Genomic DNA, 144,179 nt, shown 5'->3' on the forward strand with positions numbered 1-144,179 from the left:
CCCCCCCACCCTTCCCCACTTCACTATAAGATGAAAAAGATGTGACACAAAGAGGTTACATGATTTGCCCAAGGTCACCGCCCTACTAACTGAAGGAGCCAGGCCTCAAACTCAGAATACAAACCTAAATCCACCCCAGGATTTCTTTAGCGCCCATCTGGCACCTTTTTCTTAACCTGATGGTTCCCCTTGGCCAGCCTTGATGACCAGGGGAAATTGCTTCTTTGATCATTAATTATTGTTAAATGCCAGGTATTTATATATAGGAGAAGCAGTGTTGTATAGAATTCATGGTTTGAGTCCATGCTCTTCTCTCATCTTAAAGACTCAACAATACTAGTAACCAGATGAACAATCTAACCTGCAAAGCATTGTACGTGGAATGGCTTTAACCCAAATCAGGTCTTGCTGTCACTTACCTGCTACACGATTTTGTGCAAGTCAGTTCCTCTCCAGTGCTCTTTCAACTATTATCAGGTATTTCACTTGAAAACAAAGCACTTCTCTAGTTACTGTTCTAAGCATGTTACTAATATCAATCTTCATCATAATCCTATAAAGTCAGAACGATTGTGTCTCCATTCTGTAGATGGGAAAACTGAGTCACAGAGAGGTAGGTAACTTGTCTAAGGTCAGACAGCAGGTAAATGACAGCCAGGATTCAAATCAGGCAATCTAGGCTCTATGGGTGATCCTTTTCAGTACGACACTCTCCTGCTTTATGTGCCTTATCACATTGCATCCTCCGAACAGTCCAGAAGGAATAAATACTATCAACCCTGTTTTACAGATGAGGACACTGATGCTCAGAGAGGTAAAACCTCTTACCCAAGTCCTCCGGCTTGTAAGTGGCAGAGCCTCAAGACAGAGGCCAGATCTGCCACAGGGTGAGGTGTTCTCCACACAGCAGCACCAGGATCTTTCTGGGGTACAAATCTGGTCAGGCCACTTTCCTGATCAGATACACTCATGGGCTCTCATTGCCCTCAGGATTAAATCCAAGTGCTTTAACCTGACTTACCTGATGATCTGACCAGCACCTCTCGGCCGTCATTCATCAGTTCCATTCCCACCACTGAGACAAATGGATTACATGCAACTCCTAAAGTGCCAAGCCCTCTATCCCAGCTAAACCAGCATCCCACCCTGATGTCCCCCAAGAGCTTGGAACCTCTCACTCCTCAGCCTGTGGGAAATAGGCCCCCACCACCCAAGTTACTGGGACTTTTCTGGGGCTTTGCCTGGTCCTCTCTTCCGACTGGATCAGGGAACTCTGTCTCTGTATCTTCCCCAAATCCACATGAGGTTCCTTCCACAGGTACCCCAGACAGTCCAATCACAGAAAGTTTTAAACAAATCTAAGGGTGAGTTCCTGGAGAGGTGTTCTGAAGGGCTGGGTGGTGGCTTGGAGAAGCCTGATCCTGGTGGGTACTCCATGAGGAGGGGAGCCAAGAGGGAGGGTTCACAAACACACTGGTGGCAGTCCACACCATCACCATTCCTAATTCAGTTCAGAACCAGAATATCCTCCTCTCCTTGTCTTAGTTTCCACCTTAGAGCAATCATCTCTGGGTCTCGTATTCCATGTACCCCAAGGAACTTATCGACTTATTTATTTTAAATAATGATGGACACTCCTAAGACAAATCATGCCTGGGTCCCACCTCAGTCCAACGGAAACCTAACCCATGGGTGTAGGCATGCCTGGGTCCCACCTCAGTCCAACAGAAACCTAACCCATGGGTGTAGGACCCAGGTATTGGTATTTTTTTTTAATATCCTCCTCCCCTCATCCCTACTACTCATAAATATTTCCACTCATCTTGTGTGGTTAACTCACTGGCCTTTTCTGTCACTTCCTCCAGGAAGCCTTCCTGCTATCATTCTCCAATTCAAGTTGGGTGCACCTCCTCTAAGCTCCCACAATGCACTGTACTCTCTACCGTGTTCACACTTATTACCTTGGGGAAACTGCTCGTTTATTTTTTTCTCTTCTCCTCTGAACCTTGAGTGCTATATCTAGATTGTGCCTAATTATTATACATCTGAGTCTAGTACAAGCGCCTATCCCATTGTACAAGAACTTAACAACCGGAATAAATAGGCACATTGAACACTGAGGATGCTTCTGGCTTTTTACTCTTATAAATAACAGTGAACACCTCCATAATTATGCCTTTCTTTTGCTTTAGAATATTTCTCGTGTGTTAGAATATTTCCTCAGAAATAAGGCTACCGGGAAAAGGACATAAACATTCATGTGTCTCTGGCTACAGGTATATGTGTCTCACTCTACACTTTTCGGTCCTCCTTCCTAACAAAACCTGGAATATGTCACTCATAGAGTTTGGATAGGATGGGCCAACCTGCAGTCCTCTGAGTAAACCTCCTGTTTCATGCAATCAGGATAGCCTATCACTCCCCAGACCAACCCATAGCCCTGCACAGTGATGGACTTAGAGATGATCCCATGATCAAAGCTTGGCTCCTCAGGGCCAACCAGGCTCACATTCAATACTTCTTTTATTTTTCCCCCACTATCAGGAAAATGTACTCTTCTGACTGGAGCCAGAAACTAGACAAACATCATGGCCCTTTATGACGTGGCATTGGAAGTTTCATAGCATCACTTCCACCACTCTCCAGTGGGTACTCACTTACTAAAGCCACTCCAGGTGCAATGGGAGAGGATGTAGACCCGATCTTTTGCTGGCAGAGGCATCAAAGAATCTATGGACATGCTTTAAAACTACCACAATAGTCTAACAAAAATAAGACAATAAGCAAGAACACAGTCTGCTCACCAAGAGAAAATAGCAATCAATATCTTAGTGTCTACACTTGTAGATACTTTTTGTTATCGATTTTTATAAAACTGGGTTAGTTTGAGTCAAGACTTTAATATATGCAATCAAAAAAATGTATTGGTGCCCATTGTTAAAAATCCCAGCCAGCGGCTTGATGGGGTCACCGGTGTTTGCCTTACTACACCTGTCGGCTCTACTTTCCCTTGTTTGGTTTCATCTCAGGCAGGCTCTCCCACCTGGTGGCAAAAAGGGACACTTCAGCTCTTGGCATGCATGGTCCTCCATCCTTACGCTCATAGAAAGAGAGTTGTGTCTCTCCCTAGAGGTTTATCGTTATCCTGTGGATGGCCTTCATTGGCCCAGCTTGAGTCATGAGCCCAGGGGGTCCTCTCATGACAGGACTTGCCCAAGAATATCCTGGGGGGATGAAAAGCTCACATCCACTACAGGGATCATACCACACATACAGGTTTGTTCTCTGCTTTTTTCTCATTAACTTTATATCCATGTCAATGAATACGCTTCCAACATCATTTAGAATGATTGCATTATAGCCCGATGAGTGGATGTACCATTATTTATTTAAGTCCTGGTTGTTGAATATTTAGCTATTTCCAATTTGTCACTGCAATAATCAGCACAGTATGCCTTATAACGAAACCTTCGCAGGCATCCGTCATGTACTATTAATATTTCTAGAGGTGAGAATGCCAAGCAAAGGATATGCATGCTTTTAATGCTCTTGATGCTTTCTTGTCAAATTGTCTTCAGAAAATGTAACAACTTATACTCCTACCTACATGACTGAAGACTGCTGATTCCCTGCCCCCCTACCCATACTAGGTCCTAACACTTTTAAAACAAAATCTTTTTCATATAGACAAAATGCTATTTTGTCGTTTTAATTTGCATATTTTTTATTGCTAGTGAAGCTCAATGAATTTCAATTCTTCCTGCACAAACTGCATTTCCTGGTTGAGAAGCAAAACGTCTGTAAGACTGGACTGACTCAGGCCCACAGGGCCCCACCCCCAATCCCTGAGAGGCAGGGGAGTAATTAGAGCCCTAACTGTAATGATAATTTAAATAATAGTAGTGACCTTTAGAGAGCATTTACCATGATCAAGCGTTGTGCCCAAGACTCTTTATTCACTATCATGTTTAACCTCCTCTGAGGTCACATGTAATGGTTTTTCCATTAGGCCCCCTTTTGGAGACCTCAAGTTTTGCTCAGACACCACTTTTGCAGCTATAAAGTCCGCCCTCTGCGCCCTCTGCAGGAATGTCTCAATTTCATCCTCTACCTATTCAGCCTCTTCGTCTATTTCCAAAAACTACTCACACAAAGCACTTTGTAAATGTTGTCAACTTGACTAAAGACTTGGGAGCCACAGGAAGTAGGCAAAAGGCTTACTGCACACTTCATTATTTCTTGTTTTCTCTCTCCCTCTCAGGACCAAAATACATTCCTCTCCCTGTCTGTACAGTAGCACAGGAATCGCCTTTGGTGGTTTAAACATGCCCTTACAATGGTCTCTCATCCTCCACACGCTTATCAAAGTATTTGTTTCCATAATGAATAACAGGGGGAAAATGGAAAATAAAATGTTCTCTCAGGCTTTTAACATCTACAAGATAGGGAAGCTTCTGGGCTGCCCCATTTTATATGGAAGCTGAAAAAGAGAAAATAATTTGTCTGAGGTCCTACATTTATACAGCCTAAGGAACACTCAGGAATACCACCCTGGCAACAAGAACTACCTACTTGGCCCTGAACTTGCATACGTCTTCTTGCCCCCATGCCTTTCCTCCTGCTGTTTCCTGTGCTTCCCGCTGACTGTACCACACCCTCCCATCATCCCAGTATCTGCTGGGCAAATAAGATCTCCATCCTTCAACCTGCAAAACAGAGCTCAGCCCGTAAAAGCTGGAGAGATGGTCACAGACACAAGCCCATGTCAGCATGAAAGATAAGACAGTTGTGACCTTGATACCTCTTCCTCCAGCACCCCCAGCGCTCAGCCTTGAGAACAAAGAGACCTGGAGCAACTCTTGAGTGAGGCACAGCTCCCCGGACATGAGTAGAGCTCAGCCTGTACCAAGGCTGACGACTGACTCATTCACCCAGGTACCTTCCCGTGTTCTCAGCTCAGGCAGTTCCTCGTGCAAAGCTGAAAATTCTCCTCTGCCTCATTGTATGCCTGCTCTTGGGGGCGGGGATTTTAGGTAGGTTTCTGAAAAGCAATTATGCTTATTACTGGTTAGGATTTCAGAAACCTTCTCTGTTTGCCGAGTGCATTAATTTTCAGCCCTCTCCATCACTCATCCTTCCTGACAGCCCCATTTTGCAGGTGGATAACTGTGCAGATGGAGAGCAATGGAGAAAGGACATAACAAAAAAGCCAAAGATGGAAAAAGTGAGATTCAAAGATGGAAAGAGAGATTCCTGATGACATTTTTGGTGTCCATGGAGTTCCCAAGCCTTCACCCTGGATGTCTCAGTTATGTGAGCCAATAAATTCCCTCCTTAACTTTAAACAATATGAGGTGATTTTCTTTCACTTGCAATCAGAAGGCTTCTGACTATCATGCCTCTTGTGTGTGGTGTCTTTTTAAAAAAATACATTTTAGTATATATGTACATATATACTAAATGTTAATATGTGTTAAACATATTAATATATGTTTTATAAAATAAGGGCTCATTTAAAAAACTGAAACCATTTAAAACTATATAAAGTATGAATTTCAGGTTAAGCATAACCAATGAAGCACATGGGCTCACCTCTGCTCCCTTCCAAATTCCCACTACAATTAAGTAAAGAGACAAAAGAGGTGGCTCACAGTGTGGAAGAATGAGAGAGAAGACAACAGCCCTAAAACATTGAAACTATACAACAAATGGACAAATGGTGATTGACTTAGCAAACTGAAGAAAGCTAAAACCTACGTGAGGCAGTGGAAAAGCAGAAAAACCATCTACTTTATGCTATGGGTTCCCCCAAAGGTTCAGGAACTGGAGGTGTCATGTGCCTCTTAAAATAGGGTACACATAGGGCAGGAAATGGCAGGTTTGTTAAAAATCTATAAAAGAAACTGTTACAGTAGCCTCTGGGAGAGAGCCCCTCACCCAGGCTTAAGGTTAGAGGGTGTCTTTCTGGATTGAAGCAAGAGACTCTGGCCTTGGGAGGGAGGGGGTCCATCTGGAAATCAGGAAGGGGCTGAATTAAGATGAGAGTTATCATCTGAAGGCTCCGTTCTCTTTACTCTGAGTCAGGTTTTTACACCACCAGGCGGGCAACTGGAAGATTCCACTGTGGAAAAATAAGCAGCCCAAGGAAAAAAAGCCCATGGGTACTGACAGCTGCGGCTTCTCTCAAACAAACAGCCCAGCCAGTCCGTTCTTTCCCAACCAACATCTTTCTCCGTTACATTTATTTACATGTATAATTGCTTATAAAGGAGAAAAGGTTGTAATTACCCGCACTGCTCTGCCATTTGCTTTTTAAATCGAATAATGTGCTGTTGACACATCTCGTGTCTGCACATATAAGTCTGTGTACAGCAGCCTTAGATGTGTGAAGAACAGGATATTCATGCGGTCTCCAAGTATCACTTCATGGGTTACTTATTTACAGAGGGAGGAGGCTCACTTTCCAATGAGAAATCGTCATAAAGAGTTTTAACCAAAGGATCAAATTTGGCATCCCCAATACGGGACACACTGACATCACATGCCTTCTTATGTGATGCACTAACAAGGACAGGACTTCCAAGGTATTCCTACCAAAAATGCACATCCTGACTCTAACCGGGAGAAAACAGTCAAATTCAGAATGTGGCTCTTCAAAAATGTCAATGTGACGGAGGAAAACAAAAGCTGGGAACTGTTCTAGATTGATGACAACAAAAGAGATATGATGACTAAATGTAGTAGCACCCTAGACTGGAAGGAAACTAGCTAAAAAGGACATTTTGGGACAATTGAACAAATTTGAATAGGGAATATAGATTTGAATATGAAAGGTGTAATGTATTAATGTTGAATTTCCTGAGTACAGTGCAAATACAATTGGTGAAATTGCATAAAGGCTATATAGGTGTTCATGATACTATTCTTGCAGGGCTTCTGTAGGCTTGAAATTTTTCAAAATGAAAAGCTGGGGGATGAGGGAGTTGGCCTCTCGAGTCTGATCTACGCAATCCATTTGGGAAGGTGACTCAACTTCTCCAAGTGCCTTCTCTGTCAAAGAAGGATAATAATGGAACCTACCTCATGAACCCGTTGAATTAAATGAGATAGTGCCTGCAAGGTGCAGATCCGAGTTCCTGACACAGTGAATGTTAACTGTCATTATCATCTGCCTCACTCTCGTTAGTGGATGCATAATTCCATTGTCTTGAGTCTCTCCTGATTTGGCAGGAAAGTCATCACGCAGATAATCAGCTCTGCTATTTTCTTGTCAGTGCACGAGAAGGTGGTCACAGTTTGGATGTGCAGAAAGAGGTCTTACTCTGACTGTTGTTGAATTTGGGTGCCTGACTGATGGACATCTGTGGTTTACAGTCCCTTTCCCTACCTCCTTCAAGCAATAGAACCCCCTTTTCTGAGGGGAAGCCACTCAGTGTAGTTCGAGTTGGGTTAACCCTGCTTCCTCTACTGCCACCGAGGTAGCCAACGCCCCAGGCCAGGATATAAAGCTCTTTCCTCCAGGCCAGAAGGGTTGCTTGAAGGGTCAGCATCACCTCAGATAGGTTCCTCCCTAGGAGATCTTTGCCGGCATGATCTGGAATACCTACGATGAATCAGAAATACAGAAGCGGATCCAGCCCAGCCCTGACCCCAGGTGATCCTTGAGTCTAGAAGGGGAGACAGACAATATGCAGATCCAGACCCTTAGCATCCCAAATCTCAAACAGATTGCTACTTATCACTTTTCTGTCATCTCTTCAAATGAGGCACCAAAATTGAACTTCTCAGAAACCTGCTTTATTTTCAAGACAGAGATTTAAGGTTGCCTCTAAAAGACCCGCAAGGAGAGATTTTCTCCCAATTACCACTAGTTTCTCATCAACACCATTCCCTTGGGATGCATTAATAGAGCGGAAATGGTACTAGATGATAATGTCAGGGAACCTGCACTATTAAATAACTTCTGGAAATCCCCAAGGCTTAATCACAATGCTTTTCCTTTGAACTCCTAACTTTCTTTTTAAAGCACTCTTCAGCTTTTTCATTGTATTGTGTTCAGACCACCCTTTGACGCAAGTCAGACAAATATAGTCATACCTGTCCCTCCAATAGCCGAGAGGGTAGAGAAATGTCACGGAGAAGAGCATGAGCTCTGGCGTCAGACTGCCTGCATTTACTCTTGCTTCTGCCAATTAGCAGCTTTGTAATCTGGAGCCAGTGACTCTGCTTCTTTGGGCCTCAGTTTCCTCACCTATAAAATGGGAGTTTTTAAAGTACGTACTTCATGCCACTGTGGTAAAACTCAAATAAAATAATGAATGAGATGGCAAAATCTGGCACATAGTAAGCGCTCAACAAATATTAGCTATTATTATTATTGTTATTGCATACAATCCGGGGTTGATAAGATACACAAAACAATCATAGAGAGTTGCCAGGCAAAAGCATGACGTTAGAAATGGAGGCAGATACAAAGGGCCAAGAAAATTGTCCTTGCTTTCAAGGATCTCACAACCAGGTTGAGAAGAGGGGACCAAATACAGGGTGAAGTGAAATAACAATGTAAACGATTCAAAGGTGTCTCTTCTATGAGAGGATTCAAGGTAGCACCATAGCTCAGATGTGCAGTATGCGGACATTTGTTACAGAGAGTTATTGTTTGAGAAGTGCCCTGCCAAATTCTCACAACGAAGTAATGTTAGGGGTCACGACATGGGCCTGGTCTAGAATTCAGGTCTACCCCATGCCAAAGCTGATCTTCCTACGCCACCCCACTGCTCTCATTAATTTCTCTCCACAAGTCCTGAAGCATAGTAGGTGTTCATTTCATAGTGGTGGAGAGAATGGGAGTGTGGGTAGATGATGCGCAGTGGGTGGATTGTGGAGAGATGGATGGATGGTGCATGAATGAAAAGTGAGGAATAGATGGATGGTAGATAGACAAATGGGTGGATAGTGGCTAGATATATGCATAGAGGATGAATGAGTGGATGGTGGCTAGAAGAATGGTAAGTGGTTGAATAGTTGGATGGTTGAAAGATGACCAGATGATGGAGGGATGGAGGGATGGCAGATAGACGGACAGAGGCACAGAATTGTTTTATACTGAAAAGCTCATTAGATACAACCTTTAGATTAGGCCCTAGCTCAGGGTGAAGTGGGGATGAAGAGGCAACCGAGTATAGTCAGGTACTTAAGTGCCCAGTTACTCCTTATTAAATTAGCAGCTACTTAATGGTAGTTTGTAATAAGTACTATAATTCAGTACTTACTATGTGTCAGAGCCTGTGCTAAACCCTTTACAGAGATAATCCCACAAAAATCCTGAGGTCATTATTATTACACCATAAAAAAACTGGAACATAGAGAGGCACGTCTCCAAGTTGCACAGCAAGTAGTTGGCAGAAATAGGACTCAGACTCAGGCTGCTGAAAACTCTGAGCTTCTGTTCTTAGCCCCTGTGGTCAAGCTCTGTGATTGACCTTTATCTTCAAAGAAGAAACTCGTAACACCAACTAGGAATCAGGAAATGTTTCCCAAGAAAGGAAATACCTGAACTCAGTCTTAAAGGCCAAGAGAAGAAAGGGCTATCAAGACAGAAAGAGCAGACAGCCTAGCACCAAAGAGATGTAACAAGTCCTTGCTACGTGTGAGAGTGAAGCAGGAAAAAAGACCAAAGTGGAGAGGTAGGCTGGGACCAAATCATTGGGTGTGTTGAACGCTATATATAGAATAATTAATAGCAATATTAATAGCAATGAATACTATGAGTCAAACACACTGTTAAGTACTTTTGTATTCTTGCATCTAATCTCCTTAAATATGAGATTCGTTGCTATTTGTTAGCCCAGTTTTCAGTTGAGCATGTGAAAGATTCGGCAACTTACTGAACGTCACATAGCTAGTAAGTGGCAAAGCCAAGACTTGGACCTATGTCTGTCTGACTCCAACAGTCCCTGCTCTTAACCACTATGCTGTACTGCCCTGTGTGAGCTTGAACTTTATCCATTCCACAAGGGTTTGGATTTCATCCTGTCCAATGGGAAGCCTTTGGAAGCTTTAAAACAGGGCAATAACGTGATAAAATGTGTGTATTCGAAATATCCCCTCTGATAATATGCAAGTTGGACTTAGGAAGACAAACCGGTCTCTACTGTAAGCTCACCTTTGATTGGCCTGTTCCACATGGCCTGTCCAGGTTGCCTAGACAACCTGCATCTCATCTCCCAGGGCCCTGAGCCCGTTCACTGGATGGGAGGCCAAGAAAACTGATTTGCTGTGGGAATTTAAGCAAGGCCTGACCCTCACAGGGCCTCAGATTCTTTATAGGACTCAAAGGGGCTGGCTCATAGATCCTTAAAAGTCTCTCCAGCTCCGACGTTATACTTCCCCTGATGTTTTTCTGGAACTGTGTGGCTATATGTGCCACTTTTAGCCACTTATAACAGCCGTGGGCAAGTCGAAGTCTGCATTTTTCCCCCCACTATCATGAAGTTCCAATGGCTCTTCCTCCACATATAAAAGAGTTATTTTTGCCCACTGTTCAATATAAAGCTTTGTTCGGCTGGCCCTCGGGTGTCATTGCCAGCTTGTCTCAACAGAATCCTCTTCAGGACACCTTTGCCTTCCAAAGTCACTAACTCCAAGGAGGGAGCTATTTATAAGCCTCTGACAGTGTGTAATTACTGATTGCATCTAGTTGAGGAGTTGTCACAAGTAGCTTTATGCTGGAGATTGGCTCCCGAAATGCCAGCAAAGGTGTCAACTGTCACTTACTTGAGAATTGAGCAAGGTTTGTATTCCATTTAAATGTAGCCCAGAATCTTTGGACACTTGTCTTATTAGGGAGACCACTTCATGGATGGTGTAGAGGCCTGACCACTGCACTGTACACCTGAGGCTGAAGCTGGATAATACTGAATGTCAACTATAATTTAATATATACATAGTCATAGGATGTGGAGTACAGCATAGGGAATAGAGTCAGTAGAACTGTAACAGCGATATACGATGTCAGAGGGGCAGTAGATTGGGGGAGGGAGGTTATCACTTTGTGAGTTATAAATTTGTGAGTTATAAATTTGTTTTTGTACACCTGAAACTAATAATAATAATAATAAAAAGAATAAATGTAGCCCAGGATCTAAATTGTGGGTTAGGGGTTGAGGGGGAATAGTTGTAAACCAGATGGTGAGCATGACCTCTGGCCCCTGCCCTGAAGAGTATACAGGGTGAACCGGGCCACTCAGTCTTGGTGGAAGGGCAGGTACTGATGAGCAGTGGGAACAAATGACAGTGCAGTGCTTAAGGGTGTGGGCTTTGGAGCCAGACTGCCTGGGTTCAAAGCCCAGCTCCAGTCCTTATGGGTGATATACCCTTGAGCAAGTTACCTAACATCTCTGTTCCTCAGTTTCCCCATATGGAAAATGGGAATATTGTGGATTCAAGTGAGAGTCATTATGTGTGAAGTCATAAGAACAATATCAAGCACATAGTAACTGCTCAACAAAGTGTTGAATGTTATTATTATTAGGATTCCAGGGGCAGTGAGAAGCCCGACTGGCCTGAAGAAATAAATATACCATAAGGCTGTGGTCTTCAAAGTGTGGTCTACAACTTTACCAGGGAAGTTGTTAGAAATGTAAATTCTCAAACCCCACCCAGATCCACTGAATCAGGTTCTCTGGGGTGGGGCCATAAATCTGGGTTTTAATAAGCCTTCTGGGTGATGACATCTGAGAACCACTGCCCCAGGCATCCCCTGCTCCTCCTAAAACACTCCCAATTGGTCCCTCCTCTAAGATGGATAAAAATGGCAGCAATAGCTGTGTGATTAGGACAGACCTTTTCCTTTACCCACTGTGAAATGAGTGAAATGGGGAAATATAGGACAGGTGTGAGCAGCCAAAGAAATGAGGGATATGACAAGCTGGAATGATCCATCTTACCTCTTTTTTGTCTCCCTAGAAAACATTAGGAAGATATCCTGAGACAAAAGGCAGGGCCCAGCTGAATATAACCCTTTGGTTCTCTGGCTTTGGAAACACAGAGAACTTTACAGTGAAGAGAAAACCTAGAGAAGCGAGCCACTGGATGAGTCAGCAGGTGTTCCCTCCTCTCTGGCCTCCAGCTCCTCCCAGACATTTATAATCATGGGAGCTGAGGGCCTTCAGACCAGGTACCTGGGGGAACAGGAACAGCTTCAGAATGACCAGGACTCAAATCTAGGCTCCAACTGAGTGACATGGCAATTTACTGTACCTCTCTGAGCCTCCCTGTTAAGTGAAAATAATCATCCTTCCATTCAGGTTTGCTGAAACACGTAAATGAGATCTCTCGCCAAGAAGAGATCATTATTAAGCACCTACTACGTGCAGACTCTGTTCTGGCCCCACAGTGAACAAGACAAATGTGCTCCTGCCTTCATGGAGCTGCTGTTCTAACGAGGGAGACAAATATTCAGCATCTGATTACAAAGCTAATTATCTTATTACAATTGTGATAGATACACAGTGACATAAGAGCGACCCACCCTGATGTGTGGGGTTAAGAACAGGTGAAGAAGTGATGTCTGGTCTGAGAGGAGGAACTCAGTGAGCAAAACTACAGAACCTTAAAGGCCAGCTTGAAATATTTGAACAATAAAAAGCAATAGAGGATTTTCAGCTGGAAAGGGAAGTGATCAAATTTGAATTTTTAGAAGCAATAGAGGATTTTTTAGAAGCAATCTATTTCTTTTTTTTTTTACTAGAAAAAAAAAAGAAATAGATCATACCAAGTGCTGGTGAGGATTTGGAGCAACTGGAACTCTCATACATTGCTAGTGGAAATAAAAATACAACTACTTTGAAAAATAGTTGGGCAGCTTCATATGAATTTAAAAATATTCTTACTATCCAGCTCAACAATCCCACCTCTAGGTATTTACCCAGGTGAAATAAATGTGTGTTCATACACACACACACACACACACACACACACACGGGAGGTGAATGTGTGTTCCAGCTTTATACGTAATCACCAAACCTGGAAGCAACCCAGACGCCCACTGACTGGTCAGGGATAAACAAATTGTGTACCTTCCTTAGATGGAGCCCTGCTCAGCAGCAAAAAGAAGCAAATTACTGATTCATACAACAATAGGATGAGTCTCATAAGAATTTTGCTTGTGAAAGAAGACAGGCTCAAGAGCATATCTACTACATTATTCTGTTTCTATGATATTTTAAGAAAACTACCTGGAAAAACCAACAACAACAAATCAGTGGTTGCCAGGGGCAGGAGAGAAAAGGGGTTGACTGTAAAGGATACAGGGAAACTTCTGGGGATGACTGACCTGTTCTATATCTTGATTACGGTAGTGGTTGCCTGACTATGTTTGTTTGTCAAAATTCGCAGAGCTGTGCACTAAACAGAGTCAATTTTACTGCATGCAAATTATGCCTTTAAAAAAATATGTTTGCTACAGAAAGGAGAATAGCTAGGGTTGGAGAACAATTACAAGGTCTTTACATGTAAGAAGAGATGACCGTGTCTGTGCTAGGGATGTGGCGGTGGGAATAGAGAAGTGGGCAGATTCAAGAGCTTGTTAGGAGATGAGTACATGCACAAAATGCCACGCAACAGAAGGCTGACACCTTGCAGGATTACTCACAGTTGCACTGTGTCTATCCTTTCTATGAGCCGTATGTATACACAGACGACCTTCAAATATCTACCTGCAATTCCTGCCATTTAGAGCATGCTATGGCCTCACGGTTTCACAACGGGAAGGAGATAGAGACAGTTGTCAGCTGTGTGGGCAGCGGTACCATTGGGGACCCATTGGAACAGACATTCACAGGAGGACAGCAGGGCAGGCTGGAGTCAAGACACACCTAAGGTGTGAACAGGGTCCTGAGTGATAGTTGCAGAGGGACCACCAGCCCCCAGCCAGGAATAAGGAGAACAATGTAAGGGTGACAAGTGATCCTGACAGGTGTGTCGTGGGCTGCCATGACCCCTCCCTGTAACTGCCTTCTCCTCTGAGCCTCAGAAGAGAGCTATGAATCACAGGTTAAATCTCGGGTCTAATTATTTCTTTGGGTGACATTACCCTGCCTCTCAACTCATGGACACAAAATGAATCCTATGCAGTGGGACCTGGAATGGGAGTCACAAATCTGAATCATCATCCCACTTCTGACTCTGTGACTTTGGGTGACTTACTTTCACTCTCTGGGCTTTGATTTCTATATTTGGAAAATGAGCTAGTTGATCTCTAAGGACTCATACAGCTTTAAAAAAAAATAAGTGAATTCTAATGAAAACATATTTTACCTACCCTAATTCAAAAATGTATGTTTAAAAAGTTTACCAAGAAGAATAAAGTAGGATAAAATAAATTGATTAGGAAATTGGTATCAAGGAGGCCAGGGGTAAGAATATAGGCCTGTGCTTCGCTAGAGATTGACCTTATCCTTGACCTTGAAGATTGAATTTATCTTCAAGATTTCCAGAAACCAAAGCAGAGAGGCAATCAAGATTCATTAGAGGAGAACTACTCGGTAGAAATTTCTGTGGTGATAGAAATGTTCTATATCTGCCCGTTCTAATACAGTAGCCACTAACCAACCACATGTGGCTATTGAGCACTTAAAGTATGGCTTGTGTGACTGAAGACTGGAATTGTAAATTTTTACTTAATTTCAATTATTATAAATTGGAATCGCGACATATGACAAGTGGCTATCGTATTAGACAGTATGGCATTCGATAACTCACAACGGTTATTTTCCCGGTGCACCAATCACAAATTTAGGATCTCTCATGTCCAAATTCATCCCTCATTGCCTGGTCTACAATAACAAAGTTGGGCCTTGTTTCTCCGTTGCCAGCTCGCACACTGCTAAGTCTTGTCAGTATAGGCAAAGGAGGGACACTGAAGGAGGAAGGGGCTTCTCGTCCTGTTTCCAGTCCACTCTCTGTGTAGGCTTCTACAGCTCTGCGTGGTGTATCATCCCCGGACTCTGGCAGTGCACACGGCGTCTGCAGGTCCAGGTGCAGCAGCACACAGGGCTTCTCCAGCACCCGGCTCCAGTAACGTGAGCAGCTTCTCAAACACAGCTCTGGAAGAGTCGGCACCAGTCTGCAGTGTGCGGCAGCCAGCAGTGATCAGAGGCAAGCAGCTTTCCCCAGAACTTCTTCAGGTGACTTCAGAGTGAAATACTACAGAGGAAGCGCCTTCCTGTGAACAGCCTCCCCAGCAGCCCCTAAGGCGGTTTCACAGCAAGTTCTAAGGCGTGGCATCTCCAGGTGGATGGCTCCTCCCTTGGAACTCTAGAGGGCAAATTTCCAGCAAATCCTGCTGTTGCAGTACCTCAGAGACTCTTCCACTATCAATGAGCCACATGCTCTCTCCAGCAAGGCCTGGATCTCACACTGGCACTGGGGTCCTTCCTTGGGCAGGCACTGTATCTCAGTCCTGAGGGTAGGGCTACTCTTAGAGCCTTATATCCACTATTCCTGTACTCTTTACAATTCTTTACTCTTTTTACTAGCCAATCCCTTCTTACTCCAGTCCTCTCTTAATGATTTTTATGCTAAACTTTCTATGTCCAAATTACTATGTGTGTTTTTTATCTTCTGACTAGACTCTGGCTGAGATAGGAGTAGCCTCGGGAGACAGACCTGTACAAATGGGATTTGGGCATTAGTTTGGCCATGCTCTTGAACTTGAGTGCAGTACTGAGCTCCTTACCAATGGGGAATGGGATGCTAGTAATCCATTGTGTGCAGTGCCCATTAAATAAGCTCTGGTTCATTGCAATGAAGAGCCAACTGAAACAAGTGTCTAGGGAGCCCAATTAGATGTTTCACTTGAGTGTGATGGCAGTAATAATGACTATAATGATTGTAGTGTGGGATATATTCCTCTGAGTGGACTTGAATGCTTAAAGAGAGAAAACGCCAAGCTCAGTTCAAATCATGGTCTGAGAAGTTAAAAGAATATTTATTTCTTAAAGACACAAGGTTTATATTGCTGAGAATATAGCATAAAACGCAGTTGTGTGAGTTGCTGAATTACAATATCAATTGGATTCACAGCCTTATCAAGTCATTCACGTGAAACTTGATTGGGAAAGAATGGGATCATAAAACTTGATTCGGAAGTTACAGGATCATAAAATTTGAAATGAGGACATCTGATTGGACCCAGACAAAACTGACAATCTTGAACCCCCAAGTTATTCTGAACTTCCCTCATCAGTGACAAGTTCATGGGTCTATGAACAAAGTTGCCATGGTGACAGAAATAGAGACTATGCATGGGATCAGCAACATGGTCAACAACCTTAAGGTCTGCCCAGCTAAAGCTACTGTTGAGTGAATTACCAGTCAAGAGAAGAGGCCGACACTGAGTTCCCAATAGACACCATTCCTCAGGGCGCTAACTAGCCACCTGGAAGCAGGTTGACGACACTGGATCTCTCCCACCATGGAGGGGGGCAGAGATCTATCCTCACTGGAAATGACACATATTCTGGATGTGGATCTGTCTTCTCTGCCCATAATGCATCTGTGAGAACCATCATCTGTGGACTTACAGAATGCGTTAGCTACCATCATGGTATTCCCTGTAGTATTAATTCTGACCAGGGAACTCATTTCACAGAAAAGAAAAGGCAGAAATAGAATCATGCCCATGGAATTAATTGTTCTTGCCACACACGCTGTCCTCTGGAAGTGGCTGGACTAGTTGGAAGGTGGAATAACTTGCTGAAGGCTCGGTTACTGCACCAGTTAGGAGACAACATCCTGAAAGGACCCTGGTTCTGTCTTACAGGATACAGGATGTACTTAAAGTCAGAGACCACTGTTTCTGCTTATGACAAACCATAGCCAGGCTAAATTCATGGGTCTGGGCATGGAGGGGTAGAAGGGTAAATGTCTCCTTTCACTATTATGCCCAATAACCTACTCACAGAATTTTTGCTTCCCGTCTCAGGGACGTTGAACTCTGCTGGTTCGGAGGTCTTAGTCTTCAAGGTGGGAACACTTCAACCAGAGGACACAAGAATGATTCCATTGAATTGGAAGATGAGACTATCACCTGGTCATTTGGGGCTCCTTATGCCACTGAACCAGTAAGCAGAAAAGAGGATTATTCACAGGATGGAATGATTGATTGATCCTGATTACCAAGAGGAAATTAGATTGCTGCTAGAAAATGGGGACAAGAAGAACTATGTCTGGAACACAGTGGATTTTCTGGGTCACCTTTTATCGTGTCCATGCCCAATAGTAAATGTTAAGGTAAAACTATAACAAATGAACAAACAAAAAAGTAGAATAATTGATGACTCAGACCCTTCAAGAAGGATGGTTCAGGTCACTCCATCAAATAAAGAATCCTAAGTAGCTGAAGTTCTGTCTGAAAGCAAGGGAAATGCAGAATGGGTAATGGGAGAAGGAAGCCATGGATATCAACTCTGACTCATGACCTTTTGAATCAAGGACTACAGATATGCTCTGCATATGTTCTCTTTGTTTGTTTTATGTACATGCTTATTTTATATGGTATTTTATTCTTCTCATTTTTATTTTATATAAAATTTCTGAAGCTTAATTTTACAATATAGTTTTGAAATAAAAGAATACTCAGTGGGACTGTGACAGACTTGAGGAATAATTAACATAGCTAGCAATGGATTTGATGATTGTTGGGATGGTGATTCTCCTCATTTTGAGGAGTGAGAATTTCTTCATTTGTCATGAGGATAGTTTTATCTTATTAGATGGAAAGCTTAATCTCATTAGGGGTTTCTGGGAGACATTGTAGAAGCCATGCCTCAGGGTTATTCCCCCAGGGTCAAGACAGATAGAGTATTTCTGGACGAACTCCCATCAGTCTGTGGTTGAAAGCTGCTGGGGAGGCGGTGGTCAATGCTCCAGCACTTTCAGCCTGCCAGGGCAACAGCAACAGGAAATCCTTGGGCAAAGAAATGCAGGTGCCAGCTGTTGGAAATCACTGAGGTAGTAAGGGCAGGAGGATATAGGGGAGGCTCCCAAAGTGTCCCCTCCACCGCAGTTTCCTTCTCTCTAAAATGAAGAGGAGAAATCCTGCCTCACAGGACTGCTACTGTGCTGCTGAGTTTCAGACTCTAGGGGTTATTATTCATAATGTGGAGGCCCTGAATTGCTGGGAAAATTAGAGGAGATGGTATAGACAGAGCACCTGACACAGAGTAGATCCTCAATGAGTCCATTCCCTTTGCCTTTTTATTCTAATAATTGCTTTACCATATCAAAGACTTACTCTGTGCCAGGTATTGTACTGGGTATTACCCACATTTGCGATACAGATATTAGCCATCTTGTACAGAAAAGGAAACAGACACTCGAGGGTGTAAGTCACTTCCTCCAGGACACCGAGTACATAAGAACCATAACTGACTCCGGAGCTCTTGCTCTTAACCTCTACATTGCACTGAGCTGCCAGGGGCTGATTTCTGACATGCTACCCAATTGTGCTTATTTCAGACCTCAGGTTCCAGATGCCTCAATCAGCATCTTTCTTGTCAGACGTGACCCAGATTAGTTTTGGGAGAAGCTACTGCCAGGAACTGAAACGGCTTCTACTGTTTCTCTTCCTTCTTAATCAGTGTCCCACCAAGACAGCTCCGGTGGGTGGGAGAAAGTTTTCTTTACAGGCATTGGCCTCTTCTGCCCACACATGCCCCAGAGGCATCGCATAGTGTCACCTTTTAAGGGCCTCCTGGGGGGAATTAATTTTGGGTCCAGGCCTCTAGGTTTGCAGAGACAAGTGACATGGAAAGTTTCTTTGTCCTGTCAAACTGGCTTATCTGAGCACAGAAGAAACGAGTATTCTGCCCAGTTTTTATCTTTCTGCTTTGGAAGGCCCAAGCTGTGGCTGCTAACCTTTTCCTCGTTGGGTTCTTAGTCTAATAGGAACCAACTGAGCATGTGCTTAGAGTAACAGCAAAGCAAGGCACTAAAAAGTGACAGTGATAAGTGCAAAACAATGTAGTAAACAGAAAAAGTGGTTCCTATATTTGAGGTGTGTTTCTGACATCATGGATTGATTTTCTCAACTTCACTCCACACCTTTGCGCATGTTTTACTGCATGCCAGAAGCTGGAAAACCGAAATCTACAGATGGGGTCCTTGAGTCACCTCCTATTTTCCAAAAGTGGAAGTAGTGTTTGGAAGCTAGAAGTGAGGTAGAGAACGTATTTCCACTCTGGACTGACAAGAATGATCTGGGAGCATTGGTTTTTTTCTTGTAGCAGTGATAGAAGAGGTCAAATGATGGGTACCTAGGATTGTTTTGCTGACAGGAAGGTCATGGGACATCTGTTTTGTTTCTATCAACCAAGGCAGAGGCAATGCTAGCACAGTTTCCTGACTGGTGCATCTCAGTTGAGGCAACATGGTGCTGGAGCCAGCAATTGAGATAGGGACTTCCTAAATCTTCATCTTCCTGATCATAGAGGATTTAGAAGCTATCTTGGTAGGCCAATCTTGTGGGTACATTCTGGGAAACATTCCTGGAAATTCTACCTAGAACCTGCTCCAACAATCCAGCAAGCACTTAATGCCCCCTATTAAATCTTTTGGCTTTACCTGGTCTTAATGGTTTCTGTTATCTTCAGTGGAACTTGACTAATACAGAGTGCTTGCAATGACTAGGACCGATGCTAAGTTCTTTACCTTTAATCTTCACAGTGGCTCTCTGAGTTCAGTATTGTCAGGAACTTGGTGGCAAGCAACAGAATTGATCTTGACTAATTTAAGCAGAAAATGGACTTACTGAAAAGATGTTTGTTAGCCCAGTGAGTCTGCAACAAAACCATAGCCTAAACTGTGCCACAGAACTGGTCTAATGAAAACACTGCTTCTGTGGCATTCTGGACCCTGTGGCTTACACCATGGCCCAACAGACCTGATCATAGCACCCCATTGCAGGCTTGGCAAGCACTACTGCTCCCCCAAAGTAGAGTACTGCTGTAGTCCTTGCTGCCTTGCCACCACAGTAAATTCTCCACCACTCCATCATCCTGTGTACTAGCCCCTGATTTGAAGTGTAGGATACACATTATTGGCTGAGACAGGTCACATGTCCTAACCTAGCTAGTTGCCAAAATGCCTGAGACCCAGACATAGCCTTTTTGGCTTTCATCAAGAGAGGCAGACTCTGCATCCACTAGGTAAGCCCTGTTCCCCTCCACTTTCTTCCACTCAACTATACCTCCTCCACTTCATCCAATAAAGCCTGTTGGTCCCCATCTGGGATAAACATTGCCCTTGCCCATTGGTTCTTTAGAAATGAAAGTATGTTCTGTTTCCTGTTGGCAACTCAGCACCATTCTCATGCTTCTATGCTCTCCCCCATAGCAGGGACAAGAAACCGGGAAGATACACTCCCTGGAAACTCTTGTCAACAGGTTTCTAGGTTGGATCTGCCAATGAAAGGCACTCACATAAGATCTGGGAGACAGAAGAGAGAGAGAAAGCATATTTTGCTCCCCTGCACTAGTGGGCAGACACATGGGTTTCAGCAGATGGCCACAAAGCGTTCTGCAGTAGCCTCTCGACGTTTTCCCACAAATCACTTACCTTGGAGCTACAGGCAAACAGGTCCTACACCAAAAGGGGATCTGGAAAACACATTGCCTCATTTAATGTGATGAGGAAGAAGCTATTCAAAATCCCTTTTTACAGATAAGTACGTAGGAGTTCAGAGAGATTAAATAATTGCCCTAAGGTCACAAAAGTCTGTAATTTAAGAGCTCACGCTCACTTTCTCTTACCCCTGATATCCTGCCCTGCTCACCTGTATCCTTCGTTTGCAAAGGAGACAGGGGAGAAGGTGCAGGAGATAGGAGAGATGGCAGGAAAGAGAAAGTCAGAGAAGTTGCCTAGAGCCAGGTGGTGCTCAAAGCACAAACTATCCTTGGAATGTTGGAAAGTTCTTTTGGAAAGTCCTTCTGAGCCTGAGGTACATTCTTCTAAAGAACTTTCTTGATTGGAAAAATTCTGTGCTTTGGGGATGGAACTGAATGTGTGGAAACAGCCAAAGGTCACTGCGTGCCACAGCTGCAGAGTAGAGAAGCGGATCAAGCTAAGGGACGATCAGAAACTGAGAGCCGCTGGCTCTCACAAAGACAGGCAGCCAACACTGTCAGAGTCATGGCAGCTTTAATGGAGGAACCCAGAGGATAAGTGGTCCAAAATCACTCATTAGCTGTGCAACCTTGGCAAGTCACTTTGCTTCTCTGATATTCAGTCTTCTCGTCAACCCATTCCCTGAGAAGCAGAAAATTATAGCGGTTACGATTGCTGACTTTCAAATCAGGCAACTGAGTCGTTGGCCCTGCCATTTCCTGCATGGTTTGGGGCAAGTTCTCCAATTTCTGTGTGTCTGTTTCCACATTTGTAAAATGAGGATAAGAGTCCCTATGAAACAGGGTTATTGGGACAATTAAATGAATTAGCATAAGAAAAGGATTTTGAACAGCACTAAGCCAGACAGCAAGCACTCAAAAAATGTTAGTATTGGTTTTTCTTATCTTAGAGGGAAGTATGAGAATGAAAGGAGACCAGCATATATGAAAGGTGTCACACATAATTTGGCTTGGAGGATCAGCTCAGAAAGAAAGTGGTGGTATTCTGGTTACACAACACAGCATAACAAACCATTCTAAAATGCATTGGCTTAAAATAATAACAATCAATACTTTGTTCACAAATCTACAATTTGGGAAGGACTTAGCAGGGTTGGCTCATCTCTGCTCCAATCAGCATCAGCTCGGGAGGTTATAGAAGGGCTAGAGGATTGACTTCCAAGATGGCTCACTCGCATGGGTAGCAAGTTGGTGCTAGCTGATGTCTAGCCGTTCACCTGGGGCTCTAGACCAGTGGCTTCCGTTATCGCTACATGGAACTTTCCACAGGGTTGCCTGGGCTTCCTCATAACATGGCAGCTGGGTACTAAGAGCAAGTGTTCCAAAAGACAGAATGTGGAGCTTCAAGTCTCTTAAGGTCTTGGTCTGAAAATGGGCACAACTTCACTTCTGCTGTGTTTTATTAGTCAAGCAGTCATTGAGCCTGCCCAGGCTCAACTGGAGGAACATAGATCCCTCCTCTTGAACGGAAAGGATGTCAAAGAATTTGCCGCCATCTTTAATCTACTACAGGTAGTTTGTGTTTGCATTTTAGGTACTGGCCCGGGTACAAATACCCAGGCATAGATGGGTAATCTCTTCCTCACCAAACCACATGCCAACGAAGAAGTAGATCATCAAAGGGGGAAAGAGGTATCTCCTTCACACTGGATACATCCTACTTGTTTAAGATTCAGTACAAGAGAGTCTGTGAGTCTCCCATCTCCGGAGATCCCTGGGTAAAGTGTCTACTCTGTGTCCCCAGTATCCCTGCTTCCTGCCACCATTACCTCCCACCCCAGAGCTGGGCGGGGAGCCAAGAGTTGTATTCAGAGGCTATAAGTCAGAATGGTGAAGCACACAGGCTGTGGAAGCTTGGGAGAGCTTCCTAAACTCCCTCAGCCTTAGGCATCTCATCTGGAAAATGGGCATGATAAGCCCTACATCATAAAATCATTCTGATGATTAATTGAGGTCATGAGTAAGTAGGGTGGAAACAAATTAACAAGTAATCAATCAGGTTCTCCCCCCACCCTCTTTTTTTAATGTGGCATATATTTCATTTCAGAAACGAATCTCCTCTTGTTCCCTAGCTCCTCACCCTTCTGGGTTGTGTGTGTGAGCAGGGGTCAGGAGACTTTAAGTAACCAATTAAAAATATGCCTTTCTAAGATGGATATATATATATATATTATATATATATATATATTCATATATATAATCATATATATTCATATATATAATCATATATATATGGGAGGAAATATGCCAAAATGTTAATAGTGGTTGATGCTGGAGGATGCAATTATAGGTGATTTGTTTCACCTACTTCTTTTTTATAGTTTTTTTTAATGTCCCCATATCTTATTGGTTTGTGTGTGACTTTTATAATGAAGACATATATATGAAATGAATAAATCTATGATAGCACCCTTCCCACCCATCCTCCACACATAATTCCCACACATTTGTCTTTCTGCAGACCAGGCTTTCTACAAGATGATGCTATTGGAGCTTTAGACCAGACAATTCTTCCTTGAGCTGAAGTAAATCACGCATTACAGAACATTTAGCATCCCTGCCCCTCACCCACGTAAGTGCCAGTAGCATTCCTCAGTGTCAACCAAGAACGCCCCCACATTATGCAGAAAAAATGTTCTTGTTTTTCAGAGATGCGTTTAGGGTGAAATGTCAGGATATTTGTAATTTACTTTAAACCACTTCAGAAAAAAATAGATAAAGCAATTATGGCCAAAGGGGGAAAAAAAACATAACAACTGAGAGATCTAGATGATGGATATATGTGTTCAATTATACTTTTTACTTTATTTGAAAGTTTTCATAACAAAAAAAGTGAAAGAAAACGCCCCACTATTTCCAAATGCCCCCTATTGGTGTGGTACTACCCCTGGCTGAAAATATATCTTCGTTTTGTATCAGCTTCATGTTCTTAAATGCTGTGTGTAATTATCAATTAAAAACCCTACAGGGACTGCCTTTTTTTTCTTCAAATGTTTCCTCCTCAGCTTCCTTCTGAAGATGACATCTGGATGGAGAGGAAATGTCATGGCAACGGGAAGAGGTGGCCTTCCTCCTGTTCTTTGGGTCCTTGCTGGTTTCACAAGGTGTCCCTTGGCCTGCCTGACCAGTGGGGTCCTGATGGCACGAGTTGCTAAAGTTCACAGCCACGGACTTGGGATCTGTTCTCACTGGCACCAACTCAATGCCACCACCTCCCTCCTGGGCGCCAGAGCACCCGAGCCTCAGCTGCACCCTCCATCCAGCCCTGCCTAGCTGGCCACCCAGCTGCTCCTCAGGCTCTCAGCAGCCTCCTCCATTCCTCACCGGATGCATGGAGGGACTACACATCTCTCCCACCCAGAGATGCTGCCGAATACGGATGACAAAACTGGGATGGCATAAGATGCAGTATCAGGGGGACCCAACCATCCACTCAGACCTTAACGTGGACGTGGCATTTCACAGATTTCCGGTACACTCTCATTTCTTTTTTAGATTAACTTTGTTATTATTATTAGTTTCAGGTGTACAAAACAATATGATTAGACATTTACACCCCTCACAAAGTGATACCACCCATCTGACACCATAGATAGCTACTGCAATACCATTGATTATATTCTCTATGCTGTACTTTACATCCTGTGACAATACATATACATATATATATATATACACACACATATATATATTGGGGGGAAAAATGCATACAAGTGGACACTTTGGTCAATGTTGTTCAAGCAGTAGTTCACCGTAATCAGAAGTGTCTGGACGCTGATGGGAACCACTTTGAGCACCTCTTGTAATTGCAGAAGTCAGACGTGACTTGTATTCATCTTTCATTATCGGTATATATTGAGTCTTACAATTTTAATACAGTTTGTTTCCTTTCTTAAAATATGTATACATTTTTTGGCACCTTGGTGCCAAATATATTAATTATAGTTGACACTCAATACTATTTTATATTAGTTTCAGGTATTGATTAATGTGGGGACAGAGCCCCAGAGAGCAGCTTCCAGGCCCTCGGCCTCACGTGGAAAGGTGCTGGCTCAGGTAGTAAATGGCCATCAACTGTAATTGGATGGCCATCAACTGTGGCTAGTTGGCCGTCAACTGTAACCAGTGAGCCATTGGCCACTAATATAACTGCTGTGGCTACGCTAGCAGCAAATGGGGGCTAGCAAGAAGATGGTGGCTGACAAGCACGGATTGCAGTTAGGACGGTGGGTTGCAGACAGTGTGGCTTCTGCTTCCTGTTTCTCCAACCCAGCCGCCAGCAAGAATATAGTAGTATGACTCCCCTACCTATGGCTCCGTGGGTGTTCCTTTTTGGCCTCACCATGTCCTGCGTTCTTATGTGGGGAGCGGGAGCAGAGACCCCCGCCTGTCACCCCGCACGACAATTAATTATTTAATAAATGTAAAAAGTGAAACAAATATAAGTAAACACTTTTAATAATAATAGAGTGAAACAAGTCTTTCTTAACTTGACACCAAAGTCAGAAACCATAGGAGAAAATGAATTTTCATAGAAATTAAATATTTCCTGGCAACAAAAAACAAAAATAATATACCACAATTCTTGAAAGACTTAGGAAAAATGATTTAAGGTATACTCTCTTTTCAATATCAAGCCCTTTCTGAGCGCCTACTCTGGGCCAGGCACTGTGCTCAAGGTCTGGGCCCCCCTCCCTGCTACATACACACCAGGAATCTGCTGATATGTGAAAGGGCAAACAAATCATGATAAAACTGAATATCAAGCAGCTGTTAAAAAGAATAAAATGAATTCACATGTGCTGATAAGGAAAGATACCCAAGATATGTCATTAAATGAAAAGGCAAGTTTCAATATAATAGGTAGGGTAGGGTATGATTCCTTTTTCATGAAAAAGAAGTACAATAATGAAAGTTGAAAGCAACACACTCTTCTGTCCTTGCATTAAATAATACTGGGCCCAGGTAATAATTTAGTTGCTTGCTCTAAGAAGTACCTGCTCTTAAGATAAGATGGAACCAATCAAACACCTTACTTACCAAACAAATAATTTGGTTATCTAGACTCACTTCAAGGCTGTTGCCCCTCTAGGCCCACCAATCCAAACCTCTTAGGACATAAATTCTGCCCAATCCCAACCACTTACCTGCCTTATCTGACCCACCTTAAAACCACCCAGTGCAGCCTTGAAAATCCTGCATCCTATTTTAATGTCTTCACTCGGAGATACTAGTCAGACTTTTGCAATGTGCTATTTTCTCCCTTTCTGCAGCAAGTTGAATACACTTAGCTTTGTTTGATCAAGTTTTCCTGGTGGCCTTTTAGGGAATTCATGATCAATAATGATAATAATTTAATATGTGCTGGGAACCGAGCTGATTTATACCCTAATCTTATTCTGTGAGATTTTTATTATCACTATTCCCATTTTACAGATGAAGAAACTGACAGTTAGAATTTGAACAACTGGCCAAATATTACATAGGGAATGAGAGGCAGAGACCACATTCAAACCCAAGAAGTCTGACTCCAGAGCCTGAGAGTTTAACCCCCAATACTGCCTCTCTTTTAGTTATTATGACTGTATAACAAGTTACTCAAAATCCCAGTGGCTTAAAAAAAAAAAAGCATTTATTTCATGCATCAATCTTTGATTTGGGCAGGGCTTGGTGGCGATAAGTGCCTTTGCTCCATGCAGCATCAGCTGAGGTCACTCAAATGCTGGAAGCTAGAATCATCTAGAAGCTCATTCTTTCACTTATCTGGCAGTTAATGATGACTGTCAGCTGGGACCTCAGCTGGACAATCAGCCAGGATGCTTCCATGTGGCCTCTTCATGTGACCTGGGTTTTCTTATAACTTGGTGACTGGGTTCCCAGGGTGACCATCCTCACAAAAAGATTTCCAGAAGATGTCATATTGCGTTTTATGACCCAGCTCTTGAAGTCATGTAGCATCACTTCTGCCACATTCTGTCAAGGCAATCACAAAGCTCTCCCCAGGTTCAAGGGGAGTGGAAGTAGAATCACCTTGTGATGGGAGGGGCAAAGTCAGGAAGACCATGGAAGACCAGAAATATTGCTGTGGTCATTCTTTGGAAATATAATCTTCCATAAACCCACATATTCAGTGTGCCTGTATATAAAATATGAAATATGATGGAACAAATAGTTAGCTATGGTTATTTCCGGGGCTAATAGGGGTTCTTTTATGTTCTATGATGTTTGGATTTTTGTAACAAGTGTGTAAAACACTATGGCAACATTATTTTTAAAGACTTAGTGTCCATTCTGAAGAAGCTTATCTTGAAGGTGAGTATGCTATTATCTATTTCTTTTCTTATATCCATTTTCTTCCTCTTGCTGCTCTACTTTACCCCCTCCCCCCGCCAGGAGGCTGACCTCTACAGACCATATCATCTGGAATCCTTTGCCCTCTGACTTCTGGTTAGGTTGGTCCAATGGGAGCTGAAGGAAATCAAAGTGAGAGAAGAGAGATGGTGGGGTATTCTCCCCTCCCCATCTGCCCATGGTTCTCATGATGGTTATGTTCCCCAATAGCTCATAGCATCTGGTGGGCAACCCCTCTACAGTTAAGATATGCAAGCAGCCTAAGTGTCCATTAATAGATGAATAGACAAAGAAGAAGTGGCATATATGTACAATGGAATATTACTCGGCCATAAGAAAAGATGAAATACTGCCATTTGTGACAACATAGATGGATCTTGAGATTACCATGCTAAGCAAAATAAGTCAGACAGAACAAGTCGAGAACCATATGACGTCACTAATATGTGGGATATAAAACTGAAAGCAATAAACAAACAAACAAAAAATCATAGACACAGACAACAGTTAGTGGTTACCATAGGGCAAAGGGGAAGGGAGTGGTAGAAGAGGGAAGCAGAACAGACTCTGGGTGGTGAACACGTAATGCAATATATAGATGACGTATTATAGAATTGTACACTTGAAATCTATATAATTTTACTAATCAATGTCACCCCAATAACTTTAATTTAAAAAAATGTTTAAGGGAAAAAGACTTGAACAGGCACCTCTTAGGAAAGGAAATGACCAAAAAGCACTTGAAAAGGTCATCAGAGAAATGCAAACTGAAAGAACAATAAAATACCACAATTCACTCACCAGAATAGACAAAATTTAAAAGACTACAATATCAACTGTTAGCAAGAATGTAAAACAGTTGAAAATCTCACATACTTTTGGTGGAAGTATAAACTGCTTCAAACACTGAAAAACTCTTGGGCAGTATCTATGAAAGCTAAAATAGTTATTTATCCTATACCCAGCAATTTCATACATATATACATATATGTATGTATATATATACACACATGTATATGTACATACACATGTATATACATACACATGTATACATACATACACATACATATATGTATATACATGTACATATATATGATAAATGAGGACATATACTCACCCATATATAGGTATGTAGAATGTTCATAGTAACTGTGTTATCATAATAGCCCAAAACTGAAAATAATTAAATGTCCATCAACAGGAAATGGATAAATAAATCGTGGTACCAATGCTATACTACACAGTAATTTTTTTAAAAGATAAACTACTGATATAAATAAAAAACATGAAGGAATCTCAAAGAAAACTTGTTGAGCAAAAGAAGCCAAATGCAAAAGAGTGTGTTCTGTATGAGTCCATTATATGAAATTCAAGAGCAGGTACAACAATTATAGAGATAGGAAATAGAACAGTACGTATTGGGTATTGACCGGAAAGGGGCAGGAGAAAGCCGTCTGCAGTGCTAAAAATGTTCTTCTACATGTTAATCAGTTAGTGGTTACATGAGTACGTACATACATAAAAATTCGCCAAGCTGTACACTTACGATTTGTGTACTTTACTGTATGGAAATTATACTTCAGGTTTAAAAATGTGCTACCAAGCATTTTCACTCTGCTATCCCCTGTGTATGGACTTGTCTCCATATAATCATAAGATGGCAGCTGCAGTATCCAGGCATCACACACAGTCAACAATATGTCTGGGAGAAGAGGAGACACTCTTTTCCTGTGTCTCTTTGAAAAGTAAGGAAACATTTGCCAGAAGCACACGCCACACCCCCAGCAGATGGCTCCTCACATCTTTTTGGCCACAATTGCATCACAATCATTGGCAAGGGAAATGGGACTGTCCACATCAGAGTTTACCTTTCTCCTGGTCAAATGGAAAAGAGAGGAACACTGCTGGGTCAGTAAAAAATGTTAAGCTCATAGCAACAAGTTCCTTAACAGGGAACTGGGCTCACCCCACAGAGGTTACCTCACAGGGATAAAGCAGTATTTTATCTTTAAAAAAAAAAAATTTTTTTTTCCAGAACGCATGTATCTTCATTGTTTTTATGATATGATTGATGTTCATTGTAAAAGTTCAACTAGTAAGTGAAAATCAGCTATTATTAATCCCACTCCACCCCACACCATGAAAATCACTATTAAAAATTTGATCTATAGTCTTCTAAAATTTTTTCTTGGCATATATGCCATTCTATATATTCATATAAGAAATAGGAGCACACCATACAGGTCAAACATTATCATTTGCCTGCAAACAAACATTCCATCATTTTCTCTGCATCCTATCTAAGGCCGATCCCTATTACCTTCTGCTGCCTAGTGGCCAAATGTTTGGGGGAAGGTAGCCCTTTCCCTAGCCTCAGAAGAGGAGCTCTGGTTAGTGTAAAAGCGTGTTTCTGACCCCTTCTGCCTATCAAAAGTACCTAGGAAATTAAAAATATATACAAAATCGCAGGTCCCACCCCTAGAAATAACAGGCTGTTGGTCTGTTATGGTTCAGGCATCAAGACTTTTCAGGTATTGCTAAAATGCAAGTGCAGGTCAGATCGCCTAGTCTCCACTTTTGGCAATGCTCCCATCCCCCTTGCCACTGATTGGTTAAGAATAGGTCACATGACCAAGTTCTGGCCATTAGGAAGGAGGGAAAATCCGATGGAGGTTCGGGGACAATTTCCCTCAAGTCTTTTCTGCTTCTAGACATGACAGCAGAATCCGTGTTTATAACCTGCTTTTTCACTTAGTTGTTTTTTTGGGTTTTGGGGTTTTTTTACTTCTATTATAGTTGTGCATTTAATGTTCGTTTGCTCCCAGCCCTCCATATGGTTGCTGAGAGACATCATCTGTCAGTGGGAGGACTTGAAACTGGTGAGGCAGTTGAGGGGCCCCAGTTGGAAACCTAAAAAGTAGCTACACTCCCCAGATTGAGGGTGCTGGGGGGGGGCAAAAGGGGGAGATACTAGAGCGGGGAAGGCCCGGCTCAGCTGTGGGAATGAGAGGTCCAGGGACTGTGCCAGATATGGTCAGGGAGGGGGGGCCTTGCAAGAGTCAACGGGTGGGCAGATCCTGGGCCCTGGAGGAGGGAAAGGGTAAAATTAGAACTAGGGAACAGTGGAGATAGGGATCCACCTTAGAGCAGAAGGGTTCCCTCCAATTCCTGGCACATTCCACTTAATATCACTAACTGGGTTCTAAAAAACAGATGTTCTTAATGAAAATGCCAAAGGAAACCTATTCCCATTATATTAAATAGGAAAAAATATATACTCGTACACATTAGCTCAAAACCTGCAACCGATTTCCTGAAATTTTACTAAAACTCGGTAAACAACAATATATATGTAATATACGTAAACATAAATTTGTATATATAAACACAAATATATACATATGTTTTTTAAAACTATCATATTAGGAGGTGAGAGGCTCGGCATTACTTTCAAATAACCAACAATTCAATTGGTGGTTAAATAGTTGCTTAGTGTACAACAACATGGCCTCTCTTACTGCTCGCAACAGCCACAGTGACGACCCCTTTGTGATTACTCAGTTGATTTTTTATTGTATCTTTTTACTTGATTAATCCAGTTATATTTATTAGTACACGACCTATTTTTATCATTTGCTTTTAGAAAGAGAAATAAGGGAAAATGAAAACAACTGTATCAGGATTGTGTTTGGAAGCATATGGCAGAGAAAAGAGACATAAACAACAAAAGGCTTGTAAGTCTCATGTAACAAGAAGTCCTGGGCATACCTGCCCCTTCCTCCTTTCCTCTCTGCCAGAGTGCAAAGACCTACATCTTTGGGTTTTGTAGCCTCATTGTTTCATGATGTTTGCTGTACGTCTAGGCAACACATCAATGGTCCAGGCAGGAAGGGGCCAAAAGGCCAAATGAGGCAAGAAAATGGGGTCTGTTCCTTCTGTAAAAGCTTTACTGGAAGTGTCAGCCAGTAACTTCTACTACATTAATCAGCCAGCTAGATTGGCACAGGAGGGTTAGGGTCACTCAGCTGATTGTTCCACATTTCTACATGTAACTGTGATCCACCAATTTTATTTGGGATATAATGTGAAACATTTTTTCTCCCATATAATTTTGTTCAAAATGTTCTATTGAGTTTTAGGGGTGTAAATATAATGTTTTATATAAACATTTGCCCTCAAAAAGTATTATTATTGAGAAACATATATACACTATCAAGTTTCGGTATTACAAACTAAGAGTCATGCTACTGGGAAAATGTTAACCATGAAAACGTTCTGCAGGATATGCCTAAGAAAGTGTGGAAGTTTTTCCTTACATACAGCTCTACCTCATCTTGGGGGACAGTTGCATAGTAAACACGCCATTTTGTGTGCCATAATTGATGTAAACTGTCCTCTATTGTTGGACATTTAGAGCATTTCCAGTTTTTCACAATTATAAACAAAGCTGCATTGAACATCTCTGTACAAACATCCTTTCCCATTTGTCCAATTACTTCTTTGAGATAAACTAAATCCTTGAAATGAAATTGCTGGGCTGACAGTTCTGCAAATTTAAAATTTTGATACCTATCGCCAAATTGCCCTTCAGAAAGGTTGTACCAACTCCAGTACTTCTCCATTGCTGGAGCAATGAACATGCATCACAGTGGCATGCTGGCCCACCTAGATGGAGGGGAGGATGGATGGCTCTGTTAACGCAGCCTTTGGAAGCAGAGAGCTTTGTAATTCAGGTGCCAATTACATTTGGAAATGAGATTAGCACGTGGAATCTTCTCATTCATCTCTCTGAGAGTTCCAAGGTTCCTGGGCAGATGAAACAATAAAACAAAACCGGTGAAATGAAGTCAATGTGGACTCAGAACATTTACTCTAATAAATGTTTCCATTTAGAACACAGTTTCTGGGCAGCTGCTCAGCTCTGACTTCAATGAGCATCAACACAACACTCAGCCACCAGTTTTTCCCCATTAGTGACCTTTCCTCCCTAAAACATACATGTTGATCCCACCAACCCCTTTCTTAAAAGGATGTCACGGTACCCCACCCCAAACATGTTCTTGCAAGTGATGCCCAATGCCCTAATAGAACAATTGCCTTTGTTCACTACATCATAATAATGACAGCATCAACAATAATATAAATGTTAGCGCTTACATAATGGGGAGTTACTCTTTAAAAGATACAGAGTTTCAATTTGGGATGATGAGAAAGTTCTGAAGATTGACAGTCCCACCACAATGTGAATGCACTTAATGCTTATGAATTGGACACTTAAAGATGGTTAAAATTATAGATTTTATCTTATGCATATTTTACTACAATGGAAAAATTTTTTTAAAAAATCACCGACTCTGGTTTCCAGTTCCAGTTCTGGTTTCCAGTTCAGTAAGGAACTTGGAAGTTGTCAGTCTGTCCTAACAAGTAAGCAGCTGAATAAACTGAAAACTCAACCACTCTTCTTAGACCCGTAAGAGTGAGGTCAAAGGGGAAACTGCTGTCCCCCAAATTAGAGACTGACAGGGGGATGCAGAGAATCACAACTTATTGGAACAGAAAATTCCATGGGAGCTAGTGCCAGGGTAGGAAGTCTGCATTGTAATTGATGAATTCCTGGAGGCTTAGTATAAGACTGAGAGATAAAAGCTATAGGGAAACCTGGTCATGGGGAATCCCCACACTTTTGAGAGTTTTACCTCCAGGAGCTTGACCAGATTCTCACAGTGAATACTGGAATCTCAGTGAATATGGGAGAAAAATCTTTTCGTGCTTCTGGCAGAGGAATAGAAAATATACCACATATTGAAATATACCACAGCTCTCATTTCTTAAAAAGGCCTGCCCTCAGGAGAAACTATTTTACCTATTGGGGTTTTATTAGAGCCAAACTGACCAGGAAGAATGGAAGTTCCCAATTCCAGCCTTCTCTAGCCATCCTGTCCCATTTAAGGGAGGGAAAAACTGAGAAGCACTTGTGGAAAACACGTGGAAATCATGCTCATAGTCCAGAGACACAGGCTCACAAAAAGGCTGAGACCTAATCATAGGAATAGAGCATGTTTTCCCTTCCGCTATACCACATCACTAAAGGCCTATTTACCAAGTGTCCTTTATCCAGTCCAGCTTTCAAAAAAAAAAAAAAAAATTACAAGGCATACTAAAACGTAAAAACACAGTGTGAAGAGACAGAGAAAACATCAGAACCAGACTCAGGATATAGCAGGGATATTGGAATTTAGAATAACTATGATTAATATACTAAGCGCTCTAATGGGAAAAGTAGACAACATGCAAGAACAGATAAGCAATGTAAGCAGAGAGATAGAAATTCTGTTGGAAGAAAAAAAAAGTTAGAGCTTATAACCCATTAACAGAAATGACATGATCTCCACCTCCCATGAAGACTCATAAAATGAGGAATTCTCCAAATATAACAAAGGAGTTCAAATGTAGGGTGGACCCCAAATAATAATGTCTATTCCACAGAGCATGTGGGTTAAGGCTGGATTGACTTAGATACTTCACACCCTTCTTCTGACAGATGCTAGCATCTGGTGCAAAATCAGAAAGTCAGGATGTAGCCTTGACCTTGAATTCCTTTGACCAAGTTCAACTTCAAGTTCACAGTATTCAGAAGGGCCTCAGTAAGCCCAGCCCTACTAGGTAACCTAAAAACAGAGGCAAAAAGAGTTTTAATAATTGCCCTGTCTTCCCCTTTTTCTTTCTCCAGTCAGCTCACTCTGCCTTCTGTTGAGCTTTGAAATGTAATTCAAAGGCCTGAGCTGATTTATTCCCAACTACCTACCAGTCCAGCTCTCAGCCCCATTAATAAGCATGTAATCCTGAGACTGGGCAAGTAGGTGCTGCCACGATATTGTCACTTGGCTCTCTAGCCAGGCTGTTGGGAGAAGGGGGTTTTGATATTCAGAGGCAGCAGACTCATCCCTCTAAAGGAGATGGAGAAGGTGTACAGAAGTCTTGGGAAAGCACTGAGAGGTCACCCAACCTCGATGGAGGTCAAGGGTCAGGGTTTTCCAGGAAAACCAGATATTTCAGATGAGTCTGGAAGGAAGAGTAGAAATTTACCAAGAAGGAAGAGGTGCTCCAGTCAAAGTACTATGTGTGCAGAGTCCCAGAGATGTGCAAAGGCAAAATATACTCAGGGAACAAACCCAGGGAGAGAGCTTAGAAATCTAGTCAAAAAATGGCTCATGACTTCTTAGTGCATCTCAGACTCCCCTGGAGAATCTGATGGGTTCAGATTTGAACTCATTTGCATACCTACACAGAAACTGGCACCCACTGTCAAGGCATCCCAGGTGAAGAATCCTTTACATAGTTAGCTGTTCACTTGCAGATGCCCACACAGGCCAGGAGAAAGCCAAAGTGGCAGTCATGGCAAAGTGTCACCTCTGCAACATTATTTTCTTTGGTCTCTTATTCAGATTGGAAGCTTACCTCGAGTGACTAATGATCTTTATTTCAAAGTGAGGCAAGTAAACATTGTCTGAAAGCTTTGCAAGCATGGAAAGGAGTTGACAACTGATGTGTTTCACTGTAAGGCAACGGACTTCACGAGAAGCCCCCAATGTCATGATTGCAGGTCTTTTCTCTGGGGCAGTTGGCTTTCTTCATAAAAGGGAGTTCCCATCCACTGCTGCTTCCTGAGCTTAGATGTAATGAGCCTAGATGTAAATATTCTGGAGCTCAGCTGGGAATGGGCTGGGGTATCATCATTTGGGATGCAGTTTTTTAGGCAACCCCTGTGTCTAGTTCAGACCCCCAGCTGACCCCCTACTTTTTCTTTCTGCTGGGACTATGATCACTAAATTTGGAACCTCTCGGGTTCAAATTCTCCAGAGATTAAACCGCGGGAATCCTCTGAGGGGAGAAGCGCCTGACTGCATGGGGTCAAAATGTCCCATAACAAAGACTTTCAGTCAATCCTCCTGTTTTTGCACCCTGCTTTTGCCCCACCTCCTGAAATACCTGGTTGGGGGGGTTCCTGAGCCTTCTGGCATTCCGGGGTGAATTAGCTCTTCCTCAATGTATGTCTCCTCCTTAGGCAGAATAGTCGGTCTTCCACTCTGCCAAGTCGTTTGTCATTTCTCAACACAGTCCCTGTCGTCATTTTTTAATTTCAGGGTTAGAGACGTCTCCTAATTTCACCAAAGATGGAGAGAAGTTTTGCATGTTCCCCTTATTGTCTGGAGTGGATTTAATAAGAAGAGAAGAGGATAAAAGCAAAACTCATCCATCCTTGAATGTACTTGCCACTGCTGAACTGTACACTTAAAAGTGATTAAAATTGTCAATTTAATGTTGTGATTTTTTACTATAATTAAAAATAAAGAAAAACTCTGCCATCTTAAAGCCAGAATTCTCCTCAATGAATATTCTTCGAATTTTGAAAAACAAACACAACAAGCCATTTCCCTTAAAAATCTACTATGTGTAGAACATGAATACTTTGATGCCTTCTATGCAATGTATTAAGATAATTATTGGAACTATCTACAGTGTTGTCAAAGTGTGGGCTCCAGACCAATAGCATCAGCATCATTTGGAAACTTGTTAAAAACACAAATTCTTGGGTCCTACCCCAGACCTATTAAACCAGAAGTTCTGCAGTCTGTGTTCTAAGAAGGCTTTCATGATTAAGTACTGAGTATCAGCTTTGAGATGGTTGATATATAGTTAAAGTTTGAAAACCACTCATCTAGAGCAATATGGGGAAAAAGAATGAAATCAAGTACAGGTTGAACATCAAAGGAAGGGTCTAACTCCATAACATGGAGATAAGTTCAAGGAAATCGTGAAAGGGGGAGAGAAGTTAAATCAGTGAGTACCTACCACGTGTCAGGTACGATGCTTGCCAGTTCACATACTTATTTAATCCTCACAGTTTCCTTGAGAGAAAAAAATGAATTATTTTTCCCCATTTAACAGATAAGAAAACTGAGGCTTAGGGAAGGGAAATATCTTAGCTAGTTAAAAAGGATTTCAACCAAGGTCTTCCTGACTCCATAAGTCCTTCTCTTTATTTTCCACACTTCCCTCTTTTTAAAATTAATCTCATCACTGAGAATATCACCGGCTGTGGAAGATTGAGAAAAGAAAGCAAGATTTTTCCTCTGATTGGTAAGATCCTATTCATCCACCAATGCAAAACTCAAATGTCACCTTCTCTGAAAAGTCTGCCAGAACTGCCTTGCTCAGAGGTAACCTTCCCATAGCACTTCGCATATGTCTATCTTAGAGTACCTCCCACTGCTCATTGCAGACGTTCTCAAATCTTTGCTTTCAGGATCCCTTAGAAATTATTGCCATTCATAGGCAAATGAATGACGTACACAGGCAAATAAACAACCTAAACTTCACAAATTATACAAAACTTAACTCAAAATGGATTAAGAATTAGACGTAAAATGTAACACTATAAAACTTCTAGGAAAAAAACTATAGGAGAAAATCTTTAGATCCTCGAGCTGGATGAAGCATACGTAGAGTTGAAACCAAAAGCATAATCCATAAAAGAAAAAACATGGTAAGTTGAATCATTCCAAATGAAAACCTTTTGCTCTGAAAAAGATCCTGCAAAGAGAACAAAAACACTGGGAGGAAATATTTGCAAACCACATAACTGACAAAGGACTGGTATCTAGAATACGTTACAGAATTCTCAAATCTCAAGAGTGAAAACAAATCATCCAATTAGAAAATAGGCAAAAGACATGAACAGACATTACACTGAAAAGGATAGACAGTTGGCAAATAAGCATATGAAAATATTTTCAACATCATTAGCTGTCAGGAAATACAAATTAAAATCACAACAAGATATCAATATACAACTAGTAGAATGTCTGAAAATAAAAAATAGTGATAAGGCCAGATGCCGGTGAGGATACAGAGAAACTAGATCACTCATAAAGTGCCGGTAAGAATGTCACATGGTATAGCCACTCAGGAAGAAGGTATGGGGACTTCTTACACAATTAAACATGTGCTGACCACACCACCCAGCAAATGTACTTTAGGGCATTTGACCCAGAGAAGTGAAAACGTACAGAAAGCTGTACATAAATGTTCTTAACAGGTGTATTCATAATAGCTAGAAATCAGAAACAATTCGAACATCCCTGCACAGGAGAATGATGAAGCGAAATGTGGTGAATCCACACAATGGAACGCTATTCAGACATTGCAAGGAATGCACGGGTACACACACGGACTTGGATGGATCTCAAGGGAATTGTGCTGAGTGAGAAAGCCAATCTCAAAGGGTTACCTACTGTATTATTCCTCTTATATGACATTCTTAAAATAAAATTATAGAGAGGGAGAACAAGGATTAGGGAGGGGAGAGGGGAGCAGGTGGCTGTGGGTTGCATGAGGGATCCTTGTGATGGAATTGTTCTGTTTCACGATCTTGGTTGTAGTCATACAAATCTACACAAGTGATAAAATTACACAAACACACATGAGCGCATGTAAAACTGGTGAAATCTGGCTAAGATGGGTGGAGTGTATCACTGCCAATTTCCTGGTTGTGATATTGTACTAAAATTTTGCAAGATGTCGCCACTGGGGAAAACTGGGTGAAGGGTATGTATACAGGACCCCTCTGTATTACTTCTTGCAACTGAATGTGAGCCTACAAAGATCTCAAAATGAAAATCTTTTTTAAAGTATTAAGGGCTACACAGAGATTTTGTTTATGTTTGTAATATCAATCCACATTTACTATATTAGAAATTAAAACGGACACATTTTTAAAGTATTTATTAACTTACCTTTAAAACAATAATGAACCCATTATGTGTTAACATAAACAAAACACTTTACGAAAAGTAAGTACACTTTCAAAAAATAGTGAGAAGGATGACGATGTTTTGCAAATTTACAAATCTCTTTAATGTTTGGCTTCATAGACAACTGGATTCTCACATCTGCTTCTGCATTGTAATGTGTTGTGATATCAAACATCATAGAGCAGCCTTTGGAAAATTCCACCGTACACACATGAAAATTGAGAGTGACAGAGGCAAATAACATCTTAAAATTGTTATGAAGGTAATACAGATCTCCTCAGAGGGTCTCAGAGACACCCCCCCCACCACCACCAGGCATCCTGAGACCACCCTTTGGTAACTCCTGCATTATTGTGACATCTGCCCACACCCCTCGTCCTGCACTTAGTGAATGAGGATGGGGAGAGAGTCCTCTTCACCTTTGTATTCCAAGGGGCTTGTGCAGTGCCTGGCATAAGGCTGATACCCATTAAATATTTGATGAACGAATGGAACATTAATGGCTTGTTAGCCCAGGAGCAGATAGAGAGAGAGGGAGAGAGAGAGAGATCACCAATCTGGTTGACAGTGTATTGCTTTAGACTTCTAGTTCTGAGTCAGAATAAAGGTCAGTGTTCTGGTATAGCTTGGCCCCATGGAACAAACATTATTCTGGGAAACCAGGAGACTCCTGGGGCATGAAAAACGAATTTTCAGTGACTGAGTGGCCTTTTGAGAAAGGTCTCGTTGTGTCACCATTTCTCACAAGTCTTGACCTTGAGGCCTCTCCACACCATGCAGACCAAGCATGGGGAGGAAGAGGTTTAGTAGGTTGTGCAGTGACGTAATAAATTCTTCTCTCCTGATTTATTATCCTCATACTCTTAACTCCCTACGTCATCCCCAAAACACCCATTAGTGGCCAGTCTCAGCCCACTTGGTCCACAGCAGCTCTGGGAAGAGAAAAAGTTTCTAGCCACCATTCTAGACAAGAAATTGGTTCTCAGTTCTCATCCAAGATATTCATCAATTACCAGAGGCTCCCTTAAAATTGCCACTGGAAAACGTTTGCTAGTATCGACTCTGGGTCAGACACTGAGCTAGACCTGTGGAACATTCTGGATGACAAAGCTTGATCCCTGCCTCAAGGAGCTCCCATGCTCGTGGGGAAATGACTTCACGCTGGCTGGCAAAAGAGACTCTGAAGTGAAATGAGCACCTGGTGAGGAGAAGTCACCTCTCCTCAGATCAGCAGAAGGAAGTGCATTTGATTTTGTCCTTGAAAGGAAGAAGGTCTTTGCCAGGTAGATGGAGAAACAGCACGCCAAATGTATTGAATTAGGGGAGACAGAGAGTCAATCGTGTTCACAAGACCTCAAGAAACAGTGGCTAAATAAAATGGAAGTTTATTTCTTTCTGTTATCACAGTCTAGACTCCTATGGTGACCCCACAATGTCAAGGACCCAGAACCCTTCCCTCCTGATGTTCCCACCACACCTGAGGCTCTGCCCTTGTTGGTTTGTGTGGTCCAAAACCACCATGTCTACATTCTGGCCAGTGGAAGTGGGCAAGCAGAAAAGTAGGCATGCTACTTCCTTCTGAGGACCCATCTCAGAAGTTGCATGCTTCACTTCTGCTCACATCCCATTGGCCAGAGCATAGTTGCAAAGCAGGCTGAGAAATACAATTTAAATATGTGAGCTTCTATTGCTCTATAAGAAATTGGAGGACAACTCTAGGTTCTGCTCCAAGTACAGAGGTGAGAGAGTAGAGGGAGGTTTGAGAAGAAGCCAGTAACTAGGTATATTTAGAAGTTGTGAAAGGGGGAAAGAAATAGAGTAGGAAAGGAGGGCTGTGACCACATGGTGAAAAGGGGTTACTTCATTCTGTAAATCAGCAGTTCTCAGATTCGAGGGCCTGTCAGCATCACCCGAGGGCTTGCTGAGCCCCACCTCCAGAGTCTGACTCGGTAGGTCTGCAGAGGGGCTCAATGCACTGGTTGTGCATTTCCAACCAGTTTCCGGGTGCTGCTGGTGCAGCTGGTCCAGGGTCTTTGAGAAATATGGAGCCCCCGAAAGTTTTACAGACAAGAGCAAGATGAAGTCTGTCCTTCAGAAAGCTGATTCTGTTACAGTGAAAAGTAACAAGCTGTCCTGACGCTTCCCAGAACACTGGAGCTTATCACCTTCTTGATCCTTAATGTTCCTGAGAAAGTTCGTAAAGAAAAACAGATGATAAAAAGCCTTCAAGGAGGAGTTCACACGACTCCAGCGCCAAAAGGTCAACGCCCCATTGCCTGGCAGGGCTGAGGGCGTCAGTCTCAACATGGACACGCCAGTTTTTGCTTTGTGTGCAGAAGCCTGGATAGGGGTGGCTGTGGGCAAGTCCCCTCCTCCCTGCACCTAAAGTTCTTCACCAATAATAATAAGGGGAACCATTTATCTATCTGGGTGCCAAGGACTTGCAGACACAACAGATCAAAAAAGTTGGACAATGTCTCGAGGCTGTGGGCACTCATGCACTCACCTACACCATGAGTTGGAGAGAAAATTGGAACAACCTCTGAAAGGCAATTTGACAATCAAACCAGAATTGAAAATGCCCATACCCTTTGATCCAATAGATCCATTTCCAGGAATTGAGCCTACAGATACATTTATATTTATGTGCAAAAGACAGGTTATTCAATGCCCATTGTTCCTACTGGCAAGAGATAGGAAATAACGTAAATATCACCTGCAGAGCACTGGTTGGTTGCATGTCAGAAATGGAATAGTGGACAGTCCTTAAGAATAACAAGTTAGATCTCTATAAGTCAGTTTAAAATAAAAGATGGATAGATGATAGATGATAGATAGATAGATAGATAGATAGATAGATAGATAGATAGATAGATAGACGGACAGATAGATAGATAGATGAGAAAGAAAGAGAGAGAGATGGTAGATGCATGTCTCTCATATATATGGCAAGGGATGGAACAACACTGTAATATGCTGCCATTAAAAAAATACACATGTCTACATGTATATATGCTTATATGTGCAGAGCACTTTTCTGAAAGGATTCAGAGGAACAGGCTGACTTTTGGAATAGGAAGGAATAGAGGTCCAGGCGGAGAAGAAAACTTGCTTTTCACTGTAATAGTTTTTATTTGTTTGATTTTTCCAACCTTGTGTGTGCACTACTTATTTAAATAAGTAAACATGGAAGCAGAGCCATGTGCTTTATAAGCTTTATCTCAATAAATCTTCAGAATAATCTAGAAGGGGAGTACTCTTACTATTTACAAGGCACAGGGAGGTTAAATTATTTGGGGGCAGGGCAGAGGGGAATGGAAGGAGCATTCATTTGCAGGGTTTGCCGATTTCCAATCCTCCCACCAGGGTTGGTTTCAGGCTGCTGAGGGTAATGTCGCTGAGCAGAGCTGGGAAGAGATGCACCCAATCCCAGAGGAAGCAGGGCCAGCACCCCCCTCCCTGTAAGGGGCCTTGCATTTCCAAGGAAGGCACCTGACTCTTTCCACTTCATATCTGAAAGGGTTGTTTTTCAAGAACAAGACAAACGTCAACAGATATACCACTTGAGGACCAAAGATCAGCTTCTGGGGATCTTCACAGATAGATACCCAGGCATTTATTTATGGTAGAAACAACCTGCCTATTTTGCAATGGATTTTAAACAAAAAAACCCCAAATTAAAATTAAGCATCTGGGTTTTATATGTGCAAATTGCTTGCTGTTCTGTTTATGAAATATTGCATACTGCTATACAAGCATAAGGCAATGAAAGAATAATAAATTAGTGTTAGGGTTCTGTCAACACAGCCCTGCATTCTTACCAGGGCCAGCAATCTAAATTAGGAAGATGGTTTAGAAACTCCCCAGTGCTTTAAGGGGAGAGGTGGAGGGAGAGGGTCAGACAGACCTGGATTCCACATCTGCCCCTCGCAAGACACGTTGGGCAAGTCACCTCCCCTTCTGAGTCTCAGCTTACTCATGTGTTAAGTGAGGACAGTGCCCACTTCACAGATTTGTACAGACAGGTTTTCCACACTTCATAGGTGAGGTTAACTCTGAAGAGAAAGCAAGTGTTGTCCCCAAGAAACTGTCCCTCACAAGAAAGGGAGAGTTGCCTTATATTTAAGTTCTTATGAAAGCTCACAGAATCTTTCGTATTCCCTAGTTTCTCTAGATTACTTTATTTTAAACAAGAAAGCATTGTTTATAGAACGCACATTTATAGAAGTCACCTGAAGGAAGTGTTTTTTTAAAAAAGGCAAACAATTTTTGACACAGAGGTAGTCACTACTGGGGGTTGACCTCACGCCCCTTATAAAGATGCGAGCCTCAGAGGAGGACTTTTACTTATTTATTCAATTTTGTATTGTGTTTTATTGATTTATTTTTTAACATTCCATATTAATTTCAGGTGTATAGCACACTGGTTAGACATTTATATAATTTAAGAAGTGATCCCTTGACTAGTCTAGTACCCACCTGGCACTATACATCGTTCTTACCATATTAATGGCTATATTTCCTATGCTCTACTTTACATCCCCATGATTATTCTGTAACTACCAATTTGTACTTCTTAATTCCTTCACCTTTTTCACCCTGCCCCCACCTCTCCCATCTATCACCCCAATAAATCTAGTACCCATCTGACACCATACATAGCTATTACAATATTATTGACTATATTCCTTATGCTATACCTTACATCCCCGTAACCACTTTGTAACAACCAATTTGTACTTCTTAATCCTTTCACCTTTTTCACCCACCCTCCAACCCCCCTCCTATCTAGCAGCCGTCAAAATGTTCTCTGCATCAATGACTATTTTTCTGTTTTGTTTATTTGTTTGTTTTGCTCTTTAGATTCCACATGTAAGCAAAATCACATTGCTTCTGTCTTTCTCTGTCTGATATACTCCACTCAGCACAATACCCTACAGGTCCACCCATGCCCCACAGATGGCAAGAGTCCATTTCCTTCCATGGCTAAACAATATTCCATTGTATGTATGTACCACTTCCTCTTTATCCATTCTTCCATCGACAGACACCCAGGCTGCCCCACATCTTGGCCATTGTAAACAATGCTGTGATGTTACTTCAAGGGGATACACACATGTCCTCAAAGTAGTGTTTGGGATTTTTTTTTTTTTTTGATAAATACCCAGAAGTGGGATTACTGGGTCCTTCTTTGTCTCTTGTTTTAAATTCTATCTTGTCTAGTAAAATTATTGCTACCAAGCTTTTTGTTTGTTTGTTTTCATTTTCATGAAATATTTTTTTCCATCCCTTTACTTTCAATCTGTGTGTCTATCGATCTGAAGTGAATCTCTTCTAGGCACCATATGTAAGGGCCTTGTTTTCTTGTCCATTCAGCTGCCCTATCTTTTGACTGGAGAATTTAATCCATTTACATTGAAAGTAATTATTGATAGATATATAGTTATAGCCATTTTATTATTCACAGCTTTTTTTATTTTTTTTTCCAGCTTAAAGAAGTTTCTCTAAGATTCCTTGTAATTCTTCTTTGGTGTTGATGAACTCCTTTAGCATTCTCTTGTCTGGGGAGCTCTTTATCTGTCCTTTGATTCTAAATGATAGCTTTGCTGGGTAGAGAAATCTTGGTTGTAGGTCCTTGCTTTTCATCACTCTGAATATTTTGTGCCAATCCCTTCTGGCCTGCAAAGTTTCTGTTGAGAAATCAATTGACAGTCTTATTAGAGCTCCCTTGCAGGTAAGTAACTGCTTTTCTCTTGCTGCTTTTAAAATTGTTTCACTGTCTTTTTCCTCTGTTATTTTAATTATGATGTGTCTTGGTGTTGGCCTCCTTGGGTTCATCTTGTTTGGGACTCTCTGAGCTTCCTGGGGTCGTATGTCTATTTCCTTCACCAAGTTAGGGAAGTTTTCCATCATTATTTCTTCAAATAGTGTTTCAATTCCTTGCTTTCTCTCTTCTTATCTGCAACCTTATCTTCTAAATCTCTGATTGGATCCTCTGCTTCATTTAATCTACTATAGATTCCCTCTAATGTATTCTCTGTTTCAGTTATTGTATTCTTTATTTCTGACTGGTCCTTTTTTATGTTTTCTAGCTCCATTTTTACATTTCTTATCTCTTTGTTGAAATTCTCTCTGAGATCATTCAGCATCCTTATAACCAGTGTTTTGAGCTCTGCACCTGGCAGATTGCTTGTCTCCGTTTTGTTTAGTTCTTTGTCTGGAGCTTTGTTCTATTCTTTTATTTGGGAAATATTTCTTTGTCTCCCCATATTGGCTGCCTGCCTGTGTTTGTTTCTGTGTATTAAGTAGGGCTGCTATGTTTCCCAGTCCTAGTAGAGTGGCCTTACGTAGCAGGTATGCTGTGGGACTCAGTGGTGCAGTCTCTCTGGTCACCGAGGTGCTCCAGGTGTGTCCCTTTTGTGGGTTGTGTGTGCCCTCAAATTGCAATTGAGCCTCATTGCTGTTTGCATGTCAGTCGCAGGGATTGCCCCTTGGGCTGATTGGTCTTGAGGACTGGCCTTGACTACAGTGGAGGAGCTGTTGTGCAAGGGCTGACCCTATGGAGCAGGATTCACTTTAGCAGTGCTCTGGTGCCTGCCCATTCACCCTTTGGGTGTGTCATCCTTGGAGGCAGCCAGGTGATGCTCCAACTCAGTCCAAAGCTGGCCACCAGGTGTGCTGGCCCTGGTGCCTCCCGGAAGGGGCCGCACTGCAGGACAAGTTCAGCTGCATACTGTGCCTTGCCCAGGGCCACCTGGCATGAGCCACAAAGCAATCCTCAAATGACTGCCACCCATGGTGGTCTTGGAAATGCCGCAAGAGACCAAGCTGCAAACCGAGACCAGCTATCACTAGTACTGGGCTTAGGGCTGCTCAGCCAGAGGTACAGGATACGCGAAAGCCAGATGCTGCTTGTTTAGGTTTTGAGAACCTGTGGCACACTTTAGGAAAGTCTACAGCACAAGCCAAGACAAGATGTTTGTATGGAAAATGCACTGGAAGTAGCTTGGGGGGTCCACAAGTTGGGTGGGGCAGGGTCTCAGGGAATCACCAGGACAGGGCAAATGGTGTCAACCAGGTTGATGGAGACTCAGATATGGCAGCCACCTGTGTCCGCACGCTGGGAGGAGGGAGGGCTCAACAAAGAAACAATGGCTTCCGCCAGCTACTCCATCAGGGACAAAGCTGCCCCTACATCCCTTGCCCTGAAGCCAGACAATCCTGTTCCTCCCCTTATGTCCCAGGTGCCTTTTGATCTGCTGCCAGCGTTGGAGCTCAGAGTGAGTGAATCCATCAGTGAGTAAGTCTGTGTGCAGGCACTTTAAGAAGAATGCGTGAAACTGCAGCCTCTCTTGTCTCATTTAGCCACAACGTCCACTTGTTCTCACAGCCAGAAGTTAAGGAGACATCTCTACCTGACACTGGAACCCTGGGCTGGGGATCCTGGGGAGCCTGGTGTGGGGCTGTGACCCCTTGCTCCTGGAGGGGAGGGGCGTGCTGCACAGCTGAGATATCTTTCCCAATTTTTAATGGTCACACATGAGTGTGGAACCAGCCGGTTCCATGTCTCTGCCCCTCCTACCAGTTTCGAGGTGGCTGCTTCTGTATGTCCTCAGTTGTAGGGCTTTGGTTCTTCTAGACTTCAGGTGATTCTCAATGATGGTTGTGTAGTTTAGTTGTAGTTTTGATGTGGTCATGAGAGGAGACAAACACAGTGTTTAACTACTCCACCATCTTGGCTGGAAATCAAAGGAGGACTTTTGAAAGCAATACATTAAAATGTTAGGATGTTGTGATCACAAATATAAATCAATAGGACAAGTGGAAAAACAATACTGCCCTATGATTGAGTGAACTGGGACTTTGAAGATAAAATATTTCAGTGGCAGCAGCTCAAAAAATGATGGATCACAAACAAGTTAGATAGCAAAAAAATTTATGTGATCTAGAAAGTGAGTGGGTGATTCAGAAACCATCCCCAGTGATAATAAAAATACCGAGGTCAAAGGTGCACAGGAAGAGATGAAATAAAATTGTTTTGTAAAATATGAGCATGAGAAAGAAACCCCAATATTTATAAAGTAATATATTATTTATTAATATATATTTAAAATATGTATTATTTTAATAATGTATTACTAATCCCGAAAGTATGTGCATACGTAAAATAATAAATTAAATATTCTACATAGACATTTATTTCATCTATAGTCTTAAGAATTTAAATATTTGGCCCCTCCAAATATTTTCTTTTTTGCAATCTTCTCATTGTAAAAAAGGGAAGGTCACTTTATATTTGGGAACACCTAATATTGAGACAAGTCTGTGCAGCCAGCACTGAAAATTCACAAAGCTTTGTGTGATTTGCAACAGGCACTGTTACAGTTGTTAATACTATTTTTATCATGATTATTTTACCACAAGCTAGGCTCTTTGATTGTGCTCTTCTAAGCACTGAATTTGGGTTGGAATTCCCCAATGTTCCACTTTCCAGCTGTGTGATCTTGGACAAGTTGCCTAACCTCTCTGCGCCTGTTTCCTCATCTGTAAAATAGAGATAATAATAGTATATCACAAGATAAGAATTCAATGTATTAGTATATGTGAGATGTGTATGAACCAGTGCCTGGTAAGCACTTCTTAAATGGTATTATCATTATTTTCATCAATAGGGAACTACAACTACTTATAAACATGGCAATTTTCCTCACAATACCAGATTTTGCCAGTAGGGAACTTGTCTTCTTTATTCCAGGACCCCCAACTCACCCACAGGGCCTAGTGCCCAGTAAATAAATTTTTGGTTGGTTGAACCAATAATAAGTTTTATAGACAAAGAAAGGCAGTGGATAATGTTCAGGGCACAGCACAGCACCCGGTTTCAATGAATTGAAAGAGGCAACACCTCGAGTGTGGATATCTATGGCGCAGACACAGGTCTCACGGGCCAACCAAGATCTAAAGTAAAATCACAGTGCAATAGAGCCGGAAAGACAGTGGATTGGATATTTCTTTCTTTGTGTCCTCAATAGACCCTGAGTTCCCCCATGACAGGAACTCCATCCCCAAGTCATCTCCATCCCCAAGCTGGCAAACAGTAGGAGCTTAATCAATACTTATGGAGCAAATGAGCGATGGGATGTAATCTACATTATTGCACGTTTTCTTAAATGAATTTTATTGCTTTTTCATATCTACCAAAAATGTACTTAAAATAAAGACCAAAAATACATAAAAAGTTCAAAGTTCAAATCATACAAAAATGTTGAAAATGAAAGCATCACCTAGAGAGAATTCTTCTTGACATCTTGCGTGGCATTTATCCAAATGTTCCCTTTATGTGTGCGTAAACAAACACGGAAGTACAGAGGCTGTATCATGTGAGGGTTTAAGACCATGAGCTTTGGAGTCAGAGATGCCTGGACTGGAAACCAAGCTCCACTTTCTATAGAAAATGGAGATAATAGTAAAATCTACCCTATAGGCTTATTTGGATCATAAATTAGTCCATATAGAGGACTTAGGACAGTTCTGAATACAAAGACAGAACTCAATGAAGGTTAACAATTAGGTATATATATTTAAACAAAATATGAGGTCAAACTATCGATCCTAGTTTACATTTGCATTTTTTATGTAAGAATACATAGTGAATATATGTTCTGTGGTAGTGAATACAGAGCTAATTCCTTCTTTTTGATAGTGGCATTATATTCAAATGTGTGGTGGGATGTAACTAATCCTCTGGCAAGGCCCTTGAGTATTTCTAAAATTTCACTATTACAAATGACCACCAAAATTCTTGTTGCACACATATTGTTCCACTCTTGGGTAAGTATTTCTATAGGGTAAATCCTGGAAATAGAATTGCTGGATCAAAGTGTATTAATTTTAAAACATGAATAAACAATGAATGATCAAATTGCCTTCCTAAAAGTATGTTACTGCTTTACACTCTGATCAAGTGTATTTTGTTGCCTTATGGTTGTGTACATTTCAACCAGATTCCCCATTTATTTTGAGTGTTCCAGTAGTTACAGAATTGAAGACTTTGCCCTGCTAGTTCTGTATTGTATTCCTTTATCTTTCTAAAAATCATAAGCAACTGCTAAGAACTTAGCAACCAATTTTCTGCGGCAAATATAGCCTGATAAAGAATTTTTATGCAATTCCCAGATGAGAGAGGAAGAAATGTTGGAATTTCTGAGCCTTTTCAGTGGCTGATAGGAAGAACCTCTTGAAATCTGAAACGGGGTGGTAGCATTTGCTTCCATCTTTGTTTAATAGACAAGAGGCCCTCTCTGTTGAGTCTTACTGAGTGCAATGTCTCTAGTGCAGTGTCCCTAGGGTGTGATTTAGGTACTTATTACTTGTAACCCTTCAGATGCTTTTAGGTAATGTAAGGACAACAGGTGAACATCATGGCCAGAAGCTGAGCAGCGCCACCAAGCTGACAGGCTGCTTCAGTGGTGGCTAAAGCCACGCCCACCTGTATTTCTAATTTTAATTTTAATCCAAGTCATAAATATACATAATGCTTAAGACTTAGTTACCACTTCAAGTTAGATACTACTACAAGGTTTAGAACAAAAATCCCCCGTCCCACTCTCAATTCCTATCCCATGAAGCAATAAATAATTCTGTGGTTACCTCTTCAATCCTGATCATGGTGTCACCTCAAGATAATCTAATTTTAGACCTTTGCTATTAATTTACAGCTATGGAAGAGAATAATTTAGTTTTCCTCTCTTTCTTCTGTACACACACACACTCACACACACACACCCTTTCCAATTTTCCCTAAACAATTATATCACAGTTTTTGGTTGTTTTTCCATTATAATGACAATGTAATGTTATTTCCAGCTGAGCGTTGAGTTTATGATGATTACAGTATTTTTCTTATAAATTGTTTTTGTTTTCTCGCCTTTAATAATTATCTCGTGTCTTATTTGCTTAGTTTTCTATGTAGTGGCTCCAATTCATTCCCAAATTCTTTGCCAAAACTCCAGTCCTCTACAATGACCTCAGCTTTGTGCCCAGTCTAGAGGCAATGTCATGTTCTCCAAGTGTGGTCCTCATGCCAACAACATCAACAGCAGCACCGCCTGGGACCTTGTTAGAAACGCAAATTATCAAGCCCTACCCAAGACGTACTAATTCTCCACTCTGGGAGTGGGGTCCAGCAACCTGGGCTTTAACTAGCCCTGCAGGTGACGCTGATCGGCACTCCAGCTTGAGAACATCAGTATAACGGTTAAGATCTTGGATACCAAAACCTAAGGCTGCCAGGGTTCAAATCCCAATATGCCACTTGCCTGTGATGTAACAGTTCCCAAGGCTCAATCGTTCCATTCATGAAATGGGAACAAACCATCTCTCCCACATAGGTGTTTGCGAGTTGGATGGTGTTAGCATGACAAGCTCCAGTCTGTCTTGGAGACGGTCCTTGAAGTTCTCAACTCCAGCTTCTGTCCTTCAGCACCCTCATGGCCTTCGGAAGTCCCCCTCCTATACCCCGGGGTCAGCTTCTCTTCCCTTAACCCTCTCCCACCCTCACCTCCCCCTGCTACAACTGTCGTTTCCCATGATTTTTTTCCATAGCTCCCTACGACCTCCAGCCCCCACTGACCTTTCACTCAGCCCATAGAGCTGTCTCAGCCCCCTCTCCCAGCTCCCACCTTTCCAAAGTCCTCCACTGCACCCAACCTTTCTCTTCCAGGCCAGAGCCCCCTGCTGTCCCATGAAAGCACTTCTAAGGCTGGTTCTCACCCGCTGGAGTACGAGGGATGGGAAGGGAGCCTCACCCTTCAATCGGCTCAGTCTGTGACAGATCTTAGGATAACATCCTACCTGAGCGTCAGCTCTCTCCAGCTACATGGCATTTGAAATATTGCAAGAGCTTAATAAATCCAGGGTCCTCACCATGGCCCACAAGTCCCTGCCGCATGACAGCCTGTCCCCACCCACCCCCCACCCCACCCCCACAAACACACACACATCTCTCTCTTCATTTCCTACAGCTCTTCCCCATTTCCTTCCCTCCAGCCACACTGGCCCCCTTGCACGCTGCCATCTCAGGACCTTTGTGCTTGCTCTTCCCTCCGACGCGGAAGGCTCTTGCAGTAAATCTGCATTTGGCTGATTCTTTTACTTCAGTCAGGTCTCTGCTCAAAGCTCACCTCTTTAGAGAGGTTTTCCCAAACCATCCATTCTAAACATCCACCTACTCCCTCCCTTGCTATCCCTTTAGCTGGTTTATTGTCCTTTGTAGGACTAATGTTGTTTGGTATCATATAATTCCATTATGTCTTATTTTCTATGTCAAACCCTCAGAAGCAGGGGCCTCCTGGAAGGGCCTAAAATCTTACTGCTGCTTTTCCCTTTGCCCCCCATTTCTTCTGTCACTAAATATTGCCCTTCAGCCATGTGTTTCACCCTGTCTGAAGCTCCAGGGATATGGAAGTAGGCATGCTTGCTGTAAATATTTACAAAAATGTTTGTCTTGGAGAGGGCTGAGCAGTGAAAGGTGGTGTGAAAAGCCTGGGGTCTCAGTTCAAATCCCAGGTATGCAATCTCCGCTCTCAGTCTCTTATCTATAACATGGGGCTAAAGATAGTAACTACCTCACAGGATTTACATGAGAATTATTTGTTAATTCCTGTGCCTGCCAGATAAAAAAATTCATAAAAGTTGGCTATTAGTCATAATAATAAGAATAGGTTCCTTCTGTCACTTAAGAAAAACTAAAATAAGAAAAAAAAAATTGACCAAGCAATCAATAATTTTGCAAGTATCCTGGTCCTTCGCACAACATACAAAAGGATTTACGCTCCTTGTGGTTCTTTTAGAATTTCAGATCCAATCTCAAAATTCTTGTTGGGAAACTCACTGAAAGAGAGACTCCATTGGCCTCACTCAAACTTTGGGACAAGTGATTGCTCAGCCCTGCCTGAGCACGATTCTGCCGTCAGTCCTTTGAAGCTCTAAGTAAAGATACAGGTGTCCCTGGTGGCAGGGTTTTGTTTTTTTCACCTTTTAAATCAGCTTTATCGCAGTATATCGTACATGCAATAAAATTCCATCACCCAGAAAATTCCTTTGTGTCCTTTAGTAGTCAATTCTTACCCCAAAGATAATCACTAGTATAATTTCTGCTACCATGGACCAGTGTTGTTTGACTTTATATTAGCAGAATCATGTAGTAGATAATATTTTCTCCCCATTTTTTGCAGCTTTATTGGGATAAGTCTGTGAAGTTAATGTACATACACTGTACCTGTTTAAAGTATAAAATCTGAAGTGTTTTTAAACATATACTACCCCCTTGAAACCATCAACACAAGATAGGTTCAAGATAATAAACATATCCATCACCCTGAAGAGTTTCTTCCTGTATCTTTGTACTCCATCCATCCCTCCCCATCCCAACTACTGATGTGCTTTCTGTCAATATAAACTACTTTGCATGTTCAAGAATTTTTTATAGAATCATCCAATATGTCCACTTTTGTGCCTGGCTTCTTTCATTCAGCATAATTATTTTGATTCAACCATGTTGTATCACTACTTCATTTCCTTTCTTCCCCCTCAGCAGCATTTCATGATATAGGAATATCACAATCTGGTTATCCATTCATTTATGGATAAACATTAGAGTGTTTCCTATTTGGGACTCTTATGGAAAAGTCACTATAAACATTCTTATGCAAGTGTATTTTTGAACATAAGTTTTCATTTCTCTTGGGTTAATATCAAGGCATGGAATTGCTGGGCCATAGGGAAGATGTATATTTAACTTCTATAAAAAATTGCCAGGGGTGGCCAGGTGGCTCAGTTGGTTAGAGCACGAGCTCTGAACAACAGGGTTGCCGGTTTGATTCCCACATGGGCCAGTGAGCTGTGCTCTCTGCAACTAGACTGAAGACAACAACCTACCACTGAGCTTCCAGAGGGGTGGCCAGATGGCTTAGATGATCAGAGCGGGAGCTCTCAACAAGGTTGCTGGTTCAATTCCTGCACGGGATGGTGGGCTGCGCCTCCTGCAACTAAGTTTGAAAACGGCAACTGGACTTGGAGCTGAGCTGCGCCCTCCACAACTAGATTGAAGGACAGCCTGACTTAGAACTGATGGGCCCTGAAAAAACACGCTGTTCCCCAATATTCCCCAATTAAAAATATTTAAAAAACGAAAAACTGCCAAACTTATTTCCCCAAAGTGGTTGTACCATTTTTCACTCTCACCAATTGGCTGAAGTTTAACATCAATCTTGCTCCTGTTTCACGGCTTCTGTACTTATTCTTTTTCCCCGAAATGCCTTTCCATTAGTTTTACCATGGCTGACTTCAGGTCTTAGTACAGCGTTATATTCCAAAGAGGCTGTTATAGACTGAACTGTGTTTCCCCCCCCAAAAACCCACCCTCACTTAAATTCGCATATTGAATTCATAAGCCCCAGTCCCTTAGAATGTAACATTTGGAGATAAGGTCTTTAAAGAGATTATGGGGCTGGTTGGGTCAGTTGGTTAGAGCACAGTACTCATAACACCCAGGTTACCCTTCGATTGCCACATGAGCCAGTGAGCTGCGCCCTTCACAACTAGCTAGAAAACAATGCTGAGCTGTGTCCTCCACAACTAGACTGAAAAAAAATGACTTGACTTGGAGCTGATGGGTCCTGGAAAAACACTGTTCCCGCTATAAATTTGAATTAATTAATTAAGTTAAAATGAACCCATTAGGGTGGGGCCCTAATCCAATATGACTTTTGTCCTTACAAGAGGAAAACACCCAAACCAAGGAAAAGTCTTGTGAGGACATAGCCAGAAGGCAGGCCATCTGTAAGCCAAGGAGAGAGGTCTCAGGAGAAAACAAACTTACCAACACTTTGATCTTAGACTTCTAGCCCCCAGAAATGTGAGAAAATAAATTTCTGTTAAGCCACTCAGTCTGTGTTTTGTTATGCCAACCCCAGCAGACTAATATAGAGGCCTTTCAATCACCATTTTGCAACCATTATAATAATAATTGATTCAGGCAAGAATCATCAATGAATGCTAAAACCTGTGGGTGAGAGTCTGGTAAAGAACAGGATAGTCTCAAAAAAATCTTTTCATGAGACGCTTAATAGTTACAAAGGGAAAAACAGTTAACTTTTCTGGCAGATACCACCTTAATTAAATTATCAAAGTTAACATCACCAATATTGACACAAACCAGTGTCATTGTGCCTCCCAACGTGATACACTAAGGACACAATTTTCTTTCTGTATTTTGGTATTTTTACCAAAAAGGCATAGTCTAACTCTAATCATGAGAAAATATCAGACAAATCCAAATTTAGGGACATCTACAAAATACCTCACCAGTACTATTCAAAAATGTCAAGGTCATGAAAAACAAAAGAAAGGCTGAGTAACTAACTGCCTTTCCAGATTAGATCAAAGGAAACTAAGGAAACAACTAAATGCATCAAGTGATCCTGATGGGATCCTTGGAAATAGCTATAAAGGATATTATTGGGACAATTAACAAATTTAAATATGGAAGGTGTATTAAATAAAAGAATTACATCATTGTGAAAATTCCTGATTTTGATACTTGTACTGAGATTATGCATGAGAATGTCCTTGTTCTTAGGAAATAAACACAGAAGTATATGGTGATAAAGGGACAAAATGTCTGAAACACTAAAATGATTTAGGAAAAAACAAAATACGTGTTTTGTACACACAGACACACACATGCACACAAGAAAGAATATGATCATGAAAATATAGCAAAATATAATTTGTTATTCTGGTTGAAAAGCATATGAAACTGTTTACTATTCTTGCAATTTAGATGAAAATTTGAAATTTTACGTATTAAAAAAAAGTTAACTTTTCAATGACCACACTATTAAAAGTGGCCTGTCCCCAACCTCCAGGAACTCTTTAGCTCATTCTTTTTCATCACACTTATTGTCAAAAGTTATGCTGTGTATTTATTTCATAATATTACCTAACATTTATTGTGTGCAAGGCCCTGTCTTGTGCTAAGTGCTTTAATTGTATAAACTCAGTGAGTCCTCCAACTACTGTTCTTCCCAATTTACAGATGAGGAATAAAGACACAAGAAAGTTAATTAACTTGCTGAAGGTGAAGAGAGGATTTGTCCTTTCTAATGGCACAGCAACTCAACTAAGCTAGAGACTGTCCTGTGCCTCGTTCTTTCCCCGGCGACTTAGAAGGGTGCCTGGCACATTGTAAGAATTCAATTAAGTATCTGTAGATTCAGTTAACAAATACTGGGCGTTTTCATGACATTGGGGTACAAGGCAGTGAATAAAATATTCAAAAACCCATGCACCCCTGGGAGGTAAGGCTCAGTCTACCCCTTTGCAGAAGAGGGAAATGAGGCTCTGATGGGAGCAACGATTTACCCGAGATCAAGGGGCTAATTGGAGGCAGGCTGGGATTCCCACCCAGCCCGGGCGGTTCCCAGGAGCGAGCTATGAATCAATCAAACGACCAATCCAATCAACCCATCAGTATTTATTAGGCGCCCACCGCGTGCAGTTCCTCCTCGCGCAGCACCGGCCAGGAGATAGGAGGTCGGGGCGTGCAGGCAGCTGCCGAGCCCCGGAGGCCGCAGCGGATCGCGGGAATTTGGCGCCTACTTTTTGTAGGTTGGGTGTTCTCAATTGTGATTGGGCCCCAGCTGCGGCTGCTCGGTCGGCTGTGGCAGGACGGGGGCAGCTAGGTACTCGACCGGCCTCCGAAGGAATGGGCCACCAGGAGCCCCCGCTGGCCCGAGTGCCCGCGGGAGGTGCGGCTTATATAAAGAGGTTATGTAAAAGGCTCAGCTGGCGCGAACACGTGGAGAGCCGCGGGAACCTGGACTCCGGGTTCTCCCCCGCGCGCCGCGCTGCCACTACGGCCGCAGCAGCAGCAGCAGCAGACTCCGGCGCACGCCCGTCGCAGGCCACTGCCTCTGGCGCTGCTCCAGACCGACGGAGGCCCTGGCCGGGAGCCGACCATCCCCAGCCTAAGGCTCCGGGGGGGAAACGAGCCGCCCGGAAGTGGAGGGGCGCCCGCCAGGTAAGGGCACAGTCGGCAGGATGAAAGTCAGCGCTGAAACTAGAGCTACCCCGACCGCCTCGGGAGCTTGGGGAGGGCGACTGTTTCCTGGATTTGGCGCGCTCGGGGACGCCGAACTTTTAAGCCTACCCCCTCCACCCGCCGCCCTCTAGCACTTGGGTCAGTCCGCTAGGAGCCGCTCGGGCTTAATTCAATGGACTGTTTACACCCTGGAGAACACACGGCGGGACGCGGGGAGGGGGAATCCCTCACGGGGGCAGGCAGGAAAAAAGATTTCCACAGTCCGAATTGCTTCTTAAGGCGATTTTAACAAATCACGAAGACTGCTGGTCCTTGTTTTTCCTATTCCTACACGATAAATTAACTGAGACGGTGGGGTTTTTTCGCTTTGCTTTCCGGTTTCCCCTCTGAGCCACTGCCCGTGGTTTCGTCTTTCCCGCTTTCCCCTCCTCTCCCTAGTGCTCCGAGCAGCGGTGACTTCTGTCTTAAAGGGGCCGTGGCGGCTGGAGGAGGAGGAGGAGGTGGGGCGCTTGGCGGCCTGCGCTCCTGGCCTCCCCGCCTCGGCCTGGTCGTTTAACCGATTCTTTAACCCGCAGGTCACAATCCAAGCTCCCGCTCCTCCGCGTCCTGGGGCCGGACGGAGGGATGAGGCAAGGGGGCGCCGGGCAGCGCCGTTGCTGCTCCCCCCACCGCCCGCAGCCATGGAAACGGGGAAGGAGGACGGCGCCCGCAGAGGTACACAAAGCCCCGAGCGGAAAAGGCGAAGCCCAGTGCCGCGGGCGCCCAGCGCGAAGCTGAGGCCGGCGGCGGCGGCCCAGGCCATGGATCCGGTGGCGGCCGAGGCCCCGGGCGAGGCCTATCTGGCGCGGCCGCGCTACAGCCTGTTGGCGGAGATCGGGCGCGGCAGCTACGGCGTGGTTTACGAGGCAGTGGCCGGGCGCAGCGGGGCCAGGGTGGCGGTCAAAAAGATCCGCTGCGACGCCCCGGAAAACGTGGAGCTGGCGCTGGCCGAATTCTGGGCCCTGACCAGCCTCAAGCGGCGCCACCAGAACGTGGTGCAGTTTGAGGAGTGTGTCCTGCAGCGCAACGGGCTGGCCCAGCGCATGAGCCACGGTAACAAGAGCTCGCAGCTTTACCTGCGCCTGGTGGAGACCTCGCTCAAAGGTAGGAGCACAGCGGGGCCCAAACGGACCTCGGGAACCTTGGGCCCTGGTCCTGTCACCCGGGGCCCGGACACACCCTCCTTTCCGGGGCCCAGGCTTTCGGGGCCACCTCTCAGCTCAGGACCCCCCGGGATCAGTTCCTGGCACGCAGATTAGCCGGTATTTTCATAACAAGCGCTCATCAAGTGCTAATCATTGTCTTAATAAGTGCACACTACGTGTGAGCCATTATTACGAAACGTCTAGTACTTTTAATCGGTTTGGGAGTGAAGGGGGTCGGGTTCCGAATTGGTGGGAGAACTTCAAGCCCCCCTCACTCTCTCTCCGGTCCCTCCCAAAGCAAACAGAAAGAAAAGACTTGACTGGACCCACCCACACCCCCTCCCTGTCTGGTTCCAAAGAGCCCGACACCCCCCCAGCTCCACCCCCCCCAACTTACACTTAGTTTTTCTTTGCCTCTGAGACCCCAGCCCTTCATCCCGGGGCGGTCAAGCAAACTGTCGTTTTCTGGCTAAGTCCCCGGGGGCCTGCAGAATAATAACCCCGTCACATAACTCCCTCTAACGTCTTTCTCAGCCTTTTTTGCATTCTTAATCTTTGCCTCAACTCTCTGAGGCTGGCTTGGAAGGGGTTTTATTTCTAGGAAGACTGGACTCAGCGAGGCAAGGGGGCTTTGTAGTCCTCGGGAGGGCTAATCCTCGTTTCCCGTTTTCTCACTGCAGTTAGGAAGTGTGTTCATCCTGAGTGCTCAGTACTCACCTGTCTTGTTCATACTACACACCGCCATGGATTTGTTCAGAGAGGAGAGGGCCACTGGGCTAGAAGGATCTGAGAAACTGAGTCCCAACTCTGCCCTAGATGTAGTACAGAAGTGACTTTAGATAATTCTAAAAGGAAATGCTCACCTTTCTATAAATGGAGAAGCTAAAGATTAGGCTTTCGAGTAGATTCTTTTAGCTCACCTGTAATTTACAGGGTCTTCATTTCATTTCCAGACTGTCTTCTCCACTATGGTTGATGAATGGTCTAGACTTCAGTACTACACGACTGCCTTGGGATGTGGGAATTTGCCAAACAATCTCCTTCTACCCTTCAGTTCATTGATACCAGGCTTGAAACTTTAGCCTGGGTTTGGAAGTCTTTGCTTCCTCTCACTGCATACATACAGTTAACCTTTGAGCAATGCATGGGTTGGGGCTCCAATGCTCCTGCCCCATTGAAAATTCGTGTATAACTTTTGACTCCCCGAAAACTTTACTAGTGGCCTACTGTTGACCAGAAGCCTTATGGTAACATAAACAGCCAATTAACACATATTTTGCGTGTTATTTGTATTACGTACTGTGTTCTTGCAATAAAGTAAGCTAGAGAGAAGAAAACGTGATTTAAAAAATCATAAGAAAGAAAAAAATACATTTACAGTTATTTATTGAAAACAATCAGTGTATAAGAGTGGACCCAAGCAGTTCAAGCCGTTGTTCAAGGGTCAGCTGTACTGTTCAAACTTCCCTCACCTGTAGAATTTGTCACAACTTCACAGTAAATAGTGGCAGCATAGCATCATGGTTAATATGGGCTTTGAGGTTAGACTCACTTTCAGTCATGGCTTGTCTGAACTGACTGCATGAGACATGGGACAAGTTGTTTCAAACCTGTGGGGACCATTCCTTTCTCCCTAAGATAAGGGTACGTGTGTCATAGGGTTGCTGTGCAGCCTGGGAGTGACAGTAAGTGCTCCAGATAAGTAGGAATTCAGTGTGTCGATAAGTTCAGGCTATATTTTGAATCCCTACCATCATCCGCTTTGAGATGCACAATGTTCTTGTTCAAGTTTCCCGAACTTGTTGGACCATGGAACACGTTTCCTGTATTGTCAGGAATACCAGGGTGACAGAAACACTGGTATTCTTTCTCCCTTTGTGAACTGAAACAGCCCTAGAGAAATGAAACATTTTGCTTGAGGCTGCATACTTAATATGTCTTTTTCAGTAGTTTGGAGTCTTGAATATTTGAGCCTCTGTTATGGGTCAGGTAATATTCTGGGCTCAGAGATAGAGCAGTAAGAATAAAGCCATTTCCTTGGCTTATGAAACTTACATTGAAATTTACAAGTGTTGATTTAGGAAGCAGTAAACAGGCATTTGGGGGTTTTTTGCTGGTAAAGTGGAGAACAAAGACCCAAATTACTCCATTTTCCTGGCTGTTTAGCAGTCTCAATCTGCCCTGGGGCGCCTGGGTTTACAACATATTCAGAAATGTTAGAGCTGGAAGGAATCTTAGAGATAATCTGATGCAGCTCTATGATGAAATAGAAAATCCTTTGCTGTCACCTTTCCCCTGTCTTCTGCAACTTAGAATAATTTTTGAAACAGAAAGTGTTAATTTGCCTTAAAGTCTCAATGGAACCAAATCTATATACATAAAGGCATACCTCGGAGATATTGCAGGTTTGGTTCCAGACCACCATAATAAAGCCAGTCGTAATCTTTTTGCTGGTGGAGGGTCTTGCTCTCAGTTGGTAAAAAACAAAAACAAAACAAAAAAAAACCCTGAAACACCTGTGAAGTGTCATAAAACGAGGTATATGGCCTCTACTTTCACTGAATCCTTGCAGAGTTATTTGCAGGGGGGAAGAAACGCTCTTTGCCTCAAAGGAACTTGAAAAGTTTGAGGACCTGTAGAAAACGTAAATGCTAATCAAGGTCAGGAGGAAAAGGCCAGTTGGCTCATTAACAAGGGCTTTGTATAGAGTGTTGTACAGAATTAACAAGAGTGAAAATCAGAAATTAGCCAGAAGTTGGCAGAGAAGGTGGGCTTGAAAGAAGGGAGCCTAGGACCATGTGGATAGGTAGAGGAGAGAAGGCGGAATAATTTATTTCACAACTGAGCCAAGTAGAGGACAGTTTTGGTTTTTTTCCCCTATCAGTATCAACTCTAGTAAATGCTCCAAGGCATTTTTATAGTCTTAACAAATTATTTGATGTATGAGTAATTAAAACATCCAAAAGAAAACGGGAACTTCTTAACGCAGTTCTTGATCTTCTCCACCCTCGTTTAATAGACTTCTGTCTCTGTCCTTTCTTTCTGGACACAGACAAAACAAGTTCTACTCAGAGCATTATGTAGAGAACAGAGCTTCAGAGTGTCTATAGCGGTCTTAGATGTCCGATCTGGCCTTCTGTTTCTCTGGGAAGGAAACTGAAGCCCAGAAAAGGGACAGACAGGACTTGCCCCAGAGGAGTTAGTGGCAGCATGCAAACCAGCCTCTCGGACTTTTTAAAACCAGATCAGCAATCCTGCAAATTATTTGGTTGATGGTCTGGTGTTTAACTTTTAAGTACTTTTCACAAAAAGGAGTTAAGTCATCAACAGTTTGCTCTTCCCTCCTTGTTTCCATTGCTAAACGACCCTGTCCTGAATGTACCTAAAACTATTAATAAGTTCAAGATTACTGCCACTTAGAAGACAGCAGGAAGCCTGAGCTCATTGTTAAACACAGAAGTTCTGGTGTTCTCTCTAAAGCACACACCGATCCTGAGGACAAAAAGAAAAGGGAAAAAAAGGACAAACTCTGAAGGCTCGTGAAAACTGAGTAATTAGAAGTTTGGAAAAGCTGGGAGCCTATAGCTTATTCCAACTTGGGATAAGCACGAGCTCTGCGCTACCAATTGTGTGATGCTTGCTGTCCTCAAGATACCTTTAGGTGGCTTGCCATGCACGGGAATCTGAAGCCCTTGGTGGGTAGTTTTGTCTTCACCGATGCCCAGTGCTGACTGAGCCAGCACTGTAATAGAAGAGGCTACACAGTTTCCTCCATGAGGCATATGGAAGACACGTGCCCAGGTGACCACAGAGCAAGGTCACCAGTGAGTAGTGGGTATCCTAGAAAATGGTAGAGGTTCCCTCTGGGAGTGTAAGAGGCATGGGGAAGCAGGGAAGGGAGTAGACCTTAGTAAGCTGAGCGGGAGGTACTATGGGGAGGGAGACCAGGCTCTTAGCAGTGGATTGGTTGTTGGCCCGCGGACTGCCCCCAGCCTGTGGAGTACCTGGGGAAACCTTAGGCTCAGCTCCGGGCCACCCCTGCCCAGGCCTCTAGAAAGCAACTTGGCCTTCTCTGCTGTAGCTTGAGGCCTCACAGTTTAGAGATCCCCCTGGTAAAAGCATAGCGCTGAATGGTGATCTTTGGCTACTGTGACAGTGACAGGTAAAAGGAGGCATTGGAGGCCCTGGAAATTAACAGGATACAGTAGAACAGTGGTATTGACTTGGAGTCAGGAGGTCTTAGTCTCAGTTTCATGTGCTAAGAGCTGGAAACTTACTGATTGCCATGTGCCAGGTCTGTTCTAAAGGCTTTAAACCTACTAAATGATCCAGTCCTCAGAATCCCCTTTGGAAGTCCACACTGTGATTATCCCTGTCTTACAGGTAAGACAGCTGAGGCCCTGAGGTTAATGAAATCGCCCCGTGTAAAACAGCTAAGCAAATAACCAAGTCAGGATCCAAACCCAGGCATCCTCCACGGAGTCTGCGTTCCTGTGTGTGTGCCGCACTCTTGGCACAGGTGGCTTAAGTTCTGAGTGGTTCTGTTTTTCCGGGTCATTAAATGGGCATAATCATTTTACACAGAAACTAACGAGGCAACTCTATTTTTAATGTATAATAGGTGTTTGTGGCGCTGCTGATGTCTCCTGGTGCCTTCCCGTTATGTCTCAGCTGCCAGGGACCCTTCACCTCCTTTCTGGTCTACTCCTGAATGTCTTGGGACAACCTCGCACACTTGTCTCCTGCTACCCGCTGACTGCCTTCCTTCTGTGTGCATTGGGGATTTTAGAGACCAGCCCCAGGAGAGAGAAGCAACCCTTACTTACTTGAGAGCTTTGCTTAATTGGGGTTGCATTGGGTAGGGCTTTTTATAGTGTGTGAACTCTCAAGGCAAGCTTAGCTTCCTGATGTCACTTAATTTTCAACTCCGATTTGGCCTTTGGCATCCTTAGGACCAGGAGTCCTGCTTTAGTGACTCCCAAATTCTGAATGCTTACCTCGTCTTTAATTTACATATTCTGCATGCCCTGTACTAGAACTTTCCCTAGTTCTCTCTTTTAAGCCTCTCCAGCTCACAGTTTTTATCCTGATTTATTCCATCCAATTACTGAGTGCCTGCTATGTGAGAGGTGCATGGTGGGGAGCCCAAAAACTTGGTTTCATTCCACTGTGGGCACCCAGTCTAATAGAGAAGATGGCTGCAGCACGACAGATGTTACTTCACTGCAGCCTGTGAGGTGCTGTAGGGGGAACAGCTGCCAGGAATGTGGATTAAGTTAGGGGAGGGAGCTCCCCTAACTTACTAAGGGTAAATCAGAAGCGATTTTGGCAAGAAGTAAGGCCTGGGTGTGTGGCAAGGCCTGTTGTGTGTGGAGAGAGACACAAGCCGGGGCTGCCATGGGTTACTCCCCGCTCTGCCTGGCTGTTGGAAGCTGCATTTTAACAAGATCCTTGTAATGTTCAAGTACTAATAGCTAGCCTTTCATAGTATTTTCTTATTCATTCTCATTTAATCCTCTCCACTTTGTGTTTTTGTAACCTGGTCTTACATATGAGAAAATCAAGATCGAGTAATTTGTCCAGTACCACACCAGTGGAGGGTCAGGCTCTAGATTCACATCCAGACACGCTTGCCGATTTCCATGTTCTTGATGTGCTGCCTTATGACCATATCGGACGGCTACCAGTGGTGTCCAGACACATTAACATAATTAACACTCAGTAGTTGTCTGCTCAGGTGTCCAGGTACCATGCAGGATGATTCCTATGTCACAATTAAGTCTTACAAACAGCCCAGTGAGGTAGGTGTCTCTTCCCAATTTATGGAAAATGAAGCAGATTCAGAAGACATTTTCCTAGGGTCACATAGCCGTGTAGGTGGAAGAGTGAGGATGGCAATGACCCCAGGCCTGGCTGGTTCCTTGTCCTTCCTGCTAGGCCTGCTGGGTCATAATTGGCCTCTGTAGGACCCTGGATGTTGCCCGGCAGCCACCATAAGGGATCAGTTCTCTACTGCACAATGACTGTGACTAACCTTAGGAAGAACTGTGACTCCACCCTGCAGTGTTGACACTGGACCCAGCCTCTTATAGTGACTTCACCCAAGGTCATTGAGACTGGGACCAGACCTTGGTCAGCATGCGCGTCTTTCCTTGGGAAGACATCCTGGATGGGTCCTTGTGTTCAGCAGCTTCTCAGGGCTGATCTCCAGATGAACCACTTCATTAAAATGGATGAATGTACAGCTCTTAACTAATCCAACACAGAGATGGCTATAGTCAGCGGATTCAAATGTCGTTTCTCTAGATTCCTTTCTAATCCTTTTTCTTCAACACTATAATTTCTTTGTCTTTTTTTTTCTTTTTTTTTTTCTTTCTTCACATTAAACTTTTTTAGGATGTGTTTTTGGTTTTTTTATTTAAGTAAATTTTGTTGAAGTATAACATGATCCTTTAAAGCAGTCAACCAGTGGCAATACTATAATTAACTGTTAGACAATGATGTTGTTTCCAATTCTGGGTGTTTTTGGTGCTTGGTGTGTCTTTTTTGTTGCTGTTGGTGATAGGGGGTTTTTTGTTTTGTTTTTTAGGTACTCTTTTCTTTTGAATACTCTTCTCTTAGACTAAATTGCTAGAGTGTGGTTTTTATATCTAATGGACTGAGCATTTTTAAAATCATCTCAGCACATTTAAGTCACCATCATAATTAGTCTTTTACTGAAAGATAAACCTGGCAGCATGAGGGACCGATGAACATTGAATTCACTGGGGGCATAACATACATAGGCGTGCACTTAACAGGGAGCTTGGGGCAAAGTGGAGATAAAGCATCTCAGTGTTAAATTCTGCCGCTGGCATGAAGGGGCAACAGTGGAGCCTCAAAGTGAGGAATACAGGTTGTGGAGACTCTGGGTCCTGCCCCTAACTAGCTGTGAGGACACAGGCAAATTATTTAATCCTTTTGAGCCTTAATTTCCTCACTTGTAAAAGGGGATGTAATTATCCAAGTAGACAGGGTCTGGACTAAGAAGAAAGGATGGGCTAGAGAACTCTCTGAATTCTTCCTGCTCATCATACTTGACCAGTGTTAAGTTACCAAGTTCTGTTGATTCTCAACTTCCCATCCCCTTCTCGCCCCTCCCTTGCCAGCCCTCACTTCTTTGACTTTCAAAACCTCCTGGTGAATCTCTGGACCACTAGTCAGTTTTCCATCTCCAACTCCTCATGTCTACAGAGGGAACTGATTTCATCAATTCTCAGACATGCTATTTGTCTCATCCTCACATGTTAACATCTCTGAAGTCAGAACGCAGCTTAGTCAGTCACATACCTTGTTGGTGTCAGCAGCCTGTAAGTGTTACTTAAATGGTATGTCTTAAAATCGATGACTTCTTAGAGTCAATAAGCAGTATATATTTCTAAAGTAGATCAAGAACTTTCAGTCACTTCCCATTTCTCCGAGTTGAAGTTCAAATCCTTTCTGTCTGCCAGACACCACTCCTCATGACCCGACTCCAGCTTCTTTATCTGCAGCTTCATTTGTGCCCGTCTCCTACTGCACCTCTTCTGTGATTATTATCCCAGATTACTTGGGTTCCTCGCTGCAGGGTCACACCCTGCTGTGCTGTGTGCTCACTGTCTTCATCCTGGGAGGCACAGTCAAGGGCCACGCCAGCAGTGGTTCTCGGCCTGCCTTTGTCATATCCTCAGTGCCTTTCCCTACCCCCCACCCTCCGACAGAGCTGCGCCTTCGTCCTTGTTCTCCTAGCTGTAGTCATTCTACTTTAACGACTACTAACCTTTATAACACAAGGGCAGAGACCAACCACTTCTTAACTCATCTCATCACTGATGTCTGACAAGTACTGTGTTCTCAGGAAATGTTCCAGTGGAATTGACTAGAACATGAAAACCTGACTTACGGAGATTTGGGAATAGACGTATAAAATCCTTAGTATTTTGGACCTTTCCAGAAGGTGCCTGCCTGTCTTTCTGCATCTCATACTGACTTACCCTTATGCCTCGCTTGCTGGCCTCAAGTTTCTGGATACAGCAGGCCACATTTTGGGGAGACTTTAACTCTTCTTATTCCCATGAGGAATAAAATCTCATTACTGTGAGACACCTGCTTGATTTTTCCCTGTTTTCTCTGTCTCCCCGTGAACTGTGACACAGAATATGTTTTGGAATACAGAGTTTATTTCATGGTCCTGGCTAATGGACTTGGGGGGGTTGGGGATGGTAATAAAACCATTCTGAAGGTGGGCCTGCCTTTCTTATATCAAAGTGCATCTCTTAGCCCCCTGAGGCCTGGGAGATAGCGTTGTCTAGTGGAAAGACTTGGCTGGAGTATTGTCTGGTGGAAGGACTTGACAGTGGTCTTGGGCACGTGGCTTAGCCTTTCTCTTAGTTTTCCTACCTCTAAAACAGTGTCCAGCGAGGTGACACAGCTCACATAATGAGCCTTTAAAATAGTGCCTGGAACCCAGTGGGCTCTCAGAGGCCAGTTTACCTAAAATCGTTACCACTCCAAATAATACTCACTCTTATCCTCCTCTTGGAAGTGAAATTTTTAACTCATTAATCTTATAGAACTGTCAGATTATGCCAGACAAGTGAATTATAAAACTTAAGTAAAGTTTGTTTCTATCCGTTCAAAAAACTATGTTTCATTTGGATATTCTACTTGTGGCTGCATTTGTCTGTTCCAATTATACATTCTGAAACGGGGGAAATAACCACAGGCTGGCTTCGGGGACCCACAGGGCCCACTGTGTGATGGACCTGAGCTAAAAGGCCATTGATCACCCGACCTCCGGAAGCCCCTAATCTGACTTGCAAACCATAGGGACATTTTGGGTCTCCAGGAATCAGTGTCGTTTCAGAACCAGTCTTTGGTAATCCCTTAAAGTTCGACCATTTTCCCTTCTCCAATTCACAGACACCTTGGCAAATTATAAGACTAGGGCCTTGGCCGCTCAGAAGGAAGTTACCTGGGACATCAGGCAAGTGTTACTAGGTTGGCATTCAAGTTGCGCCCTAAGGTGCGCATTCAGATGCACCTGCAGAGATTTGGGGGGGGGGTGCTTTTAACGTAAAGATCACTCAAAAAAAGAAAAAGAGTGGCCTGGTTTGGCTAGAACATGTGTTTTAGCTGTAACAGCCTGAGAAATGTGATGTATGGTCATTCACTCTCGTTTTCTGATCCATTTCATCTTTTGCCTGATAGATGAGAACTTGGTTCTGTGGCTTACAGCCCTGGGACTTGCTGAAATAAGGACTTCCTAGAACTTGGATGAGGTGCGCTGGGGATGATGACGTCAGTGACGGTCAGGATGTGATGCCCTCCGAGTGTCTAATGCTCGGCAAATGTATTTCATGCCGGGGCCTGAACTCAGTCATCTGTGGGGCAGGTGTCATTCTCATTTGGTAGATTGCAATACTCAGGCTCAGCGGGGTTCAGGGATTTGCCCAGAGTTCTAGCCATCTTTATATCATACCTTAGTCTCTTCATGTTTCCTTTGAATTAAGAAACCACCCAGTAAACCCATGAACAGAGCTGGGCTCTGAACCAGATTCCTTGCCTTCTGATCTGTGCTCTTCCTAGTTCTTCACCCTTGCCTGCTTCTTGAGAGAAATGCGTTCATTGAGTGCCATGCCCCCTCCCTCCATCTTGCTGTGAGGTAGCTGACAGGCCCAGGTAGGCAACCCGCCTGATAGGAAGGACTGGAGTTCTAACATGCCTTGTATGTTTTTTAGCAGGCAGCTGGGGTTCCTGCGTGAAAACATAAGCTGTAGCCTTTGCCTGTGCACAGAAGTACTTTTTGTCTCTGGGACAAGTAGCTACGTTCCCCAGTTTTCCATTCTGTCATACTCACTGGTGCTGTGTATCTGATTGTGAGAATGCTACTTCCTGTCCAGTGCTTTCCTGTCAACAAACAGCCCCCTCCTGTGGCATCTCCTGAGCTCAGCTCACTTGCCCAGAGCAAACTCGTCAGTCCTGGGTCCCATCTAGCCCACCCACTCTCTACCTTAGGGCTTTTTTTTACTCTTATTTTTCACTCTTATTTCTTTCCCTGGATTCTCGTAACCTGGATTTACAGTGTCGTCTGTTTTGCAGACTTGTTTTCTTTTTACTTCAGTTGCCATAGTTCCCAACTTTGTATATAAAATCATCATCATTCCCCACCCTCTATTTCTCCACTGTTTCAGTGAAAAAGTTGCACTGTTTTCTGAAGTGGCCTTTGCAAAAGGGGTGGATGGCTTTTTAATCGTTTCCTTTCTGGCTCTATCACCAGCAGACATTTCTTGTTCTCCTTTTTATGGTCTTTGCTCTGGAGTCTACAATGATTCAGGTTCAGATCACCAGTTCATTTTGTAGTGTGTTTAGATAAAGAGCTTCAGCCCACTAGAGCTGATGACCTAGAAAGAGGATTATGAGATGGGAAACAATTGATTTTTTTTTTTTTTAACCCATCTGCCCTAAACTGGTTCTACCTGTATTACTTTGAGTGTGAGTAATATAAACAAATTATATAATGACGGGGCAGGTGAGGCCTGTCAGATCGTGGTCAGAAACCTAAGGCTTTTGACTTGTCCATCTTCTTGTCTTCACCTAGACTCCCAAACCCCTGGCTCTGGTAGACTGTGGGCCTTGGTCACGCCGGAGCCATTTGGGTTAGTAGGGTATCCTGGGTCAGCAGTTCTCTTTATAATCTAGTGAATGACTGGTAAAAGCAGCCCTCTGGGAGAGGCTGTGTGAAGAGACTCAGTCCTCATTTTTGGTAGATTGGACACACTGTAATGTGGATACGAGGACTTGTCTTCAGGTCCTGGCTCAGCTCTAAATGATCCGTGTGACTTCCCAGGCAGGCCTGCCCTTATCAGCTAGATAAGACATCTGTCACTCTTAGGTTGGGGGGCACTGGTAGTCATCACATACCTTCACGTAAGGGCTCAGTGTGCCATGAATTGCTTTATAAAGAATGTTGGGATTTGTTTGGAGATGCCAATCCTGGAGTTTCTGTGGTTCGAAGGAAAAGACTTGGAAAGGCAGAGCTGGAGTTTCAAGCCAGCACAACTCGATTCCACCTTATACATCTTCCTTGTTCCTATTTACACCTCTAGTCCGTTTGTTCCTTTGTTCCGTTATCCTTCCATCTCTCAGTCTAGAATTCCCTTCTTGCTTCTCTCTGCTAATCTACTGCCTATCGTTTAGGGGTAACTTAAATCCTGTCCCTTCTGATTTCTTTAGATCTGGCGCCTCCTCCCCACCCTTCACTGTTCATAAAGCGACCTTGATGCAGATGCTCAGCGAATGATGGTTGCTATTTTAGATACCTGGTAGCTCCTCGAAACTAAGCGTCATGGAGACCGAGGCATGTTACATACTCAGTGCTAGGCATATGGTGGGCTAGTAGAAAACACTGCTGAATTAGAGTGTGCCTCTGGAAAAAACAATCATAGTTCCATTCTAGGTGCATTGAGAAGAATCATACAAATCAGGAAAGAAGGGGGAAGGTCATTTGCCTAGCGTGGAATAACATGGAGTAACAGACATGTGACATGCTTTACCTTGTCTCATCAGCAGCCCTGGGAGGTGTGGGTGGTATGATTCTGCCTATTTGCAGACAGTATAATGGAACGCCATGGCTTTGCAGTCAAATGGATTTGTGTCTCTTAACTTTAAATCTCTGTGAGCCTCAGGTTCTTCGTTTTATAAGATGGGGCATTTCCTCCTACCTCCTTGGGTGGTGGTAAATGTTAAGTTGAATGTCAAGTGCCATTGCGGGCACTCTGTAAGTGGTTACACGTTGCCATTTCCAAGTGAAGAAGCAGAAGTAAAAACTTGGGAAGGTGAACTCCCTTGTCTCCGGCTGTTCACCCCGTCAGCAGTAGACCAGGCACTCTTAACCCCAAACCCAGGTGCTTGGTGCCCGTCCCTGCACCTGTGTCATTCCGTGTTTTGTTATCCCTTGACTCACTCCTATGTGTGAGTAGAGACGGGGGGCTTGTGTAGAGCTGGTTTATTATGCCCATTGTGCTGGTCCTTTTGGATGGGAGAGATTGTCACCACTGCCACTCTTACTTTAATACGCTGCATTCCTGTAGTCTAAAGGTGGTGTGAATGTGCCCATCTCACTCAAGCTCTTTCCGGTCTTCCTTTGATTTAGGAGAAAGGATCCTGGGTTATGCTGAGGAGCCCTGTTATCTCTGGTTTGTCATGGAGTTCTGTGAAGGTGGAGACCTGAATCAGTACGTCCTGTCCCGGAGGCCGGACCCAGCCACCAACAAAAGCTTCATGCTACAGCTCACAAGCGCCATTGCCTTCCTGCACAAAAACCACATCGTGCACAGGGACCTAAAGCCAGACAACATCCTTATCACGGAGCGGTCTGGCACCCCCATCCTCAAGGTGGCAGACTTTGGACTAAGCAAGGTCTGTGCTGGGCTGGCCCCCCGAGGCAAAGAGGGCAATCAAGACAACAAAAATGTGAATGTGAATAAATACTGGCTGTCCTCAGCCTGTGGCTCAGACTTCTACATGGCCCCTGAAGTCTGGGAGGGACACTACACAGCCAAGGCTGACATCTTTGCCCTGGGCATTATCATCTGGGCAATGATAGAAAGAATCACTTTCATTGACTCTGAGACCAAGAAGGAACTCCTGGGGACCTATATCAAACAGGGAACTGAGATCGTCCCTGTTGGTGAGGCGCTGCTAGAAAACCCAAAGATGGAGTTGCACATCCCCCAGAAACGCAGGACTTCCATGTCTGAGGGGATCAAGCAGCTCTTGAAAGATATGTTAGCTGCTAACCCACAGGACCGGCCTGATGCCTTTGAACTTGAAACCAGAATGGACCAGGTCACATGTGCTGCTTAAAATTCAGGGCAAAGCATCTTGGGTGTTTTTAAACTAGGTGAGTGTATTTTTTTGTTGTTGTGCATGCACTCTTCCTGGAGTGGATTTTTCAGCCTGGGCCCTAGGGTGGGCCCTAAGGAGTTGGGGGGAAATGCAAGGTTGAAAGATCCCCCCAAGTCTCGATGAGATACGTGGGATTATTTGAGTATGAGTGCAAAGTCTAGAGAAGTTTTCTGAGTGGAGTTGAATTTGAGCTGAGTCTCTTAAGTTTTTTAGAAAACCTTTTTCTCATTAATTAATAAATGCTTACTGTAGGAAATGTGCAAAAGAGGTGTGAGCAGTTTTTTCCAGAGAATATATGCTATCCCTAATTGGATCTCTCCACGCACATCCAATTCTAATACTTCTGCTCTTGCTTAGTTAGGTGCAGTTTTGCTTCCTGCTTTTTCGGTGAACATCAATCTGAGCATTTCCTAATGTCATACTTTGAAAGTATGGCTTTCAGTAATTGACATTTCATTATATATATCACGATGTAGCCATTCTCCTACTTTAGCTATCAGATGATTTCTCCATTTTTAGATACTGTAAAGAGTGCTGAGTGAATATTCTTATCTGGAAGTCTTTGCTTATTTAACAGATTTATTGTAGGCTTGAATTGTCAAGTATGGTGCTAGGCTCCGGGATACCAATGGTAAGCAGAATCAGAAACTTGCCCCATCCTCATGAATTCTGCTTCATCTGGGAGATAAACAATATTGATCGTAGTTGGTTTACAACAAAGGAGAAGAGGTATTAAGGGAAATTGACCTTTTTGGGGATGGTACCCAGAGGTGAGAGTAGGGAATTGGGGGAAAAGAGGAGCGTTCCAGGTAGAAGGACCAGTTTCTGCCAAGGACCTGAAGCCAAAGGGACCCTAGCACACTTGAGAGACTACCAGTTTGGGTCAGTGGAGAATGTAGACTTGTAGTAGCCAGGGAGAATGGACCTGCCAGTAGAGTATGCACAGAGCTGAGGTGGAAAACCCAAAAGTGGGTACTAGGAACAGCAGGTTCCATTGGACCAAAGTCTGAGGTGTGAGCAGGGAAAGAAGATCACAATTGAGCTGAAACCTGGGACCCTGGAATTTGACCTTGACTTAGCAGGCTTAGAGGCCATGTGTGGACCAGAGCACAGCAGTCCAGTGTCAAGAACTTCAGCATGTGCAAGTTAAACAAAAGCCTGGAGACTGAGAGACCAGTAGGATCAGTGATTTTATTCACAATAGTAAGGGATGTTGTTGAACCTGAAATTAAATAGTAGCACTGAGGATAGAGGAGTGTCTTGATCTTCAGGGCAGAGAATTGGCAAGACACCTGGCCAGATGTGGAAGTAGACCAAAGTAATATAGGAGGTTAATGGCAGTAGATAGAAATGCTGGCTAATGTATTAATCAGATTTGAATTCCTTTCCTTAACAGGAATTGCAGCTCTGTAAGGGGCTTGTCATTTACCCAATATCCTAGTATTGGAAGGGCAGGTACAGCTTACTCATGCCCATCCCTCCCCCCTTTTTCTTAATATCCATATGGCAGGCTGGAAATACACTACTGAAGCCTTGAGATGAAGTGGTGGGGATGGTGCTGATCCCAGTGGTCACAAGGAAGGAGCCAGCACATCGGGCACAGCCCTCCATCACCTGGCGGGGTGGGTTCTCCCCACTTTTCCCCTCCCCACCTTCAGGCTTCTTGTTGGAGTTGATGAGTACTGAGTTGAGCCTGGTTACATCTGTCGTGTTCTCAGTGAATTTATTTCTGGAGTGAGTCAGTAGGTTTAATTCTTCTATTCCACAAACATTTATTGAGTACCTTCCAGGTGCCAGGCCACTTTGTCCTACTGCCCAATGAGTAAGAGAATAGGATTCCCTAAAGTTAGGTTGGGGCTAATACCACATTGGGGCCCCCAAAGGGTTGGTTAGACAGTGTTTTAATTGTATGTCATGCTGTCACTTCCCATTTCTATCTCATCTTTTCCATCTTTTCCACAAAAACCTTTTAGAATTCAAGTTTGCCCTGGGGTAGGAAGAAAGTTGTCATTGGAAGAGGACGTGAATTTGGGTTAGGATTATGGGTTGTCACAGCTAATTGAGATCATGGCTCCCTTTTGGACATCCACACTTGAGATTTGTGCTGATTTGCAGGACAAAGTTTTAGCTAAAGAGGAGTGATTCCTGCAGGTAGAAGTAGGTGACCTTGAGAGGAGATGAGATTAGAGCCAAGTGTCCCAGGCTCTGACAGCTAAGGAGGACGGTAGTTGGTCTTTTGGTGTCTATTTGACCATAGCCTATCCTGCCCCATCCCTGGGGCCAGGTCTACGTTACCAGGACCTGAGCCTTGTGGCAAAAGTTTCAAATCAGTTGTGGCATAAGTGAGCTCTGTCTCTGCCTGATTAGAGAATCAGAGGCTTGAACTGGGAAGAACCATTGAGTCCAAACACCCTTCCCTCCCACCGGGCTTTATAGATGGAGAAGCTGGTTCAAATATTCATTTGACATATCTATTGGGAAACTATTTGGCAAGAACTGTTAGACACAGAAGGTACATTAGTGAACCAAACAGACAAAAATTGCTGAAGTTGTAGAGACATTCATTCTGTTAAGGAAACAGGCAAACATTGGTCATATGTTAGAAAGTTCTCAGTGCTGTTGGGGGAGCAGGAAAGGGAGATCAGAATGCTGGGAGGTTGGGAGTGGGGTGTACTTTTTTAAGTAGAAGAGATCAGGGTGGGTCTCCTTGAGACAGTGACATTTGAGCAAAGGTTAGCAGGAGTTGAGGGAGTGAGTCATGAGGATTTCTGGAGAAAGCATCCCAGACAGAGGGAACAGCTGGCATAAAGGCTTGAAGCTATAGAGTGAGCAGGGAGGAAAGTGTAGGAAGAGAGGCTAGAGAGGTAACTAGGAGTCGACTAGAATAGGCCTTATTGGCCCCTGTAAGGATTTTGGCTTTTATTCTTGGGTGAGATGGAAAGCCATTGGTGTGTTTTCAGCTGTGAAAGGATCAGCTTTGAAAGGATCTGTGAGTTCTGTGTTAAAAGTAAACTATAGCGGAGCAAGTGAGGGGATAAGATGGGAGTTTCCTGTAATAACCCAGGTGAGAGATAATGGTGGCTTTAAACAGTGCAGCAGGGAAGGTGATGATTGGATTTGGGGTGAATTTTGAAGTCGCCCAACAAGATTTCCTGTTGGATAGAATGTATGAGAGAAAGGAATTAAGGATGACTCCAAGGTTTGGGTCTTGGAAGCCATTGGAAGGATAAATCAAGTTGCCATCAAATGAGATGGCGAAGACATTGGGAGGAACAGGTTTACTGGAGAAAGTTAGGTTTTAGTCATCTGAAAGTTTGAATGCCTATTTAGAATCCAAGTACAGTCACAGTAAACAGTTTGGGTGAGTGTGGAGTTCAGGGGAGAGATCTGGTCAGAGATACAAGTTTAGAGATGGCCAGCATACTGCAGAGGGTATAGAGAAGACTTCAAAGAATGACTGAGCTGTGGGCCACCTAACACTGAGGTTAGGAAAGACAGGAGTCAGCGATTGGAGACCTGCAGGTAAAGAAAAGACCTCAGAGGGAGAAGTAATCAGACACAGCACATATGCCAGTCAATTGAACGAGATGAGGACTGAGGATTGACCTTTGGATTTAACAATGGGGACGCCCTTAGTGCTCCTGAACAATTTGGGTGGCACATAATGGGGGGAAACCCTTCACTAGAGTAGGTTTGAGAGTGAATGAAAGAATTGGAGACAGTGAGAGAATAGACCAATGATTCTTAGTTTGTGGTCTGAAGACCCCGTTATACTCTTGAAACCAAGGACTCCAGAGAGCTTTTGTCTTAGGTTTTATCTATGGATAGTTGCCGTGTTAGAAATTAAAACTGCGAAATGTTTTGAATGCGCCTTTCAAAAAAATACGTAATAATAAATTGGTTGCATATTAACATAGGTATCATAATTTATTAAAAATTTTCAAAAAGTATTAAGTAAGTAGAATGGCACTGTTTTTATATTTTTGCAAATCTCATTAATATCTGCCTCAGTAGTCAGCTGGATTCTCATCTTTGCTTCTGTATTACAACCTGGTGCCATGTCCCTCATTACAGAACTTCTGGAAAACTCTGCTGTACTCTAATGAGAGAATGAAAGTGAAAAAGGCAAATACTGTCCCGGTGTTATTTATGAAAAGGTTTGGATTCATGGATTCCCAAACTCCAGACCATACTTTGGGAACCAGTAGAGTAGATGACTGTTCCTGAGGAATTCTACTGGGGAGGGGAGCTGAGAAGTAGGGAGACCTAGAAAGAAGGGAATTATATCCCAGGTGCCAAATGAAGGGACAGAGCTTGTGTGTCCTGATTCCTAGCCAACATGCCTGTCAGGCCTGTTGTCATGGCTCCAACTCTACCTGCATATAGGAAATGCACTTGTCCCCAATACCAGCATGATAAAGAAACGCCTCAGTAATCTAAAGTGTGTAGATTTCACAGCAATGTTTAAATCAGGACTAAATGGTTTTAGTTTTTTCAACAATGAGTGAAAACACACTTTGGATTGCAAACATGGGGATCCCTCTGAAAGCAGTGTTGCCTGATGCACTATGATTGAGTCCCATTTCTGTGGTTTACTGGCTACGTGACCTCAGCAAGTTATTTCACCTCTCTGGGTTTTATTATCCGTAAAGTAGAGTGGATCGTATTTATCTTATTGAGTTTTTATTGTCCATAAAATGGAACAGATCATATTATCTTATTGAGATTGTTGGGAATCATAAGAGGTTGTGAAATGTCCTGTGCGACCTGTCTAAATGGTAGAATTTTATATACACACTTTGGCTTGAGGTAGTGTTGTTTTGTCTTTTGTTTTTTTCTGAAGACAGTGGTCTTTGGTAGTGGCCTTGATTCAGATGATTACTAAATTGCTTGTGTTATTTTTTATTTTAAACAAGGCTGTACTCAAGGCAACTCTGGCCAATTACTTGTTCCATAAATATCATCTATTTTTACAGATTACTGAATGATGGACTCTGTCTTTCCTCTATTTGTCACTTTTTGAAGATATGTAATAATTCCTAAAGGTTCCTACCAGCCAGCCACAAGCCTTACCCAAAGTGGGAAGCCAGCCAAACAGATGTGCCAGGTGCCACTGCCCGCAGGTGACCAGGGTGTTGTGGGATGAGGGAATCTGCATTCACGGGCAAGTTTGCTGTCGAATACGCAAACCTCGGTTACTAGGGCCTTTTGGAGCCCTTGAATCACATTTATTTGGAGGAGGCAGCTCAAGCCCGCTGAAAGAAATCAGATGTTGCTGTGACCTGAGGGGTCATAGAATATTCTTTGCTCCGTATGCAATTTTCGTAGCTGCCTAACACCAAAGATGTCAGGCCTAATTTCTTGCTGAAGTAATAAATGATATCTTTATCCTTAGCCTGGGATCCAAAGATGTGCCTCTGGCCTAAAAAGCTAAGTGACCCTGGGTGGGCCCCTAAACGTGAGCTTCAGATTTTGCTTCTGTTTTACGAGATTTGAGGGTTTTTTTCATGTGGGGTCCTCACCTCCAGTTGGATCCCTAATGGTCATCTGAGGATTCACAAGCTTTTCCACGTCATCTAACAGGCCGTAGCACGCCTGCTCACGTTGAAGCTGTAGAAGTCAATTCGGCTGGAATTATACCTCAAACTGTCACAAGTATCAAGTTAATCAGAAGTGATACTGAAAACTAAAAGTGGAAAAGAAATGCTTCTATAATGTGGTTTGTTTTAAACAGCAAAGTCTTCAAAACAGAGTCCCTGGAGAATAAATTAAAAAGATTTTAGGTGAGAAATTGGGAACCCAGGACGAGCTAGGTCTCCAGGCCCTTTCTCTGTTGAGTGTGACTTCTTGGCCCAGCCAGCAGGGTGGTCATGAACTAATGCAGGAGCACCTAAGACATGCCCTTCCCTGCTCTCCCTGAGGGAGGTGGCAGGATGAGACAGCTGTGGGGGCTGTAAGAGCCCCACCTGCAGCCTCACCGGGTGAGTGGAGGGCTAAGGGGTTAGGCTTTGAAGGAGGTGACAGTGCCAACCAAGATAACCAAAGATGATGATAATTAATGGTGATCCCTGGGCTAAGTGCTTTATGGTCATTACTTCATTTACTTCTTTTTAAGTAACTTCCTGAAGGTCACAGAGCTAACAAAGGGCAAAGCCCAGATTTGCACCCAGCCCTAAGCTCATAGCTTTACCCAATATGGTATTAACCTCATTGAATCATCTTTAAACTCAAATGTTTTTTAACTAAATTCAAACATCTGAGTACCCAGTACATTGAATTTGCTGCCCTCCTGGCACCGCGTTTTGAGATGAGTAATGAGGATGGGAGGGGCCTCGTGTAAGCAAGGAAGGCTTCATGGAGAAGGCATAACTGCCGAAACGACCAAAGTCAGAAGTTTGATACTTCCACCCAGAGACTTGTCCCTCTTAGGCTCTGATGGAGCCTTGACCTGCTCATGGGAGGGTGAGAGGGGGGAAATGCCAACCTCACCCTGAAGTGGATGAGTAGATCCTTAAAGAATGCGGGTTTTAGTTCAAGTAGAGAGATCGTTGGGAGGGGAGTATATTTAGGCAGCGATACTAATTCTTTGAGCCAAGCAGACCTGGGGCCTCTGAGCCTTTTTTGAGTCCCTGTTGGTAAAATGGAAGTCCGAGCCTTGCCTTACCCTGTCTCATTAGACTTCACGGAGCTGTGCATGAGTGGAGGGGTTGTGAGTGAATGTCCAGGGGGTGTGTGTCTCTTTTCTCCAGGGACTTAAAGCTCAACCTTCACTGTGAAGACCTGGCAGCCCTAGGACCTAGCATAGAAGGAGACACCTCTTGGGGCCTGGTCTGTCTACTGGTGTTTTCTGGGAGTTCCCCCAAGTGGGGAAGGCTGGCGTTTGTAAAGCCAGTCGGCTCCCCCAAGCAGCTTTTGTCCCTGCTGTTGCCACCCCTCGTCTGCTCTTGCTGTATCCATGGAGGAAGCTGAACTGTAGGTTATGTAATGGGGCCGGTGGCCCCCAGGGATTATCTGTCCCTGAAAGCTCTGCCGGACATCAGAACATCTGTGAGGGGACAGGCCTGCCCCAGGGCTGTGGCTGCTCACATTCTCCTCCTCCCTGGCTCCTCCGAGTGTAGACAGCTTCCCTTTTGGCAAACCAAATCCATCTGTGTGCAAAGCTGCCTGGTGGTTGGGGTCCTTCCAACTCCCATTTCTTCTTACCGGGACAGACACACAGACACTCCCACCAACACGAACGGAACCTGCTTTCAGGGGCCTCCTGACTTGTGCAGGGCAAAGGCCCTGCTCTTTTATCTCCAGCTGGAATTAAGTTCTTCGCATATATTACAGTCATACAGGGTGTGCATAGGTTCTGTCGTCTGTCATCCTGCAGACTAAGGAAGGGGATAATCACTTTCCTAAGATTTTGAGAGTCAGGATTTGAAACAAGGTAGCTGACTGGAGAGTCCACTGTTCCCTTCTGCCTCCTACAGCCTCCGTAACAGCTCTTGATGGGTTTATATTCCGAGGCAGACGTTGGGTGCCCCTCCAGACAGCACCACACAGGTGACCCCTCAGGTGTAAGAGGGCATCATTCTGCGTCTGACAGTTGATCTGAGCCCAGGCACCCGTTGCTTCAGGTCACCTGTGTGTGGCTTCCTCCTGTGTCACACTGATACAGCCTCAAACGTGGGCAGGGGAGACGTGGCTGGGGTAACCGAGAGGTGGGCAACAGTAGGCAGAAGCCACATAAGCAGGCAGACATCAGAATTAGCAGAAGAAAGTGGGAGACCCAGAGCGCACACCGTGTAATGGCAGCCAGGAGAGCACTCGCACCGAGGCAATGCTGACACAACAGTCTATGGCGTCTGTACAAGCAAAGGGCTCTGATGGGACCCATAGGTACCCTGTTGTCTCTGCTCCCCAGCACCCTGGCAGAAGTCGGTTCCAAGTGAACTTAGCTTGGGCATTTGAGGTTCGTGAGGACCCAAAGCAAAATGGCAGGGGTTGCTGGGTTTCTCCCAACAAATCTCGCTCATTGACTGAATCTTGACCAAAGCAAGGGATTTCATCCTGTGTGCCTATTGTTGGTATTGCTTGCCTGCAGTCCTGTGTGGAAAGATTCTGCGGCCAACGCAGGTGTGGTGAGCAAGGCCGTCCTGGCATGTGGCAGGCACTGGTGTAGTAGTGGTGTGGATAGTGTAGGCCCGAAGGTTAGCGGCCGGGATCAGGCATAGACACTTCATGGTAGTAGGTGGGAGGGAAGGCTTCCTGGCGGAGGTGGTGCCTTGGGCTGCTGCTTGGAGGTACGTTTAAGTTAAAGGGCACCTTGTCAGCCAGGTGACAAGTGAGGAGGTCACATCTCAGTTTGTCAGAATCTCTCCTTGGCATAGTGAGGCTTTTTTGGGTACAGGACTCAGCTGGCAAGGGGAGAGGGTATGTCCTAGTACGCAGTGAAATTCCAAAGCGGATGCGTTCTAGGCGCAGGACCTGGGGAGACTGCCCAGGGTTCTGTCTCGATAAACTAGGGCAACAGTAGACAAGCTCCCAGCCCCTCGTTTCATTTCCACTAGTGAGTCCTCAGTGGTATTACAGAATCAGAGGAAATGGAGACCTCCTGCAGCATTTCTAGTATTCAGAAGCATGGCAGGCCTTAAAACTGCCAGCCAAGTTTAAAATAAATCAATACCGTAAAATACTGCAATGAATTTCCAACTTAAAGGAATTTCACTTTCCGTTAGAGGTGCCCGGGGAAAGCTATAACTCAGCCTGCATCGTATACAGGTCAGAATTCTGTATTTTGTTTCTTTGTAAAAGAAAGTGATGTCTAGGGGCTCGGGAAAAATGGATTAGAGCCATCCAGACACACCGTAGGGCTCAGTGAGGAAGATGGAAATGCTCTTTTCCCAAGTGGCAAAAAGGAGCTGGATGTGGGGACTCAGCAGGTAGTCTTCTGAATGGTCACCTTGACTTTTCCTAATTCCTGGGTATGGTACTATTGTAGTAATGGAAGGCGGGTTGGCTTTGGTATATCATGTTGGATTTTAGTATTGACCATCTGTTCCGATGGGAAAGTCACAGAGGTGATGTGAGCCAGTTGACTCATTCTGCCTTTACTTCCATCCTTTTGAAAAAACAAAACCCTAAAATATCATGGACTGTACCCTTTTGTTTTTTCCTTTCTGCCTTTTTCAGGCATGTCTAAGACATGTCCTCCCAGAAAGCTCCAGTCTGGGACAGATCGAAGGCATGGCCTGGAAGTGTAGTGCTGTCAGATCTTGGCACAGTGCATGGGCCTTTCCAGCACCGCCCAGCCTCGTACCAGACAGAGAACTGGAAGTCACCAGTAAAGACTCATTTGTTGTTAGTAACGAGATTGCATGCTTGAATTTGATGGATGTTTGGAAGGAACTGTTGGTTTGCGTGGGGTGGCAGAAATTCCACACCCCAGACAAACAGCAGGGTGACATTTTCACCTTTAAAAAGAAATTACTTGGGAGTTTAGACCGACTGCGTAAAGTAAAATCCAGATGTCACCACTGACGTGATCCAGAGGTCCTCCTCCCTCGTCTGCCCTGAGCATCTCGGCCTGGGCACCAACCAGGGGTAGCACCGAGAGCCATGGGAGCCCAGTGTGTTGGAAGTCCTACAGCAGTGGGACAGCTGTTCCTGGAACTCCAGTTTCCTGTCTCCTCTGAGGATTTCGTTAAGTGCCCATAGTGGTGCCATTGGCAGACCCAGGTGGGACCTTCAGGACCTGAAGCCTAATGACATGGCCTGGGTGAAGTTTAACTGGTTAGAAAGACTGCTTCCACTTTATCAGTGGAAGGAACTAGGATGTCATAAGTACGTTTTCTATTTAATAGATCAAGCTTCCGTCCTGTGGACTTGAAACTATCGACGAGCTATTGCCACACTCCTTACTAGTCCCCACCCCCCAACGCAGTACCAGTGACAAACCTTAGCAGCCGTGGCTCTCCAAGTGTGGATCCCAGACTGACAGGCATCCCCTGGGAACTTGGTAGAAATGCGTATTTCTGGCCACACCTCAGACCTGCAGAGCTGGAATGTGGGGAGGGGGTTCCACAAGCCTCCAGTGGTACCGCTGCACACTCGGGTTTGAAAACTGGCACAGAGGGTAAAGGCACCCTCCACCCCTTACCGTTGTTACACACAGCCCACTGCTTCACCCACCTCTTCCCCTTTGCCCTCACAAACCTTGGATCCATGCCTAAGAGCTAGGAGGGCTTGCCAGCTTCTCATCCTGGCTCTGTCTTCTATAATTACCAGCATTGGCACTTTGGGCAGGTCACTTCTCTGTGGCCATGGTTTCCTCATCCAAAAAAGCAGGGTGCCTGAAGGACCACCGTTGGTTTTCTGCCCTACTCCGTCAGCCCTGGCGTGTTCATTGTTCCACAGTGGATGTGGTTCCAGGACCAGGGACTCCTGGCTCTTGCCTGGTTCCTCCCTTAGTGCGTGTGTCTTGAAGATGGGGTGAGGCCCTGTGGCCTCCAGCTCCTTAAAGGAGGAAGAGGAAAGCCATTGAACGTCTCCGTGGACTTCCCTAGCTCTGGAGCAGTGGTCTTCTGAGCCACAGGAACAGTGAGCATCTTAGGGTGCTCTCCTGCGAGTGCCATCAGGGGAATAAGGGGCGCCTGTGAGGTCTTTATGGTAGGACAGGAGATCGCCCTTAGAGAACGGGGAGTTTGCAAGGCAGCGAGGCCCAGGGACTAGGGAAGCAGTGGGCGCTCAGGTAGGGCTTCGTTCTCCACGTGGAGTCTTAGACGTGGCTGTGAACTGGACTGGGCACCTTCACGTGTTCGTTTCACGGGCTTGTATTGAGCACCTGCGGCATGCCAGGTGTGAGATGAAGCCAGCCCCTGACCTCAGTCCGTCTAAATTAGGGTTTCTAGGCAGGAATGCCCGCCCATTCTCAGGAATTTTTTTTTGCTTTCCCGTTTCCGTATCCCGAGACAAACTGTTTTCTGTTCTCCATGATGAATCATTTCTACAAAGTGACGGCCGATACTACCAACCACCTGGGTTCAAGGAGCCATTTTTCCCGATTTCCCGACCAACTTTTCGTGGGATTCCGGAACGGGAAAGCAAAAAAAATTCCTGAGACGGGCAGGAATTTCCGCCTGGAAACCCTAGTCTAAACCTTAGGCGTCTCTCTGACCCTTGGAGTCCTCATTGACCAAATGGGGTTGCTAATGCCCACCCATTGGATTTTTATGAGGAGACAGTAGAAAATGTGAAGGTAGCCGAGGTGTGCAGTAGGTACTCCAGCTGTTGAATCTTGCTGGCCTTTCATACTAGTTCTGGGCCACGCTGGTAACAGGTGTCAGGATGTCAGTGTGTGCGGGTTCATGTGCTTTCTACCCCATCCCCTACTGATAAAAAGGAAAACACACCCCCGAGGGCCCATTACTTTTCTGTTGATTAGCTGTGTATGTTCCAGGCACTGTGGTCAGTGCTTGTGGTACATCAGTGAAAACCCAGACATGGTCCCCACCTTTGAGGCTCTTATACCTCCATCCACATGTCATGTCGTACAGGAAAGCTTCAGATACAATTTCAGGTGCGTATGGATGGAGGAAATAGAAAACGGGACCTGCCCAAGATAGTCAGGCATCGTCTTTCTTAGGAGGTAACGTTGAAACTGAGACCTGAAGGCTGAGACCTGTGCCAAGAAGAGGCGCAAGGAACTGGCAGGAGGGAGGTGGACAAGATTCCCATCAGGCCAAGCTTTGGCGATCATGATAAATCATCGCACAGGGGCTTTGCCCGTCCAATCTACATGTTTACAGGGTCACTCTGGCTCTGTGGCCAGTAGGATTGGACAGAGGCAAGCATGGAAGCTGGGAGCCCAATTAGGACGCTGCGGTTTTCCAGCTTGGGTGGGTAGTATGATGGAGAGGAGTGAATTAACAGGTGTGTTTTGCAGAGCTCTACAGAGTTCGCAGGTGGACTGAATTAGGGAGGCAGAGGATGGGTGGCTCAGGGTAACTCCAGTATCTGTGGCTTGAGTCCCTGGGCAGTGGGACAGAGCCGTAAAGAGATAGCACTGCAGGAGGGGAGTTTTGGGGGGTGGGGAATACACAAATGTATCTCGGGTGTATTAATATAAACCCATCCTCTCTCCTCTAGATGGGTATTTGGTAAGTTGTGAGTGATTGTCCAGGTCTTCTTGGGGGGCTATTGAGTCACGAATTGGGGGCTGAGCACCGGGTACCTGGGCACAGAGTGACCTCCTTAGACCCAGGGCTGTGTTTACAATCTTCACTTGATGGCTGAGTCTTGCTGTGTTTTGTTCTTCCCTTTGTAATCAGCTTCTCATTAGGTGACGGATGTGTCTAGCTCTTCTGTGTCTTCATTTGCATATGCAGTCTGCTGTAATTATGTCTCAAGAACATTGCGTTTTGTTGTTTTGGTATTTACTTTTGCTTTTTAGGGCTGAAAACCTGTGCAGTGTCCTTTCATATGGACAGGCTGGTGTTTCTGCCAGAGAGCAGCTTTCTAGCCCTGGCATGTCTTGGTTTTTGTTTTTAATAGTTATATAACATCAGGACCATGAGTGCTGGCTATAAAATTGATTTTGAGAGCCACTGTAACTTAAATTGGGAAATACTTTCTATTTTAGGTTCAGAAAAGGAGCACAGGGGAAGGAGGTGGGGGGAGATGACCTGATCTCAATTGCCTCCGGATTTCTAAGTGCAAGTACCAGGAGCACAGGGGTGGCCCCTACCTTGACCTCCAGCTAGTGGAGGAGGGGCTTCATAGTCAGTCCTGCAGCTGCCCTTCCGCTGCTTGGTTTGAATTCTACCTAGGGCCTCGAGTGGAGGCTGGTGCCACGTGCCTCTTCACCACATCCCCTTCCCTGGAAGCCAGGAGAGTCCTGGGTTTTGGCACTGGTTTGGCAAATGCTTACTGAGCACTTCTGCAGCTTGCTGTTAGTCTTGTATTCACTGTTATTTGTTTCTGGATAGGAATAAGCGTGGTACGGCCGGGAGTCTTTATCATCATAAGGCAACATGGGCAGACGGAACGGGGGACACCTTCCAGAAGCTCTCACCTGAAGTTTCTGAGCACAGGCCATTTGCCAGACTTCATACTGTCCCCGTTTATTATCTTGTTAAATCCTCATGTGTGTCCTGGGTAGGTGTCTTCCCCCCTCCCACTCCAGAGAGGAAGTGATTTGCCGCATGGCTAGAGCCCTGGTGCCATGGTCTTTTCCATGAGCTTCCACAGATAGGTCATATTAGCAAGTCTGTAGTGGCCACAGACTGTCTCTGCTCCCAGGAGCTCAGACGAGCGAGTGTGGGCTTTTTGTTGAATAAATAGCAGCAACATGTAAGACGTGACTTAAGATGACCCTGGAAGAAAGAAGGGCAGACAAGATTCTAAGCAGGGGGCTCAGCGTGAGCAAAGGCACACACTGGGAGTTTGTGCCAAGAGCAGATCTTTGCGTTGGTTCCCACAGAGGTTATCCCAAGATAGCACAAAGTTGCCGAGGGCCTTGAGCGTCAGCCTAAGGAGAGTGAACTTCATCCTGTACAAAAGGTGGGGATGGGTCGGGATGGGTGGGGAAGGGGGTGTATGAGGCTGTCGTTTTGGCAGGGGAGTAGGTCACAGTGAGGAGAGAACCGTCAGCCCCTGGGGGTGGGGTGCGGTGGAGATGAGATGCCAGTACCGGTCTCAGGTGTGAGACTGCGCAGGTGCCTTCCTGAGCACGCGAGGTGAGAAAGGGCGACCACTGACGGGCATTTAGAACCCTGTGCCTCCGCGTTGGTGCCAGGACATTGGGATACTTGCTTTCGAACCTGATGTGCTGAGGAACCTGGGCTTAACTCACAGGTCTGCCACTTAGCAGCTGAGTGACTGTGGGCAAGGCACCTAACTGCTGCGCCCCCATTTCGTTGTCCATTAAATGAAGCTCACTATACACCGTTGTAAAGACATCACTGTACAAGAAATCTAAAGGCCCCAGTGTAATTCCTAGCATACAGTGAGGTTAGTAATGATGGCTGTGTTGTCCCTGTCCTGTGTTTGCCACATTCTCGTCGGGCTAATCCTTCGTTTTCACTTCGTTTCTCATGAACAATTTGCTGTGCCCTTCTTTTCCCTAAGAGCTCCAAACCCCGTAGCAAGAGCCCCCAGTGAGTTCCCCTCAGCCTTGGGGCTTTGGGCTGGTTGCTGTAACCAGAAGTCCATATGGTCTCCTTCTGCCCAGACCGCTGTGGGCATGACCTTATTTGAATCTTTCCTTTTCTAACCACAGATGGTCCTATCCCCATATGGAAGAGCGACCTCTCCCCTTTGGCTATAGCTGCACCGTAGCCATCTTCCTCCTGGCCGAGAACCCACAAGGAGAACTCACTCAGGAGCCCAGCTTCTCCCTTGAGCCCTTTCTGTGCCACTCACAGCAGCCACAGCTGAACCTCAATCTCTTTGGGGGCCAATTGAGGCAGTTGGCAGCTTTCATTTCATCCTCACACTTAATAAGTTGAGGGAGGGAATTAGGGTGTCCCCGTAGCCTACTGCTAATTACTAGGGCTGTTTCTGGAGACAAGAAGTTGCCCCTTACTTTGTTTTGAGTGAATTTCACCCGGCGCTTGTTTACCAGCTAAGGTACTTAGGGGAAATCACCAACCCCCATCCCCTCAGGGCTGCCATATATGACTTCCCAAGGCCGGAAAGACCAAGTTAAATGGTCTTTTAATAGGGGTGATGGTTCGGGGTGCGTCCTTCTCATTGCTGGTCACCAGAGAGACCTCCAAGCCTTTTAGGTCTTGCCCAGTGATTCTTATTCTTGTCCATTTGGCAAACTTTTCAATACTAGCATTTTGGTAGCACGTTCCAAGTATCAGAAAGTTTAAAACAATATTAAGCAAGTCGGCAGTGGTGACATGATGGCTGCCGTAATATGACCAAGTCTCCGTGTCTGAGAGGACCCGCGTGCTGCAGTTGGTGTGGAACCACTCTCTGCCCTGTCTGAACTTGCGAACATACCTGAGGTAAAGCTGCCATCTGCTTGTGTGGCTTTAAGCGCTGCTCGTCCCCTTTCCCTCGGTAAGCCAGGCCATGCCGTCCAGTGGGCCATTTGTTGCTGCAAGAGTGTGTGTGGTAAGTGGGCCAAGCTCAGCTAATGTGGCGTAGAGCCCTCTCAGCGGCATTCGTCTGCTCTAAGGGAGTCTCAGATTCTGCTCCACCTGTAGGGAGAGGGACCTCCCCATCCCGCTGTTAGGAAGGGCTCCGGGGCAGGGAGCTGAAGCCCGTCTCCCCACGCCGCCCTGAGCCCAGCCACACGGGGTGGTACTTCCACCTTTGCGTGGGGAGCCCCACAAGCCCTCCTGTGCTGCTTTCTGTTTGGAGTTTTTACCTTAATAGATAAGGAGCCTAGAGGAGTCCTCTTGGTTCTCAGGGATTCCTTGTGGACTCTTCTCAGGATCTGAATGTTGGGGATATTCTCTCAGAGAAAGCATGTGACTTACACACAGTGGGACTTCATGTGCTGTCGGGATTTGCAGAACCTGTGCGTCTTTGGAGTTAAAGCACAGCAGCTTGAGACCCCTGCCCTGGTCCTAAGCCTCTCATGGGCATGTGAAGCATTGATGTCCCCAGAGAGAGTAGGGAGAGCTAGATGAGACCGGAAGCCAGGTTGCCCACCCCTACACTCATCACCAGGCAAAGTCATGTATCATTTTCCTGCATTTTACTTCAGTATCTCCAAATAAGTTGCCACCCAGCGGGGACCTTCCTCCCCTTGTATTTCTGCTGTCACAACCTGGGTGACAGTCCATGTTTCTGAGAATTCATGGGGCTGCTTCCTCTGGACACGCCTGTAGTAGGTGAAGAGGATGTGAGAGATGGGAGGGGTGACTTCTTAGGCAAAGGGTGGGCCCCGGGCTGCCCAAAGGCTGCTGCTCAGTTCCTAGTAGGGCAGCCCTGCCCCCACCACCTATCGCAACAGTCTGTGTATTCTGAACTTGGAGTAGGGGAGTCAGCCATACCTGGCAGCACGCTAGCCAGGTCTCCACGTCTTGAAGCACTTCTTAGCCACTTGTTACCGGGAGAGTTATCGGGCATTTGTTCCGTTTTACAGGGTGCCACGGTGGGGCCTTAAGCTCTGAGGAAGTCCAGAGAGTTGAGGCCAAACCCAAGTCTCCCAGTCCTAACTGCCCCTCTCTTTGACTGAGACTCAGGGTTCTACTCGGAAGCCGGCCAGCTCCACCTTGCCACAGCTGGGTTTCAAGTTCCTTCTCCAGAGTAAGCGGACTGCATTTGCAGACAGTTGGCTGTCTTCTTCCCCTTTGAGGGTGGGCCACCTCTCAGAAAGTACGTGAGGGCAGGAGTAGCTCAGAGAGTTGGAATCAAGGTAGGAGCTTCCTGGGCTTCTAACTGGTAGGCTGTCATGGCAGGAAAATCCTGCACCATGTGCCTCGTTTCTGCCCCCAGCTCTGACACTGGGGAGGGGCATGGCAGCGTGTAGCATGGGAGAAAAATAACAGAGTCCCAGCTCCTTCCTCCCTGCCCAGCTGCTGGAGCCTGATGAAGTAAGTGGCTGGGCCTTCTCCCCCTGCCTGCTTGGGGTGCTCAGTGAGAGCGCAACCAAAGGCAGCGGTTTTTATAACCGTACTTTTTATATTAAAATCCTGTCATACTGAATGAATGATTCTGTGAAGTTTGTAAATTAGGTTTTTATTGCTGTATACCAGCTCCCAGTTTCTATCGATCACCAGTATTTGAGCTACTTCTGTGTTTGGCAACCTGAAGGCTTAAGAAAAGCAGGAGACTATCTCTGCCTTTAAGGAAGCTTGTGGTTAGGAGGTGGTAAGAGTGGCAGATACGGTGTGGTTATTGGGCGGTCTGGTTATTCCCTGACCACTCACTGGAGGACAGGACACTGGCTCCTCTGGTCCGGTTCCTAGGAAGAGGCATGTGCAGGGGGCCTGGAAGAGTGAGTGCCACCCGGCCGTCCGGACAGTGAGGGGACAGGTTATGGAACTGGAGTGAGTGGGGTACACAGCCAGACCAGAGCAGGGAGGAGGCTGTCATCTTCAGAGAAGACGGAGTTGAGGCTGACTCATCTTGTCTAGAATTTTTGCCTGAGCCAGTGACGATTGTGAGGCTTTGTTTTAGGGTGTTTTTTGGTTTTGGCTGTGATTTAAAGCTGCCAACTCAGCTTATTAAGTACCTCATTGAGAGCCTCACCGTGCCCATTACAAATCCCATCACTGGACTTCACACCCTGCAAGGTAGACATTTCCACATCGTAAGCTGAGAAAACTGAGGCTCAGAGGGCCTTGACTTGATAAAGCTCAAAGCTAGTGATCGGCAGAGCTGGGATAGGGGTTTTAGGTCTTCCAACTCTAAAGCCCCTGTCCATGACGGCACCAATCGTTTGCCATTCTGTGTCACACGCTCTCTGAATGATGCTTCTCCCACCCCCACAATCGGGGCCTGCTCCTAAATTTCCCCCTGGTTTTGCTCTCCTGGTCAGGGCTCAAAGACCACATCATAGAAGCATGGCTTCCCTGGCCTTCTGGGGCATGGGGCTGCCATGAAGCCTGGTGGGTATGCTTTAATAACCTCCAGCCTCTCGTTCCCTTTTCCCCAACACCACCTCCCTCCTGTGAACCTAAAGACTGAAAACACTGTTGCCCCGTTTGTCATCTCTTCCTCCATTTTACCAACCCTGACACCAGGACCTCCCATATACTATGCCGGGGTCTGTTCACGGCCTGGGCATTTCTGCTTTTGTCCTTCTCTTAGCACCACCGTTGCCAGCTAAGCCTTAGAGAAATGATGCATCAGAAAGCTTGGCCTCACTCCCTCTGACAGATTGCAATCGACAGTAGTGCTGGGGCCGCTGAACCCCCGAGGGCTGGCACGTTGATCGCTGAGTATGAAAAGCCAGCTGCTTTGTTTGGTGTATTAAACAAGTGAAGAATGACTCATTTTGAAGCTAATCCTGTTTAGGAGAGGCCTGCCCTCTGTGACCCTGAGAGATTACCTTCCCACTGTGCCTCCACAGCATGACATGCTGAAAATTAATCCCTGAGCCTCAGTTTGCTCATCTGTAAAATGGAGAGAATTCCTACATGGTCCTTTGTTTGCAAATTAAGCCTTGCATAGTGTCTAGCATATTCAAAGGTATCATTAGCTGTAGCAATACCACCACACAGGACACGTTGGACTGCAGGGAGGACTTAGCTTAGGGTGCGTTCTTGGCTACCACCCAGTAACACCTCAGTTTGAGTTTATACTGTGCTTTGGCCTATGAGCACGCCAGCCAGATGCCTGTCTTTTCTGTATGTTGGCCCATTCGGTCCCCGGCCCCATCATGGCTTGCCCTCACCACAGCTCTCCCCCGCCTCTGTTCTCCACACTGCTAGTGGCCTTAATGGGAGCTGTTTGGTTCCCCAGTCTCCTTGAACGGGCCAGACAACTGCTTGGCTGGTAGAAGACTTTGCCAGAAGGCTCCTCACTGTCTGGTTGACACCACACCCCCTTTTGTGCTCTGGACACCAGACCTGTGCAGAGGTACCTAAGCCAAGCCTTCTGTGAGCCTTTTTCTGAGTGAATGTTTATAAACGAAAGGCTTAAATAGGTTAGAAACTGCGCTTAAACTCTTCTTGTCTCTGTAGGAGGGGCTTGTACATTACAAACTTAAACGTGAAAAGCAGGCTCTTGGGAGCGAGATGGACCTAGGCTCCAACCCTTTTCTCCACCTCGTCTTAGCCGTGCGGGTCTTCTCTCTGAGCTTGTTGCCTCATCTCTAAACCTGGGTGGCCAGCTCCTGCCTCATGGGGTTGTCGGGTGAAATGAGGTGGTAGATGTAAAACAGTTGGTCCATTTTGGGACACGGTGAGTGGAAAGCAGAGCAGGCGAGTTAACAGTTGCCTGAGTTGGCACATAGAAGGTGTTCTACCAAGATAGAACGTGCCTGGCACACATGAAATGCTTGACAAGTCACCGATGTTGTGATAATTACAGAGAAATGAGGTCTGAGGTGTTGAGGGAACGTGGTCCGAGAGCTGCAAGAAGAAAGGGAAGAATGGGCCAACATACCTTCCCAGATCACCCACACCTTTTCCCCTCAAGACCACATCAAATGCAGGCCATGAGCACCGCTGGCTGAGCAGCTCTGAAAGCACCAGGTGAAGGCTGTCATAGTGGAAAGACTTGGGGCAGTGCACAAAGGCTGCGAAAGTTTGGATAAGTCCTGGTTCTCCTACTCAGCAGCTCTTAGTTGCTCCATCTCTCTGGGTCTGCTCCCTCCTCAAAACAGGGCAAATACATCCTCACAAGATGAGGTGATGAAGAAGGTGATAGATGGAGTACACTACAGATGTCATCTGCAGGTTTCTCACACCACCATTTTTAATTATGCGCGTATGGCTTTGCCCTCCAGAGGGCTCTGGTCAGAGGTAGCAGTTCCACTGAAAGGGACAAGGCAAGCCCTGGTTGAAGCTGGTAACTGAGTAGTCAAGCCACAGCCGTGGCAGTCAGGGAGCTGAGGCATGGCCTCTCTGGGATGAATTTTGAGGACCCTCCAGGGCTGGGACCTACATCATTTACTGTTCCACTAAGTGCCTGGGAGGGTCTGCAACCCCGAACTGTATGGGCCATTCAGCCATAGAAAAGGCCCCCACTGTCTTCCAGTGAGGTTGTTGCCATTGGCTCCCTGGGAAAAGGTATCCCTTCTCTAGTGGGAGACGAGAGGGATTCAAACTCCAGGTCCTTTCCACAGAAGACAGCGCCCTCTCATTTTCCTGTCCCTGCCCACAAGGGAGAAGCCAACAGACCTGTGAGCTGTCCTGAGGTGTCCTACCAGCAGAGCCAGAACCAGTGCGAAAGCTGGAAGGAGGGTGGAGGAACTCTTATATGGTACTGGGTTTGGTTTGATCTTCTGCGGTCACACTCTGTTCCCTCCACCAGGTTATTTTGTAAAAGGGGACTGTGGCTTCTGAAGGTCCCTGCCTCCTTGACCACGCACGCCACTTTTCAGCTGCCTTGGACCACATTCCTGCTGCTGGTCATCCTTTTGAGGAGGAGGTCCTCAGCTTGGGTCCTGCCAGAGGAAGGAGGAAAGCAGTGTTAAAAAAGTCATAACTGGTCCCAGATATTATCTCAGCAGATCACACATGACCATACAATTTTCTGGGCTATTCTTGTCATATTTCAGAAGGACTTAGGAATGTCTTGGATTCCTAAGGATCCCCGAAGCCCTGCCTTCCCCCCATCTTTGGGTTTCTTTGTCTACTGAAAGCTCGGGGAGAAGGCAAGAGGTATGCTCAAGGAAGCTGGATTTGAGATGGCGACTGGATCATCATGGATTGTGCGTATGATGAGTTTATTTTTCCAAGTCAAAAACTGAGACACAGGACCCACTATTGGGTTTTTGTTGAAAGCCCTGAATAGGCAAGGAAACCAACAGTGGAGGAAAAGGTTGAGCCTGGAAAATCCAGTGTTTTCTTTTCAGATCATATACTTTTCCAGTGCCTTTATCATCCATCCTCACTTTACACACAGAAGCTGGGTCACCTCACCTGTACAGCAGAGGAGGGAATCACGGTCTCGCCTCTCGTCTGACAGGTGTGGGAAACTCTCCACGTCCACTGTGTGTGGAAGAGCCCAAGTCTGGTTTCTTGGACCACTCACTATTCCAAGGACCTTTCTGTCCGAACTGCCAGCTTTTCTTGTTGATTAGAGTACGCTGTTTTTTCCATTGCAGAGTAGACTGTGACAATGTGATGTGTACTCAGTACTAAAAATACAGAGGAAAAGTGAGGGGAGAAGAAACCACGACAAGTACAGTGTTGAGATGTATTTTTTGCCAGATTTGCCTGTACTTGGAGGTTTTTGTGTTTTACATAGTTGTGGTCATACTATATGCCAGAGAACTTGGTAGTCTGCTTTTTCACACTAAACCCAGGGGCGTGCTTCTGCCATAATGTTCAAAATGCCACACAGCCTTCTCATTTCCTCTGTAAATATCACCGATTGGATGGATTGTTTGCTTACGTCTCTTATTTTTGGATTTATGAGTTGATCCCTCATAATTTAAATATACTTCAAAGAACATCTTTATTCATCAAGGCCTTTTCATATTTCGGATTATCGGGTCATCCACGTTTCCAGAGGTGGAATTACAGGGTCTACAGGTTAAAATTCTTCTGAAGCGCTGAAAACACATTGCCAGACTGCTCTCCAGAAGGCGTTGTTACCCTCCTCCAGTGGGCTGTCTGTCCTGTCCGTTGCACCCCCACCCAGCTACAAGCAGTGTTAATAGTTAAATGGCTGAGGACCAGGCCTGTTTAAATCTAACACATTCGTCACTTCTGGGGGGGACACATGGCTGGAGAGGATGGGCTCATAAGAGTATGTCAGTTCCTGCTGTGGGCCAGGTACTTTTTAGTTATTAGAACCCCACCCCTAATCTCAGAGGAGGAAACTGAGGCTGACAGGCAGTAAATGGTCCAGTGTCGCCGTCCCCCACTGTTTCTTGTGAGGATTAGCCAGGCATCTCCCCAGGACCTGAGGACAATGGCCAGTGTTGTCAGATTGCACATGTGGCAAAAAATGGTGGGGAGGGCATGGGGCTGGGAGGGCACCTCTCATGGTGCAGAGAGCTTATAGAGCCACTGGGGGGCTTCAGGCACACGGTGAACGACTTGTCTGACTCCGTTGTTCAGGGTGAGAGCGAGCACTTGGAAACTCATAGGTGACTTCGGCGTGTGCAGATGGGGCGCTGCTGCCCTGGGTGCTGCCCTGCCTAGAACAGGGCTGTACTTAGCTCTGGTCAGGCCCAGACTGGGAAAACCAGGCTGCGGTAAGGGCTGGCCCATGGCTGATCTCTGCAGGGGGTTGTTCTGGGCCTCCCCCAGAACAGGTCCCTGAAGGGCGAGGGAGTTTGTCTTGTTCCTGCGGCCCAGCACCAAGGCGATTCCCAAGTAATAATATCATAATAGGTCTCGGCACTTTTTGGTGTTTTACATGTATTAATTCACTTGTTCCTCATGAGAACCTGTGATTTAGGCACCGGTGACAAGACCAAGGAACAGAGGACTTCAATGTGCCCACAGTCAAGTGGCAGAGCCTGTTGACCCAGAACCTTGCTCCTAACCACACCAGGGCACTGCAGTTACGGGCTGAGCCGGTGGCTCCGTCCCCACCACTGCCCCTGGCTGTGGGGTCTGGCCCCTCTGCTGCAGAAGAAGCCTGGCTACCTAGCACTAGATAAATAAACTTGAGAGAGTTGCTTTGAACTTTCAGGACAGCACAATTAGTCAGAGAGGGTGGGGACGGAAGTATGAGAAGTGGGGCTGCCAGGGCCTGCAGGGATGGGCGGCTAGGATCCGGTGGCATTTTTCCTAACAGTACAGGAAGCCTTTAGAAAGGGACCAGGATTCATGACCAGATTTGTGGCTGGGGCCAGTGTGCTTGGGTTCCCAGCCAGGGTCTGTCTGCCCTTCAGTCCATGTGCCGCCTTTTCCTTATGTGGAAGTCTATGGCAGACAGGTAGTAACCAGTGACGCTGGATTTACTCCAGATAAAGTACTTAGAAACCTCGACCCCAGCACTTCACAGATCCTGATTTCATCCGGGTTGGGTGCTGGCACCTAGTGGGGATCTGGAACTTGGAGACAGGGCGCCTCAAGCCTACTGACCAGTGTCCACTCGTTCCCTGCCTTCTATCTTCCAGATTGATCCTCGGGACCCACAGTCTCATCAGTCTCGCACAGAGGACGGCAGAGGGTACAGGTGGTGGCGTGGCGGTTGGCGATCTCCCGACAGCTGGACTTCCAGCAATGTGAAGCTTTCGTTTGGGTTTTCCCCTTCTTTCGTTTTGCTTAATTTTTTTTTATTTTGTTTTATTTTTTTTGTCTTCCTCTTTTTTTTTTTTTCTTTTTTAATTTAAACAATTGAGACTTCAAAAGAGCAGAAGCTGTGCTATGGATAGGCACCCATTTCTTTAAAGAAATTCAATATGGACAAAGCATATGTATAAATTTCATTTTTAATTTTTGTAAGGGGTTAGGGAGCTATTTTGTTTTTGTCCTTTATTTTCCCTGTCTTTTACCCATTTCTCAGTTCTGCTTATAAACACCTCACTTCCCCAGAGAAGGCCTGCCTTTCCATGGAGAATTTGGGGAGTTCTCCTGGAACAGGGACATGAAGACAGAAGGAGGCCTTGGGGCCACCTCCCCACCAGACGCAGGCATTGCTGGACTCTTTCTGGTGGGCTGCTCCTGGCCAGCCCTGGGGCCTTGGGAAGGATCAGAGGTGAAGAACCACCTGGAAGAGAAAGACCAGGGTTTGGCCAGGAGAACTCAAGAAAGAAGCTCTAAACTGTGGGTGTGTTCTCTTTAAGCTGTTGGAAGCGCCAGGCCACCCAGGACTTAAGGTGGTGGGACTTGTTCCCTCTACTGCCCTTTATACCCCAGAGCTCTGAGGGGGGAGGGATAGAAGGTAGCCATGTCCCACTTCTGGCAGTTGAGCACCAGCCTACCCAGCCCCACAAGCCTACCTTTCTGTTAGTGATAGTCTGCCCAGAGGAGGTTCCCCAGGAAAAAAACGTGTGCCAAACCTCTGCCTGGGACGCAGCCCGGTCTTCAGCAGGCCTCTGTCACTCTTGTGAGCTCAGCACTCATCACCTACTGGCTCTTCTTCCCAGATGTAGCCACCAAGCATCCAGGTTGTCACAGAGACTGCGTGAGTCCCTGGGAGCCAGTTGTGACCATTGCCATAAGAACAGGGTGCCCTGGACTGGATGCCACTGTTGTCTCCTCTCAGTGAAAGGTGTGTCCTATGTGCCGGGTCCCCTGGTGTCACTTATGGTGACACGATCAACCTGTCTCCCTCACCCCAGGGACGTACTGTTAGTTGCCGACCTTCGGTGTACGTGTGTCTGGTGGGGAAAAGGCAGACCTGCCGAGAGTAGGGAGGTGACTGGGCAGAGCCCTGCAGCCTGTAGGTGCCCTGTCGTGGGCTTGCCACCTTGGAGCTTCCCCAGCTGTGAGCCCGTGGGCCCCGCCGCCAGTGTCTGCCAGGGGAGCTAGCCGTTCTTCCACCCTCCCATGACGCTCGCAGCCTCCCTCCTCATGGCCTTCTGAACATGGCGTTCTCCCCATGCGAGGAGAGGGAAACCGGGGAACCCTTCCCGTGCTGTCCCTGTCACCTGGACACCACTTTTGACAGTGCCGTAGGCTTTTCACCCCATGATAGCCAAGCAGGAAAGGGTCTTTGTTGGGGGGGGGGGGGAAATTCTTGTGTTTATTTTTGTTTGTTTTCTCTAAACCAGCATAAGATCAATAGGGAAGATAACTGGAGGGCATTTAAGTTGGTGTGTGACCAAGGGGGGGTTTTCCCCCACAGCAGCAGTCCTGGTCCTGTGACCCTGGGAGTTTGGGAGAGTCCAGCAGCACATCAGCGCACACTGGGCAATACGTTTGCTCCCATTCTTTCAGCCTTTTCTCCAGCCCCTCACATACCAAGGCTGCTTCCTCCTCGGCAGACGGTTGGCTGTGGTTAGCAGGATCCGGCGGGGCTGCAGGTGGTAACCAGGCCCTTCCCTGCCTTGGCTGAAATCCTTCGTGATCGCCTGTCTCGTCTCTTCTGACTTCTCAGGCGACCTCCTGTGTGTACTGAGCTGCAGCTGGCAGCCTTGGGAGAGTGGCCTCCCCGAATGGCAGTATACACTCCTGCCCCACCCCCCTCCCTGCCTTCCCTGGGGGCAGCTGTCTCTGTACATTAGCAAGTGGGAAAAACAGTCCCCAAACTCCGCACCCCAACACTCCCTGCCTGCGTCCCATGCTCCGAAGTCCCTAGTGAGGGCTCAAGCCTAGCAAGTTACTTACCTTCTGCTTCTCTTTTGCTTCTGCCTTCCCCAGGTCTCTTAGCTTTCTTTTAAGGTCTTGGAGCTACAGTCTCCCCATTTATTTGTCTTGGCACCAGAGTATCCCCTGCAGGCCACAGGATGTCCATGTTTTGGGTGAGGTGGGCCTGGAAGGGGTAGCTTCTACGCACCCTAATTTTGCAGGACGCCCAGCCCGTCCTGCTTGGTGGTGGGCCCTCCTTTCCTGGCTCCTGAGGACTAGCTCGTTAACCCCAAGTGCCTGTCTCTCCCTCTTCTCCTCCCTCCCCCGCTCTCTTCACTTTGTCCACCTGAGGCACCAGGCAGCAAGGTAGAAGGTAGAAGTCCGCCCTCAGCAAATGCTGGCTCTGCCCAGGCAGCCGTCTAGCCTTGGGAGTAGGCCCAGGTAGCTCCTGTTGTTGTTGTCAGCCACTTGCCACCTCTTCCCACCGTGATCAGCTTCCTCACCTTCTCCACCTGGGTCTCAGGCCAGCCAGCAGCCCGGTGGTGCAGCATCTCAGCACCACCAAGTTGGTTAGGCCTGTCCCAAGTTCTAGGAGTTTCTTCACCTTAAAATAGCAGTTAATTCTCATCTCCTTGGATCTATGAAAAGTGTAGCCTGTTGGAGGGAGGGTCAGGGCCTCAGCCCTGTGGGTCTGAGCTCAGTTCCCCCTCAGTGAGAGGAATCAGCAAGACAGATCATAGTGCCTTATTCCATTGCCTTCCTCTGACCAGACCTCCTGGCTCTCTTGGAGTATGGTTCTTCTTTTCTCCCTGTCTGTGTCCATCTGTCACTTAAACTCTCGCATTCACAGATATCCCCCTGAGAAGGTTTACCCTCCCGCTGCCTCCCTCCCCCTATACCCCTCCCTGAGGGCTGCAGCCAGGCACATGTCTCCCCACCCACCACCAGGGCACTCACTAGCAGCTTTAGCCCAGGACAGAAAAACTGCTTCAGACAGGTGCACTCTCTGCCTCTTACTACCCAGCAGGCCCCTGCCTCTTACCTGTAGCTAGGAGGATACCACAGACTGGCTCCATCTGACCCCCTTCTGGGCACCAGGGACTAACTAAGGTTGCAGGCCTCAGCCTCTTCTCATCCCAGAGGCATTGGGACAAGAGGATGGGAATTCTGTCCTCCCACTCAGATGTGGCTTGCCACTCGTGGCTGCCTTTCTGAGGGAGTGTATTAAATGTTTACTTGAGAAATCACCTGTTTACAGCCAGAGGAGAAACGTGCCCAACACTAGGTGGAGACCGCCCCTCTGGACAGGGCCTAGCCTCTGTGGGATTGCCAGTGGTGGCCCAGAGTGAATGAAGGCAGAGATGCCAGGGGCAGGGGCACACGCCCTGCACTCCCTCTGCTTCCTGACCCTGCGGTGCTAAGACCACTCGCCACCTTCCTCAGCCTTCTCGCCCTGGACGGTCCCCGCCTCTCATTCCCTTCCAAGATTCTCAGCTCCTTGACATATCAGTTGTCTCCTAGAGAACCAGTGTTTGGAGCAATAAGATTATTATTTCTGCTTGAGTCTTTTTCTATGAAAAGGAAAAGAGCTGGCATTGTGGATCTCTTTCTCTATGCTACTGGCTGTTTACCTTCCTAAAAGACAGATCTTACTAGGATGGGTGGATGTCTGGGTTTCAGCCTCGGGGTATGTTTTGGAAGCTTGGAGAAGCAGGAGTTGGGCTTCCACCCCCTAAGGAGGGGACCCTAACTGCCCTGGCCTTGTTCCATGCTACCTGGGCTTCCATTCCGCCTACCGAGTATGCCTCCCACCCTTGGTCCTGCTCGTGCCATCCCCCCATCTGGGGCACTGGTGGCTCTGACTCTAGTGGGGTCTTGTGTTATTGTCCCCCACAACTCCTTTCCCCTTCCTAGGTCTGTCTGGTGGCCCCCAGACAGACACAGCTGCTGGCTCTCCTAGGAACTGGCAACCTGAAAACAGCCAAGCTTGAACTGTTCAGCTCTTCAGGCCGAGGGGCTTGGGGCTGAGGTCCAGAGACACTACCTCAGCCATCCTCCCACTGGGCTGAGGCACAGCCTTTGGGATGACAGGCCCATCTCTGAGCCTGCCGTCCGGGCTCCTGTCTGGAGAGAGGCCCTCCCAGGGAAGCAGGAGGTGTGACTAACAAGCATCCACAGCCCTCATTGAGAGATGACCTCACTGCCACTGGTTGCCTAGAGCCCCCCTAAGACTGCAGGGGGCAACAGAAGGGAGGCCTGCGCGTCTTTTTCCATGAGAGGCCACATGAGGAAGGGGGTTCATTTAGGGCCGTTTTAAAGACATCTTTCATGCCCCGGGGGCCTCTTTCCATCACAGCAGGGGAGTATGTTGTGATAATTTGTCTTGTGCGGCTGACTTGGGTGTGAGAGAGGTTTTAACCCAGGCACAAAGTTCGTTTCAAATACTAGTTAATCTATTTTCCTTTTCTTTTTTTTTGCACAGAAGCTGGTAATCTAGGACCTATGTGTGAACAACTTTATATGAATATTTTTTTGTACTTGGTTTGCTTGGGTTGGTATGATACATTATATTTAAGTTCCCTGAACACTGTGGATTCCCCCAATGTGTATGAATGACTGAGGCTTTGTAAATTAAGGGACGTTTGTGTGAATAAAGGTATTTGACGGGGTCAAAGAAGCCATATGTGATTTGAAAATGAGTGTTTGTGGTTTTGTTGCCACCTGTTTGGGAGAGAGGAGGGCCAGTCCATGCCACACTCCCCGTCCCCTGTCCCTGGTCCCAGTGGGTGAACAGCATGAGAGAAAAGGACACTCGGCTGCTTGACGAGAAAACTGCCTGGAGAACTTCAACTGGTATTCCCACCCCACGACACCTGCGAACAGGTACTCAGAAGCGAGGAGCCTGCGCTGGGGGAGCAGGAATCCACACCCCACCGGGTCTGCCCTTCCCAGCAGTCCAGGACCTCAGCTTATATGGCAGCCCTCTCCTCCAAACATCTCAAAGTCTCCTTCAGCCCCACACTGCTTCTGCAAGTTCTGCCCTCAGGGATTTTTAATGTAGAGATCAGAAGGGTCTCCAAACCACAGCAACAAGTGGAAGGGGCGTTCTAGAAAAGCCCAGAGGTGCGTGCTCAGAGGAGCAGGGTGGAACAACTCTGGGCTGAGGGGTAGCACCCACGTCCGGAGAGAGGAGACCTCTAAGCCAGGCCATAGTGGTGGGTCTGGGGCGGTGGGGAAGAAAGTGCAGATAGCCCATCTCCCTCTGCCTGGCCAACAAAAGCCACATTCCCTGAGGAATGAGGACTGGCGCTTACTAAATGCCAGGCACTTCTGATACCTCCACTGGCTTGCAGGGTAGGTGTGGTGTGAGCCCCTCTGCTGACGAGAAAAGAAGCCTGGAGAAGTCCAGGCCACTGCATGAGTGGTGCTCTGAGAAGAACAGAACTTCTGCCACCTGACCCTGAGCAGGTGCTTTCGTCTCGCTGCACATCTCCTTTCTCATGAAATGGAGGTGATGATAGCTACCTTCAGAGCAGCGGAAGGTTAAATATGAACCCGGTATTGGGCCCAGCACTTAGTAGGCTCTCAACAAATGGTTCCATAGTTTCCTTTTCCCAAACAGTCGGGTTTGGGACTCCTAGAGTCTGCTGAACACTGAGCCCTTACCCCTGGCACCACACACCCTCAGGAAAACTCACCAATCTGGTAAGGGTGGATGTTTGACATGGGACCCACCATTCGGGCCTTTCTGAGAAGACCTGGTAAACCGAGGAAACAAAACTAGGAGGACAGAGTCAGGATTTTGGAATGTATGTTACAGGAAAAGATAAGACAGGCTTCCTGCCTAATCTGAGAGTGACCAAGCTGCATTCCAGACCCAGGCTTTGTCCAGCGCTCGCTGAGGGTGAAGCTTTTTGCAGTGGCTCCCTTTATGCTCGCCCAGACCGCAGCCTGGAGCTTGGGGAAAGACGACCTACAAGTTTGGTTTTTCTTAACGACTTTGTTGAGATAGTTCACCCTTTTGACGTGTTCGTGCCAGTGGTTTTTTATTCAGTTGTGCAGCCGTCATCACTAATTCCAGAACATTTTTATCACTTCGAAAAGAAACCCATACCCACTAGCAGTCACTTCTCATTCCCTCTGAAACACACCCCCCCCCAGTCCCTGGCAACCATTAATCTATCTTTTGTCTCTATGGATTTGCCGTTTCTGGATATTCAGTATAAATGGAATCATACTACAGTGCGTGGCCTTTTGTGTCTAGCTTCTCTCCACAATGTTTTCAAGGCTTATCCATGACGTAGCACATATCGATGCTTCATTCTTTTTTATTGCCAAATGGTATTCCATTGTATAGAAAATCCATTTATCAGTTAATGGACATCTGAGTTGTTTCCATTTGGGGGCTTTAATGAATAATGCTGTGAACATCCAGATACAAGGTTTTGCATAGACCTATGTTTTTAATACCCTTTGGCACGTTTATAATTAGCAGTATAATTGCTAGGTCATGTGGTAACTATAATTTTTTGAGGAACTGCCAAATGGTTTTCTTAAGGGACTGCACCATTTTACATTCCCACCGGGAATGTGTGAGGGTTCCACTCTCCCCACATCTTTGTCAACACTTATTACTGTCTTTTTTTATAGTGGGTGTTACCAGAGGTCTACACCATTGTACTAATAATGGCAGATAACGAGAGCATAGCAAATTGGTGCTTTAGATGCTTGATTCAGTTAACTGACCCAGCAAGTACTGAGTGCCTAACAGCTCAGAGAGCACAGGCCGGCTCTGCTGTGCACGGGCACTTTGATCTTGAGGCAGATCAGCTTTCTGATTTCATTTTCTCATCTGCAAAGTAGTCCAAATCCACTTCAGAGGATGGTTGGCAGGACTAAAGATTTTCATACAAAATACACGGTGGGCGCTCGTTCATGAGCTTTTCCTTCTCTGTCCTTGGCACCTGTGGAATTCTTTAGGGCAGGGATCAGAAATGAAGGGGTTTTGAGGAGCTCTGTGTTGGGTGTGGGTGTGGGAGGAACTTGGGACGCATCACTGTAACACAAGGGTCTGTATACCGATGAGAGGTAGTCACCCAGGCCCTGGAGGGAAGGGTCTAGCATCCCTGGAGCGGGCCAGGGTCCACTTCAGAGGAAGAAGTTACACGTCCGAGCCCTCCCTCACTGACCTTCCCTGCCTGACCTGCTCCCACCTCCCATCTGACTCCAGCCTGTGGCTTAGTCGTTTGGTAAATCCACACTCCCTGCCACCTACCAGTGCTCGCAAGCCAGACAGTCCGTGCCAGTGAGGACCTCCAGGTTCAGAGAGGGAAGGACTCAGGAAAGACAGAGACATTGTCATGCCATGGCGGCCTGCGAGAGGGACGCTCCAGGGGCTGTGGAGTGGGGGTGTAGCTGAGACTTGCTGGAGGAGGTGAAGCCTGAGAGCTGCACTCAGTCCAACCCGCCGCCTGTCCTGGGCCCCTGGCCTGCGCCAGGCCATGCTCTGGCCCCCCTAAACCTACAGCGGGCCCAGCACCCTCATCCTCTGCTAGCCTTTCAATTTGAAGAGTGGCAGCATTTCCCTGCCTCCCAGGCGGTCTTTGCCTCATGCCACCCTGAGGACCCAAAGGAAAGTCTGTGGCATGGAGACCCACCTCTCAATCCAGCCCCCACACAACAGACTTCCTTTTAAATCATCAGAACAGGTCATGGTGCAAAACCCTCTATAGATTTCCATTGCACTTAGGGTGTTACCCAAAGGCTCTCCTTGGCCTATAGTTCCCTTCACCTTCCTCCTCCTTACTCCCCAGACCCTGTCTTGGAGCCATCTTGGCCTTATTGCCTCCTTTAACCACACGCAGGACAGTTCCATCTCAGGGCGTTTGCACTGGCTGTTTTCTCTTCCTGGAATGCATTAGTTCATTGCTTCGTATAGGTCTCTGCTCATACACCTGAGTGATCTTTCCTGGCTCCCTTATTTAAAGAAACACCTCATCGCCATCACTATCTCTTTAACATGCTTTATTTGTCTGTATAGCATTTATCACTAGTAGAATATTTTATATATTACATAAAGACATATAACACATACACAAGTGCACGTACAAGTATATATTAACATATACAGATGCTTCTTGATTTACAAGGGTTATGTCCTGGTAAACCCACCATAAGTTTCAAATATCATTAAGTCAAATGCATATAATCCACCTAACCTACCGAACCTCATAGCTTAGCCTAGCCTACCTGAAACGTGCTCAGAACACTTACATTAGCCTACAGTTGGACAAAATCATCCAACGCAATGCCTGTAATTTATTGAATGCTGTAGTGAAAGTGAAAAACAGGATGGTTATATGGGTATCGTTTTTATATCATGGTGAAGTTGAAAAATCGCAAGCTGAGCCATCATAAATCAGGAACTGTCCTTATATAAATAAGCTCTCTGCATCCTTACACAGTACCTGATATGGCCCATAGTAGGCATTCAGTATGTATTTATTAAGTAGATGGACGAGAGCACATTATATCAGTAGGAACACAGCCCCAGTGGAAGGCACTTGCTCAGGAGCCGACAGGGAAGGGGCAGCCCCAGGCCAGGAACTCTGGGCTCCAGGGCCCCTGGGCTCCTGAGCCATGCATGCCCCCCCTCTTTGCTTGGCCTGCATCTTCTCCCCATTTCTGAGGTTTAGTCACAGTCCATTTCATTCTGGCCAACCCCTGAGAGGCAGGAATGAAACCAGCTACTTGAGAAGGAATCACCAGATGTGGATGGAGATACTATAGGGGTTTGATTTCATTCACCTAAAACAGAGATCAGCAAACTTTTTCTGTCAAGGAACAAAAAGTAAATAGTCAAGGCTTTGCCAGCCTTGGGTCCCTATTGCAGCTATTCAACTCTGTCATTATAACACACAAGCAGCCATAGACAATATGTAAACAAATGAGCATGGCTGTGTGGCAATAAAGCTTTATTTATGGACACTGAAGTTTGGATTTCATATAATTTTCACCAGAATGTCACAAAATGCTGTTTTTCTTCAACCATTTAAAAATGTAAAACCCAGACCCCCAGAGTCATCCTCACAGGGCTTACTTCTGTGAGCGGAACCTATGGTGGACAGCATGGCCCAAAACTGATGGGTTCGTTTCAGGGATGTGTCCCTGTATCATGGGTCAGGTCCATAAAGGTGAATGAGAGGTCACTGTAGCATGTTGGTGATGGAGCAAGAACCATTCCCAGAAGTTCCGCTTCACCTCCAGCTGGTCTCTTGGCTCCAGCTCTGGATGTGTGGGAGGGAACTGCAGTGTAGGGAGATAGGTGTCACCCACCAACTGACATATGTTCATGAATCGAGAAGCAACAAAGAATGAAAAACAATTGAAACAGGAGTCAAGAAACCTGAATTCAGAGCTACATATTAGGTTGGTGCAAAAGTAATTGTGGTTTTTGCAATGATTTTTAACCTTTTAAACCACAATTACTTTTGCACCAACCTAATAGCATGGCTGCCTGCCCGCTGTGTGGGACATGGCAAATTCGCTCCTCTCTGGGCTGAATAGTATGGTGGATTCTGGAATCACACAGAAGGGTTTGGATAACTGATTTATCTCTTACAGTCTTGCACCCTTGGCTTGTTACTCTCTGAGCCTCGATGTTCTTAGCTATAATATGGCAATAATATCAGACCCACTTCATAGATTTTTCTGAGAATTAATGAGATTGTGCATGTGTAATCCATAGCACAGTGCTTGGTATGCAGTAAATTATCTATTGATAGTATTTTTTTTAAGGGAAAAACATACTTTGAGATAGATATTCCTCAAAGAAATGGCTCAAATTTCAAATACTGTTAAGGAATGCTGTATATTTCATTCCTCTTCAGGAGTGTCCCAATGCATGAAAGACTCTGAGAAGTCCTGTCATAAGTCCTATTTCTCAAGCTTCTTGGATTCCCAATGCTTCTACATTGAACACCTGTTAACATCTCCTGATACTGGTGTTCTATGGCAAATGCTTTGGAGCCCACTTTGGGAGACGCTAAACGCGATCATCTTTGCAGCTCTCTGATCCTAATTCCCTGTCGGGGAACTTCAGCCGCCCCATCCTGTTTCACAGGGAGCTGGAATCAGCTCTTGCAAAAGCCTCCAATAATTCCCTCTGTTTGGCCTACTGGCTCCTTGAGGGCAGATCAGAATATGAGGAATGTAGTAACGTGGTCTGAGTCCCCCGCCAAAATGCTGTAGGGCCCTGGCCCAGACAACGCGAATGTGGTGAGAACAGAGAGAAGTGGCCCCTGCCAGCAGACCAAGGCCACTGCCAAAACCCTCGCATTCCTGGTTCCCACGTTGGCAGAGCCCAGCCACCCTCCAGCTAGTGTTTACCCAGCGCAGCGAGCAATTAGCATTCGGCTGCAAGGCACCTGTAGTTTAGTGGTTCTGCACACAGGCACACCGTGAGACTGCTTGGGTTCAAGTCAGTTTCCTTATGTGTAAAATGGGGATAATGACTGAATCGGTGCCTAATGATTAAATATAGCTGCCTAAACAGGAGATCCCAAATAGCAGCAGCTGAAATAACAGAGAACAAGGCTTTTCTCTCACATGAAAGTGTGAGGGGGCAATCCGGGGTATCGTCCTGGTTACACGAGGTCATCAGGCATCCTGTCTCCTTCTATCTTCCTGCTCCAACATCTTCAGCAAGTGGCTTCCATCTTGAAGGTCAGCCCTGGTTCAGAATGGCTGCTGGGGCTTCAGGCATGTTCTCTTTATCCCAGGAAACAGCAAAAAGGGAAGGAAGGAGAGCGCTTGTGTTCTCTTTTTGTGGAACTGTCCCTGAAGCTCCACACCACCCTTCCACTTACATCCTATTGTCTAGAACTTAGCACGTGGCCACATCTGGTGCCAAGGAGGCTGGGAAACAAAAGGGGCAGTGGTCCGGTTACTAAGGTTGAGGGGAGACTTGGCGTTGGGTAAGACAAGTAGCTACTCTGGCCCACGAGTGTGCTTTTGGCTCATTCTACTGAAGGTTCGGTATCATTATCAATAATAGCTCTGCAGACCTGGGTTTGGGGGAGAGAGAGAGGGAGAGAGACAGAGAGAGAGAGAGAGAGGAAGAAGGAGGAGGAGGAGAGATGAGAGGAGAGGAGGAAAGGAAGGAAGGAAGGAAGGAAGGAAGGAAGGAAGGAAGGAAGGAAGGAAGGAAGGAAGGAAGGAAGGAAGGAAGGAAGGAAGGAAGGAAGGAAAGAAGCAGGGAAGGAAGAAAAGACCAAATCCAGGCTGCCTTATTCAGAGAATGGCTACCTATGTTGTGTAACCAACAGAACTACCTGATGCTGGGAGAGCTGCAGACTTTGTTTCCTGTCTGGAACAAATGACATTTCCTGTGGACATGTCATTCGTTCAGTAAATATGTATTGAGTGCCATCTACGTATCAGCACTCTTCTATGGCTGGAGATACAGAAGAGATGGGTGAAGAGCTATTTTATGATAATTAAGAGAGAAGGGTCTGAAATACAGTACCTGGTTAGAATCCCAGGTCTACCACTTGTTGTGTGATCTTGGGCAATTTATTTAACCTTTCTGGGTTTCGTTGTCTCCATCTCTAAGATGGAAAAGGTGACAAAAGCCATCACAAGATTATTCTGAGAGCTAAATGAATTAATACACACAAAGTGCTTTTGAACACTGATAAAAATAGCTCCGATGTCTTCAATGGGCCCATGAAGCTCCTTGATCCCTACTGTGTTTTCTTCCTGCCTTGAGCATTCACTGAGCACCTACTATGCTGAGCACTGGAGGTTCAAAGATGAAATACATCTAGACCTGTTTCCCTCATTGTAGGAATATTTTGTGAGCCCCTACTGTGTCCCAAGCTCTGTGTCACAAGCTGACAGTCCTGAAGGAGACTAGGCAGAAGTGTGGAGTTGGGTGGGACACACAGAATACATATCCTGAGATCTTTGGCTCAGCCAAGATGGATCTAAGGGGCTCAGAGACTTGGAGTCTGGTCAACCCCTCTGTTGGTGGGGTGCAGTTTGTGGATATCTGTGTCTCATCCTTCTGGACACGCAGCAAGGGAGAGGAGGCCACCCAATTCCATCACAGAAAAGTAGTCCTTTATTTTCCTGGGTCATCAGATGAGCAGTAATCTGGGAACAAACGATGATTAGCCATGGATGCCTGTGGAGCTGAGCCAGTTGTCCTCACCCAGTTTTCTCAATTCTCTCAGGGCCCCACACTTGCTTCTCAAGACTTTTCGTTTGATCCCTTCCCTTCTACCTTATTCTTGAGATCCTCACACTGCCTCTGCAGCCAGCTTTGAAGAGTGGTTAGAATAGTACATTCTGCCCACCTGTTATTAATTTATTGCCTCAGTTCCAAGTGCCCCTTCAATATGTGCTCAATGATAAGTGACAGAATTCCTTTAAACATTTGTCCTTTCAAGTGAACATGATTTTAAGCTCTCAGTAGAGGACTCTGGAGGGACTTTGCAAAAGGAAAAGCCTTTCTGCAATTTCCAATGCTTGACAAGGGGTTTGCAGTGGATTCCTACCCCAGCCACTGGTACAGGACACCGTCAGTCTGTGACCTTGCAGCCTCAACCCAGTGATAACCTTTCTACAACCCTCCCGAAACTGAAGCCCCTTCGTGGCCTGCACGCAGTTAGTTGCCTATGGCCTGGAGCATCTCATCTAGCCAGCAGTGTTCCCTCTACAAGCACACATGTGACCCAGGTAGTCTGAAGGCCACCTGCTCCATCAGTGCCCAGTCTCCCACTACCCATGACACCATTTGCTGAGGTCCTGCTTCGCCCCCACACGTATACTATGGAAGGTTGCCTATTGCTTGCCCAGAAATTCCAGGCTAGCTCCAGCCTGGCTAAACCATCAGATTTCTCTGCTAACTGGTGGCTCAACTACACACTTTCCAAGTTTAGATCCCTTCCAATTTTGTCCTTCCTTGGGCATTTATGATGAAACTTCAGTTAACATCATACTTAATGGTAAAAGCCTGAATGCTTTCCCCTAACACTAGGAACAAGAAAGGATGTCCACTCTTACCATTCAAAATTGTACTGGAGTTTCTAGCCAGTGCAAATAGACAAAAATAAAATTAAAGAAATTAAAGACAGGGAATTAGAAAGAAGTGCAACTGCATTTATTTGCAGATGCCATGATCATCTATGTAGAAAATCCAATGGAAGCTGCAAAGAAAAGCTATTAAAATTAATTGAGTTTAGCAATGTTGCTGGATACAAGATCAATATACAACAATTGTATTTCTATATGCTAGCAATGAATAATTGAAATAGAAAAAAAATACCATTTACAATATCATAAAGAATACAAACTACTGAGGGATAAATCTTGCACAAGTTATGAAAAATTTATACAATGGAAACTATAAAATATTGCTGAGAGAAATGAAAGAAAACCTAAATAAATGAAGAGGTATAAGTTGATCCTCATTATTTGTGGATTCTGCATTTACGAATTCACATACGAGCTAGAATTTATTTGCAACCCCCAAATCAATAATGGCAGTGCTGTTGAGGTCACTGACAGACACACACAGGGCAGCAAAACATTTGAGTAGCTTGATGCACGCATTCCCAGCTGAAGTCAGACAAGGTGATACTCTGCCTTCTAGTTTCAGCTCTCATATTATAAGCAAGTGTTCTTTCTGCAGTCTCTTTAGTGCCACATTTTTCACATTTATATTCTTGTTGGTGATTTTAACATGGCCCCCAAGCATAGTGTTGAAGTGCTGTCTAGTTTCCTTTGTGCAAGAAGGCTGTGATGTACTTTAATGAGAAAATGTGTATGTTAGATAAACTTCATTCAAGCATGAGTGCCATTGGCTGTAACTTAAATGTTAATAAATCAACAATAGATATTACTTAAGGTGACTTTAAATAGAGATACACATTAAACAGAGATACACATTAAACAAAATTACATATGTATTGATCAGAACCACAAAAGACCCCTAATAGCTAAAGCAAGCTTGAGGAAGAAGAACAAAGTTGGAGGTATCATGCTACCTGATATCAAACTATACTACAAGGCTGTAGTAAGCAAAACAGTGTGGTACTGGCATAAAAGCAGACACATAGAGAGACCAGAAATAAACCCAGGCGTATATGGTCAATTAATACTGTTTCCCAGAAAATAAGACCTAGCCGGACCATCAGCTCTAATGCATCTTTTGGAGCAAAAATTAATATAAGACCTGGTCTTATTTTACTATAATAATATAAGACCGGGCCACAATATAGTATAATATAATATGATATAATATAATATAATACCCAGTCTTATATTAATTTTTGCTCCAAAAGATGCATTAGAGCTGATGGTCCGGCTAGGTCTTATTTCCGGGGAAACACGGTATATAACAAATGAGGCAAGAATATACAATGGAGTAAAGACAGTCTCTTCAATAAGTGGTGTTCGGAAAACTAGACAGATACATGCAAAACATGAAACTAGACTACTTTCTTACACCGTATACAATAATAAACTTAAAATAGACTAAAGACTTAAATGTAAGACCCGAAACCATAAAACTCCTAGAAGAAAACATAGGCAGTAAACTATCTGACATTGTACTTAGTAATAATTTTTTGGACATGTCTCTTTAGGCAAGGGAAACAAATGAAAAAATAAAGAGATGGGATTATATCAAACTAAAAAGATTTTGCACAGCAAAGGAAATCATCAAAAAACCAGAAAGACAACCTACTGAATAAGAGAAGATATTCACCAATGATACATCTGATAAGGGGTTAATATGCAAAATATATAAGGAACGCATACAACTTACCACCAAAAAAACTCAAACAATCCAATTTAAAAAATGGGCAGAGGACCTGAATAGACATTTCACCAAAGAGGACATACTGATGGCCAATAGACATATGAAAAGGTGCTCAATGTCAGTAACCAACCATCAGAGAAATGCAAATTAAAACCACAATGAGATATGACCTCATGCCTGTCAGAATGGCTATTATCAAAAAATCAAGAAACAACAAGTGTTGGCAAGGATGTGGAGAAAAGGGAACTCATGCACTGGTGGTGGGATTGCAGATTCGTGCAGCCACTATGGAAAACAGTATGGAGATTCCTCAAAAAATTAAAAATAGAACTACCATATGACCCAGCAATGCCACTTCTGGGTATTTATCTGAAGAAATCCAAAACACTAATTCGAAAAGATATATGCATCATTTTGTTCATTGCAGCATTATGTACAATAGCCAAGATATGGAAGCAACCTAAGTTATCATCGATAGATGACTGGATAAAGAAGATGTGGCTCATATATACAATGGAATATTACTCGGTCATGAAAAAGAATGAAATCTTACCATTTGCAATAACATCAATGGACCCAGAGGGTATTATGCTAAGGGAAATAAGTCAGACAGAGAAAGACAAATACCACATAATTTCACTTATATGTGGAATCTAAAAAACAAAATAACTGAATAATTGAAACAGAGACAAACTCATACACAGAGAACAAACTGATGGTTGCCAGGTGGGAGAGGGGTTGGGGGAGCTGGATGGAAAAAGTGAAGGAATTACGTACAAATTGGCAGTTACAAAATAGTCACAGGGATATAAATTACAGTATAGAGAACATAGTCAATAATATTGTAATTGTAATAATATTGTACAATGCTGGGTGGCTACTAGATTTATGGCGGGGAGCACCAATAAGTTATAAAAATGTCTAACGACTATGCTGTACACCTAAAATTAATGTAATATTGACTGTAAACTATAACTGAAAAACAAAAAATTTTTAAAAGATTGTGTATTGATCAGTTGATGAAAATGGTGTGACTAGAGGCTCACAGGAGCCTAGCCCTATATTTCCCCTAGGAGCAGTGGTTCAGTATTCATTAATTCAGTGTTCGCGGAGACTTTACGGAATGTAACTCCCAGAAATAACGAGCATCAACTGTACTTTGTTCATGGGTCAGAAAACTCAATATTGTTAAGATGGCAATTCTCCCCAAATTGATCTATAGATTCAATGAAATCCCAATCAAAATCTCAGCATGCGGGCCGGCCCGGTGGCTCAGGCGGTTGGAGCTCCATGCTCCTAACTCCGAAGGCTGCCGGTTCGATTCCCACATGGGCCAGCGGGCTCTCAACAAAAAAAAAAAAACAAAAAAAAAACCCCAGCATGCTTTTTGGAGAAATTGACAAGCTGATTTTAAAAATCATATAGAAATATAAAGGACCAAAAATGGTCAAAACAGCTCTGAAAAAGAATAAAGTCAGAGGGCTAACACTATCTGATTTGAATAATAATTATAGCTACAGTAATAAGAACAGTGTGGCGTAAAGATAAACCACAGATCAATAGAACAGAATAGAGTCCAAAAATAAACCACACATATTTGGACAATTGATTTTTTACAAAGTTATGAAGGCAATGCAGTAAACGAAGTCTAGCTTTTTAAAACAACTGGTGCTGGAACAATGGGATAAACATATGGAAGAAAAACAAAACTTCAATTTATGCCTCACACTGTATACAAAAATTAGCTCAAAATGGATCATAAACCTAATTGTAAAACCTAAAACAATAGAACTTCTAGAAGAAAACACAGGAGAAAATCTTTGTGGCCTAGGGTTAAGCAAATATCTCTTAGATATACCATCAAAAGAACAATCCATAAAAGAGCAAATGGATAAATTGATACATCAAAATGTAAAACTTATGCACTTTTAGAGACATTAAAGAGAATAAAAAGACAAAACAGACTGAAAGAAAATCTTTACAAAGCATATATTTAATAAAGGACTCGTATCCAGAATATTTAAAGAACTCTCAAATTGAACAATAAGAAAACAAACAATCCAAAAGAAAACTTGGCAAGGGATTTGCATAGACGTGTCACCAGAGAAAATTAACATAGGCCCTATAGCACATGAAAAGATGGTCAGCATCATTTGTCATAAAAAAATTAAATTTAAAAAATGTTTAAGTTTCAATTAAAATACCAATGAGCTCTCACTAGATACCTAATAGAATGGCTCAAATTAAAAAGACTAACCATGACAATCTTGGCAAGTATGTGGAGGAACTGGAACTCTTATCTGCTGCCAGCAGGAATGGAAAACGGTATAACCACCTTGGAAACACTTTGACAGTTTCTTAAAAATTAAAACCTCCCATATGATCCAGCCATTTGACTCCTAGGTACTGACCCAAGAGAAAAAGAAATATATGTCCATGCAAAGACTTCCACGAATGTTCATAATAGCTTTCTTTGTAGTAGCCCTAAACTGGAAATAATCCAGATGTCCATCGACAACATATTGACTTGTGGATAAACAAATTGTGACATATCCATACAAGGGAATGCTACTCAGCAGCAGAAAAGAATGGGCTACTGAGACACACAATAACATGGATGGATCTCAGAATAATCATGCGGAGTGAAAGGGACGAGACATAAGAGACATAAGAGAGTACAAAAGCATGATTCTATTTATAAAAAGCTCTAGAAAATGTAAATTAATCTACAGTAACTGAGAGCAGGTCAGTGGTTGCCAGGGGGGGGATGATGAAGGGCTAGCAGGGAGGTTTACAAGGTGAAAGTGAAAATGCACGAGGACTCTTTTAGGGGTGACGCTTATGTGCATTATGTTAAATATGGTGATGGTTTCATGGGTGTATACATACACCAAAAATTATTAAATTGTACACTTTAAACATGTGCAATTTTTCCATGTCAGCTATGCCTCAATAAAATTGTTTTATTAAAAAAAGTGGGGGTAAAAAAAATTAAAAAAAAAGTGGGGGACATAAGAGTCAGCTTGAAGGGACTCCCACAGGCCCACGTTGGAACATCAAAAAGAACAATGATGACTGGATTTTTACACATTGAATAGTAATAATAAGAAAAGAATCCATGAAGAGAGAGGAAAAGTTTCCTTGACAAAGAATGTAGAAAAGATAATAGAATTAGGAAAAATCTCCATCTTGCAGTGACCAATAAAATTGTTAATTCAGAAAAGGTATTAGTAGCTGCTAAAAGTCACAGAGTAAAAATCTGTGGGGACTTCACACAGGATAGTCACACAGTCTCAAATATACAATTCACTACACAGATGAATTGCCGTTTACAAAGGGAAAGATTCCCTTTACAATGGAGAGATCTGCTGGAACCACTTTAATCAAATGATCACATTTAGCATCACTAATGATAGGACAGACGGGCATGATGCCCTCCTTATATAACGCACTGGGGAGGACGCGACCTTACCTCTAGTGTTATTGCCCTAAATGTGCCACACGAATCTAATCACGAGGAAACAATCTGTTACGCCCAAATGGAGGGACGTTCAACAAGACAACTGGGCTGTCTCAAAAAATGTCAATGTCATAAAAGAAAAAAAAACCAGCATGGGTAAGTACCATGGGCATTATTCATTCTAGACCAGGCACTAAAGGAACATATCAGCCAAATGAAGTGCCTAATCTTTGATGGAGTCCTGAGCTGAAAAAAAAAATCAAAATGAAACAGCTATGAAAGACATTATCATACATTTGGGGAACTCAGAATATGGGCAATATGATGATAGACTGTATGCTGACAGTATTGCAACACTGTTAAACATTTTGGTTATTTTAATGTTTGGTGTTTTTGTTGTATAGAAGAATGCTTTTGTTTTGGGGTGATACATGGGTACGTGCTGAAGTATTTAGAGGTGAAATGGCATGATAGCTAAACCTGTACCTCTATTCTCTCTCTCTCTCTCTCTCCCTTCATCTCTCCTTCTTTCCTCTCTCCCTGGAGAAAGGCAGGAGGGAGGGAGAAAGGGAGTGCATAGGTAAAGAGTATATGGGGTGTTCGTTGCACGATTATTTTAACTTTTCTGTTGGAATAAAAATACTCCAGTTAAAAGCTGAAGGAGACCGGTAGTGGGTAGTTGGCCCAGGAGGGTCTTTCCAGCTTAGGGCTCAGACCTTTGACCACCAGGCAGCACCTGGGCCTCTCCTGTCCTACCGCCCACCCAGCAATTCCTTTCTCCTCTCAGCAGCCATATAACCCCGTCTGGCCTGGGCCACTGATAGCAGAAAGGGTATCACCTCCGGCCTGGGTCCTCTTCCTGCATCTTCCCTCATACAGCCCCCTGGAGTGCAGCTCAAAAGAAAGCAGGGTCAAGCTGCAAGAAGAGGGAGCAAATATGGAGAAGCTGTGCAACGACAGGCTGTTGATGTCTTCTGGACCTCCTGCAATGTCCTCAAGAGGTACAAGGCCACCAGCTCCGTGTGACGATGACTGGTGTGGTATATGCTTACAGGAAAGGTTCACCCTGCAATGGCTTCCATCTGACTGCGAGTAACAACTAAAGTCCTACCATGGCACACACACTGTGTGCCCCTGTCCCCTCCCTGGCTGATCTATTCCCACCTCACTGTTCCAGCCCCATTAGCTTTTGTGTTATCTGGATGATGCACATCACGGTACTCCTGCCTCAGGGCTTATGCACTTGTCTGTTCTCCTGAATTCTTCTCCCCGCTCCCTGCCATATCGATTCAGCTCCCTCCCTCTCCTCTTATCTTTTTTGCTGACCTTATTTTTACATTTTTCTCCTGCATACACATCACCATCTCAGGTACCATCTGTCCTGTTTTTTGTCCATCACTCCCACTAAAATGCCAGTCCCTGTTCTGTTCACTGCTGTATTCCCAGCGCCTAGAGGAGTGCCTGGCACATAGTCCGTGCTCAATAAAGATTTCTTGAGTGACTGACTCCACAGCCAAGTTTCTACTTTCCTTTGGACAGCGGTGTGTGTATGTGCATGCATATGCGAGTGTGTGTGCGTGCGCAGTGTGTGTGTGTGTGTGTGTGTGTGTGTGTGTGTTGGGAAGGCTGGGGTGAGGGCTGGTGAGCCAGCGGGGCCATCCTCCTGAGACTCATTTCCTGGGGTATAAGCAGAGTTCTCAGAGCATTGGGTGGATGCCACTCGCAGCATCAACAAGTTATATAATCTGGCACCAGGCAGGGGTGAGAGGGGCTGGCAGGGCCTCTATTCTGTGTTTGCCCAGAGGGGCATCCTCAGGCCACATCCCAAGCTGCCAACCGTTCAGCTTTGTGCTCCCTAATCGTCCTGACAGGAACCACTGCCCATTCGCCCAGCCCACTTGTTCTGAAGGAAGCTGCACACAGGGACACTCAGGGCCTGAGAGGGGCGCGGGCACTGGTATGTCCTGGATGCTGGCTGCTGCCTGGGGCCTCGGCCCCACCTGGGCATTGGTGACCCTGGAAGGCTGAGCTTACCTGTCCACCTGCCCGTTGACCTTTCCTGAGCTTCCTCGAAAGGCACAACCCAGTGCCTCAGACCTCCTCTTACCCACAGAGTGACACAGGGCAGGTCATAGGGCTATGCCAGCCTCAGCGACCTCCACTGCATGCCAGAGAGTCACACTGGTAACTGACCTCACATGGTTATGGGATGTAGCACACATCAGGGGCCTGGCTCCCTCTCAGAGACCAGCAAGTGACGGCTGCTGTAATAGTCCCATCATGGAGGGGCCACGCTGAGCCAGGCCCAGGCCAACTGCAGGGATCCAGAGTCATCCTTTCATTACACTTCTACTTTCTTGGCACTCAGAGCCCAGCGCACGGAGACAGATTTCAGTCAACAAACAGCATGAGCAGGCAGTGAGTGCTTCGAAGGAGAGAAATCCGGGCAATGGGATAGGGAGGCTCAGGGTGGCAGGGAAGGTCCCCCTGCAGAGGAGACATTGAACAGGGGCCTGACTGAAGTGAGGGGCGAGCCAGGCAGCCGGCTGGGGAGAGGGGAGCAGCAAGTGCAAAGGCCCTGAGTGGAGGGTTGGACGCAGGGAGGCTGCCACGGAGTAAGAGGAGAGGAGAGGAGGTTGGAGACATCAGATCTCTCAGGGCTTGGAGGTGACTGCAATGTCTTTGGCTTTTCCTCCCAGTGGTTGAGGTTGCGGCCCATGCCATGGTTCGCCCACCTGCATCTCAAATTCTTCTCTCTGGGTGCACACGGCACTTTCCTCTGAGAGAACGATGCAAGACACCGATTCGCCGTTACATGACAGGGCTACTGAAATCTCCATGCCTCTGGCCGTCTGTGCCACAGCCAGCTGCTCAGGGCCTCACCCCTGCATCCAAACGTGCCCAGCATCTCCACTCACCCATCCAAGGGAACCTCAGAGTCCGCAGGCTGGAAGTGGAGCTGACCTCCCCTCCATGCCCAGTCTCCTCCCCATCTCTGGGGGTAAGGACATCACCGCTTCCCTTAGCACTCAGCAGTTATTCACTTACTTGCTCCCGGTACCTGCTCTACGAGGCAGGCACCATGGTAGCCCCTTGTACAGGTGAGAAAACCAACGCACAAAGAAGCAAAGTGGCTTGCCTAAGTCAGCCAGCTGGTGAGTGGCAGAGCTGGGATTTGAACCCAGGCCATCCTATTCCAGAGCCTAACTCTACACTCGCTGCCCACCAGGCAGCACTGCGGGGAGGCTGAGGCCCAAGAAACAGAAAGTGCTTGACAAACATCTACTCCCTCACCTCTGAGTCTGTACACGGTCCAGCCACTGGGAACCACACTGTTGTACTCAATTCTGTGATGTCCTGTTCTTCACAGATTAGAAAGCCAAGGTCAAGAGCTATGGCAACATGAGCCAATTTTGCACAATTAGAAAGTGGCAGAATGGGATTGAATTTGGCTCTGTCTGACGCCAGAGCTCATGCCCACCTAGAGGAAGGCAGTTTCTTCAATACCTTTTCTATGCAACCGTGAAATGTGCGTGGGAGAGGGGAAGAGGTGCCAGGAAACCCTGATCTACGGCAGAGCAGATCAGGAGAAACCCAATCCAAGGCATATGTTACACTTTGGGGTTTTCTTCTAGATGGAAAAGCAGTTTATTATTGAGATGGCCACCGCGTTCCACCACCTGAAACGTCAATAGCCAAGGTAATTGGGGGCCTGTCGGGCTGCTAGGTCCCTGAAAAGAATTTTCAGGTAGATTTCAGCCAGGAGCACTGAATTCTACTTAGAATGTAAAATGTATGTGTGAAGTGTTTTCTCTGAAGTGGGAATAGGTAATTGATTTTTTTTTTTTTTAAAGGCAACCTTTCTGGGCTCTGAAAAATGCTTTCAGGTCCCTTTCTTATTTTCCTGTGCATAAAGACAATTATCTCAGGTCAGCACTCCACGCAGGAAATGGGACTCCCTAATTCTGCACAGCAAATGGTTCACTGTAGCTTTTCCTGTTGCAAGAAGAATTAATGTATCAGCTTGATTCATATCAGAGGAGAAAAACCAGGCCCTGCCTTCAGCCGTGGACTGAGGTAAAGAGATTCCAGAGGGTCTGGAAGACCCCCGCTCCGCTTCTACACACAGTGTCCTGCTTGGAGGGTCACTTTGCCTGTCTGTGCCTTCCTTTCCTGTCTGGACAATACTGATCATCAAAGCCCCCACCTCTAATAAGCCCCTCTCACGGTAAGTGGTGAAAATGGCCACACATTATCCCCTCCCTCCATCCATGCCCTTTGGTGTTTCCCCCTCACCCTGACTCTGGATATGTCCATATCACTTGCTTTGGCCAACAGGACAATAACAAGTGTGACACAAGCAGAGCCTTGCAAAGCACTGGCTGCTCGTTGCGACTCTGAGACCACCATGTGAATGAGCCTGAGCTAGCCTGCTGGAGGGTGGGAGGCCACCTGAAACAGAGATGGGCACCCAGGCCAACCAACCTGTCAACTGCCAGACAGGTTCGTGAGGCCATTCGAGACCATCTAGCCCCGCTGAGCTGGTCCAGACCAGAAGAACTTCCCGGTAGATCCATAGGAGTGTGAGAAATAATTGCCTGTTGTTTTATTCCACTAATTGGACGAGGGGGAGGAGAGGGTAATGTTTTGTTCCACAGCAGCTGCTAACTGACATATCGTCTCTTCACCTTGTGTCCATTAGGTTCTTTGGTATTTGAGTAAAAAAAGAATTTATTGGGAGATTATCAGGGATAAGAGAATTGAGGCAAAGGCTGGAGAGCCAGGCTTGGAATCAGGCAGAAACCAGAATAGCAGCTATGGAATGAACACGTCGGCCAATACTTCCGTTCTTGCATCATCCACTCAACAGTTAAAGCACGAGTTCATGTGTCCTGCCTCCTGTTGTGTCAGTGTGTTAAGAAGCAGGCCCTGAGGAAAAGGCACCCACAGGGCAGTGAGAAAACATGAAGCCTTGGGAGCTGGCCGATCTCAGCTCAAACCCCAGCCTGCTCTGAGCGAATGAGTTCATCTTCGAGCTGGCTTTGGCTCTCCGTCAGTGGTCTGGGAGCCGTATCATGTTCTGGATTTACTGCGAAGAGGAACAAAGTGATGTGTATAGAGCACTGAGAACAGTACCTGGCATTCAGAAAGCACTCAGTAAGCACAGTTCGTGGCATTATTATTACTATTATTGTTGTTACATTCTGCTATGGGAGGGGAAAACTACAGGAATTCTCCTGAGGGATTTGTCAAATCACTAGGTGCAATGTGAGACAGGTAATTTCCCAAAAGGCAATCATGATGCTGTTAGGAAGGGGAGGATGGATACGAGGGGACCAAAAATGGTGAATGTCCCAGCTAGCGATGCTGTGAAGACTCGGCTTCGTCCTTCTTGTTACTGAGCCAAGTGTCACGACAGAGACAACTGCTAAGCTGGACCTAGTGCCTGCATCCAGGGCTGACCTGCTGGTTGGGGGGAGGCTGGCACTGAATAAAAGAGTTAATGAACAATGCAATGATTCTTGACAGCACCAAGTGCAAAGATGGATGGGGAAGAAAGGGGCACGGTGCTGCTTAAGCAGGGTGATAGAATGAAAGAAGTGTTCACGACACTGGTGTAAAGCGTAAAGGGAATGATTTAACATCTTATCAGCCGCTGCTTGATGTATGCGAAGGCTCTCTGTACTCCATCCATTTTATTTGGTCTCACAAGGAACGAAGAAAGGCTAAAATGTTTTTGAAAAATTGCTGACCCATTCAGCACCTTAATCACATCAATGTGAAAACTGAGGCTCACAAAGGGGAAGGGACTTGCCCAAGGAGCACAGCAAAGACTAGGAGACAGGGCTCCTCATCCCCCACCCAGGGACTTCCTGGGGGGATCGGGAGGGGAAGTAACACAATTACAGAAGTATCAGAGTCCCACTTGTGAGTTCAGCTTCTCTATCTTCCCCTCCAAAGAGCCTGAAACCCTTCTATAGACACCTGAGGCTCCAAGGAATCCCACTTGCAAACCACAAATGAGCATAAATGATGTCTTAGAATAAACAAATGTGGCTGGAATCCTTGCTTTGCCCCTTACTTGCTGTGTGATCTTGGATTGGTCACTTGACCTCTCTGAGCTGTCTGCAGCATCCCTCCAGTGGAGATAGATCTGGGTTCCGGAGTCCTGGCTCCATCACTGCCTTGCTCTGTGTCTTGGTGAGCTCCTTCCCTTTGCTGGGCCCCAAACCTGATGACAGATTGGGATTGCTCACTCTAGCCTTTTGTGGGTCTGCCTTTTGATGGGCGTGGCAATTTATAGAGTCCTGAACGCACATCCTGCCCCCTCCTCCCTCTCAGACTCTATGGAGGAGAGAAATCTATGAGGCCACTGGCAGCCCCCACAACCCAGAAATAGCAGGCCAGCTGGTAAGCGGCTGACCTCTGAGGGCTCAGGGCCTGAGTTGAAGCCTGTTGCCTAGCAACAGGCACCATCACACACTGGGGGTAGCCGAGGGTTCAGGTGGTGGCCCACATCACCAGCCCAGACCAGATCTGTCTGAGTGCTGCTAAGGGCAGGCAAAATATCCTTGGAGCCTTGGAAGAAAGCTCCCCTCTGTAGGGGCCTTGTGTGTGGTCCTGCCTACCTGCAGCCTTCTAGCACATACCAGAAATACAGAGGTACTGCTGGGTAACCATCTTTAATTCTGGCAAGAACTCAGCAAATAGGGACCATCCTCCTCCCTGTACAGGTAAGGAAATTGAGACTCAGCCTGGCTCAGTGTCTTGCTCAGGATCAGGTGCTTGTTCAGCCGACAGCCCTTCAACCATAGCCTGAAGAGAGCAAGGGTGGAGGGGCCGGAGGTCCTAGGTAGGTTTCAGAGTGGGTTTGGTGAGAGAGGTGGAAGATGAGGTGGTGAGGAGAGATGGCGTTTGTGGGCCTGATACCTCCCAGGTCCTGGTGATTTAAGGTCTAGGGTACAACTGCAGTGGAGTGGCCCTCCCAGAGGTAAAGTGGTCAAGGCCCTGAGCTACTTGGGGTGGGACGGGCCTGCATGGCACCTGGGCCGTGGCTCTGGGAGGCAGTCCCTTCCATGGACACACTCAGGATTGTGGCTGCTGAAGCACTGAGCGTCTGGTACTGACCCGTTTCTTCAGACACCATCTCATCCCTTCCTTGGCCAGCCCAGCTTGTATTGTTAGGGAGTACTTCAGGGTATGGGACAAAGCCCCCTGGACTACGCCTTGCACAAACCTCGGACTCCAGCTTCCAGGTCTCTGCTTGCTGTCTGTGGGACCCGTCACAAATGAGTCCCCCCCCTCTGGGTGTGACAAGGGTTTCTCCTGAGGAGAACTCATAATGGGTATCATTACCCTCATTCCACTGTTGACGACTCTGAGACTCAGAGAGGTTAAGCAACTTACTCAAGCTCACACAGCTGGTAAGGGTAGGGCTGGGATTCAAGATTATTTATTCTAGTTATCTATTACTGCATAACAAACTACCCCACAACATAATGACTGAAAACAGCAACCGTGTTGTGTGTATGAATGTGCAATTTGAGCTGGGCTTGGCGGAGATGGGTCATCTCTGCTCTTGCTGGCATTAGCTGGGATAGCTCGGAGGCTGGGGCTGGAATCTTCTCAAGGCTTCTTCACTTGTGCTGCCTGTCGGCTGAGACTCTAGCTGCGTGGCTGGCTCTCTATGGGGGGGCTGGACTTCCTCACAACATGGTTCATGGGTTCCAAGAGCGAAGAGTCCTGAGAGAGCCTGTCTCCAAAGCCCATCTTCTCCTCCTAGGAAGGATTGAATGAGGGGAGAATAAAGCTTGGAGGGAGGGAGCTGCCTGGAACCGACAGGTTGCCATCTAGGATCCAAGCAGAATGCTCTGTCCATGAACCCCGGGTAAGCCTGGAGGGCAGGGCTGACGCAGCTGCTCCACAACCTCTCTCCCAAAGGCAGAGGAGTGGGACTGGCCATCAGAGGTCTGAGCTGGTTAGACAGGCCAGGGAGCTGACATAGAGAGGCCACAGGCAGACACCGGCCTTTAAAATGCAAAACTGCCCCTGACACAGCTGCTCCCACTTGGAAGTCTAGCCCCTTTTGAGGCCAAGAACCCAAGAGAGCCCTTACTTCCTCCTTTCACCCCCACAGTCAGCAGCACCTCCACAATGCATGAGTCCGAGCTCTTTCCCTCAGGTCCAAGGACACAGCTGGAGCCAGCCGCCATCACTTCTGAATCATTGTAACCTCCTCACTGCCTCCCCTGCCCACTTCCAAGTCATTTTCCACTTAGCAGCCAGAGAAGTTTTAAAACTTGTCAGCTAAACATCACACTACTCCCAGGTTTAGAGACTGAGGACTTCCCATCCTTAGACTAAAATTAAACTCTTCAAACTCAAACCCCTGCAGGCATCACTGTCAGCCCTTTGCCTCTTCACCCCGGGGGGCCAGGAATGACCTCTGTGGGGACAGAGCCAGGAGTGCAATTTCCAGGCTCTCGCCCTCACGTGGAACGGTGCTGGCTCAGGTAGTAAATGGCCATCAATTGATTGGATGGCCATCAGCGGTGGCTAGTTGGCCGTCAGCTGTAACCAGTGAGCCATTGGCCACTAATATAATTGCCGTGGCTACGCTAGCAGCAAATGGGGGCTAGCGAGAAGATGGTGGCTGAGCTAGCAAGCGCGGATTGCAGTTAGCACGGCGGGCTGCCGCTAGCAAGTGAGGTGGGTTGGCAGAGAAAAGCGGACAGCAGGTTGCAGATCATGTGGCTCCTGCCTCCTGTGTCTCCAGCCCTGCCGCCAGCGAGACTATAGTGGTATGACTCCCCTATCTATGGCTCTGTGGGTGTTCCTTTTTGGCCTCACCATGTCCTGCGTTCTTATCTGGGGAGTGGGACCAGAGACCCCGCGTGACACCCTGTATGACAGCCTCCCACATCTTTGGCCGATTCCCTCTTGTCCTTCTGGTCTCAGCTTCAATGCCACCTCCTTGGACAGGTGTCTCTGACCACCTGGTCTAAATGAGTCCCTACCCTTTATCTGAGGTCATCTTTATCCCTCTGTGATGTCACTCTAATTGTTGGCTTGCTTTTTCTTTGTCTCCCCTCTCCCCAGCCCTGGTCTCCTGAGGGCAGGGACTACATCCAACTGGCTCACTGCTGTGTCCCAAGCATTTAGAGCAGGGCTTGGCGCAGAGCAGACACTTAGGAAACCCTATGAATGAGTGAGAGGGTTGAATGAATAAATGCATTCATAAACACACACATTCTCACTCCGGGCACTCTATCACATGCTCAGATCCTCTCCCACACTTGCAAACACACACGCTTATCCACGCCTGGCTCACACATTCCCAGACTCAACAGGCAGATAAGCTCTCAGAGGCTTGCTTCCCTGTCAGCAGGGACGCTGTCGCCCCCTTCTGGACAAGTAGAGGAAGTGTAGTCGGGTTTGGGACGTCCCCTTGAGGCTAACCCTAGCTTTCCTTCCTTGCAAATAGCAGAGTGATTCCTGCCTGCTCTCCCCTCCCCTGCGGGATCTCGGTATCATTTCTGAGTCTTCCCTCTTTACCCTGATATTTAGCCACGGGCCTGACCTCAGGATGCTCTGATTGGGTGTTTAGAAGGAATGGGGGAAGGAAGAGAAGCGGGAAGTCAGAAAGCTCACCTCCTCACCTCTCTGAGCCGAGTTTCAAGGCCTGTCACAGCAGGTGTGCAGTCAACGTTTGTACTCTCCTAGGTTTGAAATGAGATGTGAAAGCCTCTGAATGCCAGGATGAAACCCTGGATTCTATCCTGTAGTTCCCAGGGAGCCTCTGCGAGTTTTAGAGCAAAGGAGGAACAGGATTAGAACTATGCTTTGGAAAGATAAACCAGACCATGCGTGTTCATTTGTGCATTCATTCATTCATTCACGCATGCATGCATTCATGCATGCATTCATTCATCTCACCAGCTCTGGGAATCCAGTAGTGACCAGACAGAGGTGATACGCTGGCCTTCGTGGAACGTGGTCTCGGGTGATATGTATGGGTAGTTTGTATGGGAGTGGGGATTTGGACACAGAGGGGTATCACCCCAGTTTTAGGCGTGGTAAATCCTGGGGTGAGGAGAGACCCACCTGACAGCTTCAGCTCCTGCCCAGGTGAGCCCTGTGGCCTCGGGCCCCCTCTCCAGCCCCGTCTGACTCAAGATCTGCATCAGTTGATTTTTTTTCTGGTCCGGTCAAATAGATGCAAATACCATGCAAATATATACAAGAGGTTCTAACTCAGGGTATGTTAAATAAATGTATTATGGTCTGCCTGGTGCAATTATAGTCAAACTCAGCATTTAGGTTGTGACCAACATGAAATACTGAACTGATTTTAGTATCAGACAGCATAATCACTTCAGAGACAAGATGAGGCAGAGGCCTGGGGACCCAGACAGACCATATGGGAGCTGCACACGTGGCAGATGTTTATAGAAGATTCACTGTGCTCAGGAGGCAAGAAAAGAGGAGGGCACAGATTTCATTATCAGCCAGGGCCGGAGCTTCAGTCCTTTCTTCAAAGGAACATGGACAAGGAGTTAAACATCCTGGGTACTAGTCCCTGCCTGGGCCGCTTGGTGGCTCTATAACTGCTAAGTAGTCACTTACCCAATTTGTTTTCTCATCTGTAAAATGGGTACACTCAGGGAAGCGTGAAGAAGAACATGGAAGGTGACTTAGGTTAGGGTTGCCAGTCATTATTGACCTTAAGACAAGGATGCCTGTGAAAGTAAAGAAAGGATTCATTATCATATCATCTATCATATCATGTATTATACTAAGCTTATTGTGAAGCATTCCCAGGACAGCTGGTAGAAGATGGAACATCAGGACAAGGAATAGACAGAAGCCAAGCAAGGGTGTGTCATCTCAAATTCCGCGGTTGGATCAAGCCTGCAGCGGAGCCCTGGAGATCGTACAGGTTGCACCTCAGACTGTCCCATTTGGAAGGGGGCCAGGGAGCTGGAGTATTTATACTCCTGTGTCATCAATGATTGGAGGAAGTAAATTTCTCTCTGGAGGACATACATTTCCAGGCACTTCCAGCTCCCCATAAAGGTAGGCCACAGGCAGCCTGACAGACAGGCTGGCTGCCAGGAGTGAAAGCATACTGGGAGCTGGTGTCCAAAGGGAAGTGCTCTGTAAACTGTGAAGTACCACACCAGGCTTGGGGAGGTCCTCATGTGGTCTCCTCTCTGGGCTCACTGGCGACCCTCAGGCAGGTGATCTCAACTTTCTGAATCGATTTCTTCCTGGGCAAATGAAAGCAACAATGAACATGAATTGTCATGAGGGTAGGAGGAGTTGAGAAATGATAACTATTCCAGTGGTGAGACCGGGGAAGCAGGCACCTCATACGCTGCTGTGGGAGTGTAAATTGGTGTAACCACTATGGAGGGCCACGTGGCAGTATCTATCAAAACTACAAATACACGGACCTTGCAACCCAGCAATTTCATTTCTAGGATGTTGTCCTGCATATTTATTCGCACACACACAAAACAACATATCTGCAACTTTATCCATTGCAGCAATGTAATAACAGAGAAATTAAAATAACTTAATTGTTAATAAAAAAATTATGTACATATAGTGGATTATTGTGCCCCAAAAAGGGGGGTGGGTAAAGAAGTGTTCTCTGTACTGTTAATGGAGGATCCTCAAGTCCCCTAAGTTACAAAAAAGCAAGATATTATCCTAGCTGCTCTATAAATATGAATTCACTTAGTCCTTCTAACAACCCTATAAGTTTTATTATTAAGTCCATTTTGCAGATGAGAAAATTGAGGAAAACAGAGGTTAAGTAATTTGACCAAGGTCATGAAACAAATAAATGGCAGAGCCAGGATTTGAAGGGTGGAAAATCCATGTTTTTTTATTACTATGCTACATTACCTCTCTGTAGTGGAGATTACTCTTAACCAATCAAAATAACTCAATTTTCCTGGCCAGTGATTGATTTGAGAAGGGCACATGCCCCACTTCTGGCCAATGAGATGTGCGGGGATGTCTGCTGGGGGAGCTCTAAGAAAGGTTTTTCTCATCGATTAAAAGAGGTGTCAAGACATTTAAATAATCTATGAAGTGATTCCCCCCAATCAGTCCAGTACCCATCTGGCACTCTATGTAATCTGTACAACATTATTGATTATATTCCCTGTACTGTACTTCACATTCCCATCACTATTTTGTGACTACCAATTTGTACTTTCTAATCCCTTCACCTTCTCCCACATCCCCCAATCCCCTCCCATCTAGCAACCATCAGTTTTTCCTCTGTATCTCTGTGTCTATTTGTTTTGTTTGCTCTATATAGCTGAAACTAGTATAAAATAATATTGAATGTCAACTATAAATAAATATATATATATGTACATATATATATATATATATATATATATATATATATATATATTCCCCCCCCTGCAGGATGTAAAACACAGCATAGGGAATATAGTCAATGTATTGTAACAGCTATATACAATGTCAGAGAGATAGTAAATGGGAGGGGAGTTATCAGGTTGTGAGGGGTGTAAATATCTGATCATTATATTGTTTTGTACACCTGAAACTAGCATTAAAAATTTAAAAATAGAAGAGTTGTCAAGGGAACACAATCTCCCCTGTTCCTGATGTTTTCATGGTGAAGCTGTCGATGGAAGCGGCCCCCTAGGATTGGGAGGAGCCAAGCCTGAAGACGGAGGCCCACAGGCCAAGAACGGAGGACTGGAAAGGTCCTTATAAAGCCATCAAGCCACTGAAATAACAGGCCCCGAGGCCTCCTGTTGAGTGAGATAACAAAATATTTACTTCTTCAAGCAATTATTCTCAAACCTCAGCAGACATGAACATCATCTGTTAAAACACAGAAACTCCTAGAGTTTCTGGCTTAGTTGGCAAAGCCAAGAATTTGCATTTTTAACAAGATCCCCGGTGATGCTGATACTGCCTGTTCTGGGGACCAACATTTGAGAACCACTGTTTAGAGCATTTGGGTTCAAGTGTTTGATCCTTGAAGCTGAAAGCATCCTGAGGCATCCTGTGGTTAGGAGCTGTGTGCCTCCCAAATCCTCTGGGGTAGGGGAAGTCAGGGGTCAGGGGTCAGGGAGGCAACACAGGATGGTGGAAAGAGCACCAGAAAGAGAGTCAGGAGCTCAGAATGCTCCATCCCTCCCTTGTGACCTTGAGCAATTCGTTTCTGCCCTGCAAGGTCTGTTTCTTCATCCATAAAAATGGAAAAGAGGTTGGATGAGACTACCAGTAACTTTCCTTCTGGCTCCGGACATTCATCATTCCAGGATTCACCAAATGGAATGGTCTAAACTTAGGGACTCAGGTGGTGTCAAGCCAGACCTTTCTCATGCCATCAGCTCTCTCGTCCTCTCTCATTCCCCCGGGAGGCTGCAGCTCCTTTAGCATCAGGTGCTGGGAGGCAGAAGCAGGCTGCACGATCATTTTTAACATATTAAAGTTCCGGCAGAAAGCTCATTTGGAGCCTGTATTTGAGCTGGGAGCAGAGAGGCCAGAGCCAAGCCATTCCCCGCAGGGGTTTTGTCTCCCCCAGCTTGAACTGGGAGGCACCCCAAGACAGCATCTGTGGGGCACAATGCCCAGGTCTGTGGGAGCCACTCCCAGGGGTTCTCATTTGAAGGTGTTGGGTAAACACAGACTTTGGCACAATTTCTCCCCTCATCTTCAGTCACCAATTACTGGCTTTCCCCACCTAAATGTCATTCAAATCAGCCAGGCTTTCCCTGTCTCTCTGATCTGGATTCTTGGAATCTGCTCTAAAAAAAGTGGGCTTTCTGCTTCCAGCGTTGCCCCCTGTGCCCTTTTGCCCCACAATTAACACGTAATATCGCCTCTGGACAAAGTTCAAACTCCTAGCGTGGACCACCCACATGGCCCTTCTTAGTCTGGCCCCTGCCAGCATCCCTGGCATTCCTGTGCTCTCTACCCTCCAGCTGAACCAAAGTACTCCAATTTCCAGAATGTTCCAGGCTTTCTCTTTCACCTCTGAGCCTTTACACTGCTGTGTCCCCTGCTGGGAGCAAGTACCTGTGTTTGCATATCTTTACTCCCTCCCTGCAGCCTCTCCTGTGAGGGTCAGGGTCAGGACACCAAGAGAAGAGGCCAAACTGCCCTGCCAAACATTTGCTTTGCTGAGCATTGTGTTTTTCTCCAGGAAGGGAGCAGGAAAGGAGAAAGACGGGAAGAGAAGAGAAAAGGGGATTTGCTGCAGAGAGATGGTGGGCCTGGAGTGTGCGGGGCAAAGGGCCTGGTGGAAACCCTGGTGAGGGGAGATGAGATGGGTTTGAAGAGCAGGATTGGAGGGGGGGAATTTACTGTTGTTACTAGAATGGTATACAATGCACTTCCTCCTCGTGACTCCCACACTTCATTAAAGTCTGCCATTTTCACATGGTGTCAAGGATTCTAGCCAATCTTATTTGGAGCTCGGGAGGCAGGCCAGCTAACATAAGGGTTGTATAAACACATAAAAGATTGCAACTCCAAGCACCTCCCTCAGACACAACAGCAGCAACATCTGAAGAAGGTTGAGGTAGACATACCCAACAAGACCATGTGCCCAGACCCAGGGATGGCATGAATCACAATTGTTCTAGGCCACTTTCAACAGTCCTGCTCCTCATTTTCCCAGCTAAGGGTGGCCTCATGGTCCAGTTCTGGCTAAAGAGATCTAAGCAAAAGTCTGCCCATGTCGGTTGTAGTGTGGGGTTGGGGGCTCTGAAAGCTTTTGTTTTCACTGGCTGCCTTGAACACAGACATGATGGTTGGTGTGGTGGCGGATGTTTTGTTACCATGACGCAAAGGGCAAGGGAATCATGGAGGCGTGTGTCTTAATATAGTTGAGCTGGGACCCAAAGCCAATAGCCACCTACTTCTGGTCTTGTTATGTTAGAAAAACAAACCTCTCTTGGTTGATAGTCAGGTTTCTCTTTCCTGCACTAAACACATTTCTAACTGGTACATAGGTAGATGAAGGAAACTGCTCCCCAAATGGCTTGGTTTTACTCATGTTTGAGAATTAAAGACAAATTCAGAGGACAATTTAATCAGATGCCTGGAACCAATAGGTTCAGCTCCAGCCCCGGTAGAGAATAGAAAAGAACTGCCAAACCTCATTATCAAAGGCACAGAACAGCTCTCCAGTGAAGCATCAAAGTTAATAGTGTATCTCAATCTCATCCACAGGCAAAGCCAAGGCAGAAAAATGAAGCCAATGATGGATGCTGCCACATCAACCATTAGCTTGCTATGGTTTTAGTCCCCTAATCACCACCAGCTTCAGATCCCACTGGAGAAATGGATGATCAAACAGGAGAGCAGAGAAAAGGATATGCCATCTCCAGTTTGCAGGAACATGAGCAGGCATTCATGGGCAAGAAAAATCAACCCAGACTAAGTAACTGTTGTCCCTGTTTTATATATGAGAAAACAAATAGGATGAGAGTTTAAGGGCTTTCTTTGTATTTAAATTAATTGATTTATTCATCAAACACTTATTAAATACCTACTGTGTACCAGGTTCCATACTAGGTGTCAGTATGATACTCTGAGTGTTTTGGGCACAATAAACCATGGACACAAATAACTACAACATAAACCAAAGAGATCTTGGGAGCCTTGATAGAGGAACAAAATGTGCTGGAGTCTTGGGGAGTGAGATAAATTTGACTTTGTGTTTCTAGTGGATGCTGGAAGTGATTCAATTCAGCTGCACAATTACCGATGGAGAACATAGGACACGAGTCTATAAAAAAAAAAGGAAAAGGATAGAAAGGAATAGATTTATTCATGAGGCAGGAACTGAGTTCCTTAATTGATCCCCAGAAACTAGAACGTGTTAACTGAACACATTCATTCATCACCTAAAGCGTTTGAGAAGCGCTATGCTGTGGTATGTGGCTGGAGGGGTTATTGCCATTTTTCAGAAGAGGACTGAGACCCAGAAAGTATTGCCCACGGCCTCACAGCCAGTGAGTACTAAGCTGGGATTTCAACTCAGGTAGGCCTGAATCCAAATTCCGGCTCAATCCAACACTACCCCGACTCCTTTACCAATCATGTCACTTCCAGAAAACCCGACTGAAACTGACGTAAACAGAAAAGGGGATTTGCAGAACCATGTAACAAAAGCGTCCAGAAATAGATAAGGGCCTAAGTGTAGGTCCAGCAGCCCAAATGAAGTCACCAGAGACTTCCTGTCTTCCGACTTCACAGTGCTCTGTGGCTTAGCTTCTTCCTCTGACTGCATGTTTGCCCCATCACAAAATAGGTCTAGGTTTCCCTGAGTACACAACAGTCCCATTGTTCTAGACTTCGTATTATTTACATATCATTCTGCTATTGACTAAGGGAAGGGAGAAGGTCTGCTATGGTAGCCCTTGTAGAAAGGAGAGGAGAATAGCGTCACCTTTCCAGAAACCCAGGCAAACATTTTCTCACATCTCATTGGCTCTGGTGGGTCACGTGCTCATGCCTGAAGTATCAGCGTGGGTCTCCTCAGGATGACTTTTACACACAGAAAAGACTATTTTTGGTGACTTCGAAATTTGAATTCAACATTAAATGTTGTAGAAATTAAAAGCCTACTTCTTAACTTTTAAGTTCAACTTATAAATCTGTATTCTACCTCTAGATATAGTTAAGTTCAGTAATCAAGTTTCAGGGGGTCTTTGTAATTAACTTTTAAGCTGCATTATTAAATTTAATGCAGTTGATTTTACTTTTAGGTGCTTAATTATCTGTCTAATAAATAATAAAAACTTTTAAATACTTGAGTAATGCTTGCAATATGGTGACTGTTAAGGCTTCTTGCATGTTCCAAATCAGTTTACAAACATGATAAAACCACTTACATTTTTTATATGTAAAATCATAAATCTAAGTCAATTACTCAATTACCTTTTTTAATTGGAATCATAAGTTAATCTCTTAGATACTCCAATGTGCCAAATAATCTTAGACATTACACATACTTTAAAAATACCAAATATACACAAATTATTCCTAAACCAAACACAAAAATATATTCAAACTGTGGGTATAATTAACTTTATTGTTTCTATTACCATTGCTAAAACTTCTTGGAGCTAAAAGATTCTTCTCTACTTAGGAAACATGGCCTTCTAAACAAGACAGTTCCCTGTCTCAGAGCAAAGGGTACAGGTGGACTCATAAAAGACTGGGTTGGGGCCAAAACATGATTTAGGCCTGAGCTGCAATAATTCAGTTTGAGTCCAAAGGCTTGAGAACCAGAAGAGCTAATGTTGTAAATCCCAGACTGAGGGCAGGAGAAGATGCCAATCAGATGCCAATATATTGAGCAGGACTTTTTTAGACTGTCTCTTTCCTTATCTCTCTGTTAAGCTGTCTGCTTCTCTTGGTAGCTCACTTGGCTGTGAGCCCCCATTACTTGAAGATTGATTGCTCTATTATTTTTGACAATGTCCTGGAGCATAAATTGCTCCAGAGTCCTCTCCGATAAAATTTGGACCTGTTTGCAGGGATAGTCTTTAAGGCCAGTCTTTAAGGCTTGTTCTGACCACAGGAGGGCTGTTCTTAGCGGGCTCTTTCCATGATTCTATTAAACTACTAGATCATTTAAGGGTCTAAGGTTTACTTGTTGTGTTCAAAGAGCTATCAACTTCCTCGTAATTTCTTACACCAAAAATCTTTGTTGTTTTTGAGAGTACCCATAGACTGGAACTTCCGCTTCATTCTGTTCCCAATAAAGTCAGTTTTTTGGGGAGAGCTTCAGAGCTTTCTGCTCTTCAGGTCTTCCTTCTCCCTCTGGCCAAAATCTCATCACTGTACCCCCAGCAGCCTGCTCCTCTTGCTGTACAAGTGGGGTCCTGGGTAGGGTTAGCCTCTGGTCTTGTTGATTTGCTTTTCCTGGTGTGGAAACTCTTATGATAAAGCTGAAATGAGGGAAATTATGAGCCAGGTATTCTCAGCCTGCCATGCCTGGGGGAGCTTCCGTCCTACGTGTGGGAGCTGGGTACAGGACAGTAGTCCCAGACCTCTCAGCCACTCTTGCCTGCAATTCGTGTCTGCAACATGGTGCTAGGTGAGATGAGAATTCCTGGTGGCCTGCCATACTCTAGGCCTAAGCTGGGATCTGGGGAAGAGGGAGTCCTGTGTTCTTATTTGCACCCACCTGAGGCAGGGCTTCATTATGCTCAACTAGGAGAGAGGGGAGGGAACAAACCACGGCTCAAATGGCACAGGCTTTTGCTATTCTTGCTTATCATTAAATGTTTCTTCATTTGCTATATGTTCATAAGACATTTCTGGAAACTTGTGTTTTTTTTGAAAAATAATTTTTACTAGTTATCGTTGTTTCACTGGGGATATCTGCAGAGCTCCTCGTGCCACCATTCTGGAAGGTGTTTCAAAGATGGGACTTGGATCTTTGATTTAGCCAATCCTGGAGATTCCTTGCCTTCTTCGACTTCTTGTTTTTGAGATTAAAAAAACAAAAAACAAAAAACAAACAAACAAAAAAAACACCTTATATATATATTTTTTTATTGTTGCTGCTGTATGTTTTTGTTACTGGTGGCCAACGTCATCTGGATTGGTCCTGCACTTAAAGAAGCCTGAACCAAGGCTAGCAGAGCTTTCTCCATCTATAAAAGTAGCATCAGGTAAGGCCTAAGGCATCAGAACACAGCACCTATTACTCCTCTGTATTATTTTTTTCTGTTTACTAGCACAGCTCTTCCACTAGTCTGATCTCTGTAAGTCAGGATCCAAGTTCTAATTAATTTCAATAATCCAGCACTGGGCCTGGAGCTAAGTATATATATATGGAAAATCAGCAATGAATGAATGATTATTGTCATGGTAGCTAATAACTTTAGGCCCGTTCACCCTTTAGTCTGTCCTCACAAACTTTCCAGATCCAATTTGGAACTTTGCACCAAAGACTAACCTGCACAGCCAATCCTATTTATCTTGGCTGCTGAGATGTCTGATCATATAGAGGTTGTTTCCTCCTCTTTGCCAAACAACCTTGGACAACGCCTTAACTTCTCAGTGCTGTCGTTTTTCATCTGTTCAATGGGGATAACAATAGCAGTTCACATTAAAATGTTATAATAATAACAACTAACTATTGAATGCATGCTGTCAGACACTGTTCTAAACTTTTTACATGTATTTGCTAATTTAATCCTCACAACAACCATTTGAGATGAGTACTATTATCCCCACGTTACACATAAGAAAACTGAAGCAGAGAGATTGAATAATTTCCCCAAAGATACATAGGTAATCAAGGGTAAAGCCAGGATTTGAACCTAGACATTCCAGCTCCAGAGTTCTTACCCACCATTATATATTACATATATATACATACATACAGATATATATATAATTTTGAGTTCAATGTATGCATTCAAAATGGTTTGCCCAAGAGATCTTCTTTGAAACAAAAATCTGATTGTGCCACCCACCTACCCGCTACTACCCCAGTTTAAAATGCATCAGTGGTTCTACATGACTCTTAAGATCAAGGCAAAATCCCTGATTATGACGTCTAAGCCCCCCACCCCCACCCCACGCTCTCCCAGGTCACCCTCCCTGTTATTTTCTCTGCTCCAGCCACTCTGGTCTCCTTTTGCTCCCTCCCACTCACAAGGCTTCTCTCTCCTGCTGCAGGACCTTACTCCATGCTGTTCCCACTGTTTAGAATGTTCTCCCCATCATCTTGCCTCCTCTCCACCTCTTAACTTCTGCTCATCCTTCACTGCCTCGGGGAAGCTCTCCCTATCAACCCAGACTAGCTCAGGTTCTTCCATTAGAGGGATGGAGGGCACCAGGCACCTCTCCTTGCTGAATATGTACGTTTTGTTTGTGTGGTTTTCTTGTAGTACTTAGCCTGTATGCTCCAGGGTATTCAGGGTCCAGGGTACTGCTTGTGTTTGCTAATCACTGTATCATTAGTGTCTACTTTAGAGCCTTGTACCTAGTAAGAGCCCAGTGAATATTTTCGGAATATTGATAAATGAATGAATGATTAGTAAGTGCTTCTAACCTAGACTGTAGCCCAGGCCTCATACTTGGCCCAAAGGCAAGAATCCCAAAGTTGTGTCCATACCCACCCAGTGCATCTGGTTACTTCAGCCAAGTATACCACGAAGACCTCATTCATTCATTCATTCATTCAACAAAGATTCACTTGCTATTATGTGGTTGGTATTATTCTAGCAGGTAGGGTTTTAGAGGTAGACAAAAAAGTCTTTGCTTTCCCAGAACGTACTTTCTGGTGGAGATGAGTAGGATATAATACATAGATAAATATGTTGAACAATGTCCAGTGGAAGGAAACTAAAATAGGGTAAGTGGGGTGGAAGTTCCACTCCACCTCCCGAGGGCAAGGAAGTTGAGTACCACACACACCTTTCTCGCTACACATAATCGATTTGAGGTCCTTCTGGAAGCCTGTACTCAGAGACAATGGAGCGGGAAATGAAATCTGTTTAAGAGGCCACTCACGCCCACTCGCCAACACCTTAGGATGGGTCAGCAGGCCCATGCTGCCACGCTCACTTAGGATGTCTCTCTGTGGAAATGCTTCTGGTCCCAGGATCATTGTTTTCAAAATGGAAACACTTTCGAATCCAACTATTCCCTCCTCCACTCCCCTATGCCAACATACTGATTAAGTGTGTGGAGAGAACTGGAGAAGACCAATCCAGAGATTAAGAAAACTCCCCCGAAACCTCAAGGCCAAGAGGGCATGGAGAGGCCACAGGGCATCTCTCCCCACCCACCCCTCGAGATGATCTAGCCCAGTGGTTCTCACACTTGAGTGAGCACCCGAATCACCCGCAACGCGTGTTGAAACACATGGCTGGGCCCCACCGCCAGAGTTTCTGATCAGCAGGCTCCTCTCCAGCCCCACCTGTGGCCTCTCCCTTCTGCACACTCTCACACCTGTGCACACACCCCACGAACCACGCTCCTCCACCCATCCTGGCCTTTGCAAGTGCAACTAGACCGTTATCTCTGTCTGCAGTGCCCCTTTCCGCCTTCCCTGTGGGGTTGTCTTCTGCTCTTGGGATTCTGAGCTTGTGTGTCTTCCTGAAGCTCTCCCTGGCCACCTCGCCCCCAGCCAGCATCCCAGCCAGCATGGTCATGGCCTCAGTGTGTTTTGAGAAGCTAGTTAGCGTGGTGGTTCAGAGGCCTGGTTCCAGATGTCCAGAATTAGCCTTGACCATTACAAGTTCTGTGGCATTGAGCAAGCTATGTTCCTTCTCACAGTTGAGAAAGGTCTCAACTTTGTCATTTATAGAATGTCAATTTATATTGCTCCCTTTCCTCATTTATAATATAATATAATATAATTAATATAATATAATATAATAAATATAATATAATAATATAATACAATATGAGGTAGGAGATAAATCCACCTCATGGATTCGTTAGGAGTTAATCACAGTGCCTGGAACATAGCAGTTGCTGAGTTAATCTTAGCTGCAGTTATTCAGGGGCCATTCTGGTGAACACTCAGGGGTGGACACTTCATTATTTGTGCCCAAGGCAGACAGGACAGCCCTTTTCAAAATTGTATGGCATTTCTTCCCTACCCCAGGCCTCTTAGATCATAATCTGAGGGTGAGGCTCTAGACTCTGCATTTTTTACCAGCATCTCTGGGTGATTTTCCCACTCCTGCGTGATTCTGTTGCACGACAAGTCTTGAGAACGAGAGCCTGAGCTGACGGAGCTTGGGTTCGAGTCCACTTGAGGCACTCAGTTAGAGGGGTGGCCTTGAGCAAAGCACTTTACTAGGCCCCTGGTGCCTCATGTGTTAAAGTGACACAGTGCAGACCCCGGCTGTCATGACCAGGGCGTAGAGCCCTCAGCCTGGTACTTGTGTGCCAAGAGTGCTCCACAAGAGTGCAACCCAGTCTGGGCTGGGTTGGGTGTGAAGGGGGGTGCTCCTAGCTGCCCTGTCTCCTCCAGAAGGCTGAGGTCCCTACCCAGCTGGCACCAAACCATGCACCATGTCAGCACAATCAGAACCAGCCTCAGATTCATCTCAACTCAGGTCTTGCTCCTCCCCGGGTTCCAACTCTCAGCATGGCTTTATTCTTTCTCTTCCCTCCTTTGGCCTGAGGGTATTAGTATCCTGGGTGTGGGGCCCCAAATGAAGAGCTGGGATGGGGGAAGCAGAACTGGTTTAGTGGAGAAAACAGGACTACACAGGAATTTTGCACATGTCACCTTCTGTGATAAGTGCCTTCTTGAGAAAATCATTAATGCCAAGTGCCAGGTAGACGAGGTTTGGAATGAATGAATGAATGAATGAATGAGGCCATGGGTGATGAACTGATGAATGAACAGGAGAAAGTCGAAGGACTCCGCGGGGAGAAAGCAGTCTTGCTAAGAGTTGAGCAGCAGCAGTGCTGTGCACAGAAGCCACGCATGGATGGTTGCAGGGGAGAAGCTCTCCCCCGGAGCCTCCACTGACCCTTTGCCTATATAACCATCCACGAGGCTCAAAGAACTTCGAAAGGTGAGAGCCTAAATCTGCTTTTATGTAACTCTTTTTTCCTATGGTTTTTGGAGAGTATTATTCTTTAGTGTCCTAGCTGATGTTCTATTTGAAATAATCCAACTTAGTCTTACTTAGTCTTAGGCTACTCTAAGAAAAGGAACTTTCCCCACATTTCAGTGAGGTAATAATATTCACTTAATATGAACTTATTTTCGTGTGGTGCTTTATAGATTACAAAACCTGCACCTGCTAGGCACCCACGTACAGGTATAAGCGCCTGAGCTCCCCCATTATTCAGCCCCAGTACCAACTCCAGCCAGAGCTGCAGCAATGGTGCTGAATGGTCTGATATGAGCCTGTGACGATGACCGTTATCCTATTTTAATGTTGGAAACAGGCTCAGAAGGATGAAGTGGCCTGTCGGTGCAGCTAGACACTGGCACAGCGCAGACCAGAACCCAGCTGTGGAAGTCAAGCCTTTGATGATCTACCCTAGAGAAGAGCCCAGGGGAGGGACCTCACCAAGAGGAGGAATTGCTGGAAAAGGAGATGATTTCAGCAGAAGGACCTATTTTCAGTCCAGGTTCTGGCTTCTGGCTAAGTCATGTGAATTTTAAGCTTCTGGTTTCCCATCTGTAAAATGGGAGGAGGGGGCATTATAGCTACTTAGCAAGGTCATTGGGATTAGGTAAGATCCCGTACAAAGCACTGGGTCCACAGCAGGGACTAGTAAATGTTAGTTTCCCCTTTGTCCGCCACCCCGAAAGACTGAGAATGGGATGGCCACTGAGCCTCACTCTTCCATCCCTGCTCTCCCCACCTCCCACTGTCCTTGGTGGTATGACGAACACATTCTCCGAATGGTACTGACACGAATCAAAGGGCACAAAACAGCTTCTTTGTTCCCTAGATTTTGCAAGAAAGAGACATCTGAAGTTCTCAGTTGCAATCTCCCTTGGTGCACCCTGACTGAAGAATGAATGACAAAGCTGATTGCTACTTCACAGAGTGGAGGCAGAAAAGGAAAATAAGACACACATTTTGTTAAGGAGCAGGCTTTTCAAATGTCTGTGACTAAGCCTCAGGGAGCTGCGAGCTAGGGGGCCTGTTGGGATTCTGCTTCTGGGAGCTTCCTGCGTTCATTTTGTTCATTTCAATTCTGCGTTTCAGCCCACTCTGCCTCTATTGATCTGCTTCAGTCTGACATTCCTAATCTGAGTAGCTCTAATTGGCTCAGAAGGATGGTTGCAAGGTAGACGCTCTGCAGTGATAGCACACTTTAGGGATGGTTTATAGCAACACTGGACTTTAAGCAAGGAGAGCATGGAAAGAGCACAGCTTTGGAGACCGACAGGCATGGGTCATTCTCTGCATGACCTTGGGCAATACTGGCACACTCTGAGCCTCAGTTTTCCTATCTATAAAATGGGGGTATGTTCATGACTTCCTAAAGTCTTTGCAGGGATAAGTGAGGTCAAATGTGGTGTCACAAGGAGGCAAAAAAATTTGACAATAAGGCACTGCATTCTCACAAAAAAAGTTTTAGTATTCCAAAGAAAATGTGTAAGCATTGATATGTCAGGGAGCACCAGGGGCTCTGTGAGCAACACGGCGCTGGTGACATCTGTTGTCAAATGTGAGACATTCACCATTTCCTCCAGGTCATTACAAATCCAGCCCTTCTTCCTGCGGTCTGCGGTCTAAATTGAGAAAATAAAATATGAACACGGTGTCTGGAAAATGACTTCGTATTTCGGTACTTAGATTAGAAGGCGAGTTCAATTGTCTGGCTTTCAATGTTGGTGTTTCTATCAGTTATAACAAATAAACATGCAGAGGCAGAGCTGATCAACCATTTCATTGCATTTAAGGAACGAGGAGATGAATGGTTTTCCTAAGTCAGTGCGTCACCACATTTAATTTGATGATGTTGTTTAGAAACTGTCTGTACTGTTTTCCAGGCCAAAACATATTAACCATTTATGAGGAAAAAATCCAAAAGACAAACAACCAATTCTCCGTAAAGAGGGAAATTATAGTGGTGGTTGATTATAAACTTAGGCTCCATTCCCGGGGGAGAGGAGGAAAGGCTCTTACAGGATTGAAAACAGTAAGGAGAAAAAGGCTGTTGAGCTCCGGAGCACGGAGTCAGAAGCCCTGGAGCGGAGACCTGCTTCTGCTGCCCAGGTACATGACCTTGGGCCGCTGGCCCCCAACCCCCGCCTGGGCACATCTCCTGGTCCTCAAATGGACAACAGTCATTCCTGGATTGTGAGGCTCCACTGAGTGAGGCCTGCCAGAACTGGCGCTTTATACCTCAGATTGAACCTTCAGAGTACCTAATGAGGTTTGTGACTTGTCCAAGGTCACAGAGCTAAGAAGAGAAGCCAGGATTAGAACTCTAGTCTATATGCTGTCACTATGAGCTATAAAGAAACAAAACAGGAGCTACTATAAATATCATCACTGTCAGGACCATCATGAGATTGCAGCAAAAACAGAAAAATATTCACTCATTAACAAATATTTATTTGTATAATAATATCCCAGGCCCTGTTCCTGGTGTCAAGATTGTGGTGGCATTATTGTAGAGCATGTAAAATAATTTTAGGTGGTGGTAACTGCTATGAGGAAAGTGGAATGTGGATTTTCAGCGATGGGGAGTGAGGGGTAGCAAATTTATGTTGAGGATGGGGAAGACATCTCTCAGAAAGTGACCTTGGAGTAGGGAGGTCGCCACGGAGGACGATCAGGATGGTCAAGATACAGAGATCACAAAGAACAAAAGCCCAAAAAGGAACTATGCTTGGCCTGTTGAAGTTCAAGAGGAGGGAGAGTGGCTGGAACTTGGTGAGAAAGAGCAAAGATGGGAGCAGGTCCCCTTTGTGAGACGGTAAAGGAAAGCGTGAAGAGACCAGATTTTCTGATAAGTGAGACGGGAGTTCATTATTTAATTTGTGTCAACATTTTCGTTTAATTGATTTATTGTTCAACACATAATATGGTCATCCCATTCAAAATTCCGAAGTACCAAAAGGTAAGCTATCTCCCTCCCACCCTATCCCCCACCTGCCCAGATGCTTTCCCTGAAAGGCCTTTAGGTTCTAGTTTTTCACGTTTGCTTATAGAGATAATACATTGTATACAAACACTCTCTCTCTCTCTCTCTCTCTCTCTCTCTCTCTCTCTCTCTCTTTCTCTCTCTTTCTCTCCCCCCCACCTTTTTCTTTTATGAATGGTGGCATAATATTCACACTTCGCTCTTTTCACTTCGTGTCCTAGAGATCATTTGTATCAGTAATGGTAGAGTGTGCTCTTGATCATTTTTTATTTTTTTAGTATGCCTGCATAATATTCCATTTCGTAGACGTAATTTAACCAGTATTTATTTAACCACTTCCCTATTGATAGCCGTTTAAGTTACTTCACTTGAGTGTTTTAAGCAGAAGTAACAGTCTGATTTATATTTTAGAAACAGCCCTCTGGCTACTGCATAAAAATGGCTCATCGAAAAGCGACAGTGGAAGCAGCAATCTAGCCCTACTCAGTTAGGAAGGGCTGTCACTGTCCAGGAAAGAGAAGATAATTTGGGACAGGGTGGTTGCAGTGAGGGCATGGGAAATGGGTAAATGTGGGATATTCAGAAGACAGAACGAACAATACTAGTTGATGGCTTAAATATGTGGGGGCGGGGGCGGTAAATAAAATGGAATCAAGGACAATTTTTGAGCTTTAGCAACCGGGGAGATGGTAAGACCCTCTTATTTTCTCAATAGCATTTCATGTCTGACTTCTTCCAAACAGAGCAGGTGGTAAAGGAAGAAGGCTGGAGGTAAAAGATGGATCTCCTTTTGCACGAGACTCTTCCCTATGTGGCAAAAACAAAAAATAAAACACCTATTACATTCACTAAATGTAACATAACATTTACTTTGGAATTTGCTACTCTCCACCTCAGAATGGAATCAGTCGCAAGGAATTTCCTCTGATCTCACCAGCTGTTCTTTCTCAGACCCCTTTGTAGGGCTTCCTCTGTCTGATGCCTGAACACTGGCATTCCTCAGGGATCAGCCCTGGACCCCTCTTCCTCCCCGCCCACATTATCTCTGTGGAAGATCTCTTTCCGTATGGTGGTTTTTAATGCACCTATATGCTGAGTCACATTCCTATTTTCAGCTCTGGTCTCTTCCCTGCATTTTCCCTGGAGACTTGGATACCCAAATGCTTGCTCAACGTTGTCACCTGCAAGTTTAATAGACATCTTATACTTAACACGTTCCAAACAGAACCCTTGACCCTCTACTCACAACCCTGTCTCCCAGGTCTGCCACTCATCAGTAAATGGACACCCCATCCACCATCCACCCAGACGTATGCAGTAAAATCCTAGGAGTCATATTTGAGCTCCCATCTTCTCTTTAACAAACCTCCTTGTTGGTTCTAACTAGAAGTATCATCTCGAGTCCATCTGCTTCTCTTCATCCCCACCATTCATACCTCTCACCTTCATCATCTTTCATTGCATAGTACTACCCTCGTAGCCGCTTCCTAGTCTCTCTGCCTCCATTCTTGTCTTCCTGGAATCATTGTCCACATATCAGCCAAATGGGGGATTTTCAAAGGAAAGTCAGCTCATGCCACTCCCATGATGAGCACTTCAGTGTGCTTCCATTGTAACTCAGATAATTTTGAAATTCTTTCCCATGGTGCCCTGCTAACTCCCAACCCCATTGACACCTCCTTCCAAGGATCTCTGTGCTCTCTTCTCTTTCCTGAACCCCTGAGACAGGGTGTTGGCACTCACTGTGCCTCTGCCTCTAACACTCCTCTCTTGGTTCCCCACGAGGCTCCTTCTTCACCTTGAGGCAGTCCTGGCTTGAAAGTCTCCTCCTCAACTTGATCTAATGCCCCACCACCCCCATCCCACGCAGCCTATGTCTGTGGGAGTGGGGCCACTTACCAGTGTGACAACTCCAAACGACTCCTGTGTGAAATTCTCAAGTAACTGGCACCATGTTTCCCATTTGTCCCCTTGATGTTTTAGTGCTGCGTGTGGATTAGTGCTTTGGGCAGCTGCTCAGATAGCCCACCCTTTGATCCGGCTCAACCTGTCACATAGTATAATACGTGTCATGATAAATGTCAACCAGTAGTATTGGGCTTCCTTCACCAACCCTACTGCAGAGGGTTTCAGTAAAGATTGTTCTATTGATTCATTAACTTTTTCTAATTCAATGCCATTTTGATTGTGTACTTTTTGCATAAAAGTTCTGTGAGTTTCATTTTGATAAAATAATTTCACCAAAATGTACACAATCACTTTGGCAATTTACAATCCTCCTCTCTCCACTTGGTAACGGAGCTTAGCATTTAGTTTAAGCATCTTTCTGGAAACTCCACCTCCAGCAGAAGTAATTAAAAGCCTGAAAACAAATATTTTGATGTATTATGAGAGGATAATTATTAAATTGTTGTATTAAATTCAAGTTTTAAAAAACAGGCTTGTGGAAGAACTACACAGAAGTGCACTAAATGACTTTAAATGCCTTTATAACAAATACTGCCACATATTATTACACTGTTGAACGGTCACCCCAGACACAATTTCCTTCAAGGACACCACTTCATTGCAGTACAGCCACTTCGACTGCTGAATCAGTGACTTAGAGAGGTCCAGGAGCTTCAGAAAGCCTGTGTGAAGCCTTCTGAGAGATCATCAAAGATGTCTTCCTCCTTTTCTCAGCTAAGAAAAAACAAAATACCTGGTAGTCCTGGTGCCTTCTTTCTTCAGAACAGTTGTGTTCTCTGAATCTGACACAGTAGATGTTTTATGTACAAAATGCCTTTCTAATTGCATAAACTTACTGTTATAATGAATTACCATCCACTCCATTTGTAGAGTGCTCTATTTGTATAATTAGAAAAACACTTCTCTCAAGTAGGGTACATGGGGGGCACAAGTTGATCCTTGGGAATGGGAGAAGAGAATATTAGGATTTGTATTTATGGCTATGTTTATTTTAAAAGAAGATAGACATTATGCTTCACTTCCCCCTTATCCACAGGGATGTGTTCCAAGACGCCCAGTGGATGCCTGAACCTACGGATAGTACGGAACCCTATGTTTTTTCCCTATACATACATACCCATGAGAAAGTTTAGTTTATAAATTAGGCACAGTACGAGATTAACAACAACAATAATAATATAGAACAATTATAATAATAGGCTATAATAACAGTTATGTGAATGTGATCTCATTCTTACTGTACTATGTGGTCTCTACCTTATTGTACTATACTCACCCTCTTGTGATAATATGAGATGATAAAATGCCTCCCTGATGAGATGAAAGGAGATAATTGACATACGCATTATGTTAGGCTACTCACAGGGTTACCTGAACACAAGCAGTACCTAGCTACCACGACAGTTGGTCTGATAACAGACACAGCTATGAAGTGACTAACGGGCAGGGAGTGTCTACAATGTGGCGACACTGGACAAAGGGATGATTCACATCCTGGGCCATACAGAGAGGGACAGCTCAAGATGTCATCATGCCACTCAGAACAGTGCACAATTTAAAACTTATGAATTATTTATTTCTGGAACTTTCCATTGAATACTTTTGGACTGTGATTGAGCATGGGTAATGGAAACCAAGAAAAGCGAAACTACAAATAAAAGGGGACTACTGTATTAGTATTTACTATGTGGTTTGACCCCTTCAGGAATCAAGGACAGCGGGCATGGCAGTACCAGTGTGGGGACCTATGGCTCTATTAGTCATACTGGCCTTTGTCATACAGCCATGTACTGCAGTTTTCCCGCTATAGGAAATCTGCAACAGGGTTCGTTTGACAGAACTCAGATCTCTAAATGGTAGGATATTTACAATACTTGAAAAGTTGGCTGCATATGCTTCCAGACTTTTTTCAAGGCATCTACAAATGGTTCTATTAAAAAAAATCACCACAAAAAAGTTTATAATCTACACACATTTTTTTCCACTTAACCATATGGTTTGGACATCTTTTCATGTCAGTATATAGAGCTCTACCTCATCTTTTCCTGCCTTATTCTTTTACATCTTTGCATGGAATAATCTTTCCCCTCGTTGCAAGGTTAATATGTTCCTTAAAAAATTCATAGGGCTAATTTTCATAAGTGGAGAAGAGAATCAAGATGGAAACTGATGGTATACAATTACCACAAGAGTTTATAAACAAAACATGTATATGATTCTCAATGTTATAAAATTGAAAAAAACAAAACCCAGAATAATAGAGACAAAGAAAACAATGCAAGTGATGCCTGCGATTGTCACGACTATAAAGAAGCAAACTTAACTATAACCTGTGCCTCCTATTAGGCCTCCAAAATCTTGAACTTCCAGAGGCATATCTTGGGTCAGAACTCTTTCATAATATGAATGTACCATAATTTATTTCCCAATTGCCTTATACATTTGGGTTTGTATTAGTCTGCTAGGGCTGCCATAACAGAGTACCACAGACTGGGTGGCTTAAACAGAAATTTATTTTCTCACCACTCTAAAGGCCGGAATTCCAACGTAGGGGTCTAGTAAGGCTTGATTTCCTCCTGAGGCCTCTCTCTTTGGCTTGCAGATGGCTGCCTTCTCACTGTGTCCTCACATAGCCTTTCCTCTGCATCCTTGGTGTTTCTTCCTAGTCTTATAAAGACACCAGTCATATGGGATTAGGGTAGGGCACACCCAGATTATCTTATTTAACTTTCATTACCTCTTTAAAGACCCTATCTCCAAATACAGTCACATTTTAAAGTACTGGGGATTCTAAAGTAAAGAACTCCAATAGGGCGATATAATTCAGGCTTGTTGCTTTCAGGTTAAAATGTAAACTCCTTAGCGTAGTGGACAAGACCTTGTAGGACCAAACGTCTGTCTTCTGTGTTCATTCCCCCATCCCCTCCCCTCGTCCACTTTATTCCAGCCAGACTGGCCTGCTTTCCCACTCTCAAAAGAGCCAAGCCTTTCTCTCTTCTGGGCATGAGGTGTTCCCTCTGCCAGGAACACCCTTCCAACTTTAAATTTCAGATGAAAAATCACTATCTCAAAGAAGCCTTCCTTGAACCCCACTGATCAGGTTGGCATTGTCCCAGCTTCCCACAGAACCCTGGTTGTTGTTTTTTTGCAGTGGTCGTAACATCTGATAGCCATTGGTGTGATTGTTTAATATGTAGTATCTCTCCCACTGACTGAGAGCTCCAGGGGTTGTCAGGGGACCTCATCCCTGCATCCCCAATGCCCAGCCCAGTTCCTCGCATGGAGTAGGCACCAATAAATATTTACTGGATGAATAAACACTTTGTATTTGGCTGTTCCCTCCATGAGGCGAGCAAGCTCCTATATCTCTCTAATTAGACCAAGAATTCCTTCACAGCAGGCTCTGTGTTCCCAGTGAGGGCATAGTGGCAACACGGTAAGCCTGCCGATTGAAACAGAACATTTTTACTTTGCTATATATCCAGGTCTACACCGTTGCTCTAATAATCGTTCTTGATTATTAGAGTCAAGAAGTAAATAAGAATGATCAATCTTCTGTTCAATTGATAATGACTATCACTAGTAGAAAAAAAAAATACAAAATGAAACTGAAATGGTTAAGATGGCACCTACTAAAGCTGTTCTTTAAAAAAAAATCCTCAGGAAACACATCTTGAGGGTAACACTGAAAAATTGCAAAAGCTGGAAACAATCAGATCTGGTGGAAAGAATCAAACTAAAATAAACTGTCCATGTAAAAATTGTTTTTTCTTAAAACATTTATGGAAGGCTGCCACTGACAAATGTTAGACTGCAAAACTTTACCAAAGAGAATTGCACTTGCTAGTGTCAATACCCTCTAGCCAAACCCCCCAAGAACACACACGTAGTTGAACAAGTTGAGTTTATTGCTTGTTCCAGTGAAGGAGAACACACACCATGGGAGAACTATGGGGTACCTCAGTAAACAAGCTAGAAACTATTATAGGATTTAAGCTTTGGTTGGGTGATTTGGGGAGGTTTCATGAAAACAGGCTTTGCTTTGCAGTGATGCTTCCAGAAAGCAGGGGCAATTCTATGATTGGGTATCTCACTAAATCTAATCTCTAGGGAAGGCAGATTATAATGGGGATATAACTCTGGTAAAGAACTAGCAGTCACGCATTTTAGCTGAGAGGAGAATGGTTGGCATTTTGTGGGTGGGACAGTGACCATGTTTTTGTCTCAGACAAAATTATGAAGTACTCACTCGTAGACTTGTTCAGTGTCACCTTATTGTGCTATCAGAGTAATCTTGTTTGAGGTTGGTATTCTGTGATACTGTTTATATCCAATAAAATAACATGGCCAAGTTGTGTCAGGACAGCTTCTGAATGTCAGGGGTTGTTCTTTTTGTTTTTTTCAGTAAAATGATGTTGACATAAGAAACCTCACAATGGGGTTATAAATGTCTAACTATTACGTTGCTTCATACACCTGAAATTAATTAAAATAGAAAGAAACCTCACAATGACAGAAACTAAAACTCAATACAGAAATTATTAAAGTAAAATGTTTACAATGAAATTTACATGTAAAACAATCCCTCAGAGAAGACAATTTCCATAAAATAAAATGGGATTGGATACTATTTGTCTATATTTGATCAAAGAATAAAATTGGCTTACTGGCACTGGCTCTGGAAAATTCTTTTGCAGCAGTTCATCATTGTTGATATAATCCTAATTAAGATGATTGGGTTCCAGTTTTGGTGGGGATGTAAATTTGCTAGTGTCTCTGGACAGCAATTTGGCCATAACTATGAAAATTAAAATTGCATCTGGCTTTTGACATTGCAATTTTATTTTTGGAAACTTATTCCACAAAATTGCACATATACACGGAGGTATACGCAAGGATATTACTATGGCTTGTAGTAACAAAGATCGGATTAAAAAAAAAAAACCTAATGGCCCCCAGCAGGAAACTGATTAAACACATTATGGCACACGCATGCTATCGAAAACTAGGCGACCTCAAAAAGGTCAGAAGGTCCTGCAGTGACAAGGGTCAGCCCCCCCCTTCTATCCTCACCCCGCGATAAGAGGGAAAAGTCACGGGGGGCCCAGGAAGCTTGTTCAATGGCGGAAGCAGAGCCCCCACCCCAGGAGCAGATCCTGCAGCAGGTTGTGACTGGGACCCTCATCCAAGGTCCGCGTCACCATGGCAACCGGAGACTACAGGCACTGATGGCGGAAAAGGAGGACCAGAGCTGAGGGGCTTCGGCCCCTACCACCGTTGGAGTTCGGAGAGCCTAGGGAATCCCGGACCCCCGTTCCTTTTGCTGGTCGGTGGCTGCAACACTTCGGGGAGGGCTGCAAGGAGCTTCCCCGACTCCTAGGAGACGGAACTGCTCCCACCAAAGTCGGCAAAGGACGCGCGGCTGCACCTTTCCCCGCGCGCTTCCTGCAGCCCAGACGCGCCCCCGCAGCCCGGGACCACGGCTTCTTCCCGCGCCTCGGCGAGGCCCCGCATCACCATGGCAACCGAGCGGCACCGACAGCTTTTTCGACCCTTGCCTGGCGTCTGCGGCCCCTGGGACCCGCCTTTCTGACGCGCCTGCGCGGCCCCGCTTCACCATGGCAACCGGGGGTCCGGTGTTGCGGTCCCCACGCGTAGGTCCGGGGAAGGGACAGAGGAGAACGGCGGGCCGGAGATGCGGGAAGTGAAGTAAGGGCGACGGGAAGAGTGCTGAAAGTGCAGGAACGTAGACATCTTTTCTCTCTGGATGTGAGGGCGACCGAGGGATTTGCGGTCGCCCCGGTGTGGTGGTGGCGCTGCCAGGGGGCGGGGCCTGGGCCGCAGGCAGGGCTCTCCCCTGGGAGGGCAGAGAGGAGGAGCCTGGGCTCGGGGTCCCGCGGGCAGCAGAGGGCAGTAGCGGCTCGCGGTGCGGGGATGCTCCAGGCGCGGAAATCTCGGGGCGGAGTGAGGCTCAGGGACCTCCGCTAACTCGGATCTGACTCTGGCGCGGCCCTGGTTGAGGATTAAGCCGTGACACTCCGAGCCCTGGAGCAAACAGGTCTCTCCCGGGTCCCCTCTCGACCAGGCCAGTCAGCTCGCCCTGCACACAGTGACCTAACTAGTGGTTAAGAGCACACAGGCTCCGAGCTCAGTCAGACTGCTTGGACAAGGTAGTTACCGTCCCTGAGCCCCACTGGCTCATCTGAAAACGGTGATAATTATAGTGATTAACTTAGGGTTGCTTTAAGTGTTCAACAAGATAATGTGACTTACACAGTTTCTGGCACCTCGCAAGTGCTCAATAAATGCCAGTTGCTATTAGATGACCTTGGTCAAGGTGCCTAATCTCTCTGTACTTACCTTACTTCACCTCACTGAAAAATGGAGATAGTTCTAGTACCCACCTAACACAGTTGTGAGAATTATAAGAGTTAA

The 144,179-nt window shown here is 45.2% G+C and overlaps 1 protein-coding gene across 3 annotated transcripts; it reads left to right on the forward strand.

Annotated features, from left to right (window-relative positions):
* Positions 1-54,539: 54,539 nt before the first annotated feature.
* On the forward strand, positions 54,540-111,247 carry STK35 (serine/threonine kinase 35). Of its 3 annotated transcripts, none has more exons than XR_013992262.1 (5): positions 54,540-54,935; positions 55,532-56,099; positions 68,313-69,062; positions 91,761-92,857; positions 110,950-111,247. XR_013992262.1 is itself a non-coding variant. In XM_081033390.1 (4 exons), exons 1-3 carry the CDS (start codon positions 54,621-54,623, stop codon positions 69,023-69,025), a joined length of 1,596 nt encoding a protein of 531 aa, XP_080889516.1. In that variant the 5' UTR covers positions 54,540-54,620; the 3' UTR covers positions 69,026-69,062; positions 91,761-96,557. The 3 variants fall into 3 exon arrangements, 1 of the variants encoding a protein (XP_080889516.1); XR_013992263.1 differs by lacking the exon at positions 110,950-111,247 and adding an exon at positions 93,526-96,557; XM_081033390.1 differs by lacking the exon at positions 110,950-111,247 and having other exon boundaries at positions 91,761-96,557.
* Positions 111,248-144,179: the final 32,932 nt, after the last annotated feature.

Source organism: Rhinolophus hipposideros (genome assembly GCF_964194185.1).
Source record: "Rhinolophus hipposideros genome assembly, chromosome: 22".
NCBI classification, from domain to species: Eukaryota; Metazoa; Chordata; class Mammalia; order Chiroptera; family Rhinolophidae; genus Rhinolophus; species Rhinolophus hipposideros.

Bases quoted from the DNA above. Each gene is read 5' to 3' on its own strand.
- STK35 (XM_081033390.1), top strand. From the start codon at position 54,621: ATGGGCCACCAGGAGCCCCCGCTGGCCCGAGTGCCCGCGGGAGGTGCG. The intron at 54,936-55,531 runs GTAAGGGCACAG...TTTAACCCGCAG, and splicing joins AGTGGAGGGGCGCCCGCCAG to GTCACAATCCAAGCTCCCGC. The intron at 56,100-68,312 runs GTAGGAGCACAG...CCTTTGATTTAG, and splicing joins GGTGGAGACCTCGCTCAAAG to GAGAAAGGATCCTGGGTTAT.